At 61.9% G+C, this 139,845-nt stretch overlaps 1 protein-coding gene, 1 long non-coding RNA gene and 1 other non-coding gene across 4 annotated transcripts; 1 reads left to right on the top strand and 2 right to left on the bottom strand.

Annotated features, from left to right (window-relative positions):
* Window positions 1-12,342: 12,342 nt before the first annotated feature.
* On the bottom strand, window positions 12,343-114,793 carry PDZRN3 (PDZ domain containing ring finger 3). 2 transcript variants are annotated; one of them, XM_036030240.1, is made up of 10 exons: window positions 113,742-114,792; window positions 107,200-107,286; window positions 102,572-102,679; window positions 29,914-30,161; window positions 27,855-27,930; window positions 17,921-18,019; window positions 17,315-17,377; window positions 15,742-15,843; window positions 14,594-14,710; window positions 12,343-14,089 (listed from the first exon to the last, which is right to left on the bottom strand). In XM_036030240.1, the coding sequence occupies exons 1-10, from the start codon at window positions 114,462-114,464 to the stop codon at window positions 12,629-12,631; spliced, it is 3,084 nt and encodes a 1,027-aa protein (XP_035886133.1). In that variant the 5' UTR covers window positions 114,465-114,792; the 3' UTR covers window positions 12,343-12,628. The 2 variants fall into 2 exon arrangements, with proteins under 2 accessions (XP_035886133.1, XP_035886134.1); XM_036030241.1 differs by lacking the exon at window positions 107,200-107,286 and having other exon boundaries at window positions 113,742-114,793.
* On the bottom strand, window positions 15,118-15,251 carry LOC114502179. The gene has a single exon (XR_003685031.1). It is a non-coding gene; the product is annotated as a small nucleolar RNA SNORA67 (small nucleolar RNA).
* Window positions 19,879-20,465, top strand: LOC118501536. The gene is made up of 2 exons (XR_004904156.1): window positions 19,879-19,976; window positions 20,093-20,465. It is a non-coding gene; the product is annotated as an uncharacterized LOC118501536 (long non-coding RNA).
* Window positions 114,794-139,845: the final 25,052 nt, after the last annotated feature.

Below are 139,845 nucleotides of genomic sequence, written 5' to 3' on the forward strand. Positions count from 1 at the left end.
TAAAGAAACCACATGCACCCAGACTGGTAGGAGGGGCACAGATGCAGAACAAGCTGGTCCCTCACCCACATGTGGTGGATAAAAGTACAGGAGGGATATCTCAGGAGCAAGGAGTCCCAGACCCACACCAGGCCCCCCAGCCCAGGGTTCCAGTGCTAGGAAGGAAAGGCCCCACAACTTCTGGCTGCAAAAACCAGCGGGTATTGAGTCGGTGGAAGAAACTGCAGAAGCCCTGAGTAGTTCCTCTTAAAGACCCGACACACAGACTCACCTATTCAGGCTCACTCCCTCTGAGCTCCAGCACCAGGGTAAGATCTTGAAGGACACCAGTGGTATATGGGGAGGCACGGAAGTGTCTGGCATCAAGGAGGGCAGAGGCCATTGTTCCTTTTCTAAATTCTCCACCACAGAGCTGGCAAGCTAGTCCCATATCTGAGACTCCACCAACCTGGCTAACACTGTTGGACCCGCCTCAGAGATGCCCAGAGACTCTGCCCCAGACAACCTGCTGGCCCACCCAAGCTGCTTCTCCATAAGAATGGTTGGTCATGGCTCCTAAATCTAATCAGACAAGCAACAGCTAGCCTCAGTGAGCCCCAGGCCCAGCACTAGCAGCAGCCAGCCTAGATTCACAGCTTGGCTTCGCCTGAACCTCCAAGCCCAGCACAAGCAGCAACCACCTCAGATTGATTTATAGCTCAGGCAGGTGGCCCTAGGAAAAACAGGTGGGTGCTGACCTTGGTCTGCACCTAGGAAACCACAGGGCCAGCACACCCAGTAGACAGCTATAGACCACGTCAGAGCACCACCACCTGCCCCTGCACAGCTGATCCTCTATGGAGAGTGGAGATTTGTGGTCATTGGTTACAGTCAATCCTTACAGCTGATTGGCCTGAGTAAATCCTTCCCATTGATCTGCTAATAGCAACCAAGGCTCAACTATAAGAGGATGGTGTATTCAGCCCACAGGAAGGGTGTACCTTGAGTACCCAGCGTGGGTGATGAGGAGGCTGTGCCACTGGACCCTACAGGACACCTACTACATTAGGCCACACTATCAAGACACGGAGTCAAAGGAGCTCTAATACATAGAAACAAACACAGGGAGGCTGCCAAAATGAGGAGACAAAGAATATCTTTGTCTATCAGCAATCTATCAGATACAGAGCTCAAATCACTGGTTATCAGGATACTCAAGGAGCTTAGTGAGGACCTCAGCAGCATAAAAAAGGTCCAGTCAGAAATGAAAGATACACTAATTGAAACAAAGAACAATTTACAGGGAAACAACAGTAGAGTGGATGAAGCTGAGAATCAAATCAATGATTTGGAACATAGGAAGTAAAAACAAAACAAAAACAAAAACAAAAAAACAACCAATCAGAACAATAAGAAGAAAAAGGAATCCAAAATATATAAGGGTAGTATAAACAGCTTCTGGGACAACTTTAGGAGGTCCAATATTTGCATCATACGGGTATCAGAAACAGAAGAGAAAGAGCAAGTACAATAGATTGGAAATCTATTGGAAAAATAATGAAAGGAAACTTCCTTAATTTGGTGAAGGAAATAGATATGCAAGTCCAGGAAGCACAGAGTTCCAAACAAGATGGATGCAAAGAGGCCCACTCCAAGACACATTATGATTAAAATGCCAAAAGTTAAAGATAAAGAGAGAATCTTAAAAGCAGCCAGAGAAAAGCAGGTGGTTACCTACAGGGGAGTGCCCATAAGATTGTCAGCATTGGCAAGAAATATTCAAAGTCATGGAAAACAGGGACCTACAGCTAAGATTGTTCTACTCAGCAAAGCTATCATTTATAATCGAAGGGCAAGATAAACAGCCTCCCAGACAAGAAAACTAAAGGAGTTATCATCACCAAACCATTATTATATGAAATGTTTAAGGGGCTTATTTAAGATAAAGAAGATCAAAACTCTCAACAATAAAATGGCAATAAATACATATCTATCAACAATTGAATCTAAAAAACAAAACTAAGCAAACAAGAACAGAGACAGAGTCATGGATACAGAGAGCATTTTGATGATTGCCAGATGGGAGGGGCGTGTGGAGGAGAAAGGGTGAGGAGGTGAGGGGGTTAAGAACAAACGGGGAGTCACAGAACAGCTTGGGGCTGTAAAGTACGGCACAGGAAATGGAGAAGCCAAAGAACTTACACACGTGACCCACGGACACGAACAATGGTGTGGGGATAGCCTGAGGGAGTGGGGGGTGCTGGGTGGAGGGGGCAAAGAGGGAAAAACCAGGACAACTGTAATAGCATAATCAATGAAATGTAATTAAAAATAAAATTCAAGAATAAGTGAAGAGCTAAATCCACTAAGACTTTAAACGACTTTCATGGCGAGGAACAAATGACATTACATTTATCTGTTGAGAACATCGATGGAAAACTAATTTGGGGAAGAAAAGACTAATTAATAAGAGGAAAAACGACTGCTTAACTTCCTTTCATCTTAGAAATTATTAAACAGTAAAATAACCTCTCGGTTTTATTGGGCGCGATAAACACAGACAGCGAGCAGAGGCAGAGGAAGCTCGGCAGCGCTGAGCTGAAGAGACGTGGGAGTTCCCTCCTGCAGGAGCTCCAGCCCCGCCCCCAAGGTTTCCCGGCAGAACTCCAGCCCTCCTCCGGCTTTGCCCAGTGCCAGGCAGCTACCCAGGGCCCACCTCCTCTGCTCCAGGGGCCTCGCTGCCCCAGGCCTGCCCAGCGCTGCACGCCGAGCACTGGTCTCGGAGGCGGAGCAAGTCCCGAGTAGGTGACCTTGCTGCTCCCTCCGTCTGGTGGAAAGGCCACATGAACCCCTGTGGGGACCGACGCAGTGGGGACCGAAGCAGCCTGCCTGGAACATGGATGCAGGGCAAGGGACAGAGCGATGCAATGGGACTGGGGGGTGGAGGGGTGGGGAGCAGGTCCAGGGACTCTCAAGGGACTGAGCAGGTGAGCACACAGGTCCTGGGCAGTCAGAGCTGCGGGGCGGGAGCAGCCACCATCTGTCCGGATGTCTGGAAAGCAGGCCCGATGGCCCCGCTGCCTTGGAATCCGCCCGCCTGAGACCAAAGACAACCACAGCACCCGAACCTCCAACCTGCTGTCCCCAGAGAGCACGCTACTGCATGTCCCCGAACTGCTTTGTCAACAGAACGGCGTGGACACAGGTGTGAGAAATTCTCTTGTGTCGCCACTGTTTTCCCCAGGACTTGGAGAAACGCCGGGTGCTGGTAGGTGCCAAGTTCAGATGGTGAAAGCAGACTCTACACATGAACTTAAGAACCACGTAAAGGAACTAACCATCTTCTACGTGCTAACTAGGTGTGTTTCTAGGGTGGCTGGATTTTGTGGATTTCTAAAGGAAAAGAAAGAACACACGCGAGATAGTTTGCTGAACTGAAGCAGTTGGTCACAGGAGCCCCCGACTCAGAGGAGGCCTCAGTGTGCTGTCAGGCCCCTGGGAAGCAGCTGTGGGGAGGGAGGTTCGATGACTCAAAGTCCGGAGAGGAGGAAGCAGGAGCCAGGCCCTGTAGCATCCTCCGCAGGGCCACAGCACGCCGAGGAGTCACGTGACTGAGGGCCCGCCCACGCCCACGCTCTCCACTCTCTCACCGAGATTCCTTTACCCAACACCCGTCCAGACGCGCCTTTGCCTACAACTTGAACCACAGCCTGAAAGAGGTCCTTTCTAAGAACCATCGGGTTGGCCAAAAGTCAGTTACGTTTTTGCCATAAACTAAAAGGCATTTTTCACTTCACCAATAACTTCATTAATTTGGATATTTTGAGCATGTCGGCCGTCTCCTGCTATTGGCTTCTAGTGGAGAGAGGCCAGGGGTGCTGCTAAACACCTTCCCATGGAGAAGACAGCCCCACCGCAAGGATTATGTGGCCAAAATGTCAATAGTGCCAAGAAACTTCACAAACCACTTGTGACACATTCCATCCATCAGAGCACCTTCTCCATACACTGCACAAATGTTTTTTTTTTTGCATTCCAGTTGTGTTTTTACCCTTCTGGAAATAATAAAGCATAATAGGACAAAAATGTTGTGTATCTTCTTCCATCTTCCATGTTAAAATGACTACACAAAAGTTCACCAATTTTGATAAGTTTTTAAAAAATGGGCACAGATGTGACAGCCGTCACAATACAATCCAACAAACTGGAATGAGGGTCAAGACAGCTAAGCACCACTGGAGCCGTCGTATGGAAAACTGTAATGGACTTTTTGGCCGACTCACCCAACTCTCCTGATCTCATACTAGGCAGGGTTCAGCCAACGTGTCAAATCCCAGATAACAGTAGGACGGAGGAGTAACAAGAGTTACACGGGAGTCGTCCCTGTCCCTTTCCAAATTCTGCCCAGAAAAGAAGGCAAGTGTAGACTTAAAGCTTAGGAAAAACATTACGGATGCAGAAACCTCTGCTTTCATGGGCATACGGCTTCTCCTGCGTCACCCAGCCACCGGAGGCTGCACAGGGGGAGGCCTGCACAGGGGAGGCCTTTCCCCAAACAGCCTGCTTCACTTCCAAAGCTGCGAACCACGGAACTGTGTGGCCGGACTCATCTGGCTCACAAGGGTAAATGGAGCAGAGTGTGCAGTGGGACCTGTGGCCCAGAGGCCGGCCAGGTGCTGTGGGGGCACCCGTCTGCCGCCCCCAGAGCTGCCTGGGTCAGGGCCCGTGGTCTCCCACGGGGCACAGGACTGACCTCTGGCCTCCCCAGCATCCAGCCCATCCTCACCGTCCACCAGCTCGCAGGAACCGGCTTTCCTGAGCTCAAAGGACTGGGCCACGGTTGCAGGAGTCCCTCCGGAGAGGCCGAGCGAGCACATGGCGCCCCGACCGTCACAAAGCCGCGGGCACCCCAGCTGCGGCAGCCCTGGAGGACGGGGAAAGGCCTCTCGGGAGAAGCTGGTGTTGCCCCGCTGAACTCTTCTTCCAGGTGAAACTGCCCTCCGGGCCCCGCTGTAAAGAACTGTAGCAGGAATTCTGCTACAGCAGGAACTGATAGTCTCTTCAGGGAGCGATGTGGTGGGGCGGGGGCTGCGGATGAAACAGAAACTCCCCCGGACGGGCGGGGCGACACGCTGAGCTGCTTGTCTGAAGCTCTTCTCCTCCCGGAAACCAGAGTCTGGGAGTCAGGCTCAGGTAACACCACAACGGTGATAGGTCCTCAGTGCCGTATGCGAGGGGCAGCACATTGACCAACTTCATACACCCTTCTTTGGAAACCACGCCTGATTTTCAAAGACGAAAAGAAAGCCTGAGTTGTTTATTGCTCATTCACTTAATTGCCACATGTAACATTCCCAATGTATGACCTATTAAGAATGTAAACCTAACAGTAACTCACACCCATCCTGATACCATGGTAGATACACGTTGCAGTGTTTCTGCCGCGGTCTTAATTCCGACATCATGTCTCTTGATTGAAACCTCCTCGTCTGATCCGGAAGGTTCTCACCCAAGTTTTCGTCTCATGAGTAAAGATCTATCCATGTGAAACTCCTTTGATGTCGGTATTTTAATTGAACATTAAAAATATAATACTTCATGGAATACAAGATTTACTGTGGCACATAAAAAATAAAATGACAATAATAAAAAAAATCCATCTCACATATATTACAGCAAGGCCCTAAAAGTTCAACCTCTGGATATCATATATTCTGCCGTTGATTTTCCATTTTCAGCCCTCAAATGCAATAAATTGTGAAGTATTAGCATGCAGCACGGTGCCGATCAGACACATTAATTCTCCCCTAAAACATCTCGGCCATTTCTCGTATCATATTTGTCTTTCCAAATCTTTATTAACTCCACCACGAGAGCTTATTGAAGGCCTGCCTTCCTTCTGACCTCGGGGGCTTGCAGCCAGTAAAAACAGAATGGATTAGAACCCTGACGTCCACACACAGAATGGGGAAATCAATAGTTTTAATTTTCACATGGAGGCCCACAGTTTTCAGTGACGGCCTCAGCAGGTTTTAATGGACACAAACAATTTACTTTTACTGTTTTAATTGTTTTTAGTCAATCGCTTTTTATCGCCCTCCACATCTGACTAAACAAATGAATCGAGCTGTATTCATAAATGATGACTTTGTAAAACGGCTGGTTACATGTATTTCACCATTTGAGTCTCGACTAGGAGGCGGCGGCCCCCAGGTACCTCTGGTCATCGCAGCGGAAACCGAGCTGTCGGGGGTGGGGGGTGGGGAGGTGAGAGATCAGTGGCCCCGGGGCCGGGCCTCTGAGGACAGCTGCCTGCGGGCCCCTTTCTCCCACCTGAATGCAAAGTGCTGGCCCCTGTCCCCGGGAGGAAACCTGAGAGTCTCAGGTTGCTGCACAGCCGAGGCCTCAGGAGCCTGGGGGCCGGTGAGGGCTGAGTGGGTGAACTGGGGGACGCGGGGCAGCTCAGAGGAGCCTCAGGGGTCGGGTGTGTGGGCTGCTGGGACCGGCACACCGTCAGGTGGACCCACCCTTGCAAAGCCTGTGGCACCCGGAGCTAAGAGTGCACTCGGGTGCCTTTATGCCGAGTGGACAGGCGTGAGGGAACCCCCTCCCCACGGAGCTGCCAGCAAAGTGCATTCTAACGGTGACGGCTGCAGCTTCTCGGTGTCTCACTGGAGCCACCGGAGCACAGCTCTCTCCTAACGGGTCTGATTTCTGCAAGTTCGATTCCATGCACTTGCAGAAAAAAAAAAAGAGGGAAGAGGGAGGGGAGGAAGGGGAAATGGAAGAAGCAGCGCAGGCGAGAGTGCCTCACCCACAGGATGAGCAGGTGTCTTCCAGGGGACGTGGAAGCCGTCCCCTCAGAGGCCCCGAGCCTGGCCTGACTCTGAGCCACAGCTGGCGCTCAGCACAAGCCGCCACTGTGAGCACCAGGCAGCGGGGGAAGTTATCGCATTGGGTTGACTGAGAGGTGGAACCACAGTTTCCAAACCAGGGCCTCACACGGGCTTCAAGGACCGCGGCGCCCTCCTCCCTACCTTCCTCCTGTGCACCTGCCTGTCTGCAGGGCTGTGAGGGCCGGTCTGCGGCTCTGGGAAGTCAGGTGAGACTAAAGCGTCCCGGGGGGGCGGCCTCTCCGCACCTGGTGTGGGGGCGGATCGCGGCACAGGTAGGAGTGAGCCGCGGCTAAGCCTGCTGCACCACGCAGAGTCAACTGACAATGGCCCGCGGGCACACGCGTAAAACCGAAGAGATAAAATACTTAGAACAAACACAGGAGAACGTGTCTGGGGCTCAGGGCTCGGCAGAGAGTTCTTAGACCTGACACCAGAAGCGTGACCCCTGAGAGCGGAGTGGGTCACCGGACCGGACGTCACCCACACTGAGCCCGCTGCCCTCAGACCGGCCCGGGAACAGCACGCACAGGCGAGTGTGGCCTAGGGGGCAACCTCATCAGCTGGACATGCTGAGAGTGCGTAGAGAGCCCTGGACACTCGGCAGTCAGGAGGCCTGGCGGGGGTACCTGGGGGACGGAGAGCAAACGACCCCCTTCAAGCAGGGGCCAAAGACGCGAACGGACGTTTCACCCGACAGGATGCACCGGTGGCGACCAGGGACACGGGAGTACTTCCAGCTGTGCGAGCCATGAGCCAGTGCAAACTAACGAACCCACAGCGAGGTGTCGGTCCCACCCACGGAAACTGCGGGAACGGAAGAGAGCGAGAACCCAGCTCCCTGCCCTGAGGACGCAGAGAAGAAGCCCGGTGGTCTGCATGCTGCCGGGGGCACAGGCACGGCCCAGCCGCTTTGAGCCTGGCGGTTTCTCACACAAGTAGACAGACAGACAACCAGCCAACCAACCAGCAAACCCAACTAAACAGGCAGCCCTCCCATGCCCCGGCAATTGTACTCTTACGCATTTCCCCCTAAAAACAGCAACTTTGTCTTCACACAAAAGCCTGTGCACAGTGAAAAGCAACTGTTCAAAGCATCTTTATTCGTAACAGCCAACAGCTAAAAACAACCTGGACATTTGTTGGTGAATAAAATAAACAGAAATAAAAGGAAACAAAGTGTTGAAATGTCTGGCGATTTTGTTCCATTTATTTATTTTACTTAGTGCAGTTTTATTTCTTTACTTCTTTGTTTGTTACTTATATTTAATAAGATACGTTTGACCGTTTGGATGAAGAGCCAGAGGATCGGACTGTGGAGAAGCCACTCTCAGAAGGTCATATATGCTGTGCGATCACCTTACGTGACATTCCTCAAACGGGCTAGAAGTCAGCGCTTGGGGAGCGAGCGAGGTGATGAGCAGGTGTTCGCGTTGACGCGACTGCCCGGCACCTGGGCTGTGACGGGGCCGCGGAAACTCACAAGTGACGGACTGACCGCCCTGAACGCGCATGCGCGGAGGGCAGGCGGACCGGGCAAACCCGGACCAGGCGGGCGGCTGCGGCGAGGTCGGCGCCCTGGTTGTGCAACTGTGAAGGTTGGGAGGTGCCCAGGGTCTCGCTGTACTTCTCAGAAGTTCATGGGAGTCAGTAATCATCTGAAAACAGTTTTTAACGGGAAAGAGGTGGATTTCACTTCTTTAAAATGAGCCGCACACTGGGGCTTCCTCCCTGTGCCTCTGCTGTCAACGGCCCCGGGCGGCCGGCCGGAGGTGACCCCGAGCGGAGCCAGGAACCCAGGGGAGCCAGCAGGCCCACGGCTGGCGGCCCCAACCCCACACGCAGCTGACGCTGCTGCTGACGTCCCTTAAGGCCCCGGTGCTTGTAGGCCACAGTGTCAGTATGCTTGTCGACTGATCTGACCCCACCGCTCAGAAAAGACACCAAGATGCAGGCCACTTGCTTTATCACGGCTCCCGCCGGGGTCAGCGCTGGGTACTTTGGCTCAAGGAGAAAAGACGCAAACCCCTAAGGCTGTGGCTTGGCCCCTCGATGGACCCCCTCACAGGCAGGACCCCTCCTAACTGCACGTGATGAGAGCGGGGGGCGTGGCCAAGGGCCACGTGGGGTCTGGTGACAAGAAGGGGAACCTGACAGCTGTGCTCTGCCCAGACAAGCCGATCACATCCAGTTGCTCCAGGCTGTGATCAGTTTCTAAAATCGATTTAGAACCCAAACTCCCACTTTTCATCATTCTAGAGAAAAACAGCTTTCAGAGAGTAGGCCACATGGAATGGCGGGGTGACAATGGTCAGGAAGCATTTGGACCCTGGATCCAGGCTGTGGGGGTTTCCATTCAGCTCTTCCGAAAACTTACAAACTCCTGGCTCTGGGCAATTAACTTCAAAAATGCCCAAACCTATACCCAGCTATTGCAGACTGACAGCCTTGTGGCACTGACGCCTGCTTACGTGGGGTTCATGCTGCACGCACAGCGGCGTGAAGTGTGGTTTGTCTCCCGGCTCACCCCCCAGTTCCTGTGTGACCTCGGGTAAGTCACCGAACCTCTCTGTGCCTCAGTCGCCTCGTCTGCAAAGCGAGGATGATGCTGGCTCGTGGGGTTGTGGTGTGGACTTAGCACATGCATCTGTGAAGCATTCAGAGCAGCGCCCGTCCTAAGTAACATAACAGCCCAGGCAGGCACGGCTCTGTGGGTCGGTTGGGTGGCATCCCGCAAAGCGGAAGGTCATCGGTTCCATTCCCAGTGAGGGCACGGGCCTGGGTTGCAAGTGCAGCCCCAGTTGGGGTGCGTCAGAGAGGCAACCGATCGCTGCTTCTCTCCCTCTCTTGCCCTCTCTCTAAAAATAAATAAATAACGTCTCTAAAAAATAAATAACAGAACAACTTCCTAGTAAGTACTGCCTAGGACAAATGCTTTGCTTGAATGAGGAAGCCTGTTCCTTGATCCTTCCTCTTGGTGGGAGAAAATGGAGTTTGTGGTGCTTGACCTGTGAGTTTTAACCACAGGAAAGGCCTGTGTCCAATTCATCCCTCGGCAACAGGGGGAAGTGACCGCGGAGCCATCGCAAGCCCCTAAGTGCTATTTTAACGGCTACCGTGGCTGATCCTTGACGCCCAGCACCCCTTCTCACTGTAGTTGGTGTCCCCTCCCTTCCAAGGTTCCACAAAGATGCTTTGTGGCCGCCCCTTTGCGGACCAGGTGGCTCACTGACAGGCCACAGCAGAGCCCACGGGGTCTTGTCAGCAGCTCTCCCTCCGCCCGCAGGCATCTGGTCAACAGTCGGAGGCCGAGAGGCCCGTGTGGCCAGCCCGCATCAGGCCACCCTGGAATTAGATTAAGGCCAGGGTCCTGATGTCGTAGGTTAAAGAAGTAATTTTTCATCTCTGGAGACCCAGCTTCGAACGTCACTGAGGCTACAAAACAGGTTTCGTGGCTTCAGCCGGTCCCACGATGTGTCAGCATGCAGCAGGGGGCAAGTCTTCCCTGAGGCCAGCGATGGAAGCGAGTGGAGTCCTCACAGCCGGGGGGCTGGGCTGCGGGACTCGGAGCGGCTGGGTGGACCCGGAGCCTCGCTGGCTGCAGTCCCCTCTCGGACTCCGTGCGCTCGTCAGTGAGCCACATCTGTCTGCTGAGTCACCTGCTCTTGGGCGAACGATGATTTCTACGGTCTCTCCGACTTCTTTTAGAGTCGATTTGCTAAATGAGACCAGGGAAACCTCACGCTCTACGGCAAATTAGGGCCAAGTGTATTTACATGATGGAGTGATTGAAAGATGAGTCGTCACGGGAGGACCTGGCACTGGATACACATGTAGGCTCATTTTCATCTCCCCCACTTGGCCATGAGAGGTGCAGGTGACCCCCAAATCCAGAGGCACACGGGGGGCCCTGATCAGAAGGCCCCCTGCCTGACCCTGAGGCTGCCTGGTTGTCAGGTGGCAGCTCCTTGTACTCACGGCTGTGCGCTGCCCCCCCCTCTGTAATGAGAACACACAGGGGAGCAAGGCTGTTTCCCCAAAGGAACCGGCACGGAGATGTGCCTTGCACACTTGGTAACTCATCGGACCGGGGTGTGTTCTCCGGAAGATGGGCTGGAAGGGCAGAGGCCGGGGAGGGGGGCTCTTCCTGGGAGCCCAGGCCAGGCTGTGGGGAGCCCCACCAGGAGACCTCGGGGGAGCCGACAGCCCACCCCATGCTGACTGCTCCCTGGGGGGGGGGGGGTCGCAGTGTCAGCGTGGACGTCATGACCTTTGCGGTGCCGAGTTCTAAGAGGGAGTGGACGGGTGTCGCACCGCAAGTGTCTAATTTCCACTAAGTGGTTGTGTTGCAGGTGTGATGACTAATTTGTCCCAAGAGTTTGGCCCCAAAGGAGGAATCTCCATTGGGACAGGCTGTGGGGGGGGGGGGTGCTCGGCCTCGTGGCAAACGACACCCTCTGGCACGCAGTCCTCGCAGGAGGTGCTGTGGGTGGAAGTGCCGTGAGCGCTGCAACCAGGGGCAGCTCAGAGCAACTTCATTATTCAGGGTCTGGGGGCGTCTGGTCTGAAAGCTGCGAAGCTTGTGCTTCTGTGAAAGAATTGCCTGGTTTTCAGATGCACCTTGGAGAGGGGACGCCGGGCCTCACGGCCGGGGGTGGGAATGTGATGGCCAGGCCTAGATGGCTGTGGGGGCCCCGAGAGGCTCAAGGTGGACATGACCCTGACACACTTGCTCAGGGTCATTCTTGGGTCTAGGAAAGTGGGCCAGACAGAGGCTTTCTGCAAGACGGACTGTCGGAACGTGGGGTCCCCGGACGCGCCCGCCCTCGTTCCACGTCCCTCGTAGGTCCAGGCAGAGCACAGGGTCGCCCTGCGTTCGGCTGATGACCCCACAGGCAGCAGACAGCGAGATGAAGGAAAACACCAACACCGAAAAAGGCTCTACTTTAGAGGCGCCACTTCAAAAATGAGAGGTCGCTTCAGAACACATCAGATAGAAAATAATTTATTTTAACTTCATTTTACTTAGTGTTTGCGAGTGATCGCGATTTCGTGGACTTGCCAGCAAAGCGCCTGTCCCTTCACATCCACCCCGCAAGGCTCTGCCGCCACCAGCACTCACAACCCCTCGGCGACTCCTCCGCGCGCCTCTTCCCCGCCCCCTGTGCTGCTTGCGAGGGAGCTTTAAAGTCCCGCGAAGCAGCGCGATCCTTCGCTTCCTATTTAAACTTTTACCCTCGCTTGGGAGCTTTAATCGGAAAAAGGGTTACAGCTGGAAGACACACTTAAACGCGGCTGGTTTGGTTACGTGCACTAGTTGCTAACCTGTGGGCGGTTCTGCGCCGAAGCCCTGACCTACGTGTCCACGGTCACGCATGCGGAACACTTCCGGCAGCAGAGCAGCTCTGAAGCCGGGCTCCGTTAAACACACGTGCTGGTGGTTGTGTTTGTGCTTCTGGCAGGAAAAAAGCGTGTTTAACTTCTCTTTATCTGAATACAGTTTAAACAAATTATTCTGCGAAAGTATGCTTAATAAAAAGATCTTTTTGAAATTTAAACACTTTATGTAAAAGGTAACGAGTAAAAAAGTACCACTGCTATTTGCAAAGGGCCCTGTTTGCTAACATCGCCTTCCGAGGCAGGTCAGGGCGGTCTGTCTCTACTTCATTAAAATAGATCCGACCCGGCGCTGCACAGAGGGGCCTCGAACACCACCTCGTGACCCAGGGACAAAGACCTGCCGCCCAGCACAGCGCTCACACAGTCGTCACCGAGAGGAAGGAATTGTACACCCTAGTGCCGTCCGGGGACTTGGTGCCGTGGGTCAGGAGCTCCTGGATCGTCATCCAGTTATCCAGTATTTTCTTGTTTCTCCTCTTCATCATCTTCTTGTGGCTCAGCTCCAGGATGCTCACCTCCCTCCTGTCCTCCTCCGCAGGCTGCTCCCGGGGACCCTCCAGCCGGCTCTGCAGGAGGAGCGCGCGCCGCCTCCGCTGCTCCCGGGCGCGCGCCACGTGCTGCTTGCGCTCCTCGCGGCTCCAGTAGCGGCCCAGCTTCATGTCGCTGGCCGCGTCGTCGTCCGTGGTCACGCCGCTGCGCTCCTCACGGATCCGCAGTGCCCGCTCCCGCAGCAGGCGGTCACGCACGGGCCGCTTGGTGATGTAGCGGGAGCCGTCGCTGCGCACCTTCACCTTCCACTCGGTGCGGGGCTCCGAGGGGCAGACGGGGCCAAGGTCCTTGCACACGCCGAGCAGGCTCACCTGGCTGTGCGCGTACTCCACCGCAGACTTCTGCTGCACCAGCTGCATGTAGCTGCGGTAGCGCCGTGCGTGCGCTGGAATGTGGGCCAGCTTGTGGGGTGGATGCGCCGAGGGCGCGGGGCTGGGGCCGTCTCCAGGGCTGTGCTCAGGGCTCTGTGGAGCGGGGCGCAAGTCTGCGTCCTCCGTGATGCACAGCGGACTCTCGAGGGACGGCCCGCAGGCCCCCGCGGTCCCCTCTGCTCCTCTCCTCAGGGAGCTGTCCGGGGACATGTCCAGGGCGAGTGGGGTGCTGCGGCAGCTCTCCCCGGTGTTGTAGGCGCTCGAGCTGTCCTTGTCTGACTTCTCGGGGAGCTCGGTGATGTCCGACAGCTCCCGCCTGCGGCCCTCAGGCTCTGCGTCGCAGCCACGGAAGCCGCCAGGGTGCAGCATCCAGGCCTCGCGCAGCTGCCGCGCCCGGTGCGCGCGCACGACGCTCAGGCACTCGAGCTCGATGCTGCGCAGCTCAGCGTTCAGCAGCTCCAGCTCCTGGTCCACGCTCTCAGGGGCACCCCTGCCTGCGCCCGCGTCCTGTCCCGGGCACTTGAGCTCCAGCAGCTCGGCGTCCAGCAGTCCCAGCTCCCCGTCCGCGCTCTCGGGGGCGCCATGACCCGGGCACTTGAGTTCCAGCAGCCGGCGGAAGCGCTCGCACTCGGCAGCTTCAGCGCAGTCGGCCCAGAGGAAGGACTCGCCTCCAAAAGGCAGGTCTCCACTGCCCAGCGTGTCTTGGCTGCACGTGCGCGTCCTCGGCCCGGCCAGCGGGACGGAGGACGCGGGTGCCTCCTCGCCGTTGTTCTCGGGCTCCGAGCTCTCATCGTTGCGCGTGCTCTCGTCCGTGCGGCCCACACCGCTGTCCTTCTCGTGCTGGTTGGACAGGATGGTGGCTGTGTCTGTGGTTCCCCCATCTTCTTCGTGCTTCTTCTGCACAATGGAAAACAAGAAAAAATGGTCACGGGGAGGGCGGCCTGGGTGCGCTTACCAGACAAGACCTCCGAGGACAGGGGTTGGGGGCAGGGCTGGCTCCCAGCATCAGCCCCGGTCAGGGGTAGAGAGCAGGGTCGGGGGGATTAGCCACACCCACCCGGGCGACTACGGATACCGATGTTGACGAAGGACAAGTGAGGGGCTAGTCGCCTGCCCTGGAGGAAGGACCAGAGCGAGCAGGGACAGCGGTGGGTGGCACCGCTGAACAGGAAGGAGGAGCTCAGGTTACCAGGGGGAAGGGCTTTACCACTGGAAAGGCAACCACTGCCTGCTGGACCTTAATGCCGCCAGCTCCGCGTTTTCCCAGAGAACAGGGAGGGTCCGCGGTCCCTCCGCATCTTTCCCGGTGGAGTGCTGCATGGCTCACTCGGGCGCACGGGGGCACACGGAGCGGCTCCTGTTCCTGCTCCTGCCGCCCGGGCGGGGCTCCCCACAGCCTACCTGCCGCAGCGCGCCCGCGGTGAACCGCATGGCCTGGTGGTGCTGCTCCTCCAGCATGTCCACGTGCAGGTCGTCCAGGAAGTCGTTCCGGTCGTCGTCCATCCAGCCCTCGTCCAGCTGGGGAAGCAGCAGCCAACACGCCTCAGCCCCTTTGCTTTCATTTAACTAATTCACGTTTTTTAAGAACGGTCACTTCCTTGGGGAGACACACTGCAAGGGCAGTCTGCCTGCGGCCCTGCCCTGTGTGGGAACACTGCCCCATGTCTGGGGGAGTCGCCAGGGCTTGGGGTTTTGTTTCTCACAAAGCTCCTGCGCCCACGCCGGCTACTTTCCGAGACACGGGTGGCGTGGCGGGGCCCTGCCTGCCGGCCTCACTCACGCGCCACGGGCCGCCCCCTGCGTGTCCGTAATAAAGAGCAGACCAGCCAGGGTGCTTGACCCACAGGCCCTAGGCCACATCTGGCTCTTATTTCTGTTTCAATAAAAAGTTTACTGACTAGCATTTCTTTCTTTCTTTTTTTTTTACATGTAGGCTGCCAAAGGAAAGCACAGGAAATTACATATCACCTTCTCCCCTGAAAACCTTATTTTCTTCTAATTTCTACTTTCCTGAAGGGGAGGCACCATTAGGCCCCTTAGAGAGGGAATCACCTTGGCGTCTTTTATTTAAAAAAATAAAAACCGTACTGTGTTTAAGGTATTCGTCATGACTTGATAAACACAGTGAAACCATCACTATAGTTCAGCTAATCAACGTCACCTCACGGCTGCTTTTTGGTGCTAAGAGCACCTGAAACTGGCTCGGCAAATCCCCGGGGGTGAGGACAGCGCTGCTAGGTCCGGTCGCCCTGCTGTGCACCCTGCGCTCCGCGACCGGACACGGGACCAGGGGCAGGGCTCCGGCGTCAGCCAGCTCTCACCCCGAACATCGCGAGGGGTATGGCCCTGGATTTCCCTTTCTGCATGTTTCTCTGCCCCTCACTCGGTCCCTGCGTCTGCACACCCGCTGGGCCTGTGCCGTGAACTGCCAGGGTGCGGAGTGTCTCCACGTTCAGACCTGACGCCTGGGCCGTGCTCTGCAAGGGCAGGAGCTTAGGTCTTTGGTTTGGAAACACAGACCCAGCTTCCTGGGTCGGAAGCCCCCTCACCTGGAGCTCGGGTCTCGCAATCAGCAAGGAGAAGTTCTTGTTTTCTTCGCTAGTGAGAAGAGCCAGGGCCTCCTCCCGGTCCCGCACCTCTATCCCGTTAATCTTAAAAAGAAAAAAAAGAAGGGGGGTGGGAAAGGTTAGGGTTAGATCACACAAAGTCAGTCTACGCTATTGCATGCTTGCACCTGTCGTGCACTTATGGCTGGAACACGGGACTTTCACAGAGCCTGAAGAGGACACTGATTTCCGGGGGGCCTTGCTCGGATGGGTGCAGCGTCTGGCCCAGGACAGAGCCCCGGGTGTCCACGGCCCGTGTCAGGTGGGCGCCATGTGACCAGAAGAGTGAAGAAGGGGCATGTCAGCCACTTAACCAGACCCGACACTCGGGCAGTAGCAACAGTGTGCAGTGCTGAGGCTTTGCTACCTACAGACCTTCTCGGAGAAGAGGGCGGCAGCGGGTCCGAGGGGAACATCAGGGAAGCTGAGGCCAGAGGAGGATGTGGAGTGACACACGGTGTCTGTGTGCCCAGCCTGGCACTTGAACTTGTTCAGGCCGGACGGACGGGCGGTGGGAGGGACTTTCTCACCATCACACCCGACAACCCTCCTGCAGGCCTGTTGCTTCTTGCCCTGGGGATTTGGGGTCTGTTGCTCCGGAGGTTCAGCCCCAGGCAGGCAAACCCTCCGGGGGACACAGGGATGATCCCCCTGAGCTGGGGGCTGAGCCTTCCACCAACTCCTGTGCCGGCGACCCAGGAGGCGAGCAAAGGGGCGCCTCTACTGGTTGGGGTGAGGGGGTCTCAGGTACTGAGGAGAAATGGGGTGTGCCCCACAGCAGATGCTGGTGGAAACCCACAGCAGCCAGAACAGGACCGCCAGCGCTGACGTGATGAAGGGCCGGGGCGGTCCTGCAGCCGGGGGACCCCAGGCAGCGGAGGTCTGGCAGAAGTTTGAGGAATGCGGTATGGGCCGCGGGAAAACACAGAACCACTCACACGAGGAGCGCGACGGCAGGTGCAAGCGCAGTGATTACAAGAGGCAGAGGTAAAGCTTGTGGGGCTGAGACCCGAGGAACCCGGCTGCTGTGAGCTCGGAAAAGACCAGCAAAGTGTCCCATGATTCAAAAGAGCAGCAGGATCGAGGCAGAGAACGGCCCTTTGGAGCCGTCCCATTAAATACTGAGATGTTCCCATTTTGAAGACAAGACCAAAGTTGACATACTTGTTCTAAAATGACGCCTTCAGGGAAATCTACAATGAGGATCATTCTGGTTCACGAGTTACAAACTGGGGGCCTGGTGGGACCCCCTCATGCGCTGTCTTTGGCTCAAAGAAAACCGAAGAAAACGAGGTGCACCGGCTGCTGCCAGGGTGCAGAGTGCCCGTGCCACCCTCCGCATGGGGCGCCCATTCCCTACAGTCCCGCCCGCGCCTCCCCGAGGCACCCTGTGCTGCGCCCACTCCTGTATCGCGTCTGGTCTCCTCGTATGTCTGACTCTGTGACCCGCGCTCTCCAACCCCTGAGCTGTCATGAGAACAGTCTGCTCTGTGGGGGCAGGCGGGAGCCGGCCTACCTGGATGATGCGGTCCCCTTCCCGGATGCGCCCGTCCTTGGCCGCGATGCTGTTCGGGTCGATCTGGAACACACAGCGCGCGTCTCAGCGCAGGTGAGGCGACCCGCATGCGCGCTGCTCCGCCGCAGGCTCCCCCTCCCTCCGCCGCCCCTCAGAGACAGAGCTCATTTCCAGGCAGAACCAGGCGTCGCCCACAGTGCGCCCGGTGCCCCCCGCCCCCCCCCCGGCCCCGCCTTCTGTCTGATCCACTGTCCGGACTCCGCCCAAAGAGGGGAGGGAGCTACAGGAGCCCTTTACGCGCGCGTCTGCGGCTCGGTCCTCCATCCCGGCCGAGGAGCACGGGACCGGCCACCGGAGTCTGCCCTTCCCTTGGGGACGAACCGCCCAACCACGGTATGGGGGCTCTCCGGCCTCCCAAGGGCGATTCGCCGTGTGTTTGTGTGGCCATCCTGGCTGGGCTAACTAACCCTAACCCAACCCAACCCATTAAAGACGCCACTCCCCGGGCTGGGGGGGGGGCGGGGGCGGGGCGGTGTCCCCTAGTTGCATCTTGAGGAGCAGAGGTGAGCCGGCTACCGCGCACACCAGCACACCCCCCTTGCGCACCTCGCTGATGTAGATCCCGATGTCGTCCTCGTCGTCTGTCCGGTAGCACACGGTGAGGCCCAGCTTGTCCTGGCTGTTCACTCGGTACAGGTCCACTTCCTGGCAAAGGAGGGCGTCCCGTGAGACTCCCGCGCGCAGCAGCCCTGGCGAGGCTCAGGGGCCTTAAAGTAGTTCGTTTAAACGGCGAACTACATTTTCTCGCAGCCAGAGACGGGGAGGGTTAACTCACCAAACAAAAAGTGATTATGGGCAAGGCATCCACGCCCCGGGCATTTCTCGCCTTTCTGTCAATGCGAAGTCATTTTGCAAAGAGTTATTTTATTGATCCCCTCCCCCCAGTCACCTGTATTTCACTCAGCGTGGAGACTCGGGGACAGGGCTCTTCAAAAGCATTCTTTCAATGTCGGCCACACACACCAGCACCCCCACGCCCCAAACCACCCAGCCCCCTCACTACAGATGTTCCCAGCGTGTCCTGGTTAGATGATTTCACGTTGTGTGGCCTTAATGTTTACAGTAACAGAAAGTACAGACGGATCACACGTAAACAGATCCGAGAAAGGAGAGTGACGTGCAGTGGTAATTAACGCTTCCCACAACAGCTGTGGTATTCATAGTCGAGAAATTATTCTCAGCCACTATCACTGAAAACTAAATACGATGGAAGCCAAGTGAGCCGGCCGGGGAGGCCGGCGAGCACAGGGCACACTACAGTGTCTGCCGGTCAGTCCGTGTGCCCGACGGAGTCAGAGCTCTGGGAACGGCTGGGGTCCTGGCCGGTGCTTCCGGCCACGCCCCTGAGCCCTGGGCACCGGCCCGGGCCGCTGTGGCTGCCGCCCACGCACAGGGCCGTCCGGCCGAAGTTCTCGTGCCAGCGGATCTGTGGTGAGGCAGATGCCCGACCCAGCGGGGTCTCTGAGCCACTGTCCCCGGGGACGGCTTCCTCTGTCCGGGCTCTCGGCAGAGGGTGGTGAAGATGCAGCTGTCTTTGTGGCGAGTCTCAGAGCACTTACGTAGCGGCTGCTCCCTAACCCTCCCCAGGAGAAGCACCAACACCACGGCCACTGTGCAGGCAGAGCAGCGGGTGCAAAGGCCCATGGGTGCTCTGTGTGTGTGCAGACCAGGGGCTGAGGCTGGGCCAGCCGGGGCCCCTCCACCCCATGGGAGGATTCAAATTTTACTTCGCATCGTGGGAACTATGACTGAGCTCTGTGTGGGCACTGCCACGACCCCAGGGCGGTTTCCCGACCTCTGCAGCATCAGGTGGGGCGGATCGCCTGGGGCAGAGCGCGGCTGGGAGGCCTCCCGTCCGGACTCCGCCCCCTCCCAGAAGCCCCGCCCCGTTGCCACAAGCCCCAGCCTGTGTCCTCACCGCAGCGCCGGACGGGATAAGGGGCGCGGGCACGTGCGCCTCCGACGGCAGCTGCGGTGCCGTTTAGAACCGGACGCAACAGTTCGGGGTTCAGTGGAAACTTCAGTTCCCCAACACTACTGGGTGGGTGCTCCGTAAACTCTCCGTGCTCCCCTCCCTCCGGGAGGCCAGGCCTTGCACAGCCTGGCACCGAGGCTCGGCTGCCTCCGATGGCGGAGATACGGTTTCCCAGACCGCGAATCCAGCGGGTGTGAATAACGCAGAGCGCTCTCCGGATCCCAGCCCCCACCCCCACCCCCACCCCCACCCGGTGTTGGGGGCCGGGACAAGCCTGAAACAGGCTGATGCAATCATGGAGAAGGATTGCACCTGCACAGACAGGATGTCTGCGGTCAGAAGCCATGCAAACGCCTGACCAATCAGCGCCCTGATCACGCGCCTATCACGCATAAGCCATGCGAACACCCAACCAATCAGCGCCCTGATCACGCCCCTATCACGCGTCCCTTAACCAATCCCAGCTAAGAGCACGCCCCAAGCCCGCCAATCAAAGCTACTTCCCCTTTCTGCCTTCCTCTATATAACTCCCTCCATTTTGAAATAAAATTCGCAGCTTGATCAGAACCCTTTGTCTTGCTGCCGTTCTTTCGCGCCTCCTGTCCCATCCCTCTTCATCCGTTACAGGTGCATCGGCGGACCCCGTTGACCGCCTTGCGGGCCGAGGCAAGTGGCGCCCAACGTGGGGCCCCGCTGAGAGCCTGTGTGGACCCTGTCCCCGTGGATCGCAGCGCTCCGTGGAGGGAGACGGCCGGCTCACCGCGACTGCCCGCCCGCGCGCCAGCATTCCCCGACGAGCCCCCCGTTCCCCGACAGCGGCATCTCAGAGGTGAGGCCCAACCATGGGACAGGCATGCTCACAGCGTGATTTATTCGTTGGTCAGTTGAAAGAATCTCTCAAGGTGCGTAAGATAAGGGTTCCTAAAAAAGACTTAAATTCCTTTTTCACTTTCGTTTTTAAAATCTGCCCCTGGTTTCCTCAGGAGGGTAGCATTGACTCCCGCGTCTGGCACCGTGTGGGCGACTGTCTAAATGACTATTATAAAGTCCTTGGTACCGAGACTGTCCCTGTAACTGCCTTTAACTATTACAACCTCATAACAGACATCCTTAAAATCCACCATAACTCCCCTGACACACAGCGCCTTTGTAAGGAAGGGCAGAAAATTCTCCGCAGACACTCCCCGGCCCCCTCAAAGGCCCCCTCAGTTCACGGTCTCCCCGGCGACTCGCTTTCGCGACCCCCCTCGCGAGCGCCTTCACATTGCCCTTCTGTCTCCATCCAGATAGATGCAGACCCTCAGGTCCCTTCTCTGTACCCTCCCCTCCAGGAGCTCCATTCCTCTGCTCCACCCCCCAATTCCCAGGACCCCGGGGACCAGCTAGATCCCTCTGAACAGGCAGAATTAGAGGGTGAGGCCGCTCGCTACAAGAATCCTGACCGGCCACCACTCGTGGCGGCAGTCCTTCCGCCGTTCAAACCGCCTCCTTACAGCACCCCTCACGCACCCGCCGCCGCCGTTTCGCCTTCAGCGCATGGCGCGTCCGCCATTCCACCCGCGGCGTGCGTGGCACCCACCACCTTGCCCCTGGCGGCCACCGCCGTACTCACTCCGTTTCCAAAGCCTTTCCTTCAGGAAACCCTCACTTTCATCCGAGATATTAAAACCATTGCCAATGAGCTCTCCGTTCTTACGATCAGTCCCCCTCCCCACGAGACTTTAGCATCCCCTGTTACTAGATCCCAGACTCGCCCTGTTAGGACCGAGAACATAGATAGTTCGGCTGCGGCTGCAGCTACCCCCCTTCCTGATAGCGACAACCCCGAGGACTCTGACAGCTCCCCTTCTGATATAGACAAAGCAGAGCCCAGTACAAGACATACTGTGGCCCCCCAAACTTATTCCCACACATACAAGAAACTTAGCCTTAAAGCATTAGAAAAGGTCAAATCTGCTGTAACACATTACGGGCCCACAGCTCCCTTTTCCCTCGCCCTAATTGAAAATCTTAGCGCTGGCTCACGCCCAATGATTGGTTCTTTCTAGCGAAGGCAGCGCTAAGTGGAGGTGACTTTATTCTTTGGAAAAGCGAATATGAAGACACCGCTAAACAGTTTGTTCAGCGCAATATGCGAAAATCCTCCTCTAAAAATTGGACCATTCTTAAGTTTCTTGGCTCCGCCCCCTATCATAGCAATGAAAAGCAAGCTCAATTTCCCCCCGGACTTCTAACCCAGATCCAGTCCGCGGGTCTTAAAGCATGGAGGCGCCTTCCACAAAAGGGCACCGCAACCACCTCTCTTGCAAAAATAAGACAGGGCCCAGACGAGCCATACAGTGATTTCATAAGTCGTTTACAAGAATTAGCTGAGAGGCTCTTTGGCGCGGGCGAAAGTGAAAACGCTTTCGTCAAACACCTAGCTTATGAAAATGCCAACCCCGCTTGCCAAAATGCCATCCACCCCTATCGCCAAGGAGAGCTCTGTGACTATGTTCGCCTCTGCTCCGGCATCGGCTCTGCCCATGCTTTTGGACTTGCCATTGGTGCCGCCTTACGAGATTTTATGCCCCCACAGCCGGCGCGCCCCCCTAATCGCCTTTGTTACAACTGTAACCAACCTGGACATTTTTCCCGAGCCTGCCCCCAGAAGACCCAAAATCAGACTCAAATTCAGATCCAAAACCCAACAAGGCCTAGTACTAATAGTCCAGGAGCCCCTGCCATGAAATGCCCTCGCTGTAAGAAGGGTTTTCACTGGTCTTCAGAATGCAGATCTAAGACAGACATTTACGGACAGCCCATTCCCCCGAAGCAGGGAAACTCCAACAGGGCCCAGCCCCAGGGCCCCATACCGGGTGTGAACTCCCCGATCACTCCACCCACAGATCCCTGCCCTCCCAGTAATCAATCACGCTGCTACGTCACAGACCTGTGGAGGGCCACAGCAGGCAGCGCAGGATTGGACCCCTGTGCCGCCACCGACACAGTACTAACTTCAGACAATAGTCCCCTAATAGTCCCTACCGGCGTTTTCGGGCCCCTACCGCCTAATACTTTTGGGTTTATCTTCGGCCGAGTCAGTTCTACTCTACTAGGGATACAAGTCCTCCCTGGCATTATAGATAATGATTTTGAAGGACAAATCCAAATTATCCTTTCCACCACTTCAGATTTAATTACCATCCCCAAAGAAACTAGGTTAGCCCAAATAATCATCCTTACCCTTCAACATCTTAATTCCAATTTTCAAAAACCTTTTCGAGGGTCGAGCCCCCCCGGCTCTTCAGATGCATATTGGGTGCAACAGGTTACTGAGGGCCGTCCCTTACTCGAACTCAGAATTAATGGTAAAGCCTTTTCAGGTATTATTGACACAGGAGCCGATGCCACTGTTATTTCTGAGTCTCAATGGCCTCGAAATTGGCCCCTAACCATAGCTGCCACACATTTGCGTGGTATAGGACAGTCTACCAATCCGCAACAAAGCTCTAAAACCCTTAAATGGGAAGACAATGAAGGAAACCAGGACCATGCCCATGCACCTCCTTTTATTCAACAATGTACTCTTCCTGCTATAATAATGTTCAAGAGTGTACCCTTGGCAATAAGGTATATTTTACTGCCATACTCCAGAACACAAAAAATGCTGCCAACGTAGGAGACTGGGGAGATAGCTCATCACTCATTGGCCTTAGTTCCACCAAATACTTACAAGCCGGCTGCCAAGGCACTGTAGGACAGTCAGTGTGCTGGGAACAAACTCCTCCTATTCACACTTCTGATGGAGGTGGGCCTCAAGATATCATAAGAGAACTCACCGTCCAGAATCAAATAGAACAGCTCATTGAAAATCAATTCCCTAAACTCACCCATCACCCTCTGGCTCTTCCCAAGTCACGAGGAATAGATCTAGATACCCAAACGACAGACATTTTGACAGCCACCCATCGGGCACTAAATATTTCCAACCCTACACTAGCCCAAGATTGCTGGTTATGCTTAAGCCAAGGCACCCCCATGCCTCTAGCTGTCCCAACCAACATATCAGCCCTGAATGTCACCGAACAAAATTGCACCCTCAGCATACCCTTTAGAGTTCAGCCTATGCTTTTTTACTCCTCCCCCTGCATCTATAAGAACTTACAAAATAATTCTTTTGATATTTCTGTTGGTTTCGCTAGCTTTACCAATTGCAGCCACACGCTTAATTACAGCACATCCCTCTGCCCTGGTCCAGGACAAGCATTCGTTTGTGGTAATAATCTAGCTTTCACCGCCCTGCCCGCCAATTGGACAGGGCTATGTGCCCTAGCTGCCTTACTACCTGACATAGACATTATCCCAGGGGATGAACCCGTCCCCGTTCCTGCTTTTGACCACTTCGCAGGACGACACAAAAGAGCCTTAGCTATTATTCCCCTGCTTGTTGGTCTAGGAGTTTCTGGAGTGGTAGCTACCGGAACTGCAGGATTAGGAGTTGCAGTTCACTCCTATACAAAACTTTCCAAACAACTTGTCGATGATGTCCAAGACTTGTCCAGTACTATTACTGACATTCAAGACCAACTAGACTCCCTAGCGGAGGTAGTCCTCCAGAATAGACGAGGCCTAGACTTACTCACAGCAGAGCAGGGAGGCATTTGTTTAGCTTTACAGGAACGATGCTGCTTTTTTGCCAACAAGTCAGGCATCGTCCAGGACAAGATCAAAACCCTTCAAGAAGATCTGGAAAGACGACGAAATGCTCTGACTGAGAGCCCTTTCCTTACAGCCTTCAACGGACTACTCCCCTTTCTTCTCCCTCTCCTCGGGCCTTTAATAGCTATCATTCTCTTCCTGACCTTTGCTCCCTGGGTTCTCAGGCGCACCACAAACCTCATCCGAGACCAACTTAACTCCCTTCTTGGCAAACCTATCCAGATACATTATCATCAGCTAGAAATGAATGAACCTGGCACTGACTCGCAGCATTTTCTCCGAGAATGCCCTCGCGCATAAATTCTCCTGTGCACCCCCACCTCTTATGAGAACAGTATAACCCTTGGCATTATACTTTACATGTAAATTGTAATGGACACCGCTAGGTGCAGAGCAAAGCATTGCAAGGAGAAGCTGCCCCGAAGGTGGCCCTGCCAAGTCTCCTGAGAGGCAAGTCGGCTTGCATAGAGGTCAGTGCCCCAACCCTCTCCTCCGAAAAGGGTGCCTCAGAGCTCGGGACGAGCTCAGGAGGAGCCAGACCACTGCCTCCCCTAGTCGGTTAATGTCCACTCCTCACCTTAAAAATAAAAATAAGGGAGGAGATGTTGGGGGCCGGGACAAGCCTGAAACAGGCTGATGCAATCATGGAGAAGGATTGCACCTGCACAGACAGGAAGTCTGCGGTCAGAAGCCATGCGAACGCCCGACCAATCAGCGCCCTGATCACGCGCCTATCACGCGTCCCTTAACCAATCAGCTAAGAGCACGCCCCAAGCCGCCAATCAAAGCTACTTCCCCTTTCTGCCCTCCTCTATATAACTCCCTCCATTTTGAAATAAAATTCGCAGCTTGATCAGAACCCTTTGTCTTGCTGCCGTTCTTTCGCGCCTCCTGTCCCATCCCTCTTCATCCGTTACAGGTGCATCGGCGGACCCCGTGGACTGCCTCGCGGGCCGAGGCAACCCGGCTCCGGTTGCTTATCGGCCTGGACGGACCGGGGATGGAAACGAGCCGCTGAGCCTGACATTTCAGATGCGGCTGGAACGACGGTCCAATTAAGAGAATGCAGAGGCCCCTCCCCCGAGGGAGGCGCGTCCCGTTTCAGCGGTGGCCGTTTCCGCAGGGGGTCCCAGAGCCCAGGCGGACGGACGGCTGATCCACCTGCAGGACGACGGGTCACCGACGCACGCGGAACCGTTCACCCTCCCGGCCCAGGACCGCTGTGCACAACTCCTTACATCACCTCATCACTTCGTCTGTCCGTGCCTGGTGCTCTGGGGGGCGCAGACCTGTCCCTCAAAGGCTGCGTTTCCCTTTACTTTAAATTCACCTTAAAGCTGGGAGGGGGAATCAAGGCATTTACTTCTTCATTCAACTGACACTTACGGGGGCCACTGCTCGCCGGCGCTGTCCAGGCAGGAGGGCGTGGGTGCACGCGTCACACCGGGGCCCACGCTCCGGGGGCCTGGATTCCAGCAGGGACCAGGCGGCAGGCCCTGGGGACCTGGGGCAGAGTGGGGCACCTTCTCTAACTGGGGGACACGCCATGTGGGCAGACACAGGAGCAGGTGGGAGGGCCCGGTGGCGGGTCGGGGTACAAAACAGGGACAAAGTCCCTGCAGCTCCGGGAGAGGGGTGAGGAGGTGGCCGGGGGTATGTGGTGGGGGGACGGACGGGGTTGGGTGTGCAAGGTTCTGGAGGAGCCGTGTGTGGGCAGGCAATGTTGTAGACTGGCTGGGTGTCCTGCCTTCTCCCCCGACCCCTGTGACCTGCTCCGCTACCTCAGGCCCCGGGGAGGAGTGTCCCACCCTCTGGGGTCTCGGAATCCCGGAATCCTGTCCGGGGTGCGCGCACAGGCCGGGGAGCCGCTCCGGAGGAACCGACTGGAAACGGGAACTGCGGATGAAGGCGGGGGTTTCCCCCAGACTTCCGCCTACTTTCCCGAGTGCCCCGGGAAGATCCGGAGCCGGTGTCCGACCCGTGACAGTTCGCGGGTGCACGTGGCATAACCCCTTTCACTGGAAGCGTTTTGCCGACAGCGGGGATTTGGCACTACATACACCTACGATCACTCCGGGGGCTTTACAAGAGGAAGCGCCTGTCCCTCTTGGTGCGCATGCTCCTAGGATATCGCGAGACGCGCAAGGTCCCCGGTGGGACGCCCACGGAGTCGGCTCCTTGGAGAGCTGTGGGCGTGGCTCCGACTCGGCTGCGAAGTGCCGCTGAGCTGGGGCTGCCCCTCACCCACGGGGAGGGAACAGGCCGAGGGGCCTGATGCACAGAAATCTCGGCGGGCAGCGGCCAGCGGGCAGGGCGGGATGCGCCTGCTCTAGGGAACTCAGTTCTTAGCAGGGGTCATCTGTTAGCCTTGAAGAGCTGACCCCGAAACTGCAGTGTGGGAGGGGCAGGGGATCCTCCTGAGGAGCGGCTGCCCGGAGCTCCAGGGTGGGGCCCTCGAGCCCTCAGCTTGGGATGCAGGGCGCTGCTCCTCCAGCCCCACCAAGTTCGCCGTGAGACAGCTCGCAATTAACAGGAAGAACCTGGCGACACCGAAGCTCCTCTGGACGAGCGGTCACGTGCCTGCGTGGCTTCACGGCGCCACGTGAGGTTGACAGCAACCGGCAACGGCCCCCAGCAGTTTCCACGTCAGGATAACTCGCTCCAGTTCAGACACCGGGGAGACATTTCCGTGCCAAGCGCATCCACCTGTCGGCACCTGCCCGTGCGTGAGCAGCTCACGGCGGTACCGTTTGCGCACTGCTGTGACCGTCATCCTGGATTTTGGAGCAAAGCTCTCGGGGACTTTAAAGCAACGCTGCTCATTCTGCCACCACACAGGGACCTGTGCCCCACCCACCACCAGTCAGCCTCACAGGCGTGGGGCGGGCAGCCCAGGTCACACCGCAGCTGGCCGCGAACCTGGAGGCAGCGGAACCGGTTCCGCCTGGCTGACCTCCTCCTCCTGCCAAAGGACTCTCACCCCCTGACTCCAGTCTCCTGTCGAAGGCCCCTAGTGCCCTACTCCGTGAAGCTGGTTTCCAGAGAACGCTCGCCTGCTTTCTTCACACGCACTGACACGTGAATCGGTGTTTTCCCAGGAGCACAAGTAACCCCACCTTGAAAGCGGAGTTACCTCTATTTCCCATCACTCCTATTGAAATGAGACGCAGACCTCCATGGCCTGGTGTCCTCTGAGTATTTCACACCGTGGAGGCCAGTTTCACATCACACGGTGTCTAGAATCTGTAGTCATTTCTGGCCTCGAAGACAACTCAAGGGGAGCTTCGGGTGTGCTTGACCCGACACTGCAAGATCGGTGTTGGAGAACTTTCGGCGTGGGCGTCAGTGGGCCGACGACCCCTGCTGCTGGGGGTGGGCAGGCCCCTCGGCCCTCTGCCGCCGCCCCGGATGAGCGTGAGCATGAACACGGTGGGTGACGCAGGAGAGGGCGGGAGCCCACAGCAGGTAGGAGCCTTGCACGGCAGATTGACGGGAGCAGGGTCTGCGGCTTCAAACCCCCAGGAGAAGGCTTGCTGCCCTCTTTTGAGGACTTTAAATAAAATAAAAAGCCCTATGAACCAACGTCGCCCCAGTAAATGTAATTTTAAAAACCGGAAGAAGAGCCAGTAAACCTCCGCTTGGGGTCGGGCAGCCAGACTGGGCCGTGGAGGGAGAGAAATGCTCACGTGCGTGTGAAGCGGCTGGAGGTCGCTCTTTTGCAAGAACCCACCAGAAGTCACGCCGGTGGGCGACAGAGAACCTACGGGGCGTCACGCGGCCCTGAAACGAGACAGGACGCCTCACCTCCAGCTCCAGCTCCTCCCTGTCGGCGTCCTGATGGTAGTCGCCGGGGTCGTAGTACTCGTGAGCCTCGGCGTGCCTGCACACCACAGGGGACAGCGGTCAGGTGGACGCGGGGGCAGGGCCCGTCAGCACCGCCCCCACACCTCCCGGGGGCACCCCCATCACAGCCTGTCCACTGTGCACACACGTACTCACACGAGTGCACACCACACTCACACACACACACACACACACACACACACACACTTGGGCAGGAGAATGGAGCTCGTGTGTCTCCGGGGCAGCTCGTGTGACTCGGTCTCCGAACGCAGCACGTCTCAGGAAGGTGCCGAATGGGGACGCAGAGTGTCGGCCCTGCTCGCTCGCCGGGGACCGGGCTTCCTGTTCTCCAAGGTCAGCACCATGGCCGGCAGGCTCTGGTCTCACTGCCCCGGCACGTGGTTTTGGAAGGGCAGGCCACACACACACGAGGGGTCATTCAGATAGAGCCATTCGGTGCTGGGGTGCTGCCGGAAGGCCGGTCCGGGAAAAGTCGTGTTAACACGCCCACTCAACCCGACCTGTGCTCCCGCTGACCTCTGACCTCGCAGCCAGAACTGCAGAGGCCCCACCTCTCAACGCTCCTGACACTTCTCGGTTGCCCCTCGGGGGTGAGTCACGTCACACCGACGAGCCCTCAGAGGAAATCGGGGATTCCCCTCTGCGAAGGCCCACACGGTGACAGCTCAGCCCGTGGGTGCCAGGCGTGGCCTGACAAGTGGGGTCGGTGGTGACAGGCAGTTGGCTCCACAACATCAGAGAGTGGTCTGCACGCCCACACTCAGGGCGCCGTCCCCCAGGGCTGACTGCAGTGCTGCCCAGAGGCATGTTACGAGCTGGCAGCGGAGGACAGACAGACACGCTTGCCTTCAGTCCAGCTGTCTGTGCCCAGCTGCGCAGGAGGGACGGTGGGTGGAACACGGGACAGCTCTCCGCACACGCCCTGCTTCGCCCTCACACGCCGTCGCCACAGCCATGCAGCCTGGGCACTGGCCCGGGTTCCTGACGGCCCCCCATGACACCCGGGGGTGAGGGGAGCCTCTGGAGTCGGACAGAGCCCCGGGGCACCCGTCCTCCCTCCGGCTGCAGGGGCCGGAAGCAGACCCAGCGGTGTTCCCGGGGGTACCCCTGGAGGAGCTGAAAGTGCCGTTTGAGGTAACGGGCCAGTGAGCTGCCTGAGCCAGGAGCACCGCGGGCGGAGACGGGGGACCGACCCCAGGTGGAGATGGGACCCTGAGGTGCACGTCCCCTTGCAGATGTGCAAGGTCACGTGCGAAGAGCCACCTGAGCTACCTCAGAAGTCCTCTTTCAGGCCAGTGGCCACACCTAGAAAACCTCCTGCTTTCTGTTTTGTTCCTAAACGTCTAACACCAAGCGCTGCACAAGGACCGTCGCTCCCGCCACTCGTCAGGAGCTCGCCACCCCTTGCTTCCCCCGAGCCCAGCAACCCCGTGTGGCAGCACGGTTCTCATCCCCTCCCAACACAGGGAAGAGGGAGCCTGGGCAAGTCGCCCCAGCTGCAGGGCCGGGAGGCTGCGAGCTCCCGGGAAAGCGGGGTCTGTGTGGACGCTGACTATGGGGTGCGGGGAGGAGCTCACGCCAGGCAGCCGCGGGCTTGCTGCGCGGACCCGGGTGTGCGGTGGGACCCAGGAGAGTGAACGTGTTCCCACCGGCGGCTGGCTGTGCTGTCAGTCACGAAGAGCCGTCCCTCCCCCTCCCGCTGCACCCTTCCCACTGCCGTTCGTGGTAATTAGATTTTATTCGGGACCAACTTTTACGACATTAGCGAGTAATTGTGTCCTTAGAATATAATTTGAATAACTCCGCTCCAGGGTTGTAATAAAGTAATTAATGTGTCAGGGTGGTTCTGAGCAGGGTTCAATTTACTGCCTCCATAAACAACCCCGGGAGGAGGGGGCGGCCTGGGGAGAGGCTGAGACGCGCCGACCTCCCACCGCGTGGCCCGGGGACACCGGCCCCCAGCCGCTTTGCCCAGGGGACCCGTGGCCGCGCTACTCACTCCTCCGGCAGGAGGTAGGGCTCCAGGGCGGGCAGCGGGGGCGGGGGCATCTTGGAGAGGGCCATGATGTGCTCGAAGGTGATGTCGGTCTGGGTGCCCGCGTCCACCAGCTGCGAGTCCGACGGGGCCGGGAGGGCCCGGGCCGGCGGCGCCCTCCGCAGCACCTGCACCACGATGGGCTCTCTGGCCGTCCGGAACGCCTCCACGGCCTGGTCATGCGTCGCTCTGGACAAGTCTTTGCCGTTGACCTGCAGAAAGAGTTTGGGGTGGGGTGAGAGCCTAGTTAAGTGGAATCTGAAAGACCGTCTTGGGTGTAAGCGGCTGAAGGGGAGAGCTGCTTGGGGACGCCAGAGAACTGTGGTTCCCCAGGCGTCAGGTTCCCCGAGGCAGGTGGGGGGTGGGGGGGCGTGCAGTGCAGGTGCAGGGGGGTCGCGTGAAACCTCGCAGCGGGCGGGCGGCGGCCTCCTGCGGCCGTGTCTGCAACCCAGTTTCCTCCTGGAGCCCGGGAAGGCGGGGGCGGCCTCAGGCAGAGCCGTTACGGAGAACGGCAGCTAACAGCTCCCTGGAAACTAGTGACACTGTTGTTTTAAGGGTGAGGATTGTTCCAGTTTGTCAGGTGACATCACTGTTGCTTTTATGGGAGTGATAGGAAGCTTGCTTTTTAAACGAATTCCTTTGCTTTTCTTTAAAAAGCCAACCGCAAATAGTGAGTGACTGGGAACCCAGGCCCCAGGTGCGCACGGTGGAGGGCGCAAAGGAGCTCAGACGGCTGACGTTTGGGCCAGCATCCAGGAAACCACAGCCGGGGTGGTCACGGCGTCCTGTCCCCCTCGGCTGCCTGCCACGGCCCTCTCGTCCCAGCCCTCACCTCCTGCCTCCCACGCGTCAGGTCGGCTGAACGGCATGAGGCCACACTGGTGGCTCGCTTCGCCACAGCTCCCAGAGGAGGACACGGGAGCGGCACCTGCTTCCAGAACAGGAAGTCATTCCCGGTGTCACGGGGAGCCCAGACTCCACGTGCCCCCCCCCCCCCCGCCCCCACTGCCTAGGGGTGCGGCTCGCTGCTCCCACAGCTCGGGGACATCGCATGACGGCACCGCACGGACACCATCGGGCCCCCAAATACTCCAATGCCATCCCCCGGGGGGCGGGTTTGCTCTTTCGAGGCAAATGTGCGATCACGGCGCAGGAAACATTCTGCAGAACCAACGAGGTCTGTCCAGAGGTGTCCGGCCACACACTGGGAAGAACAGGACCGTTTACTGAAAGGGACACGGGGTGCAAGAAACTCCGTTCACAGGACAGCGATGGCCCAGTCCCTTCCTAGTAGGCCCCTTGGGACCCCACACGCTCCCTCAGCCCCCATCCGGTCTCAGTCCCCAGGGTGGCCTGGGGCCCTGGGGGCGTCCTAGGGTCCCACGGGGCACCAACCGGTGTCTGAGGCCGGGTTAACACGCGGAGGGGCATGGAGCAGAAACACGGAGGACCTGGCGTCTCCGTGATGTCTCTGAGCAAAGTGAACTGGTCTCAGACCCCTCAACCCCACAGTCTTGGCATACTCGCCACCACGTTCCTTACACTTTAGGCTCTTTCTTCTTGGAGCCTGGCTGCCTGCCGCCCACGACCCGGGACAGGCTGACCACCACACACACACGGGGCCACGCCCGGCAGGACCCCGTTCTCCCTGGGTCACCAGGAACCACCGACGACGCTTCTGTGAATGATGTGGGACTGCACCCCCATCAGCTCCTTTTACAGAAAAGTGAGGGTCGTTACTGCTTCCCTTGAGTACAAGCTGGAGCCCCTGAGTGGGAGCTGAAATGGTGCCCAGGAAACGAAGGGAAGGGCCCGCCTGGACGGGCCTCAGGGATGAGGGCCGCAGGGTGGACAGCTCCCGGTCCAGCCGCTCCCAGGCACGAGCGCAGGGAAGCCCTCTGAACTGCGCACAGGGGGTGCTACCAGAAGGTGCCCTGCCCCAGGCTGCAGGGAGCGGGCAGTGCAAACCTGGGGGGAGGGGGAGAGCCAGGGCTGACTGCCAGGTGCCCCCTCAGCCCTCACTGGACGGTCGCCCCCGCCCCCGGGCCCCCCGCAGGGCCCCATGCTCAGAGCTGCATCTCTCCCTATTGTGCCCGAGGGGACAATCCCAGCAGCGCACACCGCACATGTTTCAATCACACGCAGTTCAAACGAGCCCCTCCGCACACCAGGGGGCCTCCTCCCCTGTCACAGCCCGGGGGTAGCGTGCATGGGGACCCCCGCTCCGGGGTCCGGCCGCAGCTGGGGTCCTGACTCTGGGCTGTGGGAGGTTCAACTGTGGAGTCCCCCTTCCTCATGGACGAGGGCAGTGCCACTGACGTGTGGGGGACATTAGGGGGTTTAATGAGATAATCTGCATACAAGACCTAACATGCAAATGACATGGGCTCACTCAGAAACCAGGGCTAATGGGGACCCTGCACCAGGACAGTCCCACTTCCCAGGAGACACAACCTGTAAGTCACAGACACGGAACACAGCCCGGCTGGCGGCCTGAAGACGCATTTGGGGGGGGGGGGGCTCCCGGCCCCTCCCCCCTTCCCCTGGGCATGGCTGCCAGCACCAGCCGGAGTCCTTCCTGTCCTCGTCCCGGGTGTTTGGGGTCCTCCAGGGGCGGGGGGGGGGGGGGGGGATGGAGTCTACGAGCCCCCGGACTCGCGCGCACGAGCTCCTGACAAGACTCCCCGGGGATCGTTACGGCCCGTGACAGACGATGAGGCGAGGCGGGAGTCTGCCAGCCCAGGCGACCCATCGCCGCAGCCAGATCGGTTTTGAATTACCTTGTGCCCATAACACTAATCACACCGCCATCCCGCGCTCACATCAGCGGCGAGGCGGCAACCTGCCTCCCGGGACCCGCGCCGCCCGCACGCCCCCCTCCGCGGCGGAGTGATGGCCGCCGTCGCAGGCGGAACGCTCACCCGGGGACGTCCAGCCGGTCAGATTAAACACCATTACCTCGCCCAATTGAGCAGATTGCTTGTACAACACTGCGTGCTGCTTGAAAACCGAGCAAATGGGATGTCGTGGAACAAGAAGTGCTGATTGCAAACTTTATTACGAATTCAACGCCCAAGTCCTTCACCTGCGGCCCTGGCTGCTCCCCTGGGACTCTGGGGCCGTGAGGGAGGCAGGCCCATCAGCGTGTCCCCGGGCAAATAGCACGGCCACGGGGAGGACACGGCGCGAAGGGACCTCAAGGGGGCCCTTTACGGGGAGGTCTCCTGAGACAAGACAGTCTTGCTGAGGGCGCGGGGCGAGTGCTCCCTGGTGCCACGTCAGCCCGGGTGACGTGCCTGCAGCTGCTCGCACGGCGCACGTGGCTGCCTTTGCCATAGCCCCTGCACGGACGGCGAGCTGGGAGCTCGTCCTCTTGGGGGTACACTCATCGACAGCCCCCCGTCCTCCCTCCAGCGCTCAGTAGTTGCTGTGGCTCCTCCGACTCCCTCCCCTCCTGGCTGACGGCCACCGGGAAGAATGTCCTGGGCAAAAGCGAGGCCACTGTGGGCAGCAGCTCACCGCAGGGCCGGCGTGGCCGAGGCGGCCCGCGGCTGTCCGGCCGCACCACTGGAGCAGGCACCGAGCCCAGGGCCAAGGCGGGCTCGGCCTCCACCGACCTGGAGCCAGTCCCGGTGAAGCTGCTGTCCCAGAGCTTCTCTGCCACCTTCCAAACCAGGGGCCCAGAGCCTTGCAGAGTGCTCTGTACTCCAGTGCACGCGGTCTGGGGCGTGTTCTACGGTCGTATTTGGAAAAGGCAGTCCATACTCTCTTCTAACAGAAAAGTGAGTATCTCCACAGGGGAAGGCATTTGGTTTCTGAGGACAGGTGCCTCGTGGTCACCTCCGCGTCTATTACACGTGCAAATGACCCGGTGTAATGCGCTAATGCAATTTAAAAGTCAGCCTGTTATAAACTGCGCCCCTGGGGGAAACCCAACTTTTAAGGGCTCATTTAATTAAATATGGGGCAGTGATTCCATTCTGTAAAATATCACACCTGTTCTCAAACTGCTTAGAAGTTAAACTCCACCGGACGCCAGAAGGACAATAAACCCCACGCCGAGAAGCAGGAGGGTGTGCCCTGGCTTAGGCTGGATCAAAAACCTTCTCGGAGTGACATTGGCAAGAGGGCGACACAGGCGGCTCCTGACTGCCCCCGTGCCCCACAGGCAGAGCCGTGAACAGCTCCTCCAGGATAGGGCCCCGTGGAGGGGGCCCCGGAGCATGGGCTGAGGCGGGAGCGCTGTGCACACAGACGGCGGCTGTGCACTGAAGGAGAGAGAGGCCACTGACCTTGACCGCACTGCCCCTCTCCCCAGCAGATGCACCTCGCGGGCAGGTATCCCCTGAGCCTCTGGTCCCTCCTTTGGGGACAGAGAACCTGGGGGGACAACCAGCACCCCCTGCATGGAGGGCCACTTTGTGGGAGCCCCTGCTCTGCTTTCAACCCGTAGGGACTGCAGGGGAGTCGGTGCCTCAGCCACCAGGAACCTGACATGACGAAGAAGGTGGAGGGGCCTGCTGCAACGGGCACACGCAGCGGGCACCCCGAGTTCATGCCCGCAGCACCAGGCTGTCACCCCAGCCCGCGGCGGCTCTGCTCCCTGCAGAACTAGGCCGGCTGAGCTGGGACTGGGGTGCTCGGACCAGGGCGCGGCCACGGCTGGCTCAGACCCTCCGATAGGCAGTGCTGCTGGCCCTGGGGTCCGGCAAGCTCTTGCCCGGGCGGGGAGCTGAGGCTCAGCCCCTCTGGGGAGTGTGTCTGGCCCCGGTGCACGGGAAGGCTGGTGACAGCTCGTGGCCCTGAGCTGGGCAGGGCCAACAGTGTACAGAGCCAAGCCAGCACCCGCGTTCAGTCGGCAAGGTGGGGTGCCAGTCGGCCTGAGCCAAGCAGCAGACGGAGAGCTTTGCTGGCTTCGGAGCTGCTGCTTCCTCCTCTGTGCCTGGGCCGGACCCCGCCCCACGGCCCCACAGAGGCAGCACAGGCCCGTCCTCACCGCTGGACCACTCCCACCGCTTTGCCCATCTCCCCAGAGACCAGTGACCCATGGCGACGACCTCTTTGACCCAGTTTTGAGGCCTGGCTGCACCCCCCGCTCCTGGAGGAATGCCAGCTGGCCCCCTCCGGCCCCGAGCCCCAAGCGGTTTGTTTGATAGCACGTGCCAGGCAGCACCAGGCCACACAGGCTCCGTCCGGGCCTGGTGTCCAGCCTCTCGTCAGCACACGGGCCCCAGCCCAGGAGGCGCTCAGTGTGTGCTGGCCTCGGGTGCTCACCGCCGGGGCACAGCCCTGCCCCGCGCAGGACCTCGGACAGAAACTTAACCTCCGGGCAGAAGAGACCAGAAGGCTGTGCCGAACAACCCAAACTTCAGTTCCTGGGCAGTCTCCAGGCAGCTGGCCCTGCACCTGCCACCTCAGGTGTAGGAAGTGGAACGCTGGCCGGGCCAGGGACACAGGAGCCCCTCATTCAGGAACTGTCTTGCTGGGGCGCACCTGTGCGTGCAGGTGAGTGCAGCCCACAGCAGCGGGCACTGCACGGGGAGAGGGCGTGCAGGCCCGTCATCAGGCCAGGAACTCCTGAACCGGACGAGAGGACAGCACCCCAGACACCAAAGGCCACCTCGATTCTGGGGGGTCCCTGCTGCTGTCACTGAAGCGGTGCCGGAAGGTGGCGGCTCCTCAGACACCCCGAATAGTCAACAGCCACTGGACGAAGGGACACGGCTTCGCTTTCTTGACAAATTTTTAATTAATGAACATGCATGTCACCCCTAATGTCAAGTGCCACAACCACAGACACTCTGGGCGGGGGAGGGGACAGCGGTCACGAAGGGCAGGACTGGAGAGGGCCCTCGCTGTGGCCAAGTGCCCGCTGCACGGCCGCACTGGGGTGGGGGGCTTGTCTCCCCAGACGTCTGGCAGGTCGACTCTGTCTTCACAGGTTTACTGCCGGGAAGAGGGTCTGTCTTCATCGTTTGTTCACGAAGAGACAAAGGTTTTGCTGAAGATTTCTTTACCTACAAACACGCGAGCGTGAGAACTCTCGGAAGCTGTGCTTGCAGACACCAGTTGTGGCTGCAGCTCACACGGGTCTCCCTTCGACTCGAACAGATGCTATGGTTGGGGAAGATTCTTTCACGGGTGAAGAATGCTTTACGGTGATAAAAAATAAAACCGCATCCTATAGTTTTTAAAAGATCTTTGTAGCCAACCAGCCCCTTTCAATCCCCCCCTCACTATTTCTGTTGTACTTTCCTTAGGAATTTGGGGGAGGGGAGCTAACTAACAAAAGGTGGTTTTTCTTAGATCTCTTCCAAATATTTATATTTTATTAAAAAGGAATGAACGTAAACATTTCTGAGACATACAACTCACAAAGACTATCACAGTGAACATGTGAAGACCCACTGTGAGAGGAAGAACGCCAGGCACGTGCCGCCAGGAGGAGCTGACCACCGGGTGTGGACGGGCGAACCCAGTGAACTCGCCGGGAGGGGCGGAACGAGGTGGCCCAGGGAGGGCCCCGCCGTCTCCCGGGACCGAGAACCGTCACCTCGCTGTGGCAGACGGATGGACAGCCCAGGGTAGTCCCGGTGTTGGGGAATAAACCGGCCAAACAGCAAGGCCAGAAACGGCTCGGCCTCCCAGGGGAGCGGGCCACGCCCCTGATGGCAGACAGGAGCTTCTCCCACGTGGTGACGGGAAATCCACGTTTAAAACACAAAGGAAGACTCCAACCTTACACCATGTGCAGAAAACAAACTGCAAAAGGCAAAATGTACATAACCCTTTGGAACAAAGTATCAGACAGGAGCTCTGTGGCTTCAAGGTAGAGACCATGTCTCCTAGCAGACTAGGAACACAAACCGTAAGAAAAGACTTCTGTGTCTGACTCATGCAATTACAGGAGTCGGGTCAGAGACCTCACGAAGACGAAACAAGACAAGCCATACACTGGGAGAAAATGTTTGCAGCGCATACCTCATAAACGAGTAGTATGCAGACTAGATTTCTAAAAATCCTACAAACCAGGAGGAACATACGGAGAACTCCAATATGGAGAAATCCAGCGGAGAACTAGATAAAGCCCGGGCGGGTACTTCCTACACAAGAAAAAACTCAAATATGGTCACTAACCATTAAAAAAAATGAAACACTCAACATCACGAACGACCAGAGGAGAGCAGCTTTAAACCAACGTGTGCTCTCTGTCCACGCTCACCACATGGGCACAGGGAAGGGTCAGGCCACTCCAAGTGCTGGCAGGGGCACGAAGCGACAGGACCCTCTGCCACGATGGGGAGCGCGTCGGCACCAGCGAGGCCGAAGAGGCGTGGACTGCGCTCTGAACGCCCTCTCTCCCGTCCCTTCCCCTCGGCCAGTGTCAGCGTCTCTGCCGCTGCAAGGGCAGTGGGTCTCCGAGTGCGGTCCCCGGACCAGCAGCACCGGTAACCCTGGGGCTGGAGCACAGGACCGCGCGGTAACAAGCCCTCCCCGCGCCAGGGCCGCGGCCCCAGAGAAAGTTCTGTGCCTTCAGACTAGTGTACGTAAGATGCAGGTTATACATTAGAGTCCATCCTCCCACCCCCTTTTGCTGTGAAATAGGGAAAAAAGTGAGAACACCCTTAATACCCGGTGACTATGGGAGTGAGGGGTGTGGTGAGGCAGAAACTCACACACGGGTGGGTGCCCAGGGCACCCTGGGAGGGCTCAGCGCTCAGCTGCGGAGGCAGGGGCGCAGGGCACCCTGGGAGGGCTCAGCGCTCAGCTACGGAGGCAGGGGCGCAGGGCATGCTGGGAGGGCCCAGTGCTCAGCTACGGAGGCAGGGGCGCAGGGCACCCTGGGAGGGCTCAGCGCTCAGCTAGGAGGCAGGGGCGCAGGGCATCCTGGGAGGGCTCAGCGCTCGGCTAGGAGGCAGGGGCGCAGGGCACCCTGGGAGGGCTCAGCGCTCAGCTACGGAGGCAGGGGCGCAGGGCATGCTGGGAGGGCCCAGTGCTCAGCTACGGAGGCAGGGGCGCAGGGCACCCTGGGAGGGCTCAGCGCTCAGCTATGGAGGCAGGGGCGCAGGGCATCATGGGAGGGCCCAGTGCTCAGCTACGGAGGCAGGGGCGCAGGGCATCCTGGGAGGGCTCAGCGCTCAACTATGGAGGTATGGGCGCAGGGCATCCTGGGAGGGCTCAGCGCTCAGCGCTCAGCTACGGAGGAAGGGGCGCAGGGCATCCTGGGAGGGCTCAGCGCTCAGCTACGGAGGCAGGGGCGCATGGCATCCTGGGAGGGCTCAGCGCTCAGCAATGGAGGCAGGGGCGCAGGGCATCCTGGGAGGGCTCAGCGCTCAGCTACGGAGGCAGGGGTGCAGGGCATCCTGGGAGGGCTCAGCGCTCAGCTACGGAGGCAGGGGCGCAGGGCATCACGGGAGAGCTCAGTGCTCTGCTACGGAGGCAGGGGCGCAGGGCATCCTGGGAGGGCTCGGTACTGGGACACAGCGTCAGGGGCGCAGGGCACCCTGGGAGGGCTCAGCGCTCAGCTACGGAGGCAGGGGCGCAGGGCATCCTGGGAGGGCTGGGCACTGGGCATCCTGCGAGGGCTCAGAAAAGCACCTGAGCTGGTGTGGTGGCCGGCCGGCCTCTGTCCCGAGGGAAAAGCAGAAGGATGCCTTCATGGTCCCCAAGGCTCTCCACCTAGAGAGGAGAGGCAGGAGGAGGGCAGAAACCCTGGTCCAACCCTCAGCCATTCCTTCTCATGGCTTCATCAGCGTGGAAGTGGCTTCTCTTCCCTTGTCAGCTGAAGAGCAAGCCACAGGGAGTGACGGACAAACGCCCACGCTGATGAAAGTGTCTTTCTCAGCCACAGGCAGACGCCATACTCGGGACCACGGGCCCCGAGCGTGTTAAAGTAGGAGGAAATGAGCTTTCCCCCACACCTGCCTGGCCGCCACCAGCTCGGGATGTACAGCCGCTTCCAGAGCTGACCGGTTGTTTAAACAGACACACTGCTGCTTGCGAGAAAACTAAACTGGGTTCAACCCTGCTGCACAGGGGTCAGGGCTGTGTTCGTCCAATTACCCACCATTAGCCCTGTCTGCAGTAACGGTGCCACGCGCCGCCGAACCTCAGCGGACGCACAGCGGCGTGGCTCTAAAGCACTAAATGCCTCTGAGTATTGCACGGAGCTAATTGGACATGAAAATGGGATTGTACGCAGTCGACCTTCCAGAATGTTCCTTAAATGCAATTCGCATTAGCATTTACTATAGAGATCTGTATTTTTCCGACCAACTGGCTAAACTGATGTGGCAAGGGTCACAGACACACACAGCTACAGTTTTTCTGGCAAGTCACAGTTCCGGGGCAGAGTTCTGCCTTTTAGAACTGGCATCAAGTAGCATAACAAGCACACATTACTCTTGGACTGCTCCCTGTCACCATCGAGAGGCGTGAGAACATGAGCTGCCTCAAATTGCCCTTCTTAAAACTGCCCAGGAGGTTCGAGGGACCCCAGGCTCCGCTGGAGCTGCTCTCTGGTGCCCACCATGCTGTCCCCAGACCCGAGGGACCGAGAGGCTCACAGGAATCCTCGTCCTTGCCGGTGAACAGACCCAAGTACCCTGAGACTGACAGAGGTGCCTGGTGGCACTTGGCTCTGTTTGAAAATGTGGGGTTTTCACCTGGCTGGCGTAGCTCAGTGGATTGAGCTCGGGCTGTGAACCAAAGCATCGCAGGTTCGATTCCCAGTCAGGGCACATGCCTGGGTTGCAGGCCATGGCCCCCAGCAACCACACATTGATGTCTCTCTCTCTCTCTTTCTCCCTCCCTTCCCTCTCTAAAAATAAATAAATAAAATCTCAAAAAAAGAAAGAAAATGTGGGGTTTTCATGTTGGCCCCCCAGAGCAAGAGCAGATTTTAAAAATTAACCCGATGAAAATGACTGGTACAAGAGAAGAATTCTCAGCGTGTGGGATCACAGCACAGATCCAGCTCCCAGCCCCATTTATAACCCCTTTGTGTTTCAGTTTCTTCCTCTTTGAAGTGAGAATAATGTCACTTAAGTCTTGGTGCTACTGTGAGGGGACATGTATGGTGGGCACTTAGCACAGGGCGACACGTAGTGAGTGCTCAGTAAACAACCCTGTGGGTGCTGTGATGTCACTGGAGTGGAATCAGTAGGTTTTCCCTGCCGTCGGGACGTCTGCATGCAGCCTTCAGGGAGCCCGTTACTGTAGTTTTGAGTCTGAAGCCTAAGTCCCAACCAGAATTATTTCCCTGTTCCCTAATGAAATAGGCTAAGTCACTATTCTCCAAGAGTCTCTGGGTGACCTCGGAAGAGGTGGAGGGAATGGATGACACTGACCAGTGAGTTCTTTCCCCAGCCTAGGCCTCCCTGGGCAGACCCTCCTCCGAGCCTCCGCAGATGGGTGGGCGTCCCCTTGCGTGAGAGGACACAGGGCGGTGGAGGGCTGGAGGGCTGGAGCTGGCCTGCCTGAGTCGCCAGCACTGAGCCAGCTCAGCCACAGACACCTCATCTCCACACACACTCCCTCCGTGACCAGGTGACCGGCTTTAGCTGGAGCACAGCCACAGCCCTGGAGCCCCGTGGCTCTTGTTGCTGCCTGGACGTGCAGCCCCCTGGGCCGGTTTGTTTACCTAAGCACAAGTCTGCACCCCAGAGGACCATAAAGCCTGTTCCTTCTTCCTTCCTCCTCCTGCTCTCCCAGTGCTGAGCAGAGTCAGAGGCAGGCTGCGTCTCCAAAGCATGAAGCAAGTGCTAACTTAAAATTTAAATAGCCAGTGGGCACAGGCGCTGTCTCAACGCTCCCTGGACACCAGCGCAACCACGGAAGCACAAAGAACTGCTGGGACTCAACTGACCTTCCCACCCCAGGGCAGGCAGGAGGCGGGGCTTTCGCTCCCCCTGGAAGGGCTCCAAACACCCCCAAATGTCTCCGTGCATTGCCCAGGCTGGGTGGATCGCTGGTGTGTGCGCACCCCTTCCAGACCAGGCGACTGCATGTGCTGCTGTTTTTCTAATGTGATTAAAGGTACAATGAGGTATGTGTGCAGCAGAAGCAAAGCCATTGTTCAGCATCATTAAGCTCACAGCAGCCCCAAAAAGAAATCGCAGGCAGCTTGCCAAAGGCCCTAATGAAGAGCATCTCTTTGAATTATCTCTGGATGTGGAAAGGATAAAGTCTGAGCCCTAGAATATTTGATCCTCTCTGTGCGGCTGTTCAGAGGGCTCGCCGAAGCCAGACGCACCGGACCTTCTGGAGCTGCAGTCTGCGGAGACCTCGGCCCCTCTGCCCTAATAAGGCTCTGCGTGATGCGAGTGGGAATGCGATCATTAGGTCCTGTGAGTGTTCTGTGAATTCCTTTATGCTACGGCTCAGGACCCCCAAACAATAGGAGCAGGGGCGCTCACAGGACTCAGCGGGCGCAAGGCGAGTGGGTCCAGAAAGTAGCGCGAGTTTCCTGAAAACAAATCTGCATGGCTTCCTAAATTGCTGACAAAGTGTGTTCCAGATGGAAGTCATTCATCAGCAATTTACTGCATGAGGCTTCGGCCAGATATGTTTCCACATAAATTCACCTGGTGGAAAACAAACAAACAGAACCCAGACGTCCTCTGCCTGGGGGTGGGGGTGGGGGTGGGGGTGGGGGTGGGGGTGGGGGAGGAGCGCTCATAACAGGGATAGACCGCGGATCCACACGGACGTGCAGGGGTGTGCTCGGGTGACCGTTCGGAGGCTGACCCGTGCGACTGACGCGTCCACAGCAACAGCTGGTGAGGACCCTTTCTGGGCGCCGACAGTTAAAAGGAAAAAGCTGAGTTACTAAAACTACATTCTGTGCGCTATTTGCACCTTGCACGCGGCGGCAGCGAAGTCTGTAATACAACTTGTTGTTCTCGCTTCAGTGCCGCCGGACTGACCGGCCGAGACTGGGGCTCACGGCGCACCGCGCAGGACCCTGGCCCGTTTGGGATCGCAGTCGGGCCCGGGCCGACCCTCCGCGGGCCCCAGACCGCTCGGGAAGGGCGGGTCAGGCACAGTCTGTGTTTCCAAACGTATTTATGATGCCCGTGTTTTGTCAGATATGTGCCCGCGCACACATGGCCAAATGGTTTGTTTTGGTCATTTCTGTGCCTTGATGAAGAAGAACCCCCCCCCACCCCCAACCCTCCCGCCCATTTCATTCCCCCAGGGTCACTATCTCATTAGACAGAGGCCGCCAGCTGGGTCTCCGGGTCTTTGTGATGCTGCGCGCCCTCTGGTGGCGTGAGCAAAAATGACATGCAACGGACACTAATCAGATTCTTTTTGAAGTGTGGCCCTTAAAGAGTATGTTAATATATTAGTTACTGTGATAAATTAAGAAACAAGAACCTTTTTATCATTACCACAACCTTGCTCTCCTATTCTCATATTAAAAGACCTTACTGACGGGATTATGGTTTCTTGAATACTGAAGAAAGATTTGAAGGCGTGAGAATAATTTAAGGGGAAAACAGTTCACTACCAAGTTAGGTTACCGACATAGGTGTGCGAGCCTCCCAGCGCGGGACGGGGCTCGAAAACTTAAGAAGGAAACACCCCGGCGGGGCAAACGGTGATGGAAGGAGATGTACGGGGGAGGAGGGAGGGGGGACACACAATACAATGTACAGATGGCGTAGGCACTACAGAATTGTACACCTGAAGCCAATGTCACCCCGATAAATTCAGTAAAAAACTTTTAAAAGATAAGAAAACAACGCAAGTGTCAGAGACAAGTTATCTGGGTTGTACTTTAAATATCCCGCTCAATTGCAACTGAAATTGCCTGCTGCTAATCATGACACAGACGACGGAGAAGCCACCTGCTGTGAGGACAGCCCCCGAGGTCAAGGCTCTTGCCCCGAAGTTGCTAAAACTCTCCCAGAGGCAGGTGCCATGCGCGCAGGCAGGAGGATTTTGCCCCCAGGTCCCCGTTAGGCCGCCTCGGACCACCTGGGGACAGGGACACGGAGGGAGCGCCTGTCAGCCCTCAGGTCCTCCGCGGTCTGTGCAGGGCCCGCCCGGCCACGCTCTGGCCCTTCCTCCTAAGACACCCGCCGTGACATCTGCTTAAACACGCCAATACAGACACCTCCGCGCCACTCTCACGGAAAGTGCATGATTTAAAAGAACACATGCAGCAAAGTCAGCAAGGCCGGCTGGCTCCGAACACAAACACGCCCCAAAGCCTCCAACTCCCCGACGGAAGCGGCGCCCTGCCGGATGAGCGCCTTCCACGCACAGAACACAAGGCAGCGGGTACCTGGCAAACTTCGTAGAGCAGCCGGTACTGCTCCTCCGGCTTCTGCAGGCTGCACAGGCTGCAGCCCATGTTCAGGGAGACGTCTGCGCAGGCTCCGGACGCGCCAGCACTCCCCGGGAAGGCGGCCCCTCCGAGTCCCGGGGCGCAGGGACCTCAGGCGGTGCTCCGGCGGGCTGCAGACCGCTGCGTGCCCGCCAGCCCTCCCTCCCTCCCTCCAAGCAGCAGCCAGCTCACAGGCGCTGCGCTCCCTCCTCCGCTCCCGCTGCCTGTGCTCCGGTGCACACGTGTATATACTGCTGCTCATGCATATTAATCAGCTCTCATTGACTATTCATAACAGACCACGCACAGAAGCCATAATTGCCAAGTAGGACAGTTGAAATTTCTCTAATTAACAAGCAAGTGCTCCAGTGGTGGGGAACAACAAAAGGCACCAACAGTTGCTCCGCAAGCCGCTCCCGGGCAGTGACCAGTGACCACTGACCACGGCTGCCTCCCGAGGAGGTGTCTCGGCAGAACGCCTAGTGCACCTAGCCGAGTGGGGATTCTTTTTAAAAATATCTTAAGGTTTGAGATGACGTGAAGTGCAGTCACTGCTGCAGGCGATGCAGGCATGCAGGCGGGCTTTACGCAACGAGTTTGTTTTGCATGATGTTCGTACGACGTTCGGTGCTTTCCTAAGTTGCAGGGAAAACCCTGCACACGTGAATAAATGGTAGGAATTCACACTGTGAGACACACCTGTGCGTGTGCAGAAAGACCAGGGTTGTAAGGACGGGGTTGCGCTGAGGTGAGCAAGCAGACAATAATCGTTGCCAAAGTGCACTCTCAGCTCCCAGAGCAGAAAGCCACTCGCTCGGGGCTGCCCTGTGACCGGCAGCAACGGAGACGCCAGCCTCACGCCACCCCACAGCGACGCGGGTGCTGCCGGACCTCGGGGCCCCCAGACCTGGGTGCCTGGACGCCGCAGCTGTGCCCGCGTCCTGGGCTGCGAAGGCAGGAGACACCACCACGGACAGAGGGGGCACCATCCTGTCACTCAAGCCTCTGTCCCACTGAGTGAGGCGGTTAAAAACACATTTTTTTATTTGAGCTCAGAGGGATAGCCTTTATTCTCCATGGAGAGAGTTGGGTTGGCACTAGAGGTAAAATACAGAACCAGCAACAGAAACAAAAGCCCTTTTTCTAAGCGAGAGCCCCATGGCCTGAAGGAGGCACACACAGGCGCCTCTCCCCCGGGCAGCTGGCGGAGGTTAGGTCTCACGGCCGCCCCCACAGCCTTCGCCCCTCCGTGCCAGAAAGGGTGCGCTGTCTGGGAGGACTCCCACGTCCCCCCAGGAGGCCTGGTGGGGCCTGCAGCATAAAGCCACCTTTCACTGGGAGGCAGAGGCTCTGTGACGCGACCGAACCAGTCCCAGTAAAGCCCCGCGTGGGCGGGCGGGCAGCCGGTAGACACACTGGTCCTGTTTCTCGGGCAGCTGGTGTGGGGGTGCGGCGACTGGGCTGCATCAGCCAGAGGGGAGGAAGGGCACCACAAGCTGTCACCTGGGCAGCTGCAGAGGGTGCAGGCTGCACAGGGAGGGCCCTGGGGTCCCCAGGCAAGTCCCAGGCTCTCAGCGTCCCGTCTCCGAGGGGGGTCGCTGCTGCCCACAGGCAGGGCTGTGACGGCAGGGTCCTCAGCGGCTCACACCACACACAGGCCACACCGGTCGCCCCCCAGACACCTCAGACCGTCACCATCTCCACCCTGTCACCTGAGGATGTGGCTGCTGCCCCCGCAGGGCGCCCCTCACCCAGTCCCTCCACTCTCAGGCCGGCTGGTCACCTCCCCACATCTGCCCTCCAGGCTAGTCCTGCAGCCCCGCTCTGGCCCTTGGTGGCACTGCCCCCTTCCCGTTACCTGCCCAGCACCCACCTCGGTGCAGGGAGGCCTCCAAGAAAAGCCTTTGCTGGCACCCTGTGCCAGCTTAGTTGTTAACCACGCAAATCTCGGTGCCACGTCACCCTGCCCACCTCACCACCCCCGTGGAGGGTCCCCAGCTTCCAGAGCGCAGGCCTGGGTCTGGCTGTCACCTGGGCCAGCCCTGGGACAGTGTCAGGAGACACCTGCCTGCTGGCTGAGTGAACAGGGGAGGCCAGCCCAGCATCCCACAAACTCCTGTCCCCTCCTTCTCCCACGTCACGAGTTCCGAGGCTGTGCCAGGACGGCGGGATTCAGACCGAGGTGAAAACATACCGCTCGCCGCCATCCACGGGTCTGCCTCTCTGCGGACCCCCCGCCCCAAATGGCCTGCGTCGGTGGAGAAAAAGCTTGAGCACGCCTCTGTCCGGCTTCCCAGGTCACACAGACACGGAGGCCTCTCTCTGCCTGTGGCTCTGGACTCTGTGCTCACAGACGGTCCCCCAGACCACGGCCCCCCACAGCGCTGTCTCCTCCCAGGCCGCAGTGGTCGCTTCTGGAGACCCTCACGTCCGCTCCCTGATCTGCTGCTCCCAGCACTTCCGGATGGAGCGTCCACAGGCCCCCTCCTTCTGCACCGCAGCCCCCGCGGTGTGGCACGCCTCCCTCCAAACACGCTCGGCTGGGAGGATCCCGCCCCGCCGCCAAGGGCCTCCTAACGGTCACACTGAGAGCCCCTCGAAGGCCCTCAGTGAAAACCACCCAAGCCAGAGGACCGTGAGGTCACAGCGCAAGCCTCACTGCTGCCACCTGCAGAGAGAACCGAGCTGCAGAAAGACCGGGGCCTCGTGGTCAAGGCCACGCAGCGACTTCGTGGCGGGACAGGAAGAGGCCCGGCCCCCAGCCCACAAGTGTGCCTTTTCCCAGCCGGCCCCGTCCTCCCCGTCACGTCTGACCCTGCTGCCCACCAGCCCCCCCCCACTCAACGCCTCCTGGGTCCTCCTGGGAGTATGTCCCCACCCTCCACGGCCCCTCTGGCACGTAGGGCTGGTCCCCCTTCCCCCTCCCACCTTCTCAGTAAACGCGGAGACACCCAAACGTCCCGGCCCCTGGGCTGTACGCAGCATCCGGCTGAGCACCCAGCAAACTTCAGTCTCCTGCTCCTGCCCGTCTTGTCTCTGAGCTCCTGTGGACGGGGGTCCCCCACCTTACAAACAACCTCTGGCATCGCAAGTTGTCCCTCCCTCTCGCCGCCTTCCAGTGAGCATCCACGTGTGAGGACCGCAGGACGGAGTGGCGTCAGGGTGTGGTCCCCCCTCTCCAGTCCAGGACACTGGGGCCCCGCAGGTGCCCGCCTGGGGCTCCTTCCCCCGTCTCACCCCACGGCAGTGCCACGCAGCCCGGTGAGGAAGCTTCTGGAATTCCCCAGGAGGCTGGCCGGCTCTCAGCATTCCCGGCTAAGGCTGCATAAGTTCTGTTTTTTACTTAAATTTTCGCTATGAATGTCTGTCTGCCAGACACAACTCGGAGCCCTAGCTCAGCCAAAGGCCCACAGACGTGTGAAGTGGACGGCACGGTCCGCGGGCATCACACGGGCAGCAGACACTGAACTGAGCCGTGTTTTCCCTCCGAGGAAGGAGGCTGCTCCCTGGACCACGTGTGAGCTTCACACCAGCGGGAACTGATGGCAAAAGAGCAACACCGTGGCAGGAAAACACCCCAAACACTCCGAACAGAATTACTCAGATTCTGGGGCATCAGAAGCCCCTTCCAGGGGGCTGAGGTGCTAGACGCCCCCTAAAGGGGACCACCCGTCAGCCTGAGCCTCACTTTTCCTGCCAGGACCCACGGATCCGAGTGAGCACCCCGGTGGGAACCACGGGGGTCGTGATGGCATGAGCCATGCCGGCTCTTGTATCTTCCCAGCAGTGACCTGCGGCTGGGGTGGCCAGCGTGCTCTTGGGTCCAGCAGGAAAAAGCTGCACTTTGCAGGTGTCCTGGTTTGGGCAGTAGTTTCCTGCTTGGACAGTTCTCCCCACAACGCAGTCCCTTCCTCAGCAGGGGATGCGCCCCGGTGACCAGGGGCAGCAAGAGGCACCGACGGAGTGACCTGTGGGCAGCCCCTGGGGTCCCTCCCAGCGTCTGCTGCCTCAGGTCAGGGGAGCCGTGGAAACGCCTGGTGGGCCGGCCCGCACCTGCGTCAGCCCGGGCACCTGCACATGCGAGGCCAGCCCCCAGGACCGCCAGCCCCCGCTGCTGCGAAAACCTTTGCTTTCTGGCCCAAGTGTGGGGTGCGGGGCGTTGGGTCAGAAGGCTGATTTTCTGGGGCCCTGGGGCCCCCAATCTGTGTGTTTCTGTGAGTTTCGCCGGAAGCCTGGTCTCTGAGGACCAGGGAAGACATCCCGGGCGAGCAGAGCTCAGTGCTTGCGATCCACGGTGGGGCTAACGAGCAGAACTACAAGTGGCGATGTCGTCCGCCTTGTCAAAAGGGGACGTGAGGAGCGGAGACAGAAGGCAGGCCAGAGCCCTGGGGGCTGCGGGCAGAGTCACCTCCTAATCAACTGACTGATCCTTCAAACTGTCACCTGCACCAGGAACTCCGCGGTTGGGCGGCCGTCTGATTAGCATTCTCATCTGGGTGCCGGGCATGGGACCAAGGGCCCCGTGGCTGCTGCCAACCACCAGGCTTTAGAAAAACGGAGAGGGGACGTCCAGCCCGGCAACCTCCAGCCCGCACTCCTGGGTGCGTGAGGCCCCCAGAATCCACAGCCCGCCCTGAGTGAGCCCGCCACGGGCGCACGCTGATCTCTGCATCGTGGGGAGGACTCACAGGCTGACATTGTTTGCCACGCCCCGGGCCTCACTGTACAGTAACAACGTGAGCACCGGACCTGGTGCTCGGGCCCAGGCTGCTGAGGGCGTTCCCGCCCTCCTACCCACATCGCTGGAGCGGCCCGCCTCGTCTGGGTGCCCACTACGCGCATTCTGGGGAAGAGGCAGCAGCTTAAAGCACCAAGACCCACCCCCATGTGTGAGCTCCGTTCACACGCACCGCCACCAGCACCCGGACACCCCGTGGGCTGCCCCTCGGTCCCTCGGAGGCACCGGCGGGACCACGCCTCCCCCTTCACTGCCGGCTGGCGGTTTGCGCAGTCAAGACCCTCGAGGAAGACGGCCCTCGGCCCGGTCCCACCTCGAGTCTGACGGCGCTGCCTTCCAGAGAACATCCCACAAGGATCCTGAGAGCCCCACACCCCCCACGGTGGACGCCGCCCACAAGACCCCCTGCCGGACCGAGGGGCCCGGCCTCCCACAAACCTCCCCAGGGCATTTCCCGTTTATCCCGTGGAGCTTAGGGAACATCCTCCAGCACTTACGAAACCTACGACCGAGCCATTTCAACATACATGAGACACAGGTGACAGTCCTAAGGGCGTGGGGGCACGGTCGACACGCATGCGGAAGGTAAACGGCGGGGGGACAGCGACTGGAGCAGGTCAACTCCGCAGCAGGTGTGCAGGCCCCCCCAGGGAGTCAGAGGGGTTTTTTTTTTGCGGGGGGTGGGGGTGGGGACACGGCATACATTCAGTCAGCATGCCCTTCACAAGAGGACAGGCCACTCCTAATAAGCAAACTCTGCACCACCTTCCAGGTGACCGGCCGGGTTTCCAGACGGAGCACACACTCACAGCCAAGCCGGTTCGGGAACCAGTTTGCATTCCAGACGGCATTTCTGCATTCCTGCTAGCAGAACGCTCCGAAGGCACCAGCTCAGTCTGTCTGGGCCCCGCCCACCCGGGGAGGGTCGGACCCACAGAGAGAGAGAGGCAGGGGCGGTGGGGATGCCCGTCAGGGCCTCAGTCCCTTCAGCCCGGGGTGCGGAGCCCACACGCACGGGGACGAGCATTTTCCCCCATCTCATGCTCTGCCAGAAAAGCCGACAGACTCAATCCTCACTCTGTCCCCCGCTCCGCCCCCGCCCCACCCCTAGCTGCCTTCGGGACTGAGCCTGCCTGGGAACCTGCCCTCGGGTCCAGCCTGCTGGGCCACTCCAAGTCCAAGGCCATGAGAAGTTTGACGTCTCACTCCAGACGCCACCCCCACCCCAGTGCCGTCCCCGGAGCCACTTGCACCTCTTCAGGCTCTGGGGTCACCGAAACCGGCCGCAAGCCGCCGGCAATCAAGTCATTAGTGGTGCCTTTCAGGGCAAGCGCAGTGAAAAGTTAATTGCTCCCAACTTTTTACTGGTAATGACTGATGGGCACAGTCAGTGTCTGTGTTGTCGGGAGTGAGTGTGAGTGTGTGTGTGTGTGTGTGTTAGTAAGAGAGAGAGACGGGTGAGCAAACACCAAACCCGTCGGTCAGCGGGTTAACCACGGCGCACCGGTGGCCACGGATGCGCCGGGCCTCGACCTCCTGCGCCCACGGGGAGCTCACCCCATGGATCAAAGACCACACTGATGAGCCCGCCAGAGACCCCAGCCTGCTGCTTTGCCCCCGGTGTGGAGATAGGCCGCACGGGTCACTAACAGGAGTGCATAAATGGCAAGAAAACACCCGAGAAAGTGATTTCACACGGGGCTGAGCCGCCAGCCCCCCTCCAACTGTGACTTCTTAGGTCAACACCTCCCTTCCCCACAAGCACCCGCGGGCCGACGCCAGCTAATCACTGCATGTGGCATGAGGTCATCGCCTCCCGCGGAACACCACAGCCCCGGGACCGCAAGCCGCGGCGATCAGCCGCGCGGGGGGGGGGGAGGCGGGGTGAGCCCCGCATCAGCCCCGGGACTGCTGCTGGCAGGGCGGCCCGGCCGGTGAGCGCCCCCAGGGGCCACACAGGGAGGGCAAGTGGCCGCGTGGCGACACAGGGAGCCCGCCCTGCCGGCCTTCCCAAACACGCACTCGGGTGGGGGTGGGGGTGGGGCACGACGAGACAGATGCGCCCACAGGGCAGGTGAGCAGGCGAGAGTCGTGCGTCTCAAGTGGACACGGGGGGCGAGTTTTTACTTGAGTGACACTTTCCTCTGCCGCCACGTGACCACAATGCCCTGTTCTTTTTCCCCCGAAACCCCGGACTGCCTGCCACCCACAGCCCTGCCCCCGGGGACACACTCGGGGAGACTCTGTTCCAACCTGCGGCCTCACTCCTCGCCCGCGGGGCCTGTGCTGGGAGCTCCCGCCCCGACACCACCGCCAGGCCCGGTCTTTCCGGTCTGCCCCAGCCTGCGGCGCCGCCCTCACGCCCACGAGCCACTTGCCTCCCGGAGCGGCTCCGCCCCGCGGCCGTCCACACGCGGGGGAGCACTGCGGCTGCGCACTGTACCGCGCCCCCTGCACGGCGGCTGCTGCTGCACGTCCTCCCCCACCCCCACCCCCGCGCATTGCAGGTGCGTATCGTACGTCACCCCCTGCACGGCGGCCGCTGGCTGTACGTCACCCGCCCCCCCGCCACGCAGGGCAGGTGCGCATCGTACGTCACCCCTGCACTGCGGCTGCGCGCTGCACGGCACCCCCGTGCTGAGACCAGACGGCGGGGTGGCTTTCTAAGTCCTCCCGGAGGTGACCGGGGCGCCAGCAGAGCCAGCTGTCCCGAGAGGCGCTCTCACCGGCGGCACGCGCCTCTGAAAGTGCGGCGTCCCTGTTCTCTCCTGCGTGACTGACCGTGCAGCTGGCACGCACGCATGCGCCCCCGTCTCGCGGGGGACATTCGTGCAGCGAGAAGTGGCGTTGGGCACGGACCTTGAGTAAGCAGACAGCAACGGGAGGGAGCAGCCGGGACGGGTCGCCGCCCTGGCTGCGGCTCCGCCGCGCTGGGTCCTGCAGAGCCGCGGGCTGGCTCCTCCACACCGCGCAGTGCGACCCCCTTACACTTGCTTTCAAACGAGCACGGCGACCTCAGGACACACACCTCCACTTTCTCCGTGTGTTAACTATATGTAAACCCACATGTGATTACACATGTTCTACAGTGATTTTGTAACGCCTGCCATGTTGCTGTTACAAGAAAAAGTACACTTTGAAAAACTCGCCTAAACTTCCCCAAAGACAACGCTCAATTTCTGCAAGCGGGTGGGACCTCGCTGTCTGGCAGACCCCAGGGGCGGACAGCAGGTCCAGGGTGGCCTGCGTGGACAGTCTCCCTCCCTGACCTCCTTCCCTGGTCCGCGTGGCGCTCAGCGCCTGATCCTCGTCCGTCCAGCATCAACGGGCATTCTGGGAGGGGCTGCGCTGGCCAATGCGAACACGGTTCCCAAACCTCCGGCCTATTTGTTTGAAACCAACCACCACAGTGTCCCCCGCCCCCCGGCCGTTAAAGAGTAAATTCCAAACGCTGTCCTGGCAGAGTGTGACCAAGGCCTGTGCACAGCCCAGGGACAAGCCACCACGGAACAGTCAGGTCCCAGCAAGCCACTGGGCACCAGTTTTCCTGTTGTTAAACCAGCCTGAAAACAGGCGGGACAGAGGGCGAGATGGGAGCCTGGGCTCCGGGCCACTGCAGGCAGGTGTGTTTCGGAAGAGGTTCCCACTCTCGGCTGAAGTCAGCACCAAGAACACAAACCGAGGGGCCTCAGCTGGACCCAGGCAGCTGGACAATCAGAGGGAGAAGCTCCGAGTGGGGAGACACGCCGGGCAGCCTCTCCTTGCCAGCTGTGTCTCCACCTGCCCCAAGCCCATTAGCAACGGCCCCCGACCCTCACCTGAGTGGGGAGGCACCCCACCACATCTCTGTGTCTCCAAACCAGTGTTCCCTGGCAAGAGGTCATGGGAGGGGCCGGCGAGAATGGTCCAGGACGCACGGATGCGGAGCTCCGAGAAGGTGTCTGCGATCCGGACTCCAGACGCACCTCTCCTGTTTGCTCGGCCCAGCTGTTACCGGGACTAATGTGCATTAATTAAGAGCACTGTCATTAAGCTGGGTGGAGTGGTATCTATCTATAAACGCTGAGAACCAAGCAGGCCCAGAATAGCACTGCCTGGGACTGGGATGGAGACGTGCAGGCACTGCCCGGAGGAGGCGGCCGAGAGCCAGGGGGCTCTGGAACGGGCACGGGCAGGGGGTGCTCCTCAGGTAACCACACAGGCAGGTGAGTGAACGGATGCACAGCACGCAGAGGCTGTATGCTGAACCTCGCCTCCGGGACACTGGCCACCAGCCGATTTCAGGTCCCCTCCCCACGGCCCAGTGTGGGTGGTTTTGGTGCCGATGCTCTGATCTGGGGGGCTCCCCCTCCCCAGAACGTGCGCCCTCAGTCTCCGCCCCTGGGGGCGCCCTGGCTGACTCCGCCCAGGCCGGCGCCTCCTGTCCCTGCCGTTCAGGGACTGCCCCCACTTCCCAGTGACCCGACCCTTGTGTGTGGGAGCGCCGCTCCACGTTTCCCGTTTTTTTAAAAAGATTTTATTTATTTATTTTTAGAGAGGGAAGGGAGGTAGATAGAGAGAGAGAAAGAAACATCAATGTGCGGTTCCTGGGGGCCATGGCCTGCAACCCAGGCATGTGCCCTGACTGGGAATCGAACCTGTGACACTTTGGTTCACAGACCGCCCTCAATCCACTGAGCTACGCCAGCCGGGGCTCACGTTTACCGTTTTTGTAGTCGGGACACACGCTGTTCTCGTGTTGGAGAAAGGATCAATGGGAGTTAATGACCAGAGGCCACGCCTGGACCCTCCTCCTCCGTGCGGGTGGAGCGACACTCTGACCACAGGGTATGTCCTCCGCTTCTGGCGATGGCTCAGGGAGGTTCAACTGGTCGACTAGAATCACCTTTCCAGCTGGTGGAGCAGAAGGGTGAGGTTGAGAAGGTGCGGTGACCTATTGAGACTCACACGGTAAGAACTCAACCTCAGATCCTAGTGACATGCGACGCTGCGCGGACATGAGGGGACGGCCACACTCCTAACCGCCCCGTGAAGGCCGGCAGGCCCGGGGCCCACGTGCCCATGGAAACGTCCCCCAGCAGCCAGGCCCGGCCCGCTGGGCCCGAGTCCCTCCGCCGGCCACACATGCGCAGTGCGTCTGGTTCAGGGACGGAAGGGCCTAGTTTGTTTCCAAAACCCCGCTGAGAGGCGGGGCCACAATGAGCCCGTCGGCAAAAGACGGATCCTTTTTCTCCAGCATTGAGCAAACGAGGTGCATAGAACTGTGTTAGGTTTTCCCAACGCAGATGCAGAAAAGTCAACGTACGTTTTCGTTCTTCTCCGGGCCAACTGTCCTGCTCCGACCCCCTGCTAGTTTTCCTGATGCTGCTCGTGCAGAACATGCTGATTTGGGTAATTCCGCGCCACGCTCAGAAAGAACCGATGACATCGCCCAGTCGTGGGGATCAGGCTCGTCAGGTGACGGCGGAGCCGGCGGAGGCGCAGACCCGAGTGAAGGTGGACGCGCACCGGCCGCGGTGTCAGGAGAAACGTCCAGGCCGGGGCAGTGTCCGCTCGGTCTGAGCGCCTGGCTAAGGGGCCGGCAGCTGTGAGCACGCGTGTGAGCATGCATGCACGTGCTTCCCGGGGTGCCGCCCCCCCCCCCCCACTGGTGGGGCACTGAAGCTCAGAGGGGCCACCCGCCCAGAGTCGGCAACTGTTCACCCTGACGGTGGCTTCGGCTCCGTGTCCCATGTGCCTGAAAGAGGACCGGTGACAGGGGTGGCCCAGGCGCCCACAGCCCGCGGTTTTCCACGGACAGGGCCCAGTGTGGGGCCGCCGGAGGAACAGCCGCCAGTCACTGTGGCAGGGCTGGGGCTGGACGGAGTTGTCTCTAATTGCCTGGAGGCTGGCTGTCATCTCCGAGACAGTGTCGGGTGACAGCTGGCTGGAGTAATGACGAGATGAAGCACAGCGTCCCGTCTACTCCGGGGTCCTGGAATGCTCCACGTATTTGCTCAGGGCTCGTTAACGGGGAAGAAAGTCAGAGGCCGTGTCTCAGGTCTGGCGTTGATGCCGGGAACCACTCCTGCTGGAGCTCGAACAGGGACGGTGTCTTCCAACCACGTAAACCACGAGGCGGCAGGCAGATGACGCGTCTGCAGGGGTCCCTCAGCTCCGGGTGTCGGCCCCACGTCCTCACGGATGTCACCGGAGAGCGTGTGGACCTGCTACTAGGAACCGGATACCCTTTAGGCTCACAGCGTCTTCCGGCGGTGGAAGGGAGTGGCGGCCAGTCTGGGACACCTGGCGTCGGTGCGAGGGGAAGCCGAGCCTGCGTGGCCACGGGGCGCGTCTTCAGTGAGCGAAGCAGAGACACCGCCGGTGTCGGGGCCACGCGAGCCCTGGCTCCAGGGGAGCTCCGCTCAGATTCCCACGCCCACCTCGCTCCGCGCCCCTGCAGCACCGGTCACGCAGCACGAGTGGGGAGGAGAGGCCTGGGGGACGTGGGCGGTGTCCAAAGGCGGGGTTCTCGCTCAGGTCCCCTGTGTCTGAGCTCCTCTCTGATGGCCGAGTGTGTCACCTCTGCTTGTTTTGTGGGCACTTGTGAGGGGGCACTTATGGGGGGGGCCACGGGGAAGGAAACGAAGGAGAAAGCCAGGGTGGAGTCAGGCGTGGCCCCGCAAGGGGGGGTGGAGCCAAGGGAGAGACGGCGACATCAGGGAGGGGCTGTCGCCTCCCTGGCAGCGTGACCCTCAGGCAGGGCTCAGCCTGGGAAGTTTGGGCAAAGTCAAGAGGCAGGCCGCTGAGACTCTCCGACGGGAACGGGAACGGCTGGTGCCTGTGGTCCAGGACGCAGGGGCCGCCTGGTTGCCGAGGGTCCTCCAACAGCGCCCCAGCAGCAGCAGGAGGGGCTGGCTCTCGCACGCCTGCCGCCCGCGTGGCAGACCCTCCTGTGACAGGGACGGTCGCTTCGAGGGGACCCACCGTGCAGAAGAGGCTGCGTTATCTTCTAAGTCTGGAGTCCGGATTCCCCTCTGCTAGGTGTCGGGCACCCAGGCTGGGGGTTTCTGGGTGTCAGTCACACTCGGACGGTCTGCGGCCTCCCGAGCACTGGGTCACGGTAGTGGGGCGGGGCCTGGTGCTCCCCAGGCTCCCTCTCAGCCCCGATGCCTGGCGGACACACGTCTTCGGGTTTCCCAGCGAGTCCCTCTCCGGTTTTTAAGGAACAGCCTCCAAAGGGACCCGGAGTTGGGGATCCACGGATGACACGCGGCTGGTCCGAGGCCCTGGACCGGCTGCTGGGGCCTCACACCTACGGTGCACTGTTTGTGTTCAGTGCCAGAGAGCCGGTGTTCGTTTCCCGAGTCCCCGTCCCAGTAACACGGAGAACTTGGGGCAGGATCCAGATCCCCCCGAAGAAGTCAGCGTAGAAAACGTGGCAGCCGTACGGCTATGGGGATTTTCGGCGGCGGTTCTGGGGGTTTCTGTGGACACGGGGAGGCAGGTTCCCGTCAGGTCCCTGAGTTTCACGCTGGGGAAAGAGCTGCAGAACAGTCCGGGAGGCGTCTCCACAACGAGACGACTTTGAGATGGAGCACGGGCACCGAGGACTGTGTTTCCTGATTGTCAGTCACGCTAATTGCGCTTCGCTCTGAAGCCCCGTCAGGCGAGAGGCAGGACAGGCCGCCCGCCTGCCGCCCGGGACGCGCCGGGCTCCCTCCCGGCAGGGGGCTGCTGTAATTGGCAGCCCCGCTCCCCGCACTGGAGGGCAGCTCTCCGGAACGAACACAGTGTTAACAAGGTTTTACAAATCTGACATATGGCGTCCCCGGCTGAAATGACCGGCAGAATCCCCCTCTCCCCAGACGCTTGTCACCGGGAAGGACCGCAGGGGAGTCGCATAAACGCAGGAAATGGCCCACAGTTCTGCAGGGGACAGTAAGCCCGGGACCGTAAGAAAAGGCCCGAGAATAATAACCCACGGCCAGACACTCGGTGTGGCTGCGCCTCAGAGGCTGAAGGCGTGACAGCAGACGCCTCACCCGGGACACAGGGCTTCCCAGGCGACCTGTGGAAGCGTGGACTCGGTCCCGGGAGAAGCCAGCCCGGCCTCAGTGATGCCTCGGCCTGGAGCAAGGCCGCGTGAGCTGGTGGCCTTGGGCCCGAATCAGGAGCGAGACCCATGGCGCCAGGCACCCGCCACACAGGACTCGCTGGGCCCCTGGTCATCAGCACTCGCCCCGCTTTCTCCCCCCACAGACACCCAGCAGTGGCGCTCCGGTGGACATGTCTGGGGGACACGCACTCTGAAGTGACGTTGGTCACAGAAAGAACTTTAGATTCTGTTTCACGATTTTTCTAAAACTTATTTTTAGGGAGACGAAGAGGGAGGGAGGAAGAGAGTGAGAGAAGCATCGCTGTGTGGTTGCCTCTCACACACACCCCGACCAGGGACCTGGCCCGCACCCCAGGCCTGTGCCCTGACTGGGACTCGAACCGGTGACCTTTCGCTTTGCGGGACAACCCACAGCCCACCAAGCCACACCTGCCTGTTTTGCGATTTTCACACTTAGTTTCTGTAATGGGTTGAAGTGAGTCCCCTAGAAAAGACCGTGTTTAAGTCCTGACCCCAAGTCCCTTCAGACGGGACCTTGTTGGGATAAGGTCTCCGTGGGGCAGAGGAGTTATAAAGTGAGGCCGTGAGGTGGGCCGGCGTGCCGCAGACGGGTGTGGAGACATGTCGGAGGTGGCGGCCAGGTGCCTACACGCCAGGGTCATCGGCGGCCCCCAGAGGCTGGCTGGGCGGGAACAGTGCTCAGAGGGGCCTCGGCCCAGCAGCGCCTCCGTTCCCGACTCTGGCCCCAGGGCAGCGGGGTGTCCCCTCCTTTTCCAAGTCCCTCAGGCTGTGACTCCACAGATGAGGGGCAGCATGTGCTGGCAGCCCTGGGGGGGGGGGGTCTGGGGGTTTCTGGAAGACTGCATCCCTGTGGGTGTGAAGCGGCCTCCCCCAGGCTCCGCCCCCGGGGCAGCCAGGGTGGCCTGCCGTCTGTCTCTGGTCTCTCCACGCCCCGAGTCTCCCTTCTGCCTCCTCAGGACGGGTCTTTCTGGGGCCCCAGGCAAACGGCCCCGGCTCTGCCCCCCCGGGGTCGGGGACGTCCATCCGCAGCCGCTCTCAGGGGTTTGTGAAGGGGACGCGGTGGGGGCGAGTCGCTGTCCCGCGCGCCAGCTGCACACAGAGGCTCGGAGAAGAAGGGAGCCTGGGGACTGAGACGGACACTCGGCGGCTCCGCGGTCGGACCCTGGACGGAGGGCAAAGACGAGCCTCCTCCCGGGGCCCGAGCCCGCGCTCCACAGGTCGCCAAGGAAGCCCTGTGTCCAGCGGCAGCGTCTGCTGGAGGGAAGCACATGGCGAGTCCACTCCCCAAACCGTTCCCACTGCAGCATGACGCTGGCCTGCTCTCAGGATGCTGCCGCGGAGAGAAGCCCGCGAGAAGTTACAACGCTCTGAGGCGGAAAACAGCAGGGCTCCCCGCCCCCACTCGCCCCCGTGGGCTGGTTGGCTGCCCCCGGTGACTTTGGTTCCGACTGCCTCGCTCCCAGGCGTCCTTTCCTCCATCCACCTGCCCGCGGGGCTCCCTGCCTCCTGCCGGGGGCTCCAAGCCCGAGGCCGCCGGTGGACCGACCTTCACTCTCGGGCCCTCGGGCTCTGCTAAGCAGGCCCTGGGGACCCCCGACCACCCGGGGCGGCAGGACCTCGAGCTGGTGTTTCCTCTAATTGCCTGACCCCGGCGCCGCGGTTCAGAACGGCCATCCCCCACGCGTGCCCTCGAGCCAAAGCTTCCAGTGACCTCTCTCTGGCCTCGCACATGTGGCCGCAACCGTGCAAACGGCGTTTGGAAGACGAGCAAATCCAATAACCCGGCCGCCGCGGCACCGCAGCGCCATTCATCAAACTGGGGCCAGAGCGCTCTGCCTCCCACGGTCCTGTTTTCCACGGCCAGGCACCGGGGAGAGTCGGTAATCAGCTTAGGAATGATTAAATTGGAATTTGTAACACTTCCCATTATTAAACCTTCCATCTTCATTACCGCAACTTAATGATTACATCACGGCTGAGAAAAACAGATTACGGGTCACGGGCGTCGTTGGGAAGGCTGCAGCCGCACGCTGCAGGACACCGGCCAACCGTCAGGAACACCGAGTCCCCGGCGCGTGGCTGGGGGCGGAGGCGGGGGATGACGCCTGCAGAGGGCGCCACCCTCCCCGTCGGTGCGAACAGGCAGTGAGGCTGGGCCTTGCCTGCCCTTGCCGTGCAGACTGAGGGGAGTGAGTGGGTGGTGGCTGGGACCTTCCACGGTTCTGCACAAACACGGGGTGCGCTCTGATCCAGGAAGCAGGCCTCAAGCCTCACCGGGTCCTTCAGCCGGACAGGAGGTGGGGGCGGGGCCAGGGTCACTGGGGCGGGGCCAGGCACCAGGTGGGGCGGGGCCAGGGATGGGGCCAGACTCCTGCGGAAGGATGTTGCAAGGGTCCCCAGGTCCCTAGTCCCTTTCTCACTGAGACATAATTTCTTCCGCAATGCCCTTTTCTCACGTAAGCCCTCAGCCGTCCCACCACCGCCCCGGCCGCAGAGACGACCACCGGCGGGACTCGCAGCCTCTCAGAGCCGACGTCCTGTGGGGTCTCGCCGTGGGCAGCCAAGGAAGCGCAGGAGGTCGCGGAGGCGGGAGGCATGTGGGAGGCACGGAGGGGAAGACGGGACGTGGGGCCGAAGAGCCCATTCACACGCAGGACAGAAATGCCGAGGGCGGCGATGGTGCGGTGACAGCGGCAGAGCCGGGGATGTGCACTGACGCCCACGCTCCGCTAGGCCCCGACGGAAGCCTGGTCTTCCTCCCGGTCCGGATGCAGGGACGGGGGCCCAGAGAAGTCCCTGGCTGCCCGGCGCGCAGGGAAGGCAGCCTCCATGTGCTGGCCCGTGGGTCCTGCCTGGTGTTGGCCCCGCAGCCGCCCTCCAGGGACCAGGGTGGCCCGTGGCGGGGAGAGAACATCGCAGAGGTGACCTATGCCCCGTGTGCCAGCACATGCCGCCCCTCATCCGTGGAGTCACAGCCTGAGGGACTTGGAAAAGGAGGGGACACCTCGCTGTCCTGGGGCCACAGTCGGGAACGGAGGCGCTGCTGGGCCACTGCCCCTCTGAGCACTGCTCCTGCCCAGCCTCTGGGGGCTGCCGATGACCCTGGCATGTGGGGTCTAAAGATCCTGAGGCCTCCTTCGAGGATGGCCTGCTCTCGAGGAAGCCGGCTGCGACGCAACCTGGTGGCGAGGCCCAAGGCCCCCCACCCCCGGCCTCGGGAGGAACCAGGGCTGGGCCTGCTGCCCGGGGCCCATCAGGTGCTGGAGCAGGTGGCCGTGCAGTGGCAGCAGGTGACTGATGTGCGAGTCACAGCAACCGGCCGACGTGTGACAGGCTCCTCGCTCCCGAGAATGAGACCCGACACCTCCCCTCTCACGTGTCGGGGGGGGGGGTGCATGTTGACCGCCCCACCCACAGTGAGCAAGCGCGCAGTCTCGGGTGCTTGGCGGCGTTTCACTTTTCCTGCCACTCCCTGAGGTCCTGGTCGGGTCCCAACTCACTGGGAGCAGAAACGTCCGTCTAAACCAAGAGACCACGAAAAACGGTGTGTGCTTTTCTAGTGCAGACACTCGCAGATACGAGCTAGCGTGCAGAGGATGACGCCGAAATAAAGTCCCTTTCGGGGGGAATGGGCAGGTCATCGGATGTGTGCCAGCCGATCTGTCTCCCTCGCACCGTGCAGGAGGACACTTGGAAACACTTACAGGCAGGCCAGGATGATAAAAACCTCTAATTACCCCCGAAAGGCGCCTGTAGCATCTCTGTTAAGTGATCAGCAGCATGTCTGGCAGGGCTGCCCGTGACTCACTGTTTCCAGCTTCTCTAAGTGAATTTCACTGCGGTCGGTGCCAGCATGCGGCACAGGCGGAGCCGAGCAGCTTCCGTGCGAGAACTTCATCTTCCTCACGGAGGTCAGCGGGTCGGCGGGTGGCCGTGGGGAGCGGCGCTGGCTGTGGGCCTAGAGGTGCCGGGGGCCGGAACAGGCAGCAGCTGGCATCCGACTCCGCAGGGCGGTAACTCGAGCTCAGTGGCCTGTGCAGGGGCCATGACGGCACAGGTGGGGTGACAGCCACGCATGAGGGCGCGGCAGCACCGCACGGCAGAGGAGTGTCGGGCGGAAGGAGGAACGGGGTAGTGACACCCACCCACTGCGAGTTTGCTCACAGAGCTCCAGTCTGGGTGACGAGCGGCTTTGCAAGTAGATTGTACAGCGGTGCAAACATGCGAGTGTCAAAGTGGTGAACTCTGAGTCATACATTTTGCCACAGAGAAAGAAAGAAAAAGAAAGAAAGAGAGAGAAAAAGAAAGAAGCGAGGGAGGGAATACAGGAGAGGAGATGGGAGGGAGGGAGGGAAAGGGAGAGGAGGGGAGGAGAAGGCCACCTGTGTGGCCAGGGCAGCCAGGACAGGTCTGTCTATGCCGGCAGCTGCTCTGTGGTTATTTGGGAATAGGCCGAATCTTATCGTTAGATGTGTCAAAGGTCGGGAGTTTTACTTCATTTCAGGCAAATCAAACAGTTTGAAGAGAATGGAGAGATCCGAGTAAATTAACCTGAGAAACAGCCTCGAGTTAAACCCGCGGCCCCTCAGAAGGCAGCGTGCCTGGCTTTGAGCGCCTTCTGCCCCACAGCTGGTGCCTGCTGCATTTTATACCCGCTCCCCGCCCCCCCCCCCCCCCCCCACAGCACCGAACACACACCCGTGTTCCCAGTGGCCCTGCAGGTTGGAGTCCCTGCCCTGGCTCCAAACTGGTACGGAAGTTTCCTGAGCGACAGCTTCAGGTTTTGAAATTCAAGGCATTTTCTCAAAAAAATTTTTTTACTGAATTAAAGTAGCTCTTAATTCTGTGTTTTATCATTGGAATATCACGTTCTTCAAAAAGAGAACCAATGATTTTTTTAACCCGATAAAACACCAGCAACACAGCAGCTGTGTATGTAACCAGCGGAGCAGGCACCTCGGCTGCCCCTGGTGGGCTCGTCCGAGACCCCTGAGAAGGCGGCTCCCGCATCCTCTGAGCGGGACTGGCCAGCCCGCCGTGACACACGGATGAAGACGTCTCATTTCCCTGGCCCCGGCTCACCACCGCGGGCACGGGCAGGGCCCTGTCAGAGCTCCTGCGGGGACAGGGGAAGGAAGGTTTCTGGCGGGAGGAACACCTGGGCGGGCACCCTGCCTCCCCTCCTCACTCTCACCTTCTCCGATGATTCCCGCCCCCCCACACAACGGGAAGGTCGCTCAGCCTCCCGGCCCCTCCCCCGCCCCTTTGATCTCCTGGGGACTCTGAAAGCAGATCCCCGGCCCGTGTCATTTCATCATAAATCTTTCACAGCTAGCAAGCACATCACGCCCAACGCAATTTGCCGTAATTCCCCCGCTCCATCTGAGATCCATCTGTATTGTCATTTTCCAGTTAGTAAAAAAGTTCGTTAAGAAGGTTAAATTAGGATCCAAACCCCAAATGCCACATTATTTAAAAAAAAATTCTACCCCAAACTTTATTAAACAGGCAATCTTTCCCTTAAATTGGCAGGGAGCTAGTTTTACTATATAATGAGTAGCTCAATGAGCTTTACTGGTCATTGAATCCAGGGCCAAACAGTCAGGGGGCCGGATGCCCAGGCCTGCAGATACGGTTCATGGGCAGACCGAGTCATGCCGTGGCGGCAGCGTGTCACCACGGGACTAACGTGCACCCCGGGCCGCCTTTTCCAGGCTCACTAGTAGCCGGGTGGCCGCACAGAGCACTTGGGGGCAGCCTGTTTGTGCGGCTTTCTGGAAGGGGGCCTGTGATTAATTCAGACGCGGCCGTTCAGAAACACACGCTTCCCTGGCCTGTTCGCTGTTGATCTGCAGACAAAGACAGATGTTCGGAAACTGCAGGTGAATGTCGGAAACTGCCCCTGGCGTTTGGCCCTGCTCTCCCCGGTGGATTTATCAACAGGCAGGTGGGGAACACGCGAAAATCCCCTTCAAGCCGAGTGATCAGACCCGAAGGTGATGTTCTCGCTGCCAAGGCCGCCGCAGGTGCCGCAGATCAAAGGGAAGTCAAATCCAAGGGCCCGGGAGGCGGCGCGGGCCACGGCCAGACGGGGCAGGCACGTTTTACTGCGGGAACTCTCAGGCCCACGTGGCCGTGCAGGGGAAAACAGGTGCCCGTCCCCTCACTGCTCACCGGCTTCTACGACTCGGGGTCACTCTCGGGCCTCACGTGGGGACTGCTCGGCCTCCAGCACGTCGGGGAGGCGGGACGCTCCCCCAGCCGGGCACCTGCAGGGGCTTAGAGAGATGGGCCAAGTGCACCTAGGGCCCACAGAGTCCCACGGGCTCCCAGAAGGGCAAGTGACGCGGGTGTCACCTGTCGATTTTCGAAGGGCGATGGGAAGGGTCTGGGAAGCGGTGCGGCAGGGCCAGACAGCATCGGGGTTCGCGGGGGCCCTTCCTCGCCTCCAGGGATGCCTGTGCTGGCTCCGCAGCTCCCCAGACTGCTGAGGCCAGGGGCCCCGGCTATTTGCCTCCGTCCTATGGAGGCCCCGCCCCCACTACCCAATGTGCTGGTCACAGGCCTGTCACCCCACCTGACACTACCTCCCAGACCCGCCCCCTTTTCCACCTTCCTGACACCTGGCTTCCTGCCTCGGGCACCTCGGTGGGTGACCCGTTTGTCCTGACGAGGACCCTGGCCGGGAGCACGGCCTTCGGATCAGGGCTCCGTCCGTGCGGGCGGCTGGTGGCCCAGAGCGGTGCCGGCTGGGGTCTCGGCGTCCAAGGACCGGGAGTTTAAGCACGACTTTCGTCCAAAACCGAAACGACGAGAACTGGGTGTGCGAAGGCGGCAGAGCCAGCGCCCCGGCGCCGTTTCGTACCGGCTGCCCCGAAACTGCGAACGCGGGGTCTGCGGCCACGCCGTCCTCGACCGCCGGCCAGGTCCGCCCTCGGGAGCCAGACAACGTGCGCGTCGCGTCCACCGTGACCGGCGCTCCTCCCAGCGGCCGGAGAAGGGGCGGGGTGAACCTCCGAATGCGCGGCGACTCCGCAGAGCTGGGGGGCTGCACCGGGGGGGGGGGGGGGGGGGGGGCGGCGCACGACGCCTCGGCCGCCCCGGCAGGTGCTAGCGGAGGAGGCAGAGGCTGAGGGGCGCCAAGCCGGCTGCGCGGAGACCCCGCCCTCTTCCTGCTCCAGCACCGTGAGCGGCCACCAGGCGGCTCCCGGAGACAAGTGAACGCACGATTGATTGGGGGACTCACACCGAGCCCCCGGACTCCGGTCCCCGGGTGGCGCCTGTCCGCCTCAGACCCCAGCTCACGCAGGGGGCCCCCGGCTGCGCTCCCGGCGAGTCCCGATCTCTAGGAGTTTGACTTCAAAATCCCCACAGTGTGACCGGGGTCCCCGGGACCAAGGCAGGAACCTGTGAACCTGGGCCAGGCCCAGAGGCCCTGGAGACTCACACGGCCTGGGGCTGGGGCCGTGCCCCACCCCCCAGGGAGCCCGCAAGCTGCAGCCGCTGCGGGCTGGAGTCCCCCTTCCCACCCAACTCTCACGTAACATGCTTCAAAGGCACCTGCTCCTCCCAGTGGGAGGCCCTGCGGTGGGGGCTCCACATGGAAGTGACAGGGGCAGCATTTGGGGGAACCTCCCCATTCCAGTGACACCCTGGGTGGTAAGAAGCACAGAAATTCCAACGCTGCAGCCCCCTCCATAAGCCCAGAGCCTGGAGGGGCGGGGGAGGGGCCGGCGTGGCTCTGAGAGATCACAGAAGGCAGCGCTGGCTCAGGCCCTGGAACCCCCGGGGGTGCGTTGCAGAACCTCCTAGCCCTGGCCTGTAGAACACGGACAAGGACACGGCCCCCTCTACCGTCCTGACGATGGAGGCGCTCAGTGCGGCACCTGAGCCTGCCTCGCCGAAACCCCAGGGCATCTCAGCTGCCACTCTGCGGTGGCTGCTACTGTTGCCAACGGCCAGAGATTTCTTTTACTGTTTGGGAAACCCACCCAGCCCAGGACTGGGGCTTACCAAGAATATGAGGGGATGCCTTTGCGCCTCCGTTGCCTGTTGTTGAGAGTGAACCTGGCCTTTAAACTTCTTTCTGCTACCCGCCCCTCCCCCACTCCTACACGTGGGCCGTGGCTGCATTACTAGGGCTCCAGGGGAGCCTCTGGGCTCCAGAGCAGACCAGCATCACCACCGGGCAGCCCCCCGAGACCCAGCCTCCGCATGCCGTCCCCCCACCTGACAGCGGCTCTTGCTGCAGACTCCCCCAGCCCGGCCCACCTGACAGCTCCTGCCTCCCCCCGCTGGGTCGACCCTAAAGCTACCCACGTGTGTTCCAGCAGCCACTTCTACTCCGTCCACCAGAGCTGTCCGCTCTTTCCAAATCGCTCATCTTCGGGCTCTGGTCCTTTGTGATGCCCTGCCTGCCCGGTGAGCCCTGCCATCTGCTCTTCTGCCTGGTTTGACTGTGTCCTCCTTGTCCTGCTGGCTGGCTGGGGTCTGGGCCCCTCGGGGTACTGGGGGCCCCAGAGTCTGAATTCCTCCGGAGCAGGCGTGGCTCTGTGCCCACGCTGCATCTCGCCTCTCTTCTCTTTCCCCAGGAAGGCGCAGGCGGGTGATTCCGAGGCCTGGTCACCTTTGGAGTCATTTGGAGAGGTTACCACTACAGACTCACTCTCACATGTTGCAACGACTCCATGAACCTTGTTCAAGTTGCAAAACCCAAACAGAGCAGCTCAGCGGCCTGGTTTCCTGCGGGACTCTTGGGCAGCGAAACGACTTGTCTGCTTGATCCCACCTCTGACCGAAATCCTGCCGAGTCCCCCGAGCCGAGGGTGACGGCATCTGCCCGCATCCTTTCCACCTGCCATGGGGACATGGACACCAGTGACCGCACCTCCTCTCAGAGTCACATCCACTCTGAATCACCACGTTCCGGTCGTCCGTCCCCGGGGCCCGCCCACCTGCCTCCACCACAGCCGCCACTTCTGGAGACCGGCCGCCGGCGCCGCTCACCTGTGGCTGCAGAAGACTCGCTCTCGCCCCCGCTTCTCCCAAGCGGCGGCCCGCCCCAGACACCTGGTGCTCCTCTGTGTGAGAGGCACGAGCAGCGGCGCCCCCAGGGGGCAGGGGCAGCCTCAGCGCTCGGGGGCCAAAGGGAAGCCTCGCTGAGCGTGGGCCTGCGGCTCCACACCTGGGGGCAGCAGCGCCACAGTCACCTCAACTCCGAGACCAGACACCGGAAAATGAAATTCCTTGAACTGTCTCTGCTTTTCCCTGAAGGAGCTGCCGCCCTGAGGGCGTGCTCCTGGGCAGAGAGGAGACCCAACGGGCGGCAGAGCACAGGGAACTGGGAGCGGCCGAGGAGCACACGGGGTGGGGTGGCCCGAGACGCACGGCCGGGTGTAAGCCTGCGTCTGTGGTGATGGTCCTGCGTTCGGCCGCCACAGGACTCGGGGGCTGCCCCGGGGGGACGGGTGTTTATGGGGTAGAGCCCCTGTCCACAGTGGTGATGGTCATCTTCAGCGCCTGAGAGAATGGCTTCCCATGCGGGGACCCCAGGTGGACTCCGGAAGGAAAAGCATGACACTCAGTTCTCCAACTTCCTTCAATATCTGGTCTTTCTATTTGACGTCCTGCTTTATTACAGCACCCCCTCCCCCTCCCCCGCCCCCCACGCACAGGTGGGGCAGGTGCAGAGCAGAGCTCCTGTCCGGTGGCTTGGTTGGTGTGGAGCCAGCGTCAGGAAACCCGGTGGCAGCCCCAGGACCAGGTGTGGAGAAGGCGGCTGGGCCAGGGGCTCGGTGGGCGGAGGAAGGCTGCTCCCTGCAGGGTCTGGACCTCTGAAGGGCTCACAGAGACCTGGGTCCCTGAGTGCAGCAGCCGGAATCGGGGGATGGACATGCGTGGTGCCAGGGCGCCACCTGCTGGCAGAGTCGCGTGTTACACACGACACTTCCCACTGGAGTCCTTCTGACGCCACGTCAACGACAAGGGAAATGAAATTCTTCCCCGTGCAGTGGCGGTTTGGCGTCGCCGCGGCTGGCACAGGTGCCAGCGGCCAGGGGACATTACATGCCAAGGCTCGGCGTGCGGTGGCTTCAGAAAAGGCAATTTTCTCTCAATGTTTTTGTGACCTCGGCTTTGTAACGTTTTCTGAGTGTCAAATATTTTCACGAAGCGTTTTGGTGACTCGGTCTTCCCACCAGAAACCGGCCACATCTTAGGGAGCCGTGTTGCCCGTCTAGGCTGCTGAATCCAGACCTATTTTACCGGTTCCCTCGGAAGTTTTTCCACCCGGCGCCACTTTTACAAGCCACGGCAGGAGTGGCCCCTCCCTTACCCGGGAGGTCCTCCTGAGGCCATAAACCCGGCATGCGCTCCAGGCACGAGCGGCAGGCAGCGAGACACCGGAGAGGCACTGCCGAGTCCCCGCACCGCAGACCGCAGACCGCCAGCGCTTTACCTTCGACCGTCGAGGACCCTCGAGCCCCCCCCGCTCGCACACACGGCTGCAAAGAATCAACCTCTTCACTGCCGGCAGCCCTTCGTCCACGGTGCTCTGTTCCAAACCTCGTCCCCACTGCCGTCTACTCGGCCCCAGCGAGCGAACAACGAAAACTCCTTCTTCTGGCCCGTTTGGTGGTTCTTCGTCATGGACGACATCACCCGATGCTTCTCCCCGTGGGCTGTGCAAAGTCTTAAATGACAGAGCGCAAGTGTGTTCCCCCAAACACAACACACAGCGCTCATTGTGTCTGAGCTCAGCTGGCTCAGTGAGGCCGTGGCTGTGTCTCGACACTGGGGAGAAGCTTTGAACTTCTTTGGGGCAGAAAGGCACCACAGACTGAGATGAAAAACCTACAATTAAAGCTTTCACACAGAATGTGTGCACAGATCGAGTTCTGCTCTCTGACACACAGGCCAGGGGGCGGGGGCAGGGAGACACCGTGGACGGACGAGGTTCTGTACAGGAGACCACGTCCCCCTCGGGGCACAGCCCAGGGGGATGGAAACCGGGCAGGTGGCCCTTGTCCATGAGCTCGGGGCATGAGCACGGCACCCGACATGCAGTGCACGGGCAGTGTCCTTCCGCAGCCCTCTGCCCTGAACGGAGAGAGCGAGTTACCTTCTCCGCCCAGCGTGGACATCACTGCTCTCCCCTGGTGACCACCCAGCGCACGCCGTTCTCAGCGTCAATCGAGGCGGTCTCCGGTTAGACGCCCAGGAATGCAGGCCGAGTCAGCAAGTGTTGTGCAACAAACGGTTCCCATACAACTTACACGTGGTCTAATTAGCGGATAATGGGTCATTAATTGAGGCACTGAAGAAGGGAAACCAGTCCTTTGTGCGCACAAAGGCGCCATTCAGGAGGAACGGATTTGTTTTGACTTGGCCCTTCCTGGCTGGAGCCACCTGTACAAATACTGCTCAGGTCCGATGACAGGCAGGGGTTCCCGGTACCAGGAAGAGTTTCGTCTCCATGACAACCTTCCTCGCTCCAAACAGACAGGGCTGTTTTCCTGTAGGCAGCCCCTCAGCCACACTCACAGACTCACTTGGGGCCTGGGGTGTGTCTGGACGCTTGTGCCCGGCTGCTCCTCCCAAATCACCTGCGCCTGGTGACTGCAGACCTCACGTGGGTCCTCGCGAGCCCGTCCTCCAGGTGCGTGCGGCCTTTTCTAGGAAATGCTCTGACTCGACAGCCCCGCGGGAACCACCAGCCACACCCCCACCTCCACACCCCCACCCACACAAGTCATTACATTCTCACCCTAAAGACCACTGTTGCGGCATAACTGCGGGGCAGGCACATACTTTAATTTTTCAGATGGCAATGACAGGATCGATCACTATGTGGGGAAACACACCAGAAGGTTTTCCGGGACCTGCTCTCAGAACAAAACATGAACAAACGAAGCGGCGATGTTTGAGAAAACGTCCAGTGAGTGCTGCTGGCACTCGGAAGCGATGTTCGATCAGGTTTCCGACTGGCGGCAAATCGGAGAGTGTGCCACGCCCGCCGGCCCCGGGTGGAGCCGAGGCGGCTGAGACCGCCGATCGGGAGGCCGGGATTTTGCTCCTTTCATTAAGGACGAAGCTCCGCTGCCACACACAGCGTGTAGTTCCGTGTGGCTGGTGCCCCATGCGTGACATTTGGGGCACTTCTGACAAGAAGGCCCCGCCCTGGACAAAACCCTTCTAATAAACACAAGGCTCTTGAAGTAACAGACTCCGACTGAGGGCTCTTGGTGAAGAACACGGTTCAGAATTCAAAGTCAGAGGGTGACTCACGCACCTGAGTTCGCGTCAGGTCTGCTGCCGTCGGTTCTACCACGACAGGGACAGCACGCTGGGCAGAAATACCACCTCACAGGAAACACCCAGCGACAATTACCAGACTGTCAGTTAACCAGATGAGAAGACACAGACTTTACCGAACAAACCCGCAGGCCTATCAGCCTGAAAATCAGAGTTTTTAAACCGTCTGTCTTGTAACGCCATGAACTTGACCAAATGTCTGAGGCTTGAAACCTTGAGTATTATTTACTTAACATAAGTGGTTATTATTTAATATAAGTATTACTCATTAAGTACATAATTAGCTTGTTAAAGATGGTTTACTTGTACCTACAACATCTCAGAAAAAAAGCAAACAAATGAATGTGTGCAACAAAGATGGAAACGTTCATATTTCCAACATAAGCGAAACTTTTCCCACCAAAGATAAACACGTCTCCCCAAACCCGGGAAGGTCACGGGCCTCGTCGGGGAGAGGAAACGCCGCTGGCTGAGGAGCCGGTGAAACAGGGCCCCACTCACTCAGAGGAGAAACGAGTTCGACCTCACTGACGCAGCGCCGCTGGTCGCGCACCCGCACGGCAAAGGTGACGAGCTCAGCAGCCCGGTGGGAACAGCGGCCCCGCCCCCAGCAACCGCGCAGACACCCCGATCCCAGACACCAACGGGGAAAAGCGCTTAAATGGACCGAGGGTCTCCATGGAAGGGAAGGGTCTCCCTAAGCGCTGTGCGCGCAGGTAAGACGACGGTAAGGAGAGGCCAGGGGGCGTGGCAGCCGCAGGCTGGATTCCGCTGGCCTGGGAAGCCCCCCTGCTGAAACCTCAGTCCAAGCTGCAGCCCCTGGGAGGCAGACAGTGCACTTCCGCTCCCGTGTTCTGCACACCCTCATCCACGCTCTCGTTCAGGTGCTCACGTGCACACACTCACGCGCACACACCATGCAGCAGGGATCAGGACCACACTTGCAGGTAACAGGTCTCCCTGTGTGGTGAGCCGGCAGGTGGGCGCTCCTCCTGGGCTCTCAGGACGGTTGGACCCCGGGACGCCCATCCCTTGGGTCACCAGGAGCAGGTAAGGAGCGGAGCCCAGCCGGGTAAGGTCGGGTCTGACCGGAATCGGCCCTGGTGGTAGCAGGACGCCGGGCCAAGGTTAGCGGCCGTAAGTGCCGCGCTCCCCGACCTCGGGCCGCGCTTGGGAACTGCTGGTCAGACCCCACGATGACGACGCAGCAACTGCTGCCCTGCTGTCTGTCTCTAACTCAGGACAGCCTGGCTGCCCCTGCAGACCCTAACCCTAACCCTAACCTCCCCCCTCCCACACACATGCCTGACGCCCCGGCTGACCTGCAGACACCTGTGCGAGGCCCTACCGTGCATCCTGGATGCACTGACAGCATCGGAGCCCCGTGTATCAAACCAGAGAAGCAAAGAAAAACGGTGACAGGAAACCAGAAACGCCCACCGGCCCGTCACAGACTTGCGTCCTGTACTCGGTCCCTGAGGCCCTGTGGTCCCAAGGGGCAGTGGGCGGGCCCCGGGGCCGCAGTTCCCTGCGCCGCCACCAGGTGGCGGTGCAGACGCGGAGTTGTGCTCCCTGAGCCCCGAGAACGCGGATTATTTCCAACCTTGGGCACCGGGGGCGGCTCCCAGGGAAGGCCTGGAGGACCCCGCGATAGTAAACGGAGCTTCCCGGGAGGGAGAGCAGGAAGAGCGCTCAGCGGGAGGCTGCGGAAGGGGAGGGGAGGGCCACAGAACGGATCTGCAGGAGAAGGGGTGTCTTCTCCGCCCTGCCCTCCCCCGCCCACCCCAGGGGCTTCCTCCTCCGAGACAACACAACGGACCACCCTGGACCCTCGGAGGCCCCAGGGTCTCTGAGGTCCGCTGACACGCGGGAGCCGAGGCTGGCTCCCGGGCCAGGGCTCCTCACCCAGGGACTCGCCCCTGAGGCCCTCGCCTCAACTCTTTGTGGAAGGAGGCAGGATATAAATAACAATTCCAAAACACAAAGCCTCGCCCTGCTGTTCCCATTTTTCAAGTCTGATTTCCCTTCTCATTTTCCAGGACCTGGCGAGGAAGCAAGTCCACCCCCAGAAGTCACGTTGGCAGCTGGCCACTCGGGACTGCTGAGCTCAGGGTACCGCTCTTGCTGAGCACCCTCCCTGGGGCCGGCACCCCGAGGCGCTGGGCCGGATCCACGCTTGGTCTCTGCCCTTGAACAGCAGACGGAGTGGCCACCACCTTCTGCCTGTGCCCGTTCCCTCAGCCCCCACTTCTTAGTGGATGAAAATGAGGACCTGAGCAAGATACTGGCTCCAGCCCCCCCTGAGTTCCCAGGGCCAAGACTGGGGGGTTGGGGGTGGGGCAGTCCGTCCACCTTTATTCACGGACTGCACCGGGCCCTGGACCTGTCTTGTCGGGAGAGACACACAGAGGTTTCACTTTAAATTGGGGTCTCAGCCTCTCCCCTGCCTGCCCAAGGCAGCTCTGGGCTCTGACCAAACCATCGATTCTGTCCAGAGCCGCCTGGGCAGGCTTGAAATAGGACTTCCCGCCGTGAGCCACCGCACGGGGGGGGGCCTCTCTTTGCCTCTCTGAACACCCTGCGAACGCCCCCGCCTGGGAACAGGGCCGGGCCTCCCACCGCCTTTCCTTGAAAGCAAGAGCTGCAGATGTTCTGAAAACAACAGATTATCTTTGAAGACGCAGCAACAACAAAGAGCCATTTGTCTGGTCGCCGCGGTGGGTGGGGACGGCCCTGGGACAAACGGTTCCCACCACAGGCGGGCACTGTGATGCCAGGAAGCCCCAGCTTGGTGAACGGCTCCGCTGCCGGTCCAGGGGATCCCTACTGCATTCTCCCCGGTGCCCAGTCTCCCCAGTGATGGGCCCACGGGCTCGAAGTCCAGCACAATTGTCGCACGCAGTCCCTGGTGCGTGCGGAAGGGGGCGCTCTCCCACACAGCCCAGGAACGCCCACCCCTGGGCTCCGCTGCAGAAGAAACACTAGCCCAGGCGCACGAGGAAAAATGTGCAGCGAAACAAACCTCAAACGGCCTTAAATCCAACGACGGGGAGTGGGCAGCGTGTGCTCCATGCCTGGGAGGAGGCCTGGGCCAGGCGGGCACCTAAAGGACCCGTGGAGAGAAGCTACAGACAGAAAGAAGGCATCAAACCACCAGGAGGGGCTGGCCCCTGATGGAGGAGGGAGTTTGCCCCAACCAGAGTGTTTTTCGTCACGTGGACCCCGAGAAAGGGCTCAGGTAGAAGAAAGCAGAGCCTCACAGGTGTCTGTGCACAGGAGCGTGTCACACAAACTGCCCTGAGCTGCCCAGTGCCCACCCGCACTGGGTCCTGCCAGCTGCGGACCCTTATACAGGAGTCCCGGGCATCCTACTACAGCCAATAGGACTGAGGATTCCCCTGTCCAATCAGAGCTGTGCACCCTTATCCCCGCCTCCATCAAGACCTTCACCAACCAACAATAGCAGCTCCACTCACCAATCAGGACAGTGCCTTTTGGACCAATCAAACTTAGAGGATTTGGAGTCCTCATTTACATGAGAACAGACCAATCAGAGGCCAGGGACAAGGACTCCTATCCATATATGCCGGCCCCTCCGAGACTCAGGGAGCGCGTTTTCCTTTTCCACCCAAGACTGAGGTTGTGTTTGTGGGCGGGAGCCGACCCACCGATGCCGACTCGCCAGCCCAGAGCGCAGAAGAGCGGGGCACCGCAGAGGGGAGCGATCTCCCCAGAGAGGAGCCTCACCCGGGGCCCAGCTCTCCGAATCGCAGCTGGATTCAAGTCGCTGTCTGCACCACACCCCAAGCCAACGACCCTGTATACATAACACTCCACAATTCTAATGTTACTTCTCACTTTTCAGTGTAGGGACGGGTCAGGGTGTACACAGTGGCTCCTCCGTGGCAGGAGACTGAGTGACGTAGTTTCTCTTCTGCACCATCCCTCAGGCCCCTGGAAGAAACCCAGCAAGCCCTTCCTCCCTGTGGCCCCCTGGACGCCCATCTTTGGGGACAACACCCGCCGAAGAAGCTTTAGCCAACGTGGAAAAGGAGGGGCGGAAGCAGGTGCAATGCCCGTGGTCCTCTCCAAACTACTCCCCAGCCCCCTGGGTCCCGGGACCCTTCCGCAGCCAGGCCTCCGGGGCCGGCTGGCAGTGGGGTGGAAGCAGTGGCCTTGCTTTTGGACATCGTGTGACCCAGCTTGTCCCTCCGCCCCCGCAGTGGCCCCTGGAGAAAGTGGCCTTGCTGGATGTGCAGTCCATCGGGGTGGTGCGCCAGGGCGGGTCAGGGGACGGCGGCGGAGACCAGACCCCTCCCGGCCCCGCGGTGCGTCCCCAGCCTCAGCAAACAAAGCAGGGCGTGTAGTCGGGAGAGTGCCGCTGGCAACCGGAAAACAAGCGCTGTGTTTGGGCCAGGGCGCCAGGGCCGCGTCTGAACAGACATCTCATTGTGCTCGGCCTGAAAGCCGCCCGTCCAGAGCCAGCCGTTCGGGCTGACGGTTAAATCACAGGGCTGATATTTACCCGGGCGGCTTCCAGCCGCCTGCACGACCACACAGCACCTCTGTCTCGCCGGAACCAGGACGGCAACGACGCAGACCGTGGGGGGCGGGGGCGGGGGCGGGGACGACGCACGCCTGCGCGAGCGCAGCAGCGGGCAGCGGCCCTTCCGCCGTTGCAGGAGTTAGCACGCGTGTCCTGTAAACACGTCTGCGTGTGTAAATCTACTGACAACGCGATCGATCAGAACCCACGCATCTCCTCAGGTCAGGTGCGTCCCCGCCGGCCCCGGGCCAGCGCGGTGGCAGGGACGCGCGGGTCTCCACTCCCATCAGAGCCGGCCCGGGACTGCTCCCCTCCGACGCCCTGCACGTTCAGAACAGGATTCTGAGTGGTTTGTAAATATGCGTGTCTTGTCTCAATAAAACGCCCTGACCAGCCGCATAACCCTCAGAGTCCAGAAGGCAACACATGCCCCTCGTCACCCACGTCCTTGTAACACGCGTGTATGCACGTGGACGCCTGGAAACGTTCTGGAGCGTCAGATGGAACCTCCGTTTCATTAGGGGCCGCTCTCTCCCTCCACCCACAAGGCCTGCAGCCGGCTTGTTCCCTACAAGCCTTGTTCACACACGGAAGAGAAGCATCAATGAAGCCCAAGACCCCTCGCTGGCCGAGTGCAGTAACTAAGACGCAGGCAGACCCCTGAAGAGAGGGGCTCCCTGGCTCCCAGCTCCAGCTCCAGGGTCCAGCCAGACCAGAGGCCTCGCAGCCGCCCACTCAGCCCTGGACAGACCAGGACACATCCAGGCTTTAAAATGTTCTGAAATGCTGCTAAGATACTGAAGTGAAATTAGCTCAGCTTGCCTGTTGCAAAGGAGACTTTTAAAAAGCTATTTCTTCCTGTTTTGGGGCTCTTCCAGATTTCCCACCAGAGACACTGCCGCCCTCGCTCATGGCCGCGCACCCTGCAACACTCGGGAACAGGAAGAGCCGGACTCTCAGAGAGGAGTGCCGGAGGGTGGTGGCTGGGGAGGTCCAGCCGGTCGGAGCAGTCTCGGGCGCTGAGGGCAGAGGCGGGCTCCCGTGGGCAGCAGCCAGGCCTCCAGCCAGCCCGTCTGCTGGGCGCCCCGGCCACCCAGCAGCCTGGTCCTCCGAGCCCAAAACAGACAGAGACCCCCAGGGTCGCCGAGAGTTCAGTGGGCAACGGGGTTGTGGGCACATGACCATCTGAGCCCGTCCGAAGGCTGCAGTAAGTGAGCTGCTGGTCTTTTCTCTGAGCAGCTGTTAAAAATTCTTCCGTGGACCACCAAGCGCCTGCTCTGATCCAGCTGAGAAATGACAGCTCACCTGCCCGCCAGGTGCTGCAGGTCGGCAGGGGCGGAGGTAAGAGATGTCACAGGAGCTCCGCAGAACTGAAGCGGCCGCCGTCAGCGGTCGTGGTGAGCTGATTCCGGACGCGGGCTGCGGACACTCAGCCCCTGGTTAATGATCAGCGTGCTGGACTCCGGCCAGTTCAGCAGCTGCTTAACCAGCTCCCCTGGGAAGCCAACCTGGGAACACCCACCTGCCCCAGAGCACGGCCACGGCTTCCCCAGGACGCCCACACAGACGCACTGCAAGGCGGCGGCCCCCACCCCTGCCCCAAACCAGGGCCCCAGGCGGCTGGACGCTGAACCGCGACCCAGGAGGGCAGCAGTTCCGAGGTTTACTGCCCTAGGAGGGCAGCACTGGCTGAAGCGATGGGCCAAGGGGATGGTGCTGGCCCCCAGATATTCCAGCCCGCAGTTCCGCGGTGACTGGGGTGGCCCCGTTTGCTGCTCTGGAACGGCCTAATCGTCATTACTCTTGAAAAGGGACACCCACCAAGTGCAGGCATGCTGAGGGCGTTCTCCTGGAAATAAAGGGCTGGGGAGAAACACCCCCTCTGTGTGGGTCCCCAAACCTGCCGCCGAGCTGGCACGGTCAGCTCGAAGCAGAGCCCCATCCCGGGGCCAGGCTGCCTTTGTCACACACCAGGGAGCCCTTCAGGGACAGTCAATCTAATCTGAGGAATCGCGCTTCGGAGGAGGCTGATTAGTGATGCAAATGGAAGAGCACCTGTGGTGGGGACTAGCAGGGTGAACAAAGGAGGCTCAGGAGAAGAGCCCCGGGCTCCTGGGTGGGGGGCGGTGGGGAAGCTTTGATCACCCTGGAAGGCGGCTGAGGAAGACTGAAAAGCTTCCTTCAAGTTGGACTTGGCCAGGAGAGGTCTGGGAGGACCCTGAACCCCTTCCCTGGGGCAGGCCTCAGCACGTGGCAGAGTTAAACCAACGGACTATAATCTGTGTGTGTGTGTGTGTGTGTGTGTGACAAAGAAATAGGGTTTTATCAAGACTTCCACGGAGAAAAGCCTTCACGAAAGGGGTGGGTCGGAGCCAGGTGGGTGGAGGGAGGGACTTCTGAGGTCGCTGGGTTCCCGCGCCCCCCCACACCCAGCCAGTGGCAGAGCTCCGTGCACCGGGTCTGGGCCTCCTGTTCGCACCTCTCTGGGGGAGGAGCCACCCTTCTGTGAGTTCTCATCTCACCTGCTTCGCGGTGGATCAGTGCTGGATGGAAACCCAGTTAGGTAACTGAATCCCAAGCCATGCCCCACAGGGGCTGGTCGGGTTTCAGGCAGAGGTGCCCAGGCCCGGGGGAAGGTGGCCCAACAGCAGGGGCGGGGCCGACCCGGGCTTTCCCCGTGCCGGGTGCAAGGACAGGCGTCTCAGCCGCACCGCCTCGTTGGACCCGGGACAACGCTGTACGCGGCCACGGTCCCTGAACCCGTCTCCAGGCGCGGAGACCAGCTGCGTTCCTCACGGAGGGAGAGAGCGAAGGGAGCTGCGTTCGCTTCTGGCGTCTCGGAGGGCAAAGGGCAGTCCCTCCCTATTCTTCCCTGGCACGAAGGGCCACCCTCCCGGCTCGCTCCCGGCTGGGCAGGGACGGCCCCGAAGACTCAGAAGCCCGGTTCTCCCTCCTGAGCCTGGGGGGGGCCTCCCTGTCCGCCAGGCCGGCCCCGCAGCTGGACACCGAGAAGGGAGCGCGCCCCGCCCCACACAGGTCCTGTGGGAGGGGACTGGTGCCCCCCGCAGACCCTAGCTCCCTCCGCCCGAGACTGTAAACGGTGGATTTCCACAGACCGCAGGGCCCCGGGACTGACTCCGCCAGTTCCCTCTGGAAAGCTGCTCTCGGCCCCACACAGGACCCCGAGTCCTTCCTCCCAGGGGTCTGCCCCGATCCCTGCCCTGCCGGCGAGAGCGGGTCTCTGACCTGGAGCTTGCGCTCAGTGAAGGTCAGACCCCTTCCAAATGCACGTCACCCAACCTTTATCTTACATAAGTGGAATGCATGGGGGTGTAGTTTAGAAAGTATACAGTTTAACCCCCCCCAAAGCTCCTCCACAGCCCTCAACAGTAGCCCCCCAACTTGAACCCCTGGCAGCAACTGCTGGGGACCCTCCGGATGAGCGCGCACCCCAGGGTGGAGAGGCCGCGTGTGACCTGAGGGACCTTCTCCACTGACACAACCTGGAGCCTGCAGACCGTCCCCCCCTCCCTGGGCACCTGCGGCCTGGCCTCACGCCTTCCGGCAGGCCGGCCACGCACTCCTTGCTTCTCCCGTGGCGGTGGGAGCCCCGTGGCCGAGGCTTTCCGGGCATGAGCCACACGCAGCGTCCTGGCTGCCTGTGCACACATGCTCCTCCGTGGCCCCAGTGCAGAGGCCGAGCCACGGAGTTTACATGCTGCTGGACAGCGAGAGGCTCAGCTCCCGTTCCACAGGTAGCCATCAAGAGCCGTGCTGCCAGCCAGCGGCTCCGGAGGGCGCCGCGGCAACACTCTCCTCCTCCTCCTCCTCCTCCTCCTCCTCCGGGCCGGGTCGCGTCCCTCACGACGGGGTGCGCTCACGGCCTGCAGTTGCTCTCGGGCTGAGGATTCCTCCCCGTAGAAGCAGACTCGGCAAACAAACAACAGAACCCAGTTCCCGCTGCCGAGCTGTGACCACGGCCGAGCCGAGTTCTGCCGGGTCTTCTGTCCACGCCGGCCCCCAACCCCACCACCGAGGGGAGACCACAGAGTGCCTGTTCCAGGTGGCACCCGAGGGCGTGCGCCCGGCCACCAGAGGCCTGGAGGACGTGGTCCAGACACCGCGGGCAGGGCCGTGTGCGCCCGTCACCGGGGCTCCACCGGGGACGAGGGACAGAGGGAAACCAGGGCTCAGCCCTCCCCCCTCCCAGTGCAGCTCTTGACCTTGGGTGACTTCACCCTCCGAACCTCCCTTCCGTAGCTGGTAAAAGACGACAGTTCTGTTTTTTCAGAATAAATCTTTCTTTCGGAGTTACGGAAGTAATAGCATCAGACACGTAGATCTCATTGCTCAGTGCTGGGGCTACAGGAAGTACTTCATCAATGTTCGTGGTTATTTGTTATGTTAAGTGATTCCCCGTGACTATCAGGGAAGGTGTAACGCAATTCCAAACAAATCGTAGTTTCTTTTGGGTTTACAATCCTGATTTTGCAGACAGGTCTTCTTCCTACGTGAAAAGAGCCCTCATCTCGACCGCTGTGTAACGTGCTGCTGCTTCGGGCCCCTGGAACGTGGTCACGGAAGAGCAGACGTCGTTCAATAACCCAACCCCCCAACCTGGCATCACAGGCAGGTCAGGCCCGAAAGGACGCTCGGGGCCGCTCTGAGGGCAGGCGACCGAGGTTGTGCGCAAGCTCTGGTCCCAGGACGGAAGACCGCGAGAGTATCTGGGGGCCTGTAGCCATGGTGACCAAGCCTTCCGGACGCCACCTGATCCGAGGGGACGCAGTGCAGAACCCACACACGCCCGGTCGTGGTGGGACCCACAGAGGGAGGGCACCGTCGTCGGCACCTGGACAGACGCCACTGGCACCAGAGTCGCCGAGGACAGATGAACAGACGGACGGACGGGGAGCCCCCCTGCCCTGGCCTCTCCACCCTGAGTGCACGCCTCAGGGGGCGGTGCGTGCGAGGCACCTGGACAGCGAGAAGAAGTAAAGGAACAGGGACTGGGATCCCAGGCGCCTTCCCGGCAAACCTCAGATGCAGACGAGCAGACACTGGGGTCTGGAAGGGCAGAGGAAGAGTGGGAGGAAGGGGGAGGGGGAGGGAGGGGGAGGAGCAAGCAGGCAAAGCGAGGGGCGGGGCTGCAGGTCTGGTGGGGAGACTCATCCGAGAGCCCTCGGTCCCAGGTGGCAGCAAGACGACCAGGAAGAAGCAGACCCCTTGGTGGGGGGGCTGGAGAACCCCCACATTAAGGGGAGGGCTGGGGAGGAGGGCGCACCTGCTGGGAAGCCAGGAGTTGAAGAAAAGCCAGCAGAATGCAACCAGAGAACGGCTCACTTGGAAGGTTCTAGAACTTAGTTCCAGCAAGATGTGTCAGCAGGAAAAGGTGGAAGCCAGTCCAGGAATGGGCGGCCCCGAGCTGGTCGGGGACATGCTGCCCGGGGTGGGGGAGGGGGGCGGGGGAGGGGCTCCCACACTGGACCCTGGGGCGGACACGAGGATGCGCCTGGCCGGGGACGTCTGTGGTGCCCCCCAAAGAGGAGCCACAGACGCACATCTGGAGCCTGTGCCCCCCCCCCACGCGTCCCGGCTGCTCCCAGCCCTGCCCACTGAGGACGTGCTCCAGCCCAGAGGTCTCCCTGCAGACACGTCCGTGACGCGGAGACCGCGGTGGCCGGGGGGGGGGGGGCCCTGAGCTGCTCAGCCGGCCCCGTCCTCAAACCCCCCCCCCCGTGGGGCAGGTTCCACCCAGAGAAGTGTCTTCCACCCTCACTGCATCCGAGACCCGCGGAGAAAATGGACCTGGAGGGACGGGGGACCGTGTGGGTCCCCCTCCGCTGGGGGGACTGCAGCCCGGGGTCCCGATCGGCCCAGGAAGCGTCTCAGGCTCACAGAGAACCTGTCCTGTGTCTGAGGAGCCGCTCCGACCGCCCGTCACCCCAGGGCCACCGCACAGGCCTCCCGTGGCCCGTGGGGAGCCTGCTGACAGCCTGCCCCTGGGCCCGCCCCAGACACTGGGTCACGGACACTGCCCTGCGATCGGCTGGCCTGGCCTGTGGTTTGTGCGGCTCCGTGGCGGGCAGCCCCTCTGAGCCCAGCCCACCGAGGCCCCTGCGGCCCAGGGGCAGGTTCCTGGGTCCCCCCGCCCAGCACACGCTGGCCAGACCAACGCTTTGTAACAAAGCCTCTTCCCAGAAAAATGTCAGCTTTACAAAACAGCCCTGGGCTGTCACGTGACAGCAGGCAGCTCTGTGTACCCCTCCACTGCGCTCCCCCCGCCCCGCCCCCCCACGAGCCCCCCCACTGCCCAGCTCTGTCCTCGGCATCTTTCCGGGGGCCGGTGGCCTCGCGACGTCACCACGTTCACGAAACAGAACGACAGGCAGTGAGTCCTCAGGCCAGGCCTCCTTGCCCCCATGCTCGAGTCCTGAGCCAGCTCTGCAGGCCCCAGCCGCGCGCTCAGCGGCCGAGGTGGGAGCCGGAGCGGCCGCGTCGGCCGGGTCGCTTCTAACCGAGGGACGAGGGACGAGGGACATCTGGGTGCGCTGCACAGAGGTCACTGCAGGGAACCAGGGACGGACCAGGCTGGGGTGGTGGCAAGTGGCCCCGAGTCTCTGCCGACTCCTCACCAGGAGGTGGAGTCCTGCTCCTCCCTGGAATGTGGGCCGGCCTTGGACCTGTGGGGTGGGGGGCGGGTGACAGTGTGACTCCTCAGTGAGGTGACAAGGGTGCTCAGGGACCACGGCACCCAGCCGGCTCCGCCAGCCTCCCGGACCAGGATGGACATGGGGACCTGCCAGCGGCCCCCAGGTTCCGGTCCAGCAGGTGTGGGCGGGGCCCGACTCCCACTCCCCACGGGTTCCCGGGAGCTGCGTGCCGTGTGTGCTGGGAACCCACTCTGAGAACCACAGGCCCAGAGAGCGAGAGGGACCCTCCTGCCGGAGGAAGTGCCCCCACAGCGGCCCCCAGCGTCACCCGCCGGAGGCGCAAGTGGTGTCACATTGCCCTTTCCTTCACGGCCGCTGAGACCCGGGTGGGAGAGGCGTTAGGGCACAAGTGGGGCAGACGGTGGCTCCACAGACGGCAGCGTGGCGGTTCTGTGGCATCGTCACTCAGGCCGATGGGGGCCAGGCACCAGCGGTTCCGGGGCGAGGGTGGGGGAGGCCCTGAGTCTGTCCTGAGTCTGTCCTGGCTGACACGTGCAGGACGATCAGAAACACGGTGTTGGCCCCAAAAGGGCAGCCCAGCTGCAGAGCGTTTGGCCTGTGGCCAGACGCACGTGTGTGCCGTCGGGGCGACCACCTCACGCCGGCACGGCCAGTTCTCGGCACTTGTCCCTCACGCCTTCCCATGAGGCCGTCCTGCGGGGTTTGGCATCGTGGGGCGGGGCCTCTGCCGTGTCCGGAGCGTCCGAGGGCAGCCTCTGTGCAACTCGGGCGACCGTCACGGTTGCCAGACTCGGCCGCGCCTGTGCCCGGAGCACAGCCGGGCCGCCGGGCCTCCGATGAGTGGAGAACGTGGTCCTGGAGGCGGCGTCCCCGGCTGGGCCGGCAGGCGAAGGTGAGGTCTTCCCCACGGGGTCCTGCCCCCCCCCCCCACCGTGTCTTCTCCGTGTCGCCAGCCCACGGCCGCGGCCCCGGTGTCTCCCTCTACCAGCCTCTGCCAGCTGCCCAGTCCTGGGCTGTGTCTGTTTCCCCTCCGCGAGAACCGCTGTTCTCGGCTCGGATGTGCCGGCGGCACTCTGGCCTGTGAGGCTGCAGCCGGAGTCCACCTGGAGTCCCGGCCGCGGCAGGGGCTGAGGGACAGGTCCCGTCGAGCCGCTCGCCCCAGACCGGCTTCCACTGCGGCTGCTCCGGGACTCTCGTGACTTGTTGCCCCGCCCCCGCCGGGGGGCTGTGGGTGGGCCCAGCTCCTGACCGGACGTCCAGTCGGGACCGGCTGCAGAGTGGACGCTCCGGGGCTGAGGCCACTGAGTCGCGCCTCTGAGGGAGAGCCACCACCCGCACGCCCTCAGCGGGCCCCGGGGACGTGACACCTTCTCATGCTGGGCTTCGCGGCTCCCAGGAGCCTCTAGATACCCACCCTTCCCGGCGGGTTACGGGAAACTCCCACGTCCCCAGACTTCGGGGAAACCCCCGACCCTGGGCGTCCGGCTGGGGTGAAGTGCTCCCCTCTTCAGCAGCACCCCAGGTCCGTCCGCCGCGGGCCACGCAGACCCTAGGGGCCGGGTCCTGGTCCAGGTTCAGGTCCCGCCCGCGCCCAGCCCGCGGCCTCGGCTTCGCCAGCCCCCGCCGCCACGTCCCCGGCCCCGGCCCTCCCGGAGGAAGTGAGCGCCATGTGTTTCTGATTCATTTACGTGTAGCTCATCACAATGTAGTGCTGTAAGCGCTCTCGCGTCCAAGAAGCATTCGGAGCCTTTTTACGAGACTCTCAACCCTCCCCCGGAGCCAGGAAGCGGGGACGGGCCAGGAGTAAACGAAGTCAGGTTCCGGGTCGACCGTGGCCCCGACCCTGACCCCGACCCTCAGGGGCTCACGGCACCAGCAGCGGCAGGGACGCCCCGCCCTGTCTTCAGGGTGCCGTGCACGTGGCCCTGACCCGCCTGGACCCAAGTGACCACGGCGGCCTCCACCGCTGACTCCTGCGCGGTCCCCTCGGGCCGTGAGGGTCCCACCCCCCATGCCCCCACCCCCTTCGCCCTTGGTCACTGAGGTGCGTCTCTGAGACTCTCCTGGCTGCGACTCCACCCAGGGCCTTCCTTTGCACCGGGGACGTCTGTCCGTCTGTCTTTCCCTGGGACAGTGATGGTGGCACTGACACAGGCTCGGCCTTCGGCTGGTGACACTTTGGGGGTTTAGTCTCTCTGCACCAGGAGAGGCTCCGAGCTCCGAGGAAAAACCAGCTGCAGCTGCCCGGACGGCCCGGCTCTGCTCTGCGAAACCACAGGGATGTGCTGAGTCACCCCGTCTACCCCCTGAGGGCCAGTGGGGGGTGCTCGCTCCTTGACCCCGAGACGGGGGTTCTGGAGAGGCCTCCCCCAGCCTCGTCGTCAGTGGAGGGGAGCCCGTCTCTGTCTGCGTGTCCCGGCCTGCGTCCCTCGGTCAGGGAGGGGCTGGGCCTTCCAGGGAAGTGTGAGGGCCTGGAAGTCTGTCCCCCCGCCCCGGGCTGTGGGCCCGGAGGCGGCCCAGGGCCAACTGCTCTTCCGGAGGCCGCACACACACACCCACCGCTCACCCGCACACGCCAACCCAGGGGGCCGTCCACAGGGCGTCCCGTCCCCCGGAGCCCGGCCGAGTCCCCGAGAGGCCTGGGGACAGTGTGGGTGACTCCCACGCAGACGTCCGGCACTGTGAGTGCGGCCGGTCCCGGCAGACCCGCCGCAGGACGGCAGCGGGAGGACCCTGCAGGCCAGTTGGGTCGGGCAGGCCTCCCGAGACCAGGCTGAGTGACATCTCTGCGACCTTGACCCCGAGCCTCAGCTGGAGCCGATCGGGAGGGACGTCCGCCCACACGTCCTTGCGCAGGCGGCTTCCTCCTGGCAGAGGGCGCGGGGCTGGGGGCGCGGGCTTGTTCCTCCACGAGAAGAGCTGGCTTGTCCGTGACCCCAGGTCATGGGGGTCGCAAGTGTCCTTCCGGAGGTGGCAGGGCCGCCTGGCAGGCCGTGGGAGCCTGCAGGACCCCGTGGTGGTGGGCGCACCCACATCGGTGCCGCTGCCCCAGGACTTCTGTCTTAGGGTCTGCGGACAGCCGGGCGTCACCTGCTGCCCGTGTGACTGCTGGTCAACAGGGAGGGTTTTCCTCTAACTTCCTCCCTGGACACGGTTTCTGCTGTCCTGGTGTCCTTTGTGGGAATGCGCGTGTTTTGTAGGTGGGGACGCAGGCGTGTGGATCTCGATGGCCAGGTGCACCGTGGGGATGACCAGGTGCACCGTGGGGATGACCAGGTGCACCGTGAGGATGACCAGGTGCGCCGTGGGGATGACCAGGTGCGCTGTGGGGATGACCAGGTGCACCGTGGGGATGACCAGGTGCACCGTGGGGATGACCAGGTGCACCGTGAGGATGACCAGGTGCGCTGTGGGGATGACCAGGTGCACCGTGGGGATGACCAGGTGCACCGTGAGGATGACCAGGTGCGCCGTGGGGATGACCAGGTGCACCGTGGGGATGACCAGGTGCACCGTGGGGATGACCAGGTGCACCGTGAGGATGACCAGGTGCGCTGTGGGGATGACCAGGTGCATCGTGGGGCCCAGTCTTCCCGCCGGGCCTCACGCACGTCCTGCACAGAGGTGTCTCCCAGGCTGACGCCTGGCACCCAGCGAGCACCCGGAAGGTGTCATGAGCCGTAACGCCAACAGGCAGTTCCTCTCTTCCAAAACAAAGTACCTGGTTTTGTCACCTTTCCTTACACTCTTGCTAAACGCCAAGACAGCTCCTTGACTCAGTCTTCTCGGGAGACACCCTGTGTGGGGAGTTCAGGGCTGTCCGTGGGACGAGGCCAGGCGGGTGTCTCTGTGGAAACCCCCGGTCCCCGTTCCTGTGCACGCCGCCGGCTGGGGCTCGAGTCCCAGCACACGAGCAGGCCGGAGTCCTCACGTGCAGCGCGCACCTCCTGCGTGAGACTGAGCGCCCCCAGGGGCCTCTCGGGAGACGCTGAGGCAGCTCCCGCCAGAGCACCTCCCCCCTGAAGGCTCCGGCCCCGTCCTGGTGGCACATTTGCTCACAGGCACCCGGGGTCCCAGCCCAGGCCCGATGCACCAGAGACTCGGCCAGGGCCCGGCGGCAGCCTCCTGCCCTGGTTCCCCAGGGGGGTGGCTGCAGGGTCGGCACAGGGAGCCGGGCTGGGGCAAGCAGGATGCCCGCCCGGCGTCACTCCAGCCTCACAGCAGCATGAACGGCACACAGAGGGGGCAGACAACCCCACCTTGGGGGCTGCCCTTACACATCTGGGGGGCAGAGCTGGAGTCGGGGGGACTCTGTCCCCACAGTGGTTACGCCTAGAAACTTCCAACGGCGGCAGCAGCCATGGGCAGCTTTACCCGCTCGCCTGCACCAAGCTCAGTCCCTGTTCTCGGAGCCTGTGAACCCTGGCTTCCTGAGCAGGACTCGGGGGGTGGGGGGGTGCCACCCCAGGGAGTCAGCCCGGCAGGAGGGGAAACACGACTTAAGGGTCTCCTGCACACCTGCAAGGCGCTGTCTGGATTCCGGCCCCAGCCGGACACTCGGCAGCTGTGTCACCTGGGTCACGTGACAAAGCTCCTCGGGACCCACTGCGCCCACATGTACAACGAGGGGGAGGGGAGGAGTGTCTCAGAGGGCCGCTGTGTGGGCATTCACACTCACACTCACACACACACACACACACACACACGGGCGGGGGGGTGGCTAAGAACACCTTGGGGCACGGTGTCCGAGCTCTGAGCTGGACTGTGGTCACCTCCAGCCGCAGCAGCACCGCTCACGGAGTGCAGCCGGCAGCAGGGGGTGTGACAGTGGCAACCTGGAGCACCCCACGCCCCTCCACCGAGACGCTCCAGGCAGCAGGCCCACACCCCGGGGTCGAGTCTGTGAGTCCCGCCCGGGAGACCTCCAAGACACAGAGACAAATGAGCCCAGGCCCAGGACTGCCCCCCGAGGTGAGCTCGCGGTGACCAGGCGGTGACCGGGCGGTGACCGGGTGCCCTCAGTGTGCAAGGCCCCCGCAGAGCCCTCAGCGGCTGGGGCCATACTCCGGCACACCGGCCTGGCAGCCACCTGCTCCGGCTACCACACAAAGCAGACACGTCACAGAGGGGAGAGAAAAATTAAATACGTCGGTGTTTGCATTTCAGAGGCAATTAGGGATTTACAACGGGAGCTCCCCTTTCTGGACGGGAGCCAGGAGGTCCCGACGGACGGCTGTGCCGCCATCGCTGCTGCCGCCTGCAAGGGGACACCTGCAGCCCCCCCCTCCCCCGCTGGGAGGGGCCCGGCCGCCGAGACCGAGCCCGACTCCCGGGGCAGGAAGCGGCCGGCCCGCAAGCCTGCAGCCCCCCGGGAGGGAGGGAGGGACCACAGAGCGGACAGCCTGGCTCTGCGTCCACCCGCGGGAGGAGGACCCGGACACCCTCACGGCGCCAGGTGTTCAGAGACAGCTCAGGCCTCGGAGGAGTTAACACCTCCCCACCGACAGTCTGAGGAAACGCTGCTCGCCTCGGGAGGGCGGCCCCTCCTCTAGGAGAGCCAGGGCCGTCTTCGGGCGGCTGCGGCCAAGGTGGGGACGCCCGGGGCAGGGGAGGGCGCTCTGGAAAGCCACGTCCAGGGCCCGGGGTGGGGGGTGGGGATGCCGGGGTGGGGCCGTGGGTCCTCTCTTTCTGAATCCCAGACGACTGCTGTCCCAAATGTACAGAAGCAAAAGAACAGGTTTAAGCACAGGACTGTTCACAGCAGATTCACGTCCTCCTCCCGTGTCCTCACTCGTGACACAGACGCACACTCGTGGCAGAAGCTGTAGGGGCGGACGGCGGGGAGCGCAGGGCTGTGCGGGGCTGATCGGGAGGACGCCGGCCCCCGCACACACCCCCACCCCCCCGGAGTCCGTCCCGCAGACGGAGTGGGGGGGGGATCCTCCCGCCTGCACGTTCTCCAGCACGACCGGGGCAGCTGCAAGTGCGCTCGCGTCTGGGAAACTGGGAGAGACCCCCTCAGACCCCAGGGGGTCGCCGCTGCAACGGGCGAAAACCCTCCAGGATCGGGGACGTTCTTCACTCCAGAAAAGAAGGTGAACAAAAAGCTAAGACTTCGCCAAAAATGGTTTCAGACGTGGATGCCATAAAGCTTACACAGAACAACGTATGAGAACGTACATAATGGTGGAACAACCGTGAACGGCTGATAGAAAGAACACAGTCACGTCGTCCCTGTCCTTCTGGCAGAGGCGATGCTCTCAGAAGGGACGTGACTCCTTTCAGCCGGAGCTGCCGGACCCCCAGGCACAGCCGGGGACGTGGCGGCTGTCGGGGGTGGGGGCAGCGACTCACTGAGCAAGGGGGTCCGTGGGCAGGCCCACGACGCCCACCCTGAGACCCGAGGTGAGACGCCGGCATGTGACACGGAAGGAAACAGCCAGGGAGAGGCACCGCATTCCAGACCCGTGACGACCACTGTCTGCGACCGCTGGTGGGATCACAGGGTCCTGGGCACGAGGCCCTGCGTTTGCAACAAAGCCCAAGTCGGCAGTGAAGGGCAGCCACACTCTCCTGTTTTTCCCCACCACAAGAACGAAGGAGTCAGAGCCTCGGAGGAGAAACAGTCCCCGGAATCCAGCCTCCTAACCTGAAGCTAGCGATCGGGTTCCAGGCAGAGACGAACGCTTTTCTCAGAGACGGAACAGCTGTCGCCTGCGGTGCTCCCCCACCCCCCACCCGCCCCGGAAATGGAGACGGCCCAGCAAGGAACACGAGTGCTGGTTCCCTCTGAGCGCAGCCGGCTGCCCATCCAACTCGAGCTGCCTGGGCTTCGGACACCAGGCTCCGGAGGTCCTCCCTACGCAAGAGCAGGGGGGTGGGGGGTAGAGTTGGGGGGTGGGGCTTGGCCCGTCCTGCGCAGGGCCAGCCCCCTGGGCCTGGGGGCCTGAGGCCTGGAAACCCCCTCCAAGGCCCTGCTTATGGATCAGCTCGAGGCTTGGGGGCTGGGGCTGGGGCTGGGGCTGGGGGCAGCCGAGGGCGAGGGCGGCAGAGGCTGGGGCAGGGGGGGCAGGGCCGCCTCCTCCTGGGTCTGGTGGGATTCCAGGCAGGGTCACTGGGGTATTAACACTCTCAAACTGACACAGCTATTTTTACCCAGAGCTGCCGGATCCCCAAATAGAGCCAGAGAGGTGGCGGCGGCCAGTGGGCGGCGGCAGCAGCTGCAGCCCCCAGGTCTCCGTGTCGGACGGAACCAGGGGGTCAGGAAGCCCACGGCGCTGTCAGCCAGCACTCCTCCGCCCCGAGCGCCCCGGCTCCTGTGCGCGCGGGGGGCTGGGGTGGCGCGGACGCCCCTTCCCTCGGCCTGAGTGACGTGGGTCACAGAGGCACGGAGGACGGGGACGGAGAGAGGGCACGCGGTCATGGGAGCTGCCCCCTGGGGAAACACGTGAGCGGTAAGCCAAGCCGCCCAGCAGCACAGCCGCCATCCGAAGGGGCCGCCTCTCGGGACGACTTCCTGGGGCGTCCGGCTGGAAACTCGACTTCCCAGGGACACCCCCACCCCCCCGAGCGAAACGGCTGCTCCGTGCGAGGCCGGACTGACCTGCGAGGGCACGGCTGGTGTCTGCACGCGTGGAGCGGCTTCTGCGCACCTGCTTCTATGGACACGCTTCCCACCCCCAGCACCGGGGGGGGGGCCCACCTTCCCTTCTGGCAGCTGCCGGGACCCCGAGGCCCGTGTGCCACGGAAACGGGCTGTGGTTCCCAGAACCCCTCTGAGATGCAGACCGACGGGAAGGCCCCGTATGGCATAGCTCATCCCTCACTTTGTTATGGGGTGCAGCCAAGAGGGGGACCCCAAAAAGGGATTTGGAGTGGGGTCCAGAACTCAAGGTGTCCAGGAGTTTTTAGGATGTCCTCACCCCTCCCCTGCACAGGTGTGGGTTGGGGGAAGGGATACAGGGAGCAGGGCCATTGAGAGCTGTTTTGCATAGCCACAGCCCTGCAGCTAACCTCTGGCGTGGTCATTTAACATATCTATAACCTTTAACTGGTTACATAGACAAGTTAAATAGCTGTGGCCATGCTCTGAGCCAGGGGGATGGAAGTAACTTCCCCGCCAAGATGTGACTGGGGGGCAGGTCCCCCGAGTTACAGCGCCTGCGTGGGAGCTTGGAGATGATTGGCTCCATGACATGGGGCCACGCCTGCCCAGACTCACGATGGCGACCAGTAAAGCTGGAAAGATCTGAGGGTGCTGGCAGGTGTAGCTGATTGTGGGAGGAGTTGGAAATGGGGCTGCAGAGGAAGATTGGAGAGGGGGATTTAAACTGAGACACGGCAGCCATTGGAGGGAGAACCACTTGGCTTTGCCAGAGTGGGGGCTCCCACAGCCATGGTGCAGAGGGAGGACCTCGCTGCTGTGGCAGTGCAGGAGGGAGGACCACTCGGTCTTTAGCAGACTGGGAACCCCTGTAGCCCTGTGAGAGAGAACCACCACCCGACTTCAGCAGAGATCCTGGCGAAACAACTGATGGTGCCGGGAACTGAGGAAGCCCTACCAGCCGAGCACGGATCACTGGGAAGAACCGGGGGCTGCCTGAGCCACGGACTTCTATTTCTTTCCCTGAGATATGGTACCCCAGACTGGGCCAAGGGGGGAAGGAAGGACTGTGTGTGTTTGTGGGTGTTCTGAGGGACTTTGGGATTTTGACGAAGACATTAGGTCACTACTTTAAGTGTGTACAGCATTAGATAAACGTTTCCTTTCCTTTTCACAAGTCTCTGGCATTGAGAGACGTCTTTCCTAGAAGGCGGCGGACGTAACGAACCTGGGGGGTTCCTTTCGGTAATAGTACATTGCCCTTTGGCCCCCTGTGTCCTGTAACGCAGTTGGGGAACCGCGTTACTATCATTACTATCGGGGCCTCTACCAGAGACCAGTGTTTGCCAAGGTCCACCTTCCCAGGCCCCGCCCAGAACCCACCAGGCCCCGCCCAGAACTCGCCAGGCCCCGCCTCCCACCCCGCCCCCGGGGCCCCAGGTCCCGCCCGCAGGCTCCCTGCCCCCGAAAGCGAGCACAGCAGCCTCCGACGCCCACCGTCTTGGGGCACGAGCGATGAACACAGGCTCCCCCCCACACACCGGTGGGACAGCACGAGGTTCCGCACCTCCGGTCTCTGTAACTTGGGGGGAGGGGAACGGAACTCTGCCGGAAAAGTGCCGGCACCCCTCTCCGGGGCTTCTCACCGGCAGGGCGGAGCACGTATCCCGGGGCGGCTCTGTCCCCGCGCAGCGTTTTGAGGTTACCCCATCGGACCACCAAGGGAAACCACGTTCCCAGACTTCCCTGCGGGGCCCATTTAGCCGTGGGCTGCAACTTGGCAAATTACATTTTCTATTAAAAAAAAACCAAAAAAGGTAGACGGGCTGGATAAATCGCGAGCAGCGCCAGGGAGAGAGCCGGGCTGGGAGGAGCTGCAGGAGGAGCCTTTGACAGTCACGCCTGTTTCCGTGGACGGAAACCCCGGTGCGCAAAAGCGGTGCCTGCTTTCTGCCTCTGCATGCGGTACCGGTTTGGAGCCCGACGTCTAGCAGCCGCCACTTTGCGCGACTTCTGTTAAACGCTGGGGGCCATGCACCCACTTGGGATTTTCTGCACATTGGCTATGAAAAATAATAATTTTCAAATGCCTGAATTTTCCACCTAGTTAAGGGCTGAGTGGAACAGACTGAACAGAGACCACATGGTCTCAAAAGCCAGAACCATCGACCGCCTGGCCCTTGAGAGCAAAGGCTGGCTGGCTTGGTCCTAGCGTCTGCTGAACAAGCAGGTCCTCGGAGGGGTTACCATGGCCCCCCCCCCCCGGCCCCGCCCCCCCCCCCATAAAGGGAAGGCAAGTGCGGTCGGGACGGGGAAAGCAGTCTGCTAGAAGCAAGGGAGGCAGGAGCTAGGACCCGAGGCGGCCGGGCCTGGCGTGGGTGCTGGGTCACAGGCCTGCCTAGCACTGCTGGGGGCGGCCTGCTCCCTGGCCCCCACAGTCAGCGTCTGGGCTCCGGGGGACACTCCGCAGGACAGAGAGCAGCGGACACAGGACAGTCGCTCTGTAGCCCTGGGGCCCACCTGCCTGCTTGCTGTGCAGACACGGGCCATCCCTCCCCGTCATCCATCCCCACCAGTCCTCCTGACCCTTTTCATTTACGCATCTGGGCTGTCCTCACCGGCAGCCCCACGGCTCGACTGTGGTGCAACCTCAGAGGCTGGGATCCCCGCCCAAAGTACCTACCCCATCCTCTCCTGGTGGGGCACAGAGGGGGCCTGGTCTGCCCCTGAGGAGCTCAGCACCCTGTGCCCACTGGAGTCCGGCTCCCTCCTCCCCGTCGAGAACCTTCCTGCCCAGCATCATCAGCGCCCCCCCCCCCCCCCCCCCATGCTCAGAGCTCAGCCGGTCCTTGCACCCGGGCTCCGAAATCACCAAACGTGGGCGCTCACCAGCCCGGTGCCCCTGGGTGCGTCCAACCTCTGACAGCCACAGTCCCCATCAGCAAAAGGGGGACCAGATGTTTGTCAGGCCCCGCCCTCGAGAGGACATCCAGCACAGGGCTGTCCTGCCTCCCCCAGGCGGCAGGCCAGCAGAGGGCCGAGTTCCAGGGACCCGGGGGACTGAGCGGCAGGGACAGCTCCTCTTCGGGAGCTCCTCCTGGCTCCCCGGGGCCACGGAAACCCCCACATGCTGCCCCTGGGCAGGACACCCTGCACCTGGAAAGTGGGGGGGGGTGAGGGGCGAGCCTTGAGCTTCACACCGGCGAGCTCAAGATCAAAGTGGTCGGCGACCACAGAATCCACAGACTGAAAGCTGAAGTTCAAAATCACAGCCCGGTCTCCCGAGTTTAAAACGTCCTCAGGGGGCGAAGGCAAAGCTGATGGCTAACAGATTTTATCAGATCTGCTCCGGCAGAACAAGCAGTGAAATTGCTTCTCACTCAAAGTCCACGGAATTGCTGAAGAAAAAAAAATAGTAAAATTCCCTGAGGTTTATTTACCTGCCAGACGTTTTTCAGAAAACGACCCTTATTAAAGAATAAACCGGGTTCCCTTCTGAAAAATGTGTTTTCATAAAAATTCTCACACCTCAGTCGCCGCCCTCCACTCCGTGTCCGCCTCTGAACTCCGGCGTCCCGGGGCCGGCTCAGCTCTCAGGCTCCGGCACCTGCCGGCCTCACGTCCACGGGAACGACGCAGGGCCTCAGGCGTCTGGGGGCCGCCTGTGTGGGGGCAGGGGCTGGCCCTCACGGGGGGGGGGGGGGTGTCCCGGCAGCCCACACAGACTAGTAAGTAAAATTAAACAGCAAACGCCACTGGAAAGCCCAGTAAAATAAAGTTCAAGAAGCGAAGCCTGTGACGGGTGCTGGCACGGGAATACTGCTCACATGGCGAAAGGGCACAACAGAGGGACAAGGGGGCAGGGCCTCTCTGACAGCAGACGCAGCCGAGACCGCGGGGACACAGCCGAGACAACCAGGGGAGGAGCCACCGGCAGCCGGGGGCAAAGGCCACATCCCCCTCGGGGATCCCGCCCACAGAGCGGCACGGCCTCCGCGCACCTGCGTGTCTGTCCGCCAGGAGCTGGTCGTGGGTCTAGGGAGAAAGTCGTTGTCTTTCCAAGTCAGAGGCGAAAAGCCACCAACGATGAGGCCACTGGGCTTCCCTGGGACGCGCACGAGGCTCCGGCTGCTGCCGAAACAAACTCCCCGCTGTGCCGGGTTCCCCGCTGCGCCTGTGAGGCCATGGACGGCTCGTTGATGGCTCGTGTGGACCGGAGACGTTGGGTAGCCTCGGAGGCCCCGGAGAGCCGAGCGGAGTGGAGAACCACTGTCCTGCGGAGTCCTGACGAGGCTCCTCATTCCTGCAGCCGTGACACTGCACTGAAGTCCACCTCTAACCTGTCCCTCGGGAGGGCAGGCCCCTGGACGGCCCGGAGTGCACAGGCTGGCCACCCAGCCCTGCTGGTGATGCACGATTCACAGCCCCCGCTCCCAAGACGTGACTTTTGCCACACGATTTCACGGAAATTAAATGAGCAGCCACGGCACCAAGGAGACACCTAAATGCTGTGACTCCAGTGGGTGACACCCAAGGACGGAGCGCCGGGCTGAGGCCCTCCCTGCCCGACGAGGGCAGACCCGGCCCGCGGTTTCAGAGAGGCCGGCAGGCGTCAGGTCGGGAGGTGGGACCTGCGGCAGAAGTTCCGTTCGGTGCTCCGCCCCCAGAGGCAGCTTCGCTGTTCCCCTTTCCACGTGAAAACTCGGGTCCTTCCAAGCAGAACCACCCGGCCCTCCCGGGCACCCGCTGCCACTGAAGCCGGAACCAAACTGGCACCCGCTGGCTGCACGGGTGGAGCTGGGAGGCTCCTGAGGGCTGGGCCTCGGGGTGACCCGGCCTGTACCTGGGTCCTCGTGGCCACGTCTGACACAGCGTGCCTCGGTTTCCCCGTCAGACGCGGGGCGTCGTCGGGGTCACAGAGCCCCGAGGACCGCCTCCCACCAGCTGCATGGTGGGGAACGTCTCAGGCGATTCCGCCCTTCACCTGAGCGAGGGGCACCGTGACAGTCTCCCAAAGCCAGTCAGGCTGAGCCAGCAGAATGGGGCGCGAGCAGAACACGACCTTCAAGTCACCTGCCGCAGCCTCTCCCCTGCGTGGGCAGGCGAGCCGCAGTGAGCAGCTGGGACTCAAGTCCCGAAAGCCCCCCCCACCCCCGGCCCGAAGCACAGAAACACAGAACATCGACTCTGCGGCTCACAGCAGCCGTGTGCTCGCCTGTGTCGGCCCCTCTCCCGGGCGCTCTCTGGTGCCGCCGTCTCTCAGAGCTTTAACCAGCGTCGTGCGACATCGTGCTTCCCCCACAGCCGAGAGCACTTCCCGCCCGGCCCGTCACCGAGACTGAACCTCACTCAGGGACAAACGTCAGCGTGACGGGCTGTTTCCTTCTTCCAAATGCACAGGAGCCCCCAAGCAGCCTTCCGAAGCGTCCCAACGGCCAGAAGACGGAACTGAACCGGCTGCCCCTCCCCCCACACACGCAGGTCACAACCACACTGGGCCCCAAAGTCGACCCACAGGGTGACACTTCAGGAAGTCACAGCAAACACGGGAGGGTGCTGCTGGCCACCGAGGACGGCCGGTCACGTCTCAGCCACAGCGCACACACGTGTTCTGGCACCGGGGCCTGTGAGCACGTCCTCGGGGTGAGGGGTGGGCAGGCGGGCAGGCAGGAGGGCCCTGCGGTCACAGGGCAGGTCCCTGCGTCTGGGCCCCACGGGGAAGCAGCGGCGGCAGCAGCAGCAGCGGTCAGGCCGCGCCCTCCGGCACTTGACTCTGAGCCTCTCAAGGAGAAGTGCCCACCTCAAGTGCCTGCCGGGGCCCGGGCTGCCCGCTGAGCGCTCGGCGCGGGCCAACCCCCCTCTGGGAGCCTCTTGTCCGCTAATCCCCTCTGCACCCGGGAGGCCGGCCTCCCCGGACAGAAGTGCCTCTGGGCCGAGCCGTGAAAGCCCCGAGGCGGAGCCCAGCACTCGACCGGGCTGCGGAGGCCGCTGGGGGCAGGGGGCGGGGGGGGGGGGGCTGCACCGATGCCCGACACCCGACACGTCTCGAAGACGGTGCAGCCCGCGAGTCCTGCCAAGAACGCAAGAACGCACATCCACTCCTACAGCGGAGCGCAGCCAGAGGCCGCAGCCAACGCTGACTCAGCCCAGAGGCTCGAAGGTGATTTTTTTTTTACCCGAATCCACGTCTCCCCTCGTCTCACCCTTTCGCGAGCCTGGCAACCAGCTCCACGACCAGGGCACTCAGGACGCAGCCCCACTGCCCCACGAGGTCGGACGCGGCTGGTCTGCCCCTCCCGGGGGGGGGGGGGGGGGGGGGGGAGGGAGCCGCTCCCCTGAAGCTCGGTCCCGGAAAGGCTGCTGCATGGGGCGCAGAGCCCTCCACGCCCCGAAGGGCCCCGTCCTTCCTGCAGCTCAGCCCCGGGCCAGGGAGCTCGGGTGATGGCCTCAGTCAGAAACAGCGAACACGCGTGTTCACCCTTCTCTCGTCTCCCTCGTGGGAGGAGGGACGCCAACAAAAACACTAGAAGGAGAAACGCCAGAGTGTTTGCGGCCCGGGTTTCCTCCCAGGAGCTCTGTGGGACCACGGCGGAATAAAAGGTGTCTGCTCACCACGGGAACCAGCGACAAGGTGAGAGTTTAACCCACTTAATGGGAGACCATACATATCTGATAAGGGACTGATATCCAGACTTCCTAAAGAACTCATACAGCTCAACACCAGAAGAAGAAACAATTTAGTTAAAAAAAAAACAGGCAAAGGCTCCGGACAGACACTTCTCCAAAGATGCCGAACGGACACATGAAAAGACGCTCAATGTCAACGATTATCAGAGAGACGCAAATGAAAGCCACAGTAAGATACCGCCTCACACCTGTCAGAAGGGCTGACATCAACGTATCAACAAACAAGTGCTGGCGAGGATGTGGAGAAAGGGGAAGGCTTTCGCACTGCTGGTGGGAGTGCAGGCGGGTGCGGCCGCAGGGGAAGCAGGATGGAGTCTCCCTGAAGCTAAAGACGGAACTGCCCCGTGACCCAGCGATGCCACGTCTGGACAGGGAGCCGCAGAAACCGGAAACGCTGGTCTGAAACAATATGTCCACCCCCACGTTCATTGCAGCGTGATTCACAGCTGCCACGACTTGGGAGCAGCCCCAGTGCCCAGCCGCAGGGGAGTGGACAGAAGAGCCGTGGTGCCTCTGCACAGCGGACCGGTGCGCAGCGGCGGGAAAGGAGGAGGCCTGACCGTCCGTGACAGCGTGGACGGGCCTGGAGGACAGCGCTGCACTCGGCGAAGGAGGCCAGTCAGAGAGAGACCGATGCCCTGTGACTTCACGTGCCAGTGGAATCTGAGGAACAGCAAACAGAAGGGAGACAGACCTACGGACAGAGGGGACAGACTCCCGAGGGGAGGGGCGGGGGCCGGGTGAAAAGGGTGCAGGGACCGAGCAGGACCGAGTGGCGGCTGCAGAACAGGCACGGGGCCCTGGCGTCTGGCATGGGGAGCGCAGTGGACGGTGTTGGGATAACCGCGTGCGGTGCCCAGCAACTGCTGACCACTCCCTGAGTTGTGCGCCGTCTGACCGCTGCTGCGCCGCACACCCGCAGTGAGTACAGAACGGTGCCGGGGGAGTCCAGTGCAGCCAGCAGGTGGACGGACAGCGAGCTCGCACGGTGTTCTCCCTGGGGGCTCACAGGCTGGCTCGGGAGGCACTGTGTGTGAGAACAGCTCCGGGCCCAGGCCCGTGCCGCCCACGGCCCCAGAGGAGCCGGGGCCGCTGGAGAAGCCTTCCCTGCAGGACCCTCCACTGTGTCCCCTCGCGCCTCGAAGGCCACCTGCAGGGCCCCTACCCAGGCCACCGGTAACCAGTTGGGGAGGCTCTGGTGCAGGACAGCGCTGCCCCCGCAGTGCCGGTCTGGGGGCCTCTCCAGGAGAACTGGGGGAAGTTCACGGAAAACGCAAACCCACGAGCAGAGGCGGTGCCGCCCCAGCCGGGCCGCAGCCAGGCCCGCAGACCCTGCACGCGGGATCTGGGTGAGGACGCGGAAGCACCTGACGGGCCGGCTGGCTGCGGACCGTGTGCCCGCACACAGCCCTGGGGTCCCCGCCCTGCCGCCCGGCCTCCACCGCCCGAGCTCGGAGGGCCATCCCGCCGTGACCACGACGGGCCTCCTCGGGCTGGTCAAACCTCCGTCTGCACCGTAACCCAGCAGCTGCCCCCCCGCCCCGGCGAACGCGTGCTGACGGCCTGAAGCACTGACAGGGCCGTGCGGTCTGAGCGTCGGGGTGAAGCACCCCAGGGAGAGAAGGGGAGCAGCGGGGTGCAGGAGGGGGAGGGGAGGGGGAGGGGCAGGAAGACCCAACGGACCCCTCAGTTCTGGCACCGTCTTTTCTTTTCACGGGAACAGCTGCACCTGCAGAGGCGACCCCACGATTTGCACACCCCGCAGGGACGGCAGCGCATCTGGCGTTGGGGCGACGGAGAAGGAAGTCTCAGCAGACTGACGGCAATGACGCGGCGAGCGCGGCGGACCAGTCCGAAAACGCAGCCGATGGGAAACAGCGGTCACCTGCCCGACCGCGACGGGGCCGAGCTGCACTCGCCCGGAAGGTCTGAGCTTCTCCGTCCCGCGGGAGGACGGCGGTGACCCTACCGGGGAGGCCACGGCCTGGCCCTCCACGGGGCTCCCACGGGGCTCTCCCTGCATGTACGCGGGGCAAACACGGGACCCAAACCACAGCGATGCAGAGACTCGTGCTCCAGAGCGACGCGGGGAGAACGCTGAGCCCCTGTCGCACTCACAACCCATCGCCCCACAGTGACTCACTGGTCAGAGCTCCGCGTGGACACCAAGCACCAGCCCCCAAGCCCCGGCTGAAATCACCCGCCTTCACCCTTCTCACTTCGCTCGGCTGCGCCCACTGGCTGGTCACACGTGTTGCCAGGACACACGCCTGTCCCACAGCTGGGGAGCTGGCAGGTCTGCTCTCTCTTGGGGGCCGGACACGAGGTGCTCGGAGTGACAGCCTGGAGAGCCACACAGAAAGAACCAAAGTCCTGGAGAGGAGTAACATTTCAGAGAAGTAGAGACTCAGAAATAGACTCAGAGACGAAGAAAATCAGCTCAGGAAGATCTGAGTCCTACCCGGAGACAAAAGTCTCCGAAAGCCCGCAGGTGCAGGGAGGCCCCCGTCCCGGGGTCTGGGCCCCACAGGCAGCTACGCAGGGACACGAACTCTCAGAGTGAGCCCAGAGGGAGCTCTCCTACCCTCGAGAGAGCACACTTCCGTCCGAGCGGCGGGCAGGTGCACGCACACGCCAATGCCCGGGTCCGGGCAACTCAAGTTTCCTTTCTCAGCGCAGGCGTCTAAAGGAAAAACGGAAACAGCCGCTCTGCGTTGGTCTCACTGTTCTAAGCTTAGGAATTCAGGTTCACACTTTCCGCTGGTGACGTCAGCAGAGGAAAGGTCGGGAGACGGCTGGGAAGGAATCTCTGGTTTTGCATCCACGTTAACACTCACACTGTCTTTAGCGTCACATTGACTCTGTGGAGACATCCACCCGCATCAGCCTGACACTGTCCCCACTGGGTCAGCACAGAGCACAGAGCTCAGACCTGCTGGCAGAAAGGCGACAGGTGAAATCAGCCCTGACCTGTCTGACCCAGAGGTCGGGCGTTGTCCCGCAAAGCGAAAAGGTCGCCGGTTCCGTTCCTGGGCAGGACACAAGCCCGGGGCACAGACCTGGTCCCCTGCTGGGGTGCATGTGAGAGGCAGCTGATCGATGTTTCTCTCCCCTCTTCCCCTCTCCCTAAAAATGGATGAGTAAAATTAAAAGGAAAAAGGCGAAGTCCATCTCTCTGCTTCAAACGCCTGGCCCCACTGTCTGGTGCCTCCCAGGTGCGTCTGGAGCCAGAGGCCTCTGCTCAGACCCCTCCCAGTGTCCCCTCCAGAGGGGCCCCTCCCAGAGTCCCTTGGGCCCCCCCACCACTTCCTGACACCCTGCTCTAATCAAGCCACCTGGCCAAGTAATTATTTCCCGGGAGACGTCTGAAAACGCCACGCCAGGTAACGGCACACTCCAAACAGAAGGGAGAGCAGGAACCTTCCGGAACTCCCATTGCTAAAACGGTCCCACAGGAAGAGCGGACCCAAGCCACCGAGATGGCAGAGGGCAGGTGAGCGACAACAAAACCTCCCAAATCTGCTGGCAAAGCCCCGGCCGCGGGAACAGAGAGCACACCTGCCAGTGGACACCCACGTGCAAGGTGAGCGTGCCAGCCGCAGCCGGCACGGCCCTGGCCCCTGCCTGAGACACAAAGCCCGGGAGAGAGGAAGGCAGCGGCTTTCTCTGTTCAGTGTGAGAGACCCAGCGTGGAGCTCCAAAAATGGGACTCTCGGTTTTCTTACGACACCTTCCTGTTTGCCTAAAAGGAAAAAAAAAAGCAAAGCCAGGGCCTCCTCATTCACTGCTCCCCCGTGGCAGCCACTTCAGCCCCTCGCTTCCAAATAAAGCGACTCTCTCCTGAATCCCCTGCTCCCCTGCGGGGGGGCGGGTAGCAGGGGGACGCAGCTATTTAAAGCCGCTGCTATTCCTGGGTGGGCAGCTGCCGGCTCCACCTGTCTTCTGTCCCAGTGTCCGATGTCCCGAGTGCCCGGGACACACTGTCACCTGCCTCTCGTGCTCTTATGTCTGACCTCCTGCAGTCTGACCCTCAGAAGCTGCCTGTGTGACCTGCAAATCTATTTCTAAGTCAGGCCACAGATATGTACGGGGAGGGGGGCGTCCCCCGCCCCAGGCGGGAGGCCGTGTCCCGCGCATGGGGCAAACCGGCAGCCAGGTCGCTGTGGCCCTGCTCAGGAGAGTCCACGGAGCAGCACCTGCCTGGGCAGACCCAAGGGCCTGCAGACCTCACGGGGACACGTGGTCCCCGCGGGCCCCCGGGTGTGGGCTCAGGGGCCGGGTCATATTCAGGCGTCCGAGCTGGCAATGGGCTGCACCCTGGACGGGCCAGCAGCCGAGGGTGACGTGAGATCCATGCCAGGAAGGACGTCCGCCATCAGCGCGGAGGTACGGCTCCGTCTTCACAGCAGGACGCGTCCACACTGCCGGCCACCGCCCCTCAGGGAGCCGGGGAGGCAGCTTGGGGGCGGGCCAGGAGCCCTGAGAAGCAGAGTAACAGCACAACGGCAGCCTGCGCGCATGGGGTGAGGACAGAGGCCTCTTGCGAACAGGGACTGGGACCGCTCGCATCTACGGGTGCCACCCTGGGCTGCTCGCCGCTCCGGGGACCCGTCCAGCCTCGGGCGCGTGGGCGTCTATGTTGGCTGCCCTGGCCTGCCGGGGCGCGCGCCACAAACAGCTAACGCCGCAGGGCACAGCAGCACGGTTTCCCAGAACTTCACAAAAACACAGGAAGCTTCATCAAGGACGGATCCCTGATTTCCGGCCTGTGACACCGATATGGACCGTTGTGCCTTTGCCGATAGACTGAATCCTCTGCAGAGGAGGCTCATCTCTGAATGCTCCTTGTCCTCGCCAGAGCGCACAGCCGTGCGGCACCGCAGTCCCTGCGGCCGGGGGGTGGGGCGGGGCCAGGAGCACCGGGGGGCGGGGTGGGGCCAGGAGCCCTGGGGGCGGGGCGGGGAGAGATGGGCGGATCCAGGACCACTGGGGTGGGGTGGGGCGGGGCGGGGCGGGGCGGGGCCAGGAGCACGGGCACTGGGTTTGTGGCTCTGGGTGACGCGTCCGAGGCTGGTGACAAGCTGAGCAAGTCGGATGCACTGGGGAGAGAACCCACCTGGGCCCACACGCCTGAGTGACCACACCGTAAATGAACTCCATCCACGCCAGGCGGGATGTGCAGATGGGGGGTCGGAGTCAGTCCATAGCACCGGCACACTCGGTAACTGCCGCCTGGACCAGGAACCGGGCGGAACCCACACTGTGACCTGTCCCCACACTAATGTCTAACCCACGGGGGCGGCTCCTCTCAAACCAAGCGCCCCAGGGGCTCAGGGCCGGTCCTCCAGGGGCAGAACCCAGCGGAAACGCACCGACTCCAGCTTTCCCCGCGTTCGTTTCACTGGCGTCTTTGTTTGCAGCTGTGGACGTGACTTTGGGCGCAACCACGACACAGCGTCCCCTGACTCTGGTTAAAGGGCAGCGCGCTGACCTAAGGGCAACGTCCACACCTGACCACGCGGGAGGCGCCCGGCCTGAGAAACGCTCGGGGAAGCTTGCCGATGGGTGTGAAGTGCTCGCCCCGCCCCCACCCCAGCCGGTCCGAGGCGGAGCGCCACCCCCGCCCCCGCGCGGTCGGGACACGCCCTGCGGTGGTTGTTATCCCCCGCCCGGCCTTGCTCCCACGTCCTGCTGACAAGGACCGGAACACATGGGTTCCCCATCCCGTTCCCCGAAGTCCGTACGCTGCACGTTTCAGAAACGGCTTAGAACTGGGGTCCGTCGCCGCAAAGGCCAGAAACAGCCCCTGCTGCGTGGCTTTCATGCTCTGACCACGGGGAGAAAACCACACGTGCTCACACGGACGTCGCTTTCGAGCCAACCGAAGGGGAGGGGAAAACCCCGCGCCCCCTTCTCTGGGGTCAGACCTCCCCGTACGGGGGTCTGTGCAGTCCAGCGACTTCAGCCGGCGGGACGGTGGAGAGACTCACTCAACGTGTCCACCGCATCGACCCAAACTCCCCGCAATCGGGCTGCACGCGGAGCCGCGTCCCGGGTGGAACGGCCCCCACCCCGCCCTTCACTTCACAGGGGGGCGTCGGCTCTCCTCTCTCACCGAGAGGAACAAAGGGTCCTGACGCCGCATTCAGAGCAGCCGGGATGGGCTGGTCCCGGTTCTCGGTCCCCTGTTACCGTGTGCCGTCCCCAGAGACGCGCTCAGATGCACTCGAGCCTGCCCCCCACCCACACAGACGCGCACGCGGTTTTTTCACTCGCTCTTAAGTAAGCAACCAAAAAGTCTCGCTTGTCCAGACGCGGCGAACGAGGGCCCCGCTGTCGCTGGGAGGCGCAGTCCAACCCCAACACCAGGCTGAGGCCGCGCTCCCCTGCGAGGGCCTCTGCCGGCCGCCTGGGCGCTGGCGTCCTGCCCGGAGCCCTCTGCAGCTGCCTGCACCACGGGGACCCGATGCCCACGCAGAACCCGTCGCTTTGGCCCCGTCGCCGTGGAGGACAGGCCCTGTGGGACTCTTGTACCGTGGGGTCCCCGGAGGGGTCAAGGTCGCAGGCAGACCGTCGATGGCGGGGGGAGGGGCGGGGCTGGGGCCAGTCTCCCCGACTGCGGAGACGAGAACGTCCCCGGGGGATGGGGCGGTGCGGACGGGTGCGCACGGCGTGAACGTACGTAAAGCAACGCCAGGCAGGCGCAGGCGAACGTGCTGCGGGGGCGGGGGGTGCCTTAGTACCGCGAGGGTCCCGCCGCAGTTGAACGCACGCACCGGAGTGCGGCTGTGCTTCGTGGCCCCGGAGCTCAGACCCAGTCCGGTCACGGCGGGAAAAACCGAGTCGCGGACAGAGACCCTGCTCAGGGCGCATGCCGCTGCCAGTCGGACGTGTGTCCATGTGTACTGCTCGTGAATAGTGCTGGCGACACGAAACACGCCCTTGAAACAATGGCGCTCGTGCCGGGAACAGACTCGGGCGTGGACGTGTGAAACCGGGACGGCGCGCTGGGCCACATGGGACCGGCATGCTCGTCGGAGGAGGGGCCGAGAGGGCCAGCGAGTCACAGATGACCCTTCTCCGCCAGGTCCTTTCCTGGCACTGCGATGTGGTCAACTCTGTCCAAGGAGAACATGGCTCAACCAAAAGTGGGCTGAACGAGCCCTGGCTGGCGTAGCTCAGTGGATTGAGCGCGGGCTGGGAACCAAAGTGTCCCAGGTTCGATTCCCAGCCAGGGTACATTCATGGGTTGCAGGCCACGGCCCCCAGCAACCGCACATTGATGTTTCTCTCTCTCTTTCTCTCTCCCCCCCTCTTCCCTCCCTAAAAATAAATAAATAAAATCCTTAAAAAAAATTATTAAAAGTGGGCTGAACGTGTGAACGCCATCACCTGGGCCCAGAGCAAGTCCTGCCCCTGCAAACAGATGTGGGGGGGTGGTCACCGGCCCCCAGGTCCCAGCCATGGAGCCGGGCTTGTTTTCGAACTACAGCCTCAGAAAACACATTCCCCGAAGAACAAGGCAGGAGGTTCACCCAAGCGGTCTTGTCCCAGCAAATTGCAGCCTGTGAGCACAAAGAGACCCCAAATCACGGGCCCAAAGTGCCCCAAGTTTAAGAGCCCCCCAAAAGTAAAAGGGTGGACAGTACTAACCGTGTCCTGGACACAAACCAAGTCTCCTCTTCGCACCTGGGTGACCGCAGCCACCACCCCCGGCACCGTCTCCTGGGAGACCCGCCGTCTCCATCCATGAGGACGAGCCACCAGCAGCCACGCCTCCCCTGGGGATGCGTCCGAAGGAGATGACCTGCGAGACCTTGTCCTCCCCACACTTGCTCGTCCTACGGCCACAGCTGCCCTCGGCCCGAGCTGTGGCAACGGGCCAGCAGAGCACCCGGAGACACAGCTGCTGCGGGAACGTGCCCCGACCGGACACCCAGCCGTGGATGTCCAGTCCCCTGCTCGGCAGCCGAGCTCTTCATGGGTTCAGCCCAGCAGCCCGGGCCCCGCATGTCACTCCCCCCCAGGAGAGCCCACCAACGCAGCTCACACATTCACCCCCGAGACAGAGCAGCGGAAACAGTCAGAACCACCAGCAAAACGTCTCTCAGGCCCAAGGTTGCAACAAGAGCCCCGTGAGGAGGCGAGAGCGGCGCCTTCTCCCTCAGCCACACGGACACCCTGTGGCACCTCGATCTTCCTGAGTGACCTCCCCCCTGCTGGCAGCGTAGGGGACAAGCCTGCCACACAGGGAGTCTGAAACGGCGAGTGAGGACCTGAAGCTGATGCGTCAGGGACGATGCACAAACACCCCAAACACCAGCTTCGCCTGCAGGTCCCACACAACCAGCCTGTGCAACCGGCAACAGGCGGCGAAGACAGACGCACCAGAGACCAAGGCCCTGGGGGTCCCCGCCTGCGCGCCCGGACACCAGCCTGACTCCAGTGCCAACAGCGTGCCGGGGACTGGCATGAGCAGTCACCACATGCCACGGGGCTGCCCGACACTCGGCCCCCCGTGGGCGCCCCCCCCGCCACCCCAGCACGTCGAGGAGCCGGCGCAGGCGGGCGCTGTGGGCCGAGGAGCCGCTGGCCATGTCCACGTACCTCGATGATCCTGTCGTGAATCTGCAGGCCGCCGTCCCTGGCCGCGGGCCCACCATCCACGACCCTGGAGACAAAGATGCCCTCGCTGGGGGGCCCGTCCTGGTTGTCCTGTGGGTCGGAAAGCACAGGCGTGAGTGCCAGGGGCCGTGGGGGCTCCACGGCGAAGACGGCACGGAGTGGCGGAGACGTGAAGGCGACTGTCCCCCAGCCCGTGTTCCACGGCGAACACCAATCAGCCCACAGTGAAGGGCGCAGGGGGCCCTGCCGCCCCACCCCGCGGCCTCTGCCCGCGTCCGAGCGTCCTTCCGGCTCACATCACAGTGTCACCTTCCCGCACGTTGTCTGTCTCTCCCCCAAACTGTGAAAGCCGTGGGGGGCCTCACGCAGCCACACTGCCCACCTGACACCTCAAGAGGCCAAGTGGCATCCGCCCCCCAGGTGTGGCTGCTGGAGACGGTGGGCAGAGGTCACACCTCCCTCCCACATCCTGAGATGCCCCTGCCCGTGTCTACATGGGGCAAGCCCCACACCCTGGGACCGCTGGGGCAAAGGGCACGCTGCACATTGATCGGTTTGGCGGAACCGCCCCCCAGAGCCCGCCCAGTGGATCCCCGACCGGGCGTGTCCCGCATCCCCCCAGCACAGAGGTTCCGGAACACTGGGCAGCTCCCCGTGGTTCTGACAACGCTTTTCCTCAACGTAACAGCACCGAGTACTGAGCGGCTTCGCGACATCTAATAACCAGACCGGAAACAGGCGCTTTATTTTGTTCTAGTCCGTACGGGAGAGGCCTCCCTGATCCAGTGGTTTCTGACCCGTCTCCTCAGACCCCTGCAGGTCCCCCAGTGCCGGGGGAGGGTCCGGGATAGGAGGGCTCTCGCCGCTTCCACACCTGCCTTTTCACAAAACCACACGCTCGGACGAACGGGTAAAAACACCCCCGAGGCTCCTTCACAACCGTCTTTCCAAGCAGCGCTGGGGTGACCGTCCCGGGGCCCGCACACGGAGTGCTGGTGAGTCACAGCACACACACCCCCAGACAGAACCCCTGACGCTCGAGGCCAGGACGTTCCGCAGACACGCCCGGGTCCAGCGGGCGGGGGCGCTCGGCCGAGGCCCTGGGACCCCCTTCGGTGACGACCCCTGTGCAGGAGCTGAGGGGGGACCGTGCTCCCGGCCCTTCTGCCAGTGGAGTCACGCCTGCGAGGCAAAGGCCCAAAGTCACAGCCTAAAACGGGCATCGGCGGTTTCCCCAGCTCCGACCCCGTGACAGGGGCAGGTCTCCAACTGCCACTGGACTCCATCAGACTCTCCCAAGAGGGCGGGGTCAGCTGTCCTGCCCCCCGTCCCCCTGTGCGGCCGGCTGCACAGCCCCACCTCACCGCTGCCTCACTGGGGCCCCTACTGCTCCCTACATGGGGTCTCAGGTGAACGCCACAGCTGGGCCACGGCCCCTTGTCCAGAGCACACGCCCGGGACCAGGTGCGTCGTGAGCTCAGGGTCACCTCGAGGGGCAGGTGCTCTTCCTTCTCATTTCACAAACAAAAGCGCTGAGCACAGAGAGGTTAAGCAACGTCCCCAAGATCACACAGCTCAACCACAGCAGGGGCAGCTGCAACCCGAGGACAGGCTGTTCTCTGAGACTCACTCTGAGGGCAGTTCCGTCTCCCACCGAGCAGAGGCCCAGAATAGCCCCGAGTCCAGAGGACCGGCATTCCTCGCGGTGGAATGTTCCACCCGGGGAGCTGGAAGGTCTCCGGGGACCACAGAGGGTTTACGACAAGCCCCGGCTCCCCGGGCTGACGTCAGCCCCCGAGTGAAAGAGGCCTGTGTCTGCCTGCGCCGGCTCCACGGCCGTGCGCGCCTTGGCTGGGAGACGGTGACGGGGTTTGGCTTCGGCTCCTGCTGCAGGAACTCGGTCCAACACAAGTCAGTCTCTCTGGGAGCGTCGGAAAGTTCAAGCAGAAAGACCAGCGAGGGCGGCAGACAGCTCGACTCGGGTGACGTCGAGGCCGAGGGGGGAGCACACGGGGCAAAACCGCAGAAGGCCATCCCGTGCACGGGGCAGCCCGGTCAGTCTGCTCGGGGGCCTCTCCTGGGCCCTGGCTGGCGCCCCTCCTCGCACGTCCGAAGCCAGCTGCTCGTCGGAGGGAGCCCAGCCGGTCTCGGTGGGCTGTGCTCTGCTGGCTTCAGACAAGTGCGGAGCGCTGGCCGGGGGCGGAGGGGACGGGCATGATGCCCCCACTGGCCGCTGCTCCTCTGGGGCTCCGCGGACGAGCCGGAAAGCACTGGCTCTGCTCAGTGCCCTCCGCACGGGGTGCAGAGCCTGCGTCAGAGCCCGGCGTCCCACGGGAACTCCCGGGACACGAGTCCCGGCCCCTGCACTGTGTTCCACCCGGGGCACCGGGCGCCACTGCCCGTGGGCTCCCCAGGGCCTTGCCCGGTTTCCAGGCGACACCGCAGAACATGCTTTGGTTCCGTTGTGCCTTCCCGCTTGTCGGCAGGAGTTGGAGAAAACACCTCGGCCCACAGGTGCTCTCGGAACCTGATGCGCCTCCTGGGACGCTCGGGGGGGGGGGGGGGGGCGGAGGGGAGGTCCTGCAGGCAGGCCCCAGTCACAGAGGACACGCGGGGACGCCGCCAACCCCGGCGGTTTGTCCCAAGGTCTCTCTTTGAGGGAGAGAGAGAACCACCCACCACACGCCCCTCAAGGAGCCCGAGAAGGGACCTCGCACTCCGGCGAGGCTGCTGGTGTCGCCGCCACCGGGGAGGCACAGAGACGGCGCCGTCCGCCTGCTCCCACGGAGGCGGCTTTCTGCCACCGCAGCGTGGCGGGCGGGTGTCTGTGCGTCCCGTGACCCTCGGGCACTGGCCCCTCCTGCCGCCGCGCTTCTCAGGAGACGCGTGTTTCACGGGTGTGGGTTTGCAGCGACCGGCACGCAGCCTGTCCGCCGTCACCGGTTTGCCAGCAGCACTGCTCCCTCCCACGGCGTCTCCGTGGCCCACTTCGGTGCTTCTCTCGCTGTTTCATCGTGGTCACGGTGAGTGTGTGTGTTACGTTGATCTGTCACCCGCTGACTCTGCTGTTTCTGTCGTCACTGACTGGGGCACCGGACGCTGTGCCCAGAAAAGACCGGAACCCTAACCGATCAGCAGCACGTGGCTTCTCGCCGCTCCACCCACACGGGGGCCTCGTTTGGAAGACGCCGCCGTCCCGGGCTTCTGACGCCGGAGAGCGGAGTCCAGGCCGCCTCACGGTGCCGGGGAGACAGGCAGGTGCGCCAGGGCGGGGCCAATGGGGCAAGACCGTGGGCTGCAGCCAGTGTTCCCACACCACCCGCACACCCCGGGGCCCTCGGGCCGATCCGTGAGTCGATCTGTGCTTAGTGCACGGACGGCGAAGCCAGATGACCACACGCGTGTCCTCACGTGGCTCACTGAGCCTCCTGTGGCCGCTGCCACCGCTCGCCGATAGGCCACCTGGTCCCCACATGCGGGCAGAGACAGGGCGGCCGGCGCTGTTTCCGAGCCTGAGACAGGGCACCCGCTCGGCAGCTGGGGGGCAGGAGGGGCTCTGACTTTCACGTCTCGTTCTGGGAAAAGCACGTTCTGTGAGGCTACCACTGCCACAGTGACTCCTCGGGCCAATCAGGGCAAGGTAAACAGAGAAGCTTCTGGAAGGATTCACCACCCTAGCTGCCACTAAGAACCCGCAGGACGCATGGGGAGAGGTCCAAACGGCCACAGCAGCGGGAGTCTGGGCGACCCCGATCCCGGCCTGCGCGGACGACCTCAGGGGCTCGCGGCCTCGGCACGGCCTGGCGGCGCGCCCTGTGGTCCCGGTATCTTCCCGGTGCCCCCTTCCCGCCGCCTTCCTCACACTCCGCCCCCTCTGACACGTGTGTGTCTGTGCTTCTTCCCGGTCGGACAGATGCCTTCCCGGACGCAGACCCTGGGACACAGGGACGCAGGGACACAGGCCCCTGTGGTCCCCCCCACCCCCGCCCCGGCCCCCGGCAGACGGCCCTGTTTGAGGCTCCCTCGCTAAACATCTTAGATCTCCCTTCCGGCTCCTCAGATGAGTTTCATTCTACGCTGTGAAAGGGGGAACCGGAGAGAGGTGACCTGCACTCAGGTCGCCCACCTGGAGCTGGGACCCGGCCCCCTGCCTCCGCCCTCCCCCTCACCAGGGGCCCGGCACAGACTTGTCCTCTCAGTGACCCTGACGGACGGACCGGCACTCGGCCCCTGCTCTCCGACGAGGGGCCAGGACGAGCGGGGTCAGCCCAGAGCCGTGTGGGGGCAGAAGCCAAGCACGCAACCCACAAGGACGGCCCGGCCCCGCCTGCAGCCGAGCCCACCCACCAGCCGGTGCCCCCTGCACGCCCTGCCCCCCAGGCCGGTCAGCTCGATGGCCCACAGGCAGATGCCTCCCCGAGTCCGGCGGCTGCTGCATCCGCAGGGCGATGACACCGCAGGAGACCACCTGACTGCATCCCCCGGGGTGGGGACCGGACACAAACCACCAGGTCTCCGGGCACAGGACCCACGGGTGCGGTCCAGGCCCCACCCCATCCCCCCCTTCCAGCCCCAGCAGGGGAGGGAGACCCACGCGGCAGCGAACGTACCGCACACGGCCGCCCGCCGATGATGTTGAAGCCAAGGGAGCCGGCGTCGCGGTGCAAGACCAGGGTCAGGCTCTGGGTCTCGTCGCCCTGCGGGGAACAGAGAGGGAGGTCAGGTCACTCATGAGGAGGAGGCGGCAGGCCGCAGGGACGCCCCTTCCCTCTAAGTGCGTTTGCAGGTGGGTCACCCAGGGTCAGTAAAACTTGACGCCTCTTGGAACGGGCCGGACCCAAGCGAGGACGCCCTGCCCGGGGTCAGGCCACAGACACTCCCCGAGGCCTCGTGCCCTGGAGCGAGTGGCGTCCAGGCCCCTGGCGAGCCCCTTGCCTCCAGACTCCGGTCGGCGAGCGTGTCTCCCGCCACACGCCCGGGGCAGCGGGCAGAGAAGGCACCGGTCAGTCTGCTTCCCCACCCCGCCGCCTGTGGCACCATGAACAGCGCAGACACGACCCTCCCGGGCATGTGAACCCGCTCTCGGCCGGTCCACAGTGACCTGGGCGGGGAGACGTGGGGGACGGGCCGAGGAAGGTCAGGGCAGACCCGAGGGGAAACCGAGGACTCCCGCCTCTGTGGAAAGGGCAGGCACCACCCTGCTGACACTGTCACGTCCACGGGACACGCAGCAGGTGGGTCAGCACGAACCCCTCCCAGCGCACAGGCCACGCTGCCCAGCAGGGCCTGGAGGCCGAGGGCACCTGTCGGGGGTGGGGAAGCCAGGGCGGCCGGGCCCAGCCGCTGGGTCACAGACTGACGGCCACCAACAGGCCGACGCGTGTGCAAATGGCCACCTGACCTGCATGGTGGCGTCAACACCAGACTGGCTGGCACAGGGCCGGACCGCTCCCGGGGGCACAACCGCACAGGGACGGGCGGGGGGGGGGCGGAGAACAACTCACAACTGCGCCCCCACGTCTCTCGTCTCAACACGGACTTTTCTAAGTGCGGCATCCTCAGACACGCGGCAGCCTTCATCACAAGTGTTCCTGGAAACCCTGACCGCTCACCCACACGAGGTTTCACGCTGGTGTCTCCCACTTCCCACCGGGCTGCTGCCGCCTGCTCTTCGGGGAATAACCGCGGCGTCCACAGGGCCTGAGCTCGGCTCCGACGGCGGGAGGGCCCCGGCCGCCGGCCCCACACTCCGGGGTGTGGCGGCGTTCACGCCAGCCCGGACACCTGTGGCCGCTGCGGCCCAGCACACACACAGTCCCCTCCCCGACTCCCAACCGACACACACACACACGCACACACACAGGATGGATGTGCCGAATCATCTCCAAGCTCCAAGTTCTCTGCAGCCGGCGCTGTTTCTCCCGGAAAGGGCCCCACCCCAGGTAACTGCCCAGGAACCAACCCAGCGCCCTGGGTGCAGAAGTGACCTCGGGGACCCAGCCCCGCGGGTGCCCGGCTCCGAGAGCGCAGGGTCTCTCGGTGGCAAAGCAGCGGCCGGCCCCGGACCCGGGCCGACGCCAGCGCCCACACGCTCTGCGGCCGGCGGCTCGCCGACCCCGGCCTCTCCTGCATCCCTCGGCCTCCAGAGGCGGGGCCTTCCCACTGACCCGTCCCGGGGGGTTAGACCCTAATTAGATCTGCCATTAGAGTTGCGGGTGCAGCTCCCCACCCTGTGCAGCCCTGGCTGCAGAGAGGCCTCGCGCCCACGGGGCCCTGCAGGGCATCTGAAGAGCACGGCGTCCCCACCAGGAGCCGAGGCACGGCTGCGTGCTGGGATCCACAGCCAGGGCCCGAGGCGGGGGCCCTCGTCCCCAGAACCGGGAGGGCACCGCTCCTCCCGCCCCAGGGTCACGAGGAAGCACCCACAGGCTCCTCACGCCCAGTGCGGGGCGCAGCAGGTGGGCGGGGCCCGGGCTCAGCCCACAGCAGGGCACCGAGCGGGGGGACACGCCGGACCTCAGCCCCGGGGCACAGCCCTTCCGCCCCCAGTGCAAGCAGCGCAGGGTGTCTGCTCCTGAGCGACACCGTGAGTCTCAAGTGCCCGGGAGAGCTCCGTGACCCAGGACGGCCACCAGCCCTTCCGCCGAGTGGGCCGTCGGGGCCGGTGCCCCGGGGTGGGCACGCGCGGAAGCCCCTCAGAAGCAGCACACCCACCAAGAGCTCCCCGAGCAGGCCCTGCAGAGCGTGTCCCGGGCACCTCCCGGCACCACCGTCTCCTGGCCCCTCGCACCCAAGCGGTTCTGACGTGGGGCTCGGTCCAGCAAGAGCGGGGCGGGGCCGAGAAGCCCAGGGAATGGCTCCGACACCTGGAAACAATTCTGTTTACTCAGTGGGGTGGCGGGGGCGGCGGGGGTGGCGGGGGGGGGGGGGAGGGTGGTGGTGCACAGAGAAACCGTTCCCTTCCATGCAAGCTCCCTCTGGCCTGGCGACCTGGGAAGGAGCTGCCGCCGACGAGACGGGCCCCTCGCTGCTGGACGCACCTGCTGGACAAACACACTCTGTCTGGAGCAGGACCCAGCCCCGGGGAGATGGACGAGAGACAGCCTGGTCTGCTGTCACAGCTGTGACGGGCAGGCGGGACACGGCCCCAGGAGACAGCTGTGGTCCCGCCTGGGGAGACAGACCAGAGACAACACTGTCACAGCTGTGATGGACAGGAGGACGCCCCGCCAGGGGAGGACCCGCCGAGAGTCTCAGGACCAGGGCCGCTGTGGGAGGCACGGAGGGCTTCCTGGAGGTGGTGATGCTGAGGTGGGGAAGGGACACGGGTTACCCAGAGACGGGCACCACATGCTGATGGGATGGCAGGGGCAGGCGGAACTGGGGACTCACAGGTTACCTGGAGATCAGGAGCTGGACAGACAGTTCCAGGTAGAGACAAGAGCAGGTGCGAAGGCTGTGGTGGGGAGGGGGGGGCTGCTGAGCCCAGGGAAGCCGGGAGGACGGGAGGGAGAAGAAGGCAGGGCAGGCTGGCAGGCCGTGCCATGCACTGGGCCGCACAGCCCCCCAGGAACCCGGGAGGCGCAGCCGCGTCTGGGGAGGAGGGCTGAGCTCAGACTGGCGTTTCTGAGAGACAAGCCCTGGATGCAGGTGGAGAGCAGGTCAACGGCAAGCGGAAGGCAGAGGGAGTGGCGGTGGTCCGGCGAGAGGTGCTGGGGGCGGGGACCAGGCCACTTCTGCGCCCAGGGGGTGGGGGCGGTGCCTGGACACTGCTGTCACAGCACGGGGTGCCGCTGGCATCTCATGGGCAGAGGCCGGGGGCCGCTCAACACCCTGCACTACGCCGAGCACTCACCCCCTCCCCCCACACACGGCCAGGACCACCCAGCCCAGGAGGAGCAGAGCCGGGCCGGAGGGGGACCACAGGGTGGGCACGGAGGCCGTCTGAAGAGCAGCGCCACCTTCACAGCCGGTGCAGGAGGGACAGCGAGCGAGGTGGCAGCACGGGGGGCGGGGGCAGACCAGAGGGACCCAGGGTGAGTCCCGAGAAGTGGTGGGGACAGAAAGCCCCAGGAGCTTTGCTGTGGGAGGCCTGTGTTCCGAGAACCAGGGGCCACGTTGTGGAGGGAAACCAAGGGGGGGGAAACAGAGCTCCCTGGAGCCCAGCGCCACGGAGCCTGTGGCGGCCCAGCGAGCTGCGCGGGGGTTCCAGAGGCCCCTTGCCGCTGTCGCACGGCAGCCTGGTGCCCGGACCGCGGCCTGGTCTGCCTTCGGCGTCAGCAGGGGTGGTGGCAGCCAGGGCGGGCGACACGAACACCGCGTGGGGGAGCCCGACCCTCATGCGCCCGCACTGGGCCTGCCCTCCGTCCGGCTAAGCAGCTACGAGCCGTGGCAGGTGGACAGGCCTCCCCGGAAGGTCATCACGGACTCAGACCTCATGCCCCAAACGGGCCGGAACTCGGAGTCAGACTCGGGGGTCCACTTCAACAGGCTCTCCGAGTGGTTCCGATTGAGGGAGGCTGGGAGGTGGGCTCGGGCTACCCTGAGAACGGCGCCCAAAGACCCCGAGCACCCGGCCGGCCAGGGCACCGTGAGCAAGGCCAGGCCACTCTGCGGGGTGCGGGCTGCGCCCCGGAGAGCTGGTCCCAGAGATCTCCCGGGTGTCTTGTGTCTAGTTCCGCCTGTAACGGAGACGTAAACACCACGGCTTCTAAGAAAATACAACTGTCCTGCAGGGCAGTTTCTCGGGGACACCAGCCCTCTGGCTCGGGGAAGATAGACAGTGTCCAGCACGGCAGAGCTCGCGGGATGAAGTAAACAAGTTCTCGAGCAGCCTGCGCGGCAGCTGCAAGGGCCGCCGGGGGTTAACCCGGGGCCAGAGCCGCTCTCCACCCGCCCCCCCTCCAAGGCCTGGCGGGGGCCCAGGGACTGAGGCCCGAGCAGGAACCAGCGGAGCCGAGGAGCAGGGCCGAGGTGCAGAGCGGTCCCCCAGCCCAGAAAGCGGCGTCTTGTCCCCGGGCTGAGCCCCCCGGTTCTCCCGCCGCTCGGAGCGTCAAACACTTTCTGTTTTGACTCAAGTGTCCTGTGTTGGACTCAGAGAATTTACCCAGACACTCCAGAAAGAAAACAGAAAGGCAAGAAAACCAACAAACTGGCCCAGCAGTGAGGGACCAGTCGAGCCGTGGGGGGGGGGGGGGGGGGCGGGGGAGGGAGCGGCTTCTCTATAAACAAGCGTCGCCTAACATTGCGCAGGCGGCACCGGGGTCGGCAGGAGCGGCAGCAGCTCCGGCCGCCCTCGCCCCGCGCCCACGCCCACTCGCAGGCCAGGCTCTGCCCTGCGGGGCGGCGCACGGTCTCCCCAGGCCTCTGTAGCCTGTGCGGTCCCGGGGAGCTGGAGCTGTAAATATTTGCCCTGCGCCCAGCGCGGCCAGCTGCTGGGCCTGCAGCTGACAGTCGGGCGGGGCCAGCCTCGGGGGCTGGAACGCCGCGGCCTGGTGTGTGCCAGGGAAGGAGGAAAAGCAGACGCAGGCCTGGGGCCCTCGGGGCAGACACGCTCTCGGCCACGGAGCCAGAGGACAGGCAGCCGGAGAGGGGCCCGCCCCGTGGGCCCCCCTTGTCCACAGCGTGGCCTCTGCAATCAGGAAACCCTGGCTCTTGGGGGGTGGTTTCTCCCCAACCCCTGCAGAAACACTGGACAGTATCTGGAGACGTTTTCCCGTGTCAAAACTTGGCTGGGGGGGGCAGATTGCTCCAGGGGTCACGGGTTAGGGACGCTGCTCAACCCCCCACAACAAAGAATGGCAGACCAAGGGGTCCGGGTGTCCCCCAGCTGGGAGCTGAGGCAGACCCCGATCCCACTGGGCCCTGAGTTGCGGGTTGACCGGGTGCGAGTTCTGCGGGCCCCCGGGGCCTGCTCGCCCACCTCAGGGGATCCAGCAGACAGACGATGCCCACGAAGTTCCGGCCACGGCCGCCGGCACGTGGCGATCACCACGCACTGCACAGGGCTGGTGGCAGCACCCACAGGCAGCAGGACAGTGGCTCAGAAGCGGCTGGAGACAGGCGGGCCCGCGTGGGCTCTGAGCCCAACTGTGGCACCTAGACGCTGGGGCCCTGGCCCAGACTGCCCCTCCCTTCCCCTCCCCGGGGCTGTGTCTTCGTCGACGAAATGAGAAGTGTCCCAGCAGCCTCCTTGGATTAGGAGGGAAACAGCTGAGGAGCACCCAGCCCAGGGCCTGGAGCAGAGGTGGCCTCCAGTTGGGTGTCTGCTCGCAGCACCCCCCGGCTGCAGGGGGGGACTCCTCGGGTGAGATAATTCGTGGGCCACGGAGGCCAGGCATTCGGCCCCCGCCCCCAGCCCAGGCGCAGTGCCAGGTCCTTCCCTCCTCCGCAGCTGACAGCAGCCGCCTGAGGTTCAGGGAGTCTGCTGCACCTGGACCGAGCCGCAAGGTCACCCAGCTGGTCAGCACAGAGCCCAGATTCTAAAACAGTTCCAGTTCCCAGGACTCTGTCCCAGCGATTGCTTCATGCTTGGGGTCGGCCCCTTCATGCTTCCTGGAACCCCCGGAAGAGTGGCACAGGGGGTGCCTGGCTGGGTTCCACCTCCTGTCACCTCGCCAGGGGGCACGGATCTCCAACTTTACAGCCGGCCAGCAGCTCCCCAAGGTCAGCCGGCGGCGGCCAGCGGAGCCCGAGAGCGAATCCAGCCTTCCCTGCCGAGGCCTCTCTGCCGGCCCCCTCCCAAGTGCTCCGAGCCAGGACGAGGGGCATGGATGGCCCTGGGTGTCCTGGGCAGGGACCATGTCTCCCCACCCTAAAGGGTTAAGAGACTTCTCCCACACCCCCTGGCTGGCCTGAGCAGCAAACCTTGAACCCTGTCCTGGCTCTGCTCCCTGGCTGTGGGTTCCTTTCAGTCTTTCCAAGCTGCTGTACCGTTTTTTCGCCCTACGCGCCTAGTAATCTGTAGGGACCGGGGTTTACAAGCTCAGGCTGACTCAGCGCCCTGTTCCCAGTGACACAGCTGGCACGCAGCAGCAGGAGGGGGAGGCCGGGATGCTCCCGGGAAGCCCGTGGCATCCCAGCGCCCCAGGGACGGGACCGGGAGGCTCCCTGGTTACCGGGGGCCTGGTAGGGGGGTCCGGCAGGCGCTTACCTTGCCAACGGCTGGCGCGGCCACGCAGCGGCTGAGCGAGTCCAGGCGCGCGCTGTACTCGGTGAACTTCTTTTGGTAGCGCAGGGCGGTCATTTGCAGCTCCAGCTGCGCCGCGGCCAGCTGGGCCACCAGCGACTTCTCACGCTTGCCCGCGCGCAGAGCCTCCTTCTTGAGCGCCTTGTGCAGCGCGGCGAGCCGGGCCTGCAGCGCGCCGTTGTGCGCCCGCAGAGCCCGCGCGCAGCAGTGGCCGCCCGCACGCAGTTCCCCGCGCGTCAGGGGCAGCCCGCAGCCCTCCTGGCAGCGGCCCACGGGTCTCGCGTCGCACGCGTCCCGCATGTGCGCCTCCAGGTCGCGGCGCAGCAGCACCTGGGCGCACCCCGAGTGGCGGCAGCGCGCGGGGGCAAAGTCACAACGTTCCAAGTGCTCAGGCAGCTCCTGCAGCTTGACCACCCGGGCGCAGCCCCGCGCCGCGTGCGCGCACTTAATGTCCAGTTTGAGGATAAGGCGCTTGAGAGGCAGCACGTGGTTGAGCTCCTTGGCCGAAAGGCGGCCGCGGCAGCGCGCCGGGCAGCTGCCCTCCTGCACCACCCAGGGCAGCACGCAGCCCGCGCAGAAGACGTGGCCGCACGGCGTGGTCAGCGGGTCCTCCAGCACCTTACGGCACAGCGCGCACTTCAGGTCCGGGTCCACGTCGCCGTCGAAGCGGTCCAGCTCGAAACCCATGGTGGGGCCGGGCCTGGGTCGCCGCCGGGGAGCGGCGCCCTCCCTGCCGCCCGCCCTCCGAGGAGCGCAGACCCGGCCGCGCGCGCGCTCTCCGCGGACTGAGCCCAACTCGGCAGACTTCTCGGAAAAGGCCCTGGACTCCTCCGCCGTATTTGCGCGAGTGCGGGCGCACGCACATCCCGCCGGCGCCGCCGGCCCAGCCTGCCCGGCCCGCCCGCTGCGCCGGGGAGGCAGCGGGAGGCCCTGGGGTCGCCGAGAGGCCGCGCCCCCGCGACGGAGCCGACACCCTCCTCTCCTGGACCTCCTCTCGCTCGCTCGAGCTCTTCGCTTCAGGAGGCAAATTCCAGCAGAGAAACGTTCCCTGAGCCGGGAGCCGCGGCTGTTGTCGCCCCGCCCGGCGTCGCGGAGCCCTTCCGGGACCACCGCCCACGGAGTGGTGGGCCTCCCGCCCCTTCCCCGCCCCCTTCCCCGCCCCCTTCCCCGCCCCCGCCCCGCGGCTGGCTGCTGGGGCTGGAGAAACTTCTGGGGCCGCTACGCCGGCACTTACGGTCGCTGCTGAATCCGGCCGGGACTTTGGGAGCCCTTGGCCCCAGGGCCGGCCCTGCGCTGGCGCTTGCGGCCTGGTCCCCACCTGACACCTCCAGCTGGGAAGCCCGGCCTGGGACGAGGCGGAGGGAGTCCTGCGGGGTCGTGTTCAGCAGAGATCCTCAGGCTCCAGCGCCGATGCGGCTGAGCGCCGGCACGTCTGGGGGGTCTCCAGGGGACGCTGACACCGCCGGCCAGGATTCAGGCCAGACTCGAGTGTCTGTCCTGGAATCCGGGCCTTTCCCACGGGGGCGGGCGGTGAGCTCCCGGGCGGCTTCTGCAATGCCCGGGGGTGTTGAAGGAAGACCGCGGGGTTCACAGCATCGTCCAGGGCCTGGGAGTCCGACTCTGCGCTCCGCGTGGCGCTGGGCCTGGACAGCACATCCGCTCCGACCCCTTGCTCCGGCTGCCCCCTTCTGCAGCTGTGGACCCCCGACCTTTACTGCGTCACTGCTTCACCGGCTGAAACGGCCGCCTCGAGGACCAGAGGGGGGTCACTTGTATGGAACTGACCCTTAAGAAGCTGTCACTCGACGGCGCTCTGTAATCGGTGTCGGTGGCATTCGGTGTCTGCTGTGGGAGGGGCGTCTTGCAGTCGCCCTGACCATGCACTTTGGCGGTTCCCAGGCGGGCAGCACCGGCCTGAGCGCAGGGGCACGCGCCGCCGGAACCCCGTCAGTGTGTCTGGTGAGCGGCTGGCGGGGTCCCGGCGGGTGGGCAGGAAACACGGCCTTCCAGCAAAGGTCACACCCTGGGCAACACTCTTCAAGCCAAGCCGGTTCTGAGACACAGGCCCGGCTCCTCAAAGGGTTGGTGCTCACTTTGGGGGCAGCTTCTCTACGAGATGCCTCCCCCACCCCCTCTCCCCCCCGCACAGCAGACGGGGAGGTGGATGAGATGCTGCAGCTGAGGCCACAGAGTGGGGTGGTGGGGCCTCTTTAGGCAAAGAAGAGTCTGTCTGAGCCACTCCCCCTTGGTTAATTTTAGAATTGGGGGGGGGGACCCTCCTTGCACATCAGCATATGTTTTAGTGGCTGAATTTAACAGACAGGGGACTGAGCTCCGAGAGCAGCCGGGGCCCAGGAGGGGGTCCAACCGGGGTGGGGGGGGACAGCCAGCAGGACATTCCGGGCCCGGGGAGGGGGACTGGAGGTGTGAGGGTTTCAGTTCCAGCAGGCCCAGGACTTAGCACAGGTGAGAAAGGAGAGAGCAGAGCCAGGTGAGGGCAGAGAGAGGGCAGGAGCCAACCCGGGGCTGGCAGGACCCTGGGCAGGACTCTGAGTGGCCGGGGCCGGGGCTGGAGGGCCTGGCAGGGCTTTGGGCAGTCGAGGGAGGGGCCCAGTGCGATCAGGCCTAGTTCCACCACAGAGGGGGGCACCACAGAGGGGGGGGACCACAGAGGGGGGGTATCACAGAGTGGGGGCACCACAGAGGGGGGCACCACAGGGGGGGTATCATAGAGGGGGGCACCCCAGAGGGGGGGCACTGTAGAGTGGGGGTGCCGTGTCTGCGTGACACCTTGTGTTGGACCAGGATGGTCTCCCAGTCCCTGCTCCAGGCCAGCCCTGCCCTGGGACCCTGATCACAGGCTGACGCCTCCGGCAGGAGGGGTTGGAATCCCGGGGGGGCCTGTTTGGGGTTCATGCCAGCGTTCACAAGACAGTCCCCGTGACATTATCTGTGCTCAGCTCTGCCCCACCAGCTGCCTCAGGAACCGCCGGGTTGTGATTGGCAGGCTTTGCGCAAGCACGTTAGGACGGCGAGTGTCAGAAAGACGGGCAGGGCTGGCGGGGGTGTGAGGACGTCGGAACCTCCTCTTGTGGCCGAGGGACGGCAAACGGGCAGCCTCTCTGCGGGACGGTCCAGCCGTGGCTCAGGCTGCTCGGCATCGACTGACCGCCTGGCCCGGCGATTCCGCTCCTCAGGAGGTGCCCACGGGAACCGAGAGCACACGCCCCACAACCGCTCGGCCATGCGTGTTGTTCCCGGCGCGTGACCACGGCGGACATTTACACGACCCCATGAACCCGCCCCCCGCCCCTCTGCGTGGGGTCCCTTCCGGGGGGTCAGCCTAGCTGTGCCCACAGCTCGGTGAGCCCACAGGAAGGGCACCCTCTTCCCGACCGTCACAGTGCGTGTCCCGCCTCGGGTGGCCCGCCCGTTCCTGGACCGGGGTGGGGGGGGCAGTCCCACTCGGACCTCAGAGACGGAGGGCGCCCGGCGAGGCTCAGGGGCCGTCCCGGATGACGCCCCCCCACACCAGGCGCCCTCCCCCCGTCGCCAGGGCGCTGACCCGCGGCAAAGGGAAAGGGCGTGTGAGAGGCGGCGGCACCATGCTGGTCGTGACAAACACACGCAAACGACGCGGCAGCCACAGGCCCCGCTCCCCCCGCTGAGTCACGCGCCGGGACGGTTTCTGCCGTGGACTGAAGCTCTGAAGTGTGGCAGAGACCCGCCGGGCTGGACACCAGCTCGCAGTGGACACTCACCCCACGCCGTCCACCCAGAGAGTCACGCGTCCGGACGCCTTTCTAAAGCAGGTTTCGAAGACACCAGAGACCCCTGATGGTTCCCGAGAAGAAAGGAAACAGGGGCTGCGACCTGAAGCGTGAGGACCCGGGAAAACACGGAGTCCCCCGCCAGACGTCCGTGGCTGGTCGGCACAGGTGTGTGACGAGGCACAAAATCATCAAACCTCGTGGCTTCCACTCATCAACAAAACACAGAGTCCCGGCACCGGCTTCGTTAATAATCAAACATTTTTAATCTGGAAAGTCTGTTTTGCAACATTCAAGTTTCACTTTACAGCACGTTGGTTTGTTTTTTGTTTTTTGGTGTGTGTGTGTGTGTGTGTGTGTGTGTGTTGCAGGCTCTTTAAAGTGTCTGCTGCTCAGGCCTGTGATCCGGGACCTCGTTAATTTTAATTTTTCTCCTGGCACCTCCAACACTCTCATTTACTCTGTCTGTAAAATTAGGATAATCATCATCTGTGCTCACCTAGCACAGGTAATAATCACTAATTAACTAATTTTTACATGTGGAAACCCCTGGAGTCTTCACGCGGTGCCCGGTGCCATTATCCCGGGCCGGCGGGGCAGGGGCGGGGGGAGGGGGAGTCCCACCGTGCTCCCGGGTGACCTCGCCGCCTCTGCGGCCGCCCCTCCGCCGGGATCGTCACAGACGGCCTCCCTGTGTCCTCCAGGCTGCCCAAGCTGACGGGCACCACCCTGAGCGTGACCCCGGCTTCTGGTGACCTAGGGCCTCAGGTGGCCAGGGGGTGTGGGACCGCAGGCCCCAGCACGGGGTAGGGGGGCGTCCCGAGCACCCCTCCCCCCGGCGTAGGGCACACCACTGTGTTCCTTGACATATGCTCCCCTGTGTTGGAGATGTGCCCGTTGTTGGAGGTTTGCTTCTTCTCTTTCCTTCTTATCATTTTTATGAGAGAGAATCACTTCTTCCCTTCTGGGAAGGCCTCAGCAAAACCTTCTTCAGTTGTCAGCCAACCGGGAGAAAACGCAACTTTCCCCTTTCTTTGAAACCCTGTCCTGAGACCGTGGTTTTAGCGCCCAGAGCAAGCGGCCGTGCGGCGGGAGGGAGTTAAAACCGAACACGAAGGGGCACCGTCCCGTGAGGGTGTGGTCCTTGCAGCCTCGCCGTGGGCTGTGACTTCACAGACAGGAGTCACGGGAGCCTCTCCTGCCGCTTTCCAGGCCGTGCAGGAGGAGACAGGAGACGCTGCGTCCGCCCGGGCCGCTGGCCGTGGGCCACCGCTCGCCAGGCACGGCGGTCATGGAAAAACTCAGCAGTGGGGACATTCTTCCGTGCAGGTCCAATGGAAAATGCGTCCAGGTGCCGGCCGGCCGCAGCTTGGGCCAGCCGCCGCCGCCCCTGACGGAGACGGGGCCTCCGGGGCGGGCGCCGGGAAGAAAGCGCCGGCGGCCCAGGGGCCGGTGGGAACCTCTGCGTGACTTGTAATTTCCCTGTGGGTTGTGCCAGCTGCAGATGGAGATAAAGCTGGGATCGCAGCCCGCCTCCCGGTCTCCGGGGCCCCAGGGCAGCACAGGTCCTGAGGGCCCCTCACGCTGCAGGCGATGGGGTGGGGGGGGGACTCGTGCAAGGGGCCCTGACCCCTGGCCGGCAGGGACACCATTTGTGAAAGGGTCAGGGATGGAGCCCCAGAACTGAGCACACCCCCGCGGGGTGGCCAGAGGCCAGACAGGTGTCACGCCTCCCACTCCCCTTGGGGGGCGCTGCTCCTCTTCTCCGAGCAGAGCCCCCCCCCACAGGCGGGCCCTGGCCTTCCTGGGGAGGACGGGGACGTGACAGAAACATGCTGAGTGGGACAAAGGGTACACAGAGTCTGGCACAAGTGACGCCCCTTTTCCTGCACAATCGTTTATTACAAAACCACGAGCCTGTGACTCTGCAACGTCACGACATCACACTGGAGCTCCCCACGTGACATTTCAGGTGACATGTTCGCATGACAACCACAAATTATCACACCCCTGTTATCACCCGGCCAGCCACACCCCGGCAGGCGTCACCTCTGCTGGACCCTGTGTACACGTCACTTAACCGTGGACGAGACCCGAGCCGTCCAACACCAGGGACAACATGCGATCGTCCAGGTAGCAGGTGCTTTCGGCCGTGAGGGCCACGCCGTCCTTGTCACGAATGGGTAGCAAAAGGGCCACAGACCACAGGTGAGCACTCGGCAGGGGGGTCCCAGGAAAGTGCCGTTGTCAGGGGTGTGGGACTGGGCCCTGGGCTCCCAATTGTGAGTGATACACTGCTGTTTTGGAAAAACAAAATCCGCTGAACTGGATGTGTCATAGTGACACGGAGTGACACAGATGTTTCAGCACACGGATGCTCGATGAATCACAGTGACACGGAGTGACACGGATGTTTCAGCACACGGATGCTTGGTGAAGGGCCGCACTTTGGACAGAGGGGATGGGGAGCATCTTGGGCCGGGGGTCAGGACCGCCCTCAGCGCCACCTGGGTCACTGGCACCTCAGGGTGCTGTCCACCTGGGGTTCCTGTCGGTCACAGGCAGAGGCCCCCAGCGCCGCTCTCACCGGCAGACACACTGAGAGATGGACACTGGTCCACGTCCACCCTCAAAGCCGAGCGGTGCCGAGGCTGCTTCCTCAGGGTCCGAGCGCACACACCTCTCTTGACTCTCCGTTAACTCAGCCCCTCGCCGTTCCCACGGCACTGCATCTCAGACGTCGGGGGATCGGCGCGGGACCGCCCGCGTCGGGGGGCCCGAGGGCAGCGGCTGCGCGCCCTTTCCCACTGACCCTAGGGGTGGGTCTGCGGGCTTCGTCCCGTCCCCTCGCCCCAGAGACCCACTTGCACGGGCCCCTTCCAGGGCCCAGGCCCCTGACCCTGACGGAATCCTTAGCCACTGGCCTGGCTGTGGCTTCAGCAACAGGGCGTCACCCTTCCCGCCCGAACCCCGGACTTGCCCGGCTTACAAACAGCCCCCCTCGGGTCTCTGACCCCCCACCCCGCTCCATCCACTCGTGTCTTTACCTTTGAGGGATTCGACCTCTTCATTTTGACCTCTTGATTTCGGAGCCCTTCCGCAACAGCCCCCCCGCCCCCCGCACCCCAGTGACCCGTCCACAGGAGGATCTGCCTCGGCATCCACCTGGGGGCCTGTTAGAAATGCAGAGTCCCAGGCCGGGCCCAGCCCTGCTGAGAGAGAGGCCACCTGGGCAAGCTCCCTGGTCACGTGGGTGCGGGTCGCCGTGGGGATGCGCAAGCCGGAAGGGCAGGAATGTCTCTCGGCAGCTGGTCCACACCCCCCCCCCCGCCGGGCACCAGAGGCTGCCCCCTCCCAGCCGGCTGAGACGCTCTGGGGTTTGGGCCGCGGCCCCTGGCTTCGCATATCCGGGACGTTCTGGGGGCAGCGTGGCTGACCACACGACACCGGCGTCAGGGAAGTCGCTGCACGACCACACCCCGTGTGGGTTTCAAGGTCGGCCCACCGCCATCGGGGGCGGGGTTTTCGGATGCTGAGGCGACCCCACGGCTCAGAGAGCTGCCTGGACACGGAGCCTGAGACGAGGTTTGTGTGAATGTGACTCGTGGGACGAGCTCCCGGGCAGGTGGGGGGACCAGGGACAGAAGGGTCTTGTGGCCGGTGGCTCTATGGGCCTGGAGGTGTGGACACGGCAAGGCTCACGCCCCGGGAGGGGCAGGGGCCCCAGGACGGTGCCCTGCAGGGAGCCGGCGGGCTGGCTGGGTGCTCGGTTGGGGAGGAGGATGCAGGCTAGGCCTGCACGGGCACCCGTGTCCCTCCGACCCCCGGGCTCGGGGCTGCAGGTGAGGCGGAGCACCTGGCCACCTGGTCCCTCTCCCTGTCGGGAGCCCTCCCCTGTGGGTCACGGGAGCGGAGAGCCCAGCACAAGCTGGGTCGGATCACGTGCGAGCCATAAAAAGGTTCATGTTCAAGGGCAGGAGGTTAAGTAAAGGCGGGAGGTTTGCTGGTTTTACAGCCCCGAGCGGCTTCTCTCATCTCCAGCGAGTGGAACGGGGCAGACACGGCCGAGGGGACGCGGAGCCCAGGGCCGCGCCTGGGGGCCGAGGCGGCGCCTGGCTCACACGGCCGTCCGCCGGGAGCCTGGGAAACGTCCACGGCCCTGCAGGGAGCAGGCTTTACGCCACACGCCCGGGAAGTGTGGGTACCAGGTGCTCAGGGCCGCTCTCACGCCCCACTCCACCTGGAGACACGGGGGCATCCTTGCAGGTCGGGGGTCTGCCTCTCATCCGTCCCCTCACTGAGACGCCCGCCTACGCTGACGCCTCCGCCTGCTGCCCTCACGCCGGAGCTGAGCCCACACCGTCGCGTCGTCAGAACAGAGTGAAACGTCGGAGAACAAAAACGTGATGCAGCCACCGGCTCTGCCCCTCGGCCCCCCGGCGAGGCGGGTCCTTGGGCCCCACAGCATCGTTTCCCACGGTTTCCTGGGCTGCCCACTTCCCTTGTGAGTTTTACTATCGACAGACCATGGGAACGAGCCCAAGTCCCCCCGGAGAGGAGGCGCGGGGACCCTGCAGGTGGAGTGTGCAGCCAGGAAAACGGGGTGCTGCTCCCCCAGCATGATGTCACCACCCAACAAGTGGAGTGTGGAGACAGCGGGAACTGAGGGACGGAGAACACACAGAGCGGTGGAGACGGGCTGAGGACTCACGGTGCGACCTGCCACCCTCGGTGGGGGGTGGGACCGTGTGCAGCTCCGGGTGGGTGGCAGGGTGTCGGCCAGGGGGCGTCGTCCGGTGCCGGCCCCGTGGTCAGAGACGGTGCGTGTCCCGGGGCCCCGGCCGCCTTGTCACAGCAACGACCTCCACACAGAGGCCGAGGGGACCTGCAGGGCGCGGCCTGAAGGACCTGGCATGGGGCGCGCTGGACCGCAGGAGGGCTGGGGGTGGTCCTTCCCCAGGACGCTGTGGTGGGACGGTGGCAGCGGCGTCAGGGACAGCGGCGGGTGACGGGCTGCAGACTCGGGTGCTGGGTGCACACTCTGCAGGGATGTCTGTGACCCCACCGCTTGCTGAGTGCACGCGGGGCGTGGGTGCCCGGAGGCAGAGCGGGAGCAGGACGGCCAGAAGGAGGGCGATGGCAATGGGTGGGGACGGGCGGGGTCGCGGAAGACCACAGGCCCGGAAGGGAGGGCGCCCAGACAGCTTTTTGGCGGCCGACGAGGCTGAGGTTCAGCAACGACAGACACTCGTGTCGAAGTTACTGGCTCTTGTCCGCAGGACGGCGTCCGGCCAGGCCAGGGGTCCACTCGCCCGGCGGCCGTGCGGGCAGCACCCACCCGGACAGCTCCAGGGCCTGGGGCCCACGGCAGAGCCGAGGGCGGCCCCTGTCTCGAGGGTTCCCCGCCCACGGACAGGGTCAGACGCGAGCCTGACTGGCCGCTGCGGCCCAAAGCCCCGCTGACCGCAGGCTCCGTCCGCTGTCCTCTGCCCTGACCCGGCGTGGGCGTGGCCGTGGCGGAACGGAGTGCAAGCGTGTGAGGAGAGGACGGCAGAGGGAAACACACATACACGGGCCACACGGACACACGGCCCCAGGGCCCCGTCCAGAGCTCCGCGTTCCCCCGCCTCGGGAGGGCCGTGTCCAGGTATCTGTCCCGGCTCCCGCTCGTCACGTGGCTTCCTGTGCCTTTGGGAAAGATGACAAAGACGAAGGTCGCGGGTGTCACTGACGACTGGATTCCGTAATTCACTTGGAACTCAGCGAGAGCCCCGTCTTCCACCCAACAGACGCGACTCCCCAGAATCCACACTGGCCCATCAGTCGGCCGGGCTCTGGGCAGACCCGGGGGGCAGGTCCTCCCAGCAGCGGCGCCCCTGCACCCGGAGCGGCGCCGACTCCCTCGCGATCAGAAAGTGCCGAGAGCTGTGCCGGGCTCCTTCGGTTTCTGCGGCGCACGCTGGGGCTGCAGGCGGGCGGGGTTTGGAGGGGGCGGCCCTGCGGCGGGTCTTTGGCTCGGCCCGGGGGTCCGGGGACGGGACAGAGGACATTGGCCGGCCACTCTCGGAACAGTGACCCCCCTCCGCTGTGGAGACGAGGAGCGGGCCCTGCGCATGCGCGCGGCCGCCCCGCCCTGGTGTTGCGGAGTCCGGCCGGGGTCACGCCAGGGCCCCCCGGTTGACACCGGGGCCGTGAGAGGAGGGAGCGTGGACGAGGCCCCCTTCAGGGCGGAGGGAGCAGGTCGAGGGGGCGTCCCCGTCGGGACTGACCCGCGGCCCGCTTTCCCGTGGAGGGAGGGCCCGGCGGGCCCCCCAGGGGCACGGCCCGGACCCCGCGGGTTTGTTTCCCTTTGTGCAGCCAGTGGGCCTCGAATCCACTTCAAACAGACGCAAATATTTTCCTTGGAAATGCAGCTACTTCCTGCCTTCAGGAAGGAAAAACAAATGAAAGTTGTTTGTTTGGATGAGCAGATGTGGGCTGGAGGCGGCCTGGGGTGAAGCGGAGGAACTGGGGGGGCCGGGGGGCGGGCTGCAACCCCTGACCCCGGCTGTGACCTCTGACCCCAGCTGCGACCTCGGGCGCACCGTGCACGCCGTCGCCCCAGCCCCGGTGCCCACGGTGAAACGGCAGTGCGATGGCGCTGCAAACGCTAAGGTTTCTTCTAGTGTCTCCACGTGTCACGACCAGGGTCCACTTCCTCTCCTGCTTTCACTTCTCCCTTTGAGTAACCTAACGGGACCGCGGCACTGATCTGAGCCTGGGCCCAGAACTGTTCCCATGGCACCTCGCTCTCCCCGCCCCCACCTGCGATTTGTAAGCAACACAGGTCACCCTGCAGAGTGGGATTTTCTGGTACGGTGGGTCTTTGTCTGCACGGGCCCTTCCTGGTTCCGGGCTCCCGAGCTAAGTGATGACAGCCACCGGGGTGTCCCTTGTTATGCTAATGAGGGGGCTGTTGCACCCCACCCGAGGGCGACCCAGTCTCACACCAGATCTCTGGACCGGTGGACTCTGACCCCGCAGCCAGCGGCTCCGTCAGTGACGAGTGCAGAATGACGTCCGTGTGCACCCAGACGGTGGCTCTCAGCTCCGCCATGTCATCTGCTTCCCCGGGTCCCCGTGCAGGGCTCCAAGCCCCCTGGTTCAGGTCCTGGCCCTCCACGTCGCTCCATCCCACTGCTGTTTCTCATCCTTCACTGTCCTCTGTGGTCAGTGAGTGAGTGGGTTTTGCTGAGTCCTGTGAGCAGTTCTGACAGGTCAGTCCCACCCAGGAAGGGGTCGTGGGGCCTCTGATTGGCCGCTGGCTGGTGGGAAGCATGGGGGACATGGCCCCAGGTGCACTGAAGTGCAGGGCCATCTGCTGGCCCAGCTGGGGATCTGGTTCCACCTGCACGTGCAAAGGTCAGGACCGAGGTGACCTCCTAGACCCCTGCTTGTCCCAGAATGGCTCCGTGGTGGGAGGAGCCTCCACACACGCTGGAATCTGGTCTCGGGACCCCGTGCGCCCCACTTAAACGTCCCCCCCGGATTCCCCTCCGGTGGCCCTGCAAGCCAAGCAAGGGGTCTGTCTGTCCAGAGGGGTTTAAATGCAGGGCCACTGACTCCGGTCCATTGTCCTCTCGTGTTCTGGTCGTTCACACACACGGGCTTGCAGTGGAGTGTTTACAGAGCCGACTGTGTAAACAGTTATTGTAGCATCGAGAAAACACACGGCCACAGAAGAGTTGATTGTTGATACGTCTGAAAACATTCGACTTTCCTCTTGGAAGAAAACAAGGGTGAAGAAATGTGAACAGCCCCAGCCGGCTCGTCTGGCACGGAAACTCAGATCCGATCTGAGCCGCTTCCCCATCCCCCGTCCCAGCAGCAGCCCTGGTGTGTGTGTGCGGCCCGAGGGTTAGGGCGGCGTCAGCTCCAGAGGGCCTTGAACTCCAGGTGCTGCCCCCTCAGGGCCCCGTCCCCTCCACCAAGTAATGCAGGGTTGCATCGAGAACCCGGCGGACCCTTCCACCCTCACCCTCCCACTCCCTGGCAGAGCTGCTAACCTCTTCCTCCCTTGAACGTAGCAGGAAGAAGCGCCCCAGAAACTGACCGCGGCCACGTGTTTACCAATCGCAGCTCTTCCTTCCGAATGGAGCTCCCCCGGACATTGCAGAGCGCACTCCTGAAAGATACAGTCAAAGCTTCCCAGACACAAACAGACAAAGGCTGTATGGTTCCACTTGCCTGAGGCCCTGGAGGAGTGAAGTTCACAGAGACAGGGAGTGGGTGGTGGGGGCTGGGGCAGGGGCAGTTAGGATTTGATGAGGGCAGGGCAGCCGTGTGGGGAAAGGAAAACTTCAGACATCACTGGGAGGGTGCACCGCACGGGCAGCGGGCTCAGTGCCACTCAGAGTGATAAAATGGAAAATCTGAGTCTATGTTGCCATGATTTAAAAAACAAAAGCACTTTCAAAGTATTCTTAAACCTCTTTTATGTTTCAACTGCAGGAATCTCTGTATGAACTTTCTAGGATGCTGATGTAACCGATGAGATTGTAAGTAATTAATATTCCAAATGTTCAAGTTAAAATTTAAGGGAACTCCTGAGCCAAACATAGAAGTCATGTTTTGGATATTGAGTATCGTCATACTTTTTTTTTTAGTCCTCATCCAAGGACATTTTCCCTTCTTTATTTAGAGAGAGGAAGGTCGACAGAGAGAGAGAGAGAGAGAGAAACATCCATCAGTCACCTCCCCTACTTGCCCCGACTGGGTGAACCCACAGCCTAGGCATGCATCCTGATGAGGAATCGAACCCAGGACTTTTCGGTGTACAGGACGATGCTCCAACCCACGGAACCACCCAGCCAGGGCCTTCATGCTTTCTCTATAACCGAGAAACTCTCAGGCAGTGAACGCGGCCCAAGGTTACCTGGAGGGGTCGCACCTGGAGACCGATACCGGCCCGTGGCCGCGCGTCCCATTGCAAGGTTTCCGGCATCCACATTTAAAGAGTAAAAAGGAACAGATAAAATTCATTTTCATAATACATTTTATCATGTAGATCCATAATATTATCATATCAACATATAATCAATATAAAAGTATTAATTAGATGTTATCAACCTTTTCATACTAAGTCTATCAGTTTGGTGTGCATTTTACCATTTAAACACATCTCAAATTGTTCCCCAGAAATTTTTAATCTGTATTTAGACTTCACAAAGTCTACATTTGGAAAAGTAGATTCTCACACCTGTGCTGTTTCAAACATACCTGAATGTTTTCTAATTACTGACTTGAGTACCAAGAAATAATTCCTCTAATATTTGCGACCATGTTGACAAAGGTGGTTTTTCTTTTAGTGGATTTGCCTTAATCTGAGCAAAAGCACATTTGGATCCTTGAGCTTCCACACAAATTTGCTGCTCTTTGTCAGTTCAGGGTGATTCACACCACACCCAAAAGGGGGTAACGTAAACTGAAAGGCAACTCTGAACTTTTAACGTCAACACAAAACATTCCTCCATTTTTTTTGTTGTAGTTTTTATAGCCAATTTGTGTGAGGATACCAATTGTGATTAATATTGTCTACATATTGACTCATATTAGAAAACGGGTAAGATTATTATCGGGATGTACTGTGAGAAGTTTACATTGTAGCATAAATTCTCATACTTGGCTAGCTTTCTCACAAGCTTTTTTAAAGGTAAACACTGTTTTCAGGGCTGTTTTTGATTCATGACAAAATTCAGAGGGAGGTGCTGATACTCCCCAAACACCCCACCCACGCGTGCCCAGCCTCCCACTTCAACGCCGCTGTCCAGAGCCGGGCGTTCCGGCCCAGGATGGCCCACATGGACACGTCCCAGTCACTCAGCGTGGACAGTGCACCTGAGGGTCCGCTCTGGGTGTGGTGCCCTCAGGGCTCAGGACGGTGTCGAACGAGGGGACCCATCAGCGAGGCACCCAGCACCCTGCAGAAGGGCAGCCCGGCCCCAAGACTCCGCTGTGCTGGGCCTCTCCTCCCCGTCCCCGCCCCTCTGCTGGCACCTGCGGACCCCGCAGGGGGTCGGGGTCGGCACGAATGTGTTGTCCACAGAGTGTCACGGAGCTGGGACCCCACAGCGTTTGGCCTTTTCCGATCGGCTTCTTTCACTCAGAAATACGCTTCTGAAGTTTCCCCACGTCTTTTCCTGACTCGGTGGTTCGTTGCTGCTTCCCTGAATAACAATACCCCAGGGTCCGGCTGGGCCTCACTGGACCCATCGCCGGCTGAAGGGCATCCTGGCTGCTCCCAAGTTCTGGCAGCGATGTGCCAGCTGTGGTGAGCATCCTGGTGGGGGTGTCTGTGTGGGCGTCTGAGGTTTTGACTCCCTCGGGTGCACCCCAGGGAGAGTGACTGCTGGGTCGCCTGGGGAGAGCACGCTTCCTTCTGTGAGAAACCGCCGGACTGTCCTCCCAGGCGGCTGCACCCTCGCTCATTCCCGCCAGTGGGAGGTGAGCCTCCGGCCGCTCCCAGTCCTCATGGGCACCGGGTGTGGTCGGCGTTCCGGCTCCTTCCGGGGGTGCAGTGGTGTCTCGTCCTCTTAACTGTGGTTCCCCGACGACACAGGGTACGAAGCACCTTCTCGTGGGCTCCTTTGTCATCCGTGCATTTTCCATGGGGGGGGGGGGCTGTCAAGGTCTTCGGCCCATTTTTAGGAAACATCTGGCTGCTCGTGTTCCCACTGTTCAGTTTCACGAATTCTCGGTGCGTCTGGACGACCGTCCCCCGCAGGTGTGTCTTGTAGACACCTGTGCTTGCCTGCTCATCCTCTCCATGCTCTCCCTGCTCAGCAGAAGGCTTGCATCCCAGGGACGTCCAGCTCACCGATTCTTCTTTCTCCAGTCGGGCCTTCGGTGTCGGGTCCACAGACGTGCCCCGAGCCAAGGTCACCTGCGTTGGCCCCTGTGTCACCTTCCAGGGGGTTCGCAGTTTTGCTCTGTACACTCAGGCCTCTGACCCACCTTGAGTGAGTCTTTGTGAAGGGTGTTCGGTCTGTCCCCCTGCACGTGGGCGTGGGGACATTTCAGGACCTCAAGCTGAGGAGCCCGTGTCCGCTCCTTTGTCGAAGGAGACCAGCTGGACGGGTGTGTGGGGGTCTGTTTCTGGGCTGTCGGTTTCATTTGTCTGTTCCTTCATCAGAACCATGCTGACCTCAGCTACTGCAACTGGGGAGGGGAGGGGAGGGGAGGGGAGGGGAAAGGGGAAGGGACCCAAGTTCGAATGCAAAAAGGAAAGCTTTCACTATTTTCAGATGATATGATCTTACATACAGAAAACTCTAAAGACTCCACCAAAAGCCTCTCAGAACGCACAAACACATTCAGTAAAGCAGCAGGCTACAAAATCAATATAGAGAAACCAGTGGTGTTTCTGTACACGAACAACAGACCGTCAGGAAGAAGTCAAGAGCACCATCCCGTGCACAACCACATAAGGAAGAACAAAGGACCCAGGAACGCATGTGGCCCAGGGGGTGGGAGGCGGGGGGCTGAAAACCGTGAGACACCGTGAAAGCACGGAGACCACTGACAGACGGACAGACGGTCCGTGCTCACGGGTGGGAGGAATCAGTGTTGTCAAAATGCCACGCTACCTAACGGAGTCTACAGACTCGACACGATGCCTGTCAGAATTTTAACGGCATTTTGCATAAAAACAGAACACACAGTCCTGAAATTTGTAAAAAACCACAGAAAACCTCAAACAGCCGAAGCAGTCCTGAGCAAGAGGACACAGCAGGTGGTGAGGCACATCACAAAGACACGGCGATCGATCTGGACAGACACCCAGTCAGACACCCAGACGGACACCCAGACGGACGGAACCAGAGGAGCGGCCGGAAGCAAACTCTCCCCTGTGCGGTCAGTCAATTCACCACGGAGGACACGGAACGGGGAGGGGGCGGTTCCTTCAACAACGTCGGGAAAACTGGGCAGAGACGAGCAAAGAGCGAAGCAGGGGTTCTGCCAGAGAGCACACACGGGGGGCCGACGGGCACCCGGGAAGACGGCCCGCGCCCCCAGCCGCCGGGAGAGTGAGAGCCAAAGCCACAAGGAGAGAGCACCCACCCCCGCGGGACGACCGTGGGCGGAAGGACAAAGCGAACGTCGGGAGGCCGCGAGGGGAGGCCGCGAGGGGAGGCCGCGAGGGGAGGCCGCGAGGGGAGGCCGAGGGGGCGCACTGCGGGCGGGAGCACAGTGGGTGCAGCCGCCGTGGACGCCCGCGGGGAAGGAAGCTCCGCGGAACACCAAAGCCAGAACCGCCCTGTGGTCCGGCGGCCCCACTCACAGGCGTCCATCGAAGAAAACCAGACACTCATTCAGAAAGGGCACCCACCCACGTTCACGTCAGCATCACTCACACCGTCCCAGACACGGACACAACCTGAGTGCCACGTGACCCACGGACGGGTGAGGGTGCGGTGTGCACGTGGACACTGTCAGCCGCGAGAAATGAAACCTTGCCGTTCGCCGCAGCACGGCGGGACTTGAGGGTGCTAGGTGAAGTGAACCAAACAGAGGAGGACAAATATGACGTGGTTTTGTGTGTATGTGTAAAATCTAAAAGACAAATGAAAACACCAAACTTACTAGTCCAGGGAACAGATGATTGTTGCCAGGACGTTTGCATGTGTCGGTCGGTAACTGTTTGGTGGAATTCGCCGGCAAACCCACCTGGGCCTGGCGCTTTCTGTTTGGAAGGGTGTCGGTGATTGATTCAGTTTCTTTAATAGAGGGAGGCTTATTCATATCGCCGATTTCTTCTTGTGCGAACGTTGACAGATGGTGTCACTCAAGGGAGTGGTCTGTTTCATCCAGGCCATCCAGTTGTGGGCAGAGGGTCATTGACAGAATCCCGTTGCCATCCTTCCCCGACCCCGGGGAGATGGGAGCACCCCATTCTCGTTTCCGGCGTGTGGAGGGTTCGCCCTCCCTCTGGGTCCCCCGTGAGGCCGGCTCAGGGACCCCTGGTCTTATCCACCTTTTCAAAGAGCCGGCTTCTGGCTTTGTTGACTTTCTCCACTAACTTTCTGTTTTCAATTTGATTACTTTCTGATCTAATTCTCATTATTTCTTTCCTTCTGCTTACTTTGGATTCAATTTACTCCTTTTTTTCTAGTTTCCTATAGCAGAAACTCAGATCCCTGAGCCTCGATCTTTCTTCTTTTCTAATACGTGCATTCGATGCTATAGATCACGCTCTGAACACGGCTTCTGCTACATTCTGCACATTTTGATAAGCTTTTTGTTTAGTTCAAAATATTTTAAAATTTCTCTTGAGATTTCTCCTTTGACCCATGTGTCATTTAGAAGCCTGTTGTTTAATCTTCACATATTTTGGAATTTATCAATTATCGTTTTGTTACTGATGTGTAATTTAATTCCGCTGTGGTCTGACAGCAGACACTGTATGGTTTGTATTCTTTTAGACGTGGGAGGGCGTGCTGTCTGGCCCGGAATGTGGTCTGTCTTGGTGACTGTCTCACGTGAGCCTGAGAGAAGTGAGCATCCGGCTGCTGTTCGATGAAGTAGTCCGTGGGTATCCATTACATTCAGTTGGTACAAGTAAGTGTTTGAGGCTTAAAACTTAGCTTGTCCCTATCAGTGTGGCAGCAGTGAAGAACAGAAACCATCCTGCCAGTTTCGGTTGTGACCCTTGAGTATTTGGCTGGCATTCACTGGGTTTCAAGGAAAACTGGGCTTGAGGGCACGCCTCGTAAAACTCTGCCACAGCCCGGCGACGCACCGTGGCAGAGAGCACGGCACCGTCCACAGCCCCGTTTCCTGTGTTTGCGAGCACTCGCGCCGACGGGGGCGGTTTCGAGCGCTTGCCCTGCGATCCGGTGATTCTGAGCAACGGCACCCTTGCTGCCGTTCACAGAACCTTCCGGAGAACCCTGAGCACAGGCAGTTCACTGTGACTCCGACGCCAGAGCAGAGCAATCGGGAGATCGCGTGTCTGTTGTTTGAAAGTCCCACTGACTTTTAACTTTTAGCTGCCGTAACCGAAAATCCACGCATCACGATAGAAACTCACGTTTCACGTCCAGCTGAGATTCGTCCTGGACAGATACAGAAGGCTAAAAAATATTGACACCAATGTAATTTTAAACATTTGACATGGTGTTTCTTAGCAGATTTGGGAGTGACTTAAGACCACGCACACCCAGGGGACCGGCTGGGGTGTGAGCCTCGTGTCACGAGTGCGTGGAAAACGGAAGCAGGTGCGAACTCCATGCCGTGTGAGTCGCCCGATCTCCGGTGGTGTCGGACGAGACTCACGCTCCGTGCTCGGCTGTGTCCTGGCTCGGTCGAGGATCTTTTATTGTTTTCTGTGGATTTCTGTCTTTCCTCATGATTTCCTAGCACAATTTTTATAAGGGGATCACCTCCTCTAACCGTGACCCTGTCTTCAAAAGAGTTATCTTTCTCTGGTGTGTGTGTGCACGAATCCAAGATGTTCACAACCGGCCACAATGACAAGACCACATCCTGTCAGAAAACACTTAAAATTCGTCCATGGGACATTTAGTTTGGCCTTCAGATAACTCATTTCTCGTATTCTGTTTTGACTTTCGAGGGGGAACTCACTACTAACGTTACCGGATGATGTTTCGTAGTGGACGTGGCAGAACACACATCCGATGGTCAGACTCAGTCCTTCCTCACTCCGAGTTTGGGGTGAGAAGGGTTTAGCCGCGGAGCTCAGGCGTCACGGGCACCTTCCGGGTTCAGTCCCCGCACGCGTCTTGGTGGGGGGGTGGCAGCTGTGGCACACAGACCGCCCCTCAGTGCGGCGGGGAGATGGCCCCTCTGAGCTCGGGCCGCCTGCCACCACGTGGGACCTCGGCAAAAATGATGCCCACTCCCTGTGTCTGAAACGGTGGCTTCTCACTGCCGCCCAGCAAGGACCTGAAACAGCCCCACGACCTGGGTGTGCAGTCGCCGTCCCTCCCCTCGTGTCCGTCTGTCTCGACCTGCGGCAAACCCCTGCGCCCGCCGCAGGCCTGCTCTGCTTCTGCAGAACCCCCGCTGCTTCTCGCATCGTCCCTGTGCTCGCGCAAGTGCTCTCCACAGAGCGACAGAGCGACACGTTCTTCTGGGCCGTGACTCAGAGGCGGGCAAACGAGGGGCAGGTGACTCCGTCGTTCAGGAAACCTGGGGCCGGGCCTCCGTCTCCGTGGAAGCCAAGGGCATGTCTGTGTTCTGTGGGGCCGTCGGCGTTTGAGCTCGAGGTCCTGTCTCTGTGGGAGGGACGGTCCCTTCCGCAAACAGTACGATGCACGGCCAGTCTGTAGACGAGGACCCGCTGCAGGTAGGGCGTCCGCAGACTCAACACGTGTCCGAATATGTGAAGCCGCCGTGGAACGTGTTGTGCATCGAGGTGGCGGTGAGACCGGCTCTGTCCGCGAGTTCCAAGCGGGCGGGACCGAGGGGGCCAGGAGGCTGGGTCGAGCCCCTTCCCGCCAGCTTCTGGCCTCTCCGGAGCAAAGCCGCCCCTCCCAAGGTCAGGTGCAGAGAGCAGAGCAGCCTCTCCCTGCATAGTCACCCAGGCCCCCAGAAGGGCCAGGAGGGGTGAAGACCGTGGAAACACACCTAGGGCATTCCAAATTTGGCACGATCAGTGAGATCAGTGATGCCGTTTCATTTGGGAGTCCGTTCATTTTGGTGGAACCCGCCTGTTCTCAGCAGTGGAGGGCCAGCCTGCTTAGGGAGGGGCTACGTCTCGGGCCTGGGGCGGAGGTCTGGGTCGGAGGGCGGACGGAACAGACAAGGCGGGGAAGCCAGAGGACACTGGGAAGGACCACACACGGTGGCCATCCGGGGAGCAGTGCCCGGCGAGGAGCTGGAGCTGGGGACCGTCCTGGCAGGCGACGTGACTTGTCAGGGCAACGGCGAAGGGTGGGTGGGCCGGCGTGTGCCTTGTGCCCACACAGGAGGGGGTGGCCAGAGGGCGGCGGCCCGTCTGTCCCCCCACGAGGCACCCGGACCCCGTCCACACTGTGTTCACGCTCAAGGTGGGGCCCGTTGTTCGCCAAGGGGGCCGCGAGCTCCACGGCGTGAGAGTCACCCCCGCCCCCTCCCCCCAGACACCCGCCCGGCCATTAAACAACTTCGGTGAACTCAATTTCCTCTAATTTATAGTCAGCCTGTTCAAATTACTGTTATTTGGCCGGGATTATTTCGTGGGGATTTAATTGTGCCTGTAAATCGAGTTTCCTTCAGATGCGTCTCAGGGTTCGCGCTCTGCCCCTCCCCCACGTCTCGTTCCCCGCAGGCTCCAGAACACACCAGCGATTTACACCCGCAGCGGCCGTGGCCGGCCCCCTGTAACGACACACGTGCTCTGCCTCGCGTCCTGGTGCCGAAGGGAACACGGACATCGTGGACGGATTTTCCGTGGAAGTTGGTTGGGGCCGGAGGGCGTTTTGCGGGTCGTCAGGAGAGTGAGTCTCTTCTCTGTGACTGAGCCGGCGAGGTGAGCACTTGCTTCACGGACTCTGTGGGGCGTGAGCGACAGGTCGACAGGTGGACAGGGCAGGGGTGGGAGTGGCCACTGGGGGACACCAGGCCAGTCCTCGTCCCGTGCTTGGGGCTCATTCCCTCCCGAACCTACCCCTGCCCTCGGGGGCATCCGGCTGCCTGAGTCCCTCGACGGCGTCCCTGACATTTCACACCTGGCAGGACGTGTCACCCCCGGCCCTCTCCACACGCTCCTGCCCTGACGGTCCCCCCGGGGACAGACACAGGCCCGAGACACAGCTGAAGCCGGGAGCCCAGGCCACACCCTGTTGGGGCAGTGGGTGCGGGTGAGGGGGGAAGGCCAGATGCCTCGTCTCCCTGCCCTTCCCCTCCCCCAGCTCTGCCCTCCGTCCCTCCCGAACTGGGACTTGTTTTGTGTCCCCCGATTCTCAGGCCTGAGCTGTGGAACTGCGTGTTGTGTGTTTTAGTTCTGGGTCATCCTCCGCCTCTGGATACTCACTGAACACGCGGTGTTTTGTATGTTGTCTAATAACACGGTCTTGAGACGGTCTCGCAGGAGGCAGCGTTGTCGTTGTCACTGTTACCACGACCTGTCTCCGGAGCAGGAGGCGGCCCCCGGCGGGGTTCGGCGGTGGTCTGCCCTCGGCCCCCAGACTCCAGCTGGTTCTGCCTGGCTCCAGAGCGGGACCCCGCTTCCCCTCCTGGATCTGGGAACTGCGCTCTGGTTCCCCACCCCGTAACTGTCCGGCGGTGGGGTACCGATCTCGTAATTCAACATCCGTCCCGGGGCGCGGCAGCCCCTTCCTGCGCGGGGCCACGCAGCGAACACTGTTGGCTTTGCAGGGCGGACGAGCACCCTGGTGTCCCAGCCGCGGGGCCCCGAGGAGCGCAGGGGCGGGGGGGCGGGGGGGGCCCAGATGCGGGGCGTGGTCTCCTCCCACCAGGCCTTATTTTGGGTGCTGAAATTTGAATGTTGCATGGTTTTCACATGCAGCTAATTATTGTATTTCTTTCTATTTTTCAGAAACACAAAAGCACTCTTAGAGTGTGAGCCAGAGAGAAGCAGGCAGCGGGCCACACCCTGCCCCCTGGCCGCCGTGTGAGGCTGCGGGGCTGGGCCCGGCCGCTGGGCCGGGGGTTGGCTGGCCTCCTGAGAGCCTCGCCCCTCCGCTGCCGTGGACGGCCGCTCGCTGTCCGCTGGGCTCCAGGCGTTTTCTGCACACACCAGCGAGGAGGGTGACCTTCACACTCACCCTGGGCGGTGGGGGGGAGTGCTTGTCTCATCTCGGTTTTTTCAGAACAAAATGAGTCTCAGGGCCACCAGCCCACCTGCACAGGTTGAACCGACCGAGTTGGCGGTGGCTTCCTCCCCAGGTCCTGTGAGATGATGAACTTCCACGGGTTCTGAAAGCCATCCAGAGTTATGTGAAGAGGAGTTGTTAGGGTTACAGCTTCGCCCAGGTTTCTCGAGGGGCTGGGCAGCCACCACATGGACGCCGATCGGAGCTGAGGCACCGGCCACCGCCCGAGGGGCCTGGTCCCTTCCACACTGGCCCTCGACACGGTCCACGGCGAGCCTGCCCGTGCGTGGCGTTGCCGCTGGCCCAGCTCTGCCCCCTCCGCCCCCACCGGGCTCCCACAACGGAAGCCGCCGCCTGCAGGGAGCCGGAGCCCAGGTCAGCGGGCGGGGTTTTTCCACTCCCTCCTCTCTCAGGTGCTTCAGCGAGACGGCGGGAGAGACGGCCTTAATTATTGAGAAGACGCTGGAGCCAAATGGAAAATCTAGGCTACGCCTTACTCAGATGCCAGGGTAATGAGAGCCCAATTGTGCCTCTCGTTTGGCGCTAATGAGGGAAGATCAATTCAAAGAACGGTGTGACCCGGATCGCGGTTACGGAGCAGGGACCGAGGAGCGGCCGGCACAGTCGGCTCTTTCGCTGGGTGGAAGTTCTCCCTGAGGCAACCGGGCGGGACCTTCAGATCGGCTTCCTCCTCGACGTCCACGCAGCCGCAGCCGGCCACCGCCTGCGCCGGGCACAGCAGCACACTGCTCTCTGTTCCACAGGACAGCCAACCGGTCTGCGGTGCCTGTTCCCAGCACCGAGGGCGGGGCGGCAGGCGGGCGCCGCTCTGGGTGGGTCCCACACGCTGAGGGGGAAGGCAGTTCGCTGGGCTGGCCCATCGCTCTCCGGAGCCCTGCACCATCAACGGTGTTGTGAAGACCACCTTTATTTCACTGTGGGAATCGGACTGGAAGAGCCTGTCTCCCTGGTCAATGCTTTAGACTCCGTTTCCATGGATACGGACGTACCTGCTCAAACACCGCCTCACCTGCTGTTCCCCTGAACTGATGAAGCAACGTCCACTCACCCAACGAGCTCATGCTATGTGACTTTTACCTGCCAGGTGTTCTTCGGCGGGGTGGTGTGAGAATGTCGGTTCTCGGCATTTGTTTGTGTCGGAGTAAACGCCCCCGCAGAGCAGCAGGTGAGGGGGCCGTCTCGGACCTGCCTCCTGTCCGTGGGGGAGCCTGTTCCCTGCTCCCCGCCCCACACACACCCCACACTGTCTAACCATCTCACCACCCCAGAACAGCATTAGGAAGTAAACAAGGCAGGTTTCAGCCACAGTTTCCGAATACAAAAATAAATGGAAAAGAGGCTTTGGAGAGCTTCAAGGGACCAAAGCCCCGTAACCGGGCTGCTGCGTCCCGCGGTGACCTTCCCGGGGGGCACCCCGGTGTTGACCCCTAGTTCAGGTTTAAACGAAACGTAGAGGAAAAGCAGACGGAAATCTGAAATACATGACTCAGAATGCGGATCTCAAAACATATTCCCTCCCCAAGTCTACCAATGTCACCACCCTCGCAATCAGCTTTGGTCGCCGAGGCGCGGCCACCGGGCTGAGCAGCTGGGGACCCCGGGGGATACCCCCTTTACCCCGAAATGCAGTCGAAAGGGCCCATGTGTCCCCATGTTCGGAGGGTGCGGTTACCGTACTGGGGAAGGACCCGGGCGGGGACCCTGATCTCAGGGGTCAGGGTTTGGCTTCTGCCACTTCGGCCCCCACGCCCTGGACTTGGCGGTTGAACTCCATCGGCACAGCCAGGGCTTTTGACACGGGGGGCAGGTGAGGGGGCCGTCAGCCCCTGCAGCCGCCAGGGCCTCCAGCCATCACCTCCAAGGGGCACCATGTACATGGTCCCAGAGGCGCAGTGAGAAAGGTAGGAAGGGACCGGGTGTTCCTGTACCTGTGCCCACCCTCGGCTCCGTCCCCACCTGCGCCCACCTTAGCTCTCCAGGAGTGGCCACTCCCGTGGCAGCCACCCTGCAGCACCTTGTGGGCAGTGCTGCGGCGGCCCCTGGAGGGGCCGAGCACTGAGTGTCAGGGATGAGACTTTGCTCAGTGAGCACGTTTAAGCGTTCACAATTTCTCACCGGCTTTCGGCGGATCTTCACGAAAAACAAAACAGACCCAGAGCTTAACAAAAAGGAAACTGTGTCCCGCCCCCCCCCCCGCCCGCCCCAACTCTGGGAAGCGTGTTCGGTGCAGACAGAGGAGTGGCGAGTTCGAGGTCAACGCGGGACTAGCGCTGACCCCTGCGTGTCCAGGGTGCTCCTTTTAAAATCTCCTCGTCACGGAAACGGGATGATTTCCAGTAACTTCCGAGACCGATCCCCTGCCCCTGCCGTCCGTCCGCACTGTGCGGCCTTCCACTCAGTTGTCGCTGTTAAGAAAGCCCTGGTGCCCTTCGCTGAAGGTGGTGACGGAAAACCGAGGCCTGGGCCCCGGCGAGCCCAGCGCCCACCCTCCCCTGCCATCCCGGCAGACGCAGGACGGAAACGGCCGTGGGCTGCCAAGCCTGCACATGCCCACGTCCCTAAGTGTTTCCACACGCAAAGTTCTGCGTCCGCATCGCCCTAAACACGCCTGCGCGCACGTCTCCCCTCCCCGTTCCAGCCTCTCTCCGCTCAGCTGTGCGTTCCCAGCCCGGGGGTCAGGGGTCCGGCTGCCGCTGCCCCGCCTATTTGCCTCATCATTCAAGTCCACTGTGCGCCGCTTGCGGGACCAGCGCTGACGACTCGCCTCCCGCGTCCGACGCGCTGCGTCAGGGGAGCGCAGAGACGGAGTTGCGCCCCTCCTGCCTGCCGGATCACGGTCCCCAACGCGTGCGCCCCCAAGTGGCTAAGTCAGCCGTTTCCGCACCCCCACCCCTACCCCCAGCGAGGGTGTCTCCTGCCTGTCCTGCCGCCCTGAGCGCTCGCTCCGTCCTGGGATCCCCGCCTGGGGCACAGCTTTCTTTGTTAAATTTGCAGACACCGTGGCTGACTTTGGGCTGTAAACCCAGCTCTGAGTCCTGACAAACGCGGAGTCCGGCATCTGCGTTTTCAGCATCCCACAGAGCAGCCCACAACCCTTGCACCCCCCGTGCCTCCCAGTGGCCCCCGGCCCACCGCCAGCCTCTTCCTGCTGCTTCCGTTTTCCCTTGGCCAGACCCTCGGGTCGCTGGACTCACGCCGCGTGGCCGTTGCACACGGGCTGCCTCCACTGAGCAGCGTCCCGTGAACAGCTTTTGGTTTTTGTGCCTCGAAAGCTCCTTTCTCCTCCTCACTCACCAGGACTCCCTCCGCAGGAGGTGTGGTCGGTGCACGCCCCGCCCCCAGGACGCCCGGGCAGCTCCCAGGTTTGGGGGGCGGAGCACAGCTGCGTGGACCGCCCCACACGGGCGCTGTGCCAACTGGCGGGCTTTCAGACCAGGTGGGTGCGCTTCTGGGAGCACGGCTGCCGAGCCACAGGGCGAGACCCTGTCCAACTTTCCGAGACATTGCCGGGCTGTCTCCTGACGCTGCCACACCTTTTTCCATTTCCACCGCCAAGGGTGAGAGGAGAGCTCCTGCCGGCACGTGTTGCTGCAATCTTAAAAATTCCAGCTATTCGAGTAGGCGAGAGCTCATCATCCTTGTGATTTGCAGTTCCCGAAGGAAAACAATGGTGCTGGAGGCCCTGGCTGGGTAGCTCAGGTGGTTGGAGTGCTGCCCCCATACGCCAAGGTTGCAGGTTCGATCCCCCTGGTTCTCTCTCTCGCCCTTCCTTTCTCTAAAGTCCATAAAGTTTTGTTTTGTTTTTAATCATGCTGAGCATCTTCTCATTTGCTCATTTGTCACATCAACCTTATTTGGCACATGGTGCTCTTTAGGGAGGCGTCTGCTTGGGTCTTTTGATGTTTTTTTTATTGGTTTGTTTGGTTCCTTATGTGGAGTTTTAAGAGTTCTCTGTATATTTTGGGTACAAACTCTTTATCAGACATCTTCCCCCAGGCTCTGGCTCGTCCTTTGAAACCCGTAATAGTGTCTCTCAAAGGACACACGTGTTTAATTCTTATAAACTCCAGCTTCAGCTCCGCTCTCGTGGGTCATGCTTTCGGTGTGGTACCCAAAATCTCATCATCAAACCCAAAGGTCACTGGATTCCCCCCAATATTTTTATCTAGAAGTTTCACAGTTTCATATTTACATTTGGGTCTGTGACCCGTTTTGAGTTGATTTTTGTGAAAGGCATAAAATCTGCATCTAGATTTTTTTTGTTTCTTTGCATGGGGATGTCAGTCACTAGGCCCCATTGGACGAAAAGGCTGCCCTTCCTCCTCGAGTAGCCTCAGTTTCTCCCTCAAAGCTCAGGCGAGTGCATCGGGGTGGATCTGGTCCCAAGCTCTGTCTGCTGTCCCCTCCCCACATGCCTCCCCGGCACCGTGCTTCCTCTCGTAGCTTCATCGCGGGTCTTGA

The sequence above is a fragment of the Phyllostomus discolor genome, chromosome 7 (genome assembly GCF_004126475.2).
Source record: "Phyllostomus discolor isolate MPI-MPIP mPhyDis1 chromosome 7, mPhyDis1.pri.v3, whole genome shotgun sequence".
Lineage (NCBI taxonomy): Eukaryota > Metazoa > Chordata > Mammalia > Chiroptera > Phyllostomidae > Phyllostomus > Phyllostomus discolor.

Coding starts and splice junctions, on each gene's coding strand:
- PDZRN3 (XM_036030240.1), bottom strand. CDS start 114,464: ATGGGTTTCGAGCTGGACCGCTTCGACGGCGACGTGGACCCGGACCTG. Junction 17,378..17,920: donor TCGGGATCTACATCAGCGAG/GTGCGCAAGGGG, acceptor TGTGTGTTCCAG/ATCGACCCGAACAGCATCGC. Junction 15,844..17,314: donor AAGGGGACCGCATCATCCAG/GTAGGCCGGCTC, acceptor TTTCTTTTTAAG/ATTAACGGGATAGAGGTGCG.